Source organism: Amblyomma mixtum, chromosome 10 (genome assembly GCF_055824585.1).
Source record: "Amblyomma mixtum isolate Tamu chromosome 10, ASM5582458v1, whole genome shotgun sequence".
In the NCBI taxonomy this organism is placed as follows: domain Eukaryota; kingdom Metazoa; phylum Arthropoda; class Arachnida; order Ixodida; family Ixodidae; genus Amblyomma; species Amblyomma mixtum.
The window spans coordinates 82,087,194-82,231,372 of NC_143021.1; the positions used below are offsets into that span (position 1 = coordinate 82,087,194).

The window sequence follows — 144,179 nt, forward strand, 5'->3', positions numbered from 1 at the left end:
CTCCGCTGGGAGGAGAGCGATTCGCCGCAAAGAAATAGGCCTCCAAGTTCACAAAGGAGACGTTTATTCGCGTCGTCCTCCAGCTGATACACACACACTCAATAGTCACCCCGTCCCGGGGGCGCGCGAGGAGCAAGGCTCCGCTGCGCGCACGAAGCGACTCGAGTAATGCGCACCGCTAGAACGCCGCTGCAGGAGAATGTCCCCGCGGCAGTGCTGTGATCTCTCTCTCGTGTCGACCGTTGGGCCGGTTGCGAGAGAGAGTGGGCATTCAACGCAAGGTACGCCTGTCAGAGGTCGCTGGACCCCGCTGGACAGGCTCGAGCCGCTGCAGGTCAGAGGACACGTGCGGGCGAGCTCGAGTAAGCACTGGTCCGAACGGCAAAGGCCGGCACGGACAAACACAGTAACGTACGCACCTTACGCTGTCTCGGAGGGATCTCTCTCTCTGCGCCCCGCTCGGATGGTCGCGGGATGCGCGGCCGCCAAAACGGGTCCCGGATTCCCGCCAAAAGGCGCCAATGGCAAAGGCCCTTGGGGAGCCGGGGCGGAGCTGTGGCTAAATGACAGTGATTAGTCACCCAGCCGCCTCTCCACCGCCTGAGGCGGGAGCAAGGGAAAGAGGAGAAACAACGCGGGCGGCCGGCACAGCCGCGCAAAGGCGACGGCGGAAAGCCAGATTCCCACATCCCCCTCTCCTTAAATGCCCTCCTACCCATCGGCAAAGCACGCGGCCAAAATAAAGAGATCAATACACAAAAAAATAAGCTACACTTCAGTTCCAAAAATAAAGAAATGAATACACAAAAAAAAACTAGCTACACTTCAGTTCCAACATAAAGAAATGAATACACAAAAAAAAACTAGCTACACTTCAGTTCCAGCCAGAGCAATGTAAAAAACAAAGGAAAAACAAGGCAAACAACACTTGCATACGCTTCAGTAAATCAAAACAGCTTGCAGATTATATACACGGTACACAAGAAGATGTGAATACAACAGTACAACTATGTTACAGGTGGATGCCAGCCTCAAAGTTCGGTGGCGCGGCCCAGTGGGCCTGTCGGCGACTCACCGCTCGCAGACTTCAAGTTGAACGGGTTGGGAGGGCCGACGACTGATGGCGGTCTTCTTTCCGTTGATGTAGGGTGCGTTGATGACGACGGGGCCGCGGCAGAGCACTGATCTCGCGCCCTTGGACACGACATCACGTTCGGGCACAAGACAGTTAGTGCACCCCCTTCACGCCGGCTGAAACGGGCGAGGACGTTCGGCGGCGTCCAGATGTGTAACCTTGTCCACAGCGAGGGGTCCTTCTCATCCTCGCGCTCACGCAGAAGGACACAATGGCACAACTCACAGGCGTCGCCTTGGCTCATGGTTACGCGCGCACACAGCCACAGCCACAAACACGCATACACCGGCACGTGAGCGGACGCTGGTCGGCGACAACGACCCCTCATCAGAAGCGTCCCGAGGCGCCGCGGCGAGGGTCAAAGGGTGCACTTCCCGCCCCCCCATCGCCCCAAACGCCCCGCCAACTTCCCCTCCATACGGGCCGCACAAAACTCGCAACGCAACACACGGCTCCTTAACGAGCCAACCACCCACAGTCGGGCCGGAAATGAGAAGAGGCGCGCTGTACAAACGACACCTAATCCAATCTATTCCTTCTAGAAGATAAGAGCAAGCACGAGCGGGCTGAAGTTTGCCTATGTACATCTCGGTACGTAAGAACGAAAACAGACGAACCAGCAGGAAACGAAAGTGGCTAGAAAACTGACTAAAACAAAACAAATAAATAAACTGATAAACACACAAGGCTGGAACTGAGCATGCTGCAAAAATAACAAAAAAATAACACACCGTGCTTCACCTGGGTAGGGCCTGACGAGAAAGCTCGCCAGCTAGCTGAGGCTGCGTGCCTTCGGTTGCGGAAAAGTCCGCCGTCCGGCATCAATCACACCGGTGACCGTCGCCTCAGATTGTATCGGTGCTCCGTACGCTTGCGTTCCGCAGCACCAGTTGTGCCTTTGCGCTTGCCTTTGATACCAATGGGTACCGGCGCAAGCTCGTCAGACCGTGACGCGTAGGCCTTCAGATCTGCGATGTGGGCACGGCTGGTTTTCCCCGTAAGGGAATCCTCCAGCAGGTACGCGAGTGGCGACCAGACTCTGACCACTCGGTACGGACCAAGCCACTTAGGAGCGAGCGAGGCTGAGAACCCCTTGCTCGCATCGCTAAGGACGTGGTTGCGCTTCAGGACAAGATCACCCACCTGAAAAGTCAGGCGGCGGTGCTTGCGGTCATACTGAGCCTTCTGTTGGGCTCTGGCTGCCGCCAAACTCTGCCTTGCTCTGTTGAGAGCCCGACCAAGCCGGTCCCGAAGCGTCGACGCATAAGCAGAGCAGTCTGCCCGCGTCTGCTCATCCCCGAGCTGGCCCTGCACGACGTTTGACATCGGATTCGCCAGCTCCCTCCCGAAATTGAGGAAGGCGGGAGAGAAACCAGTTGAGCGATTCTCAGCTGTTCGGATGGCGAACGCAAACTCGCTCATATGGTCTGCCCAATCCTTTTGACACTCGGCAAAGGACGCAAGCATTGGCTTGAGCGTTCGGTTGATTCGCTCGGTCAAATTGGACTGGGGGTGGTAGGGTGAAGTGGTGTAGTGCTCGATTCCGAGGGAACGGCACGTGTTACCGAACACCCGAGCGGTGAAATAGGACGCATTGTCCGTGATCAGTCTTTCCGGAAAGCCGAACCGACAGAACACTTCCTGGAGTTTATCCAGCACCGCTCGTGCTGACACTTTCCGAAGGGGGTACAACTCAACCCATTTGGAAAAGTGGTCAGCGACTACCATCAGGTAAATGAACCCCTGCTTGCTCCTGGGGAAAGGCCCCATCAAATCGCAGGTGGCCATCTGCCACGGACGCACACTGTCAATTGGTTTCATCATTCCAGGCGGCTTGCCGCCCCGTGACTTCACCGCTTGACAGACATGGCAGGAACGGCAATAGCGGAAAATGTCACGCTTCATGCCGGGCCACGTCACCGATTGACTCAGTTTTGCAAAACCTTTGGAGCCACTCAGATGACCGGCCAGTGGTTCGTCATGAGAGAATCGCAAAAGTGCGCCTCTTAGACTTTTGGGGATAACCACCTTGAACGGGTCGATGGACTCGTCATCGGTGGCTATGTACTTCAGCACGAGCCCGTCATGGTCCAGCAAATATGAATCCCCGGGGTTCGCCGCGACACACGCTGGCTTCTGCCCCCCTGCGCCCGCTACAATACCAGTAGCGTCACGGCGCTCCGTCTCCCTGAGACCGTCGCTCACCTCGCGACAAAAGGGGTCATTTTGCTGGGCTTTCAGTAGCTCTTTACGGCTGAAAACGATTCCAGTCATCCCAGAGGGGAGCATGGTCTCGTCCCCACTCAGGTTTGCAGCCAAAATTTCCGTTCGCGTCGGCAACTCCGAGGCGCTCACGAAGAGCTTTGCCTCTCGTCCGCTTTGCGAAGCGCTGCTTGCCTGGTTAGCGGAATGGGTTAACTCGTTTGCGGGTTCCCCCTCCTTGCCGCCCTGCGGCTCGTCCGCTGTTTCGCCCCCTCCGCCTACAAGCGTCAAGGCGCCGCTGGCGAGTGGGGCACGGGATAGCGCGTCAGCTACCACGTTCGTGCTCCCCTTTCGATACTGCACCGAAAAGTCGTAATGCTGTATCAGGAGAGCCCAGCGCGCCAGCCGACCCGCAGGCTCGCGGAGCCGCATCAGCCAACTGAGCGCACTGTGGTCTGTCTGCACCACGAATTGCGTTCCATCAAGGTAGACGTCAAATTTGCGCAGTGCAAACACGATGGCGAGGCACTCCTTCTCGGTCACGGAATAATTCCTCTCCGAGGGCAGCAAGGAGCGGCTGGCAAAGGCCAGCGGTTGCAGCACGCCATCGAATTCCTGTAGGAGAACTGCTCCTAAACCCAGATCGCTCGCGTCAGTCTGGACTACGAACTGTCTGGTCAGGTCGGGTAGCCTGAGCTGCGCTGTCTCGGCAATGGCACTAGACAGGAGGCGAAAGGATCGCTCTTGCTCGGGCCCCCATCGCCACGCTGCAGTCTTTCCCAAGAGCTTGGTCAAGGGTGCCTGCACGCGGGCACAGGACGGGATGAACGACCGATAAAAATTGGCCATTCCCAGAAAACGGCGCAGGCCGCGTACGTCCTTGGGCGCGGGAAATTCGAGTATGGCTCGAAGTTTCTCCGCATCAGGCTCAATGGAGCCCTCGCCCAGCGTGAACCCTAGTAACTGAACCCGGGTCCGCGCTATTTGGGCTTTCGCAGGATTCAAAGTCATCCCAGCAGCCCGTACCCTCTCGAGCACGTCGGCAATGTGGCCTAAGTGCTCATCGAAGGTTCGTGAATAAATCACGATATCGTCCAGGTAGCACATGGCGTGGGACCATTTCGCTTCCCCCAGGACGCGGTCCATGAGCCTCTGAAAAGTCGCAGGACCATTGCAGAGACCAAAGGGCATACGAGTGAACTCAAACAGCCCTCTGTGACACGTGAACGCGGTCTTAGACCGGTCAGTGTCAGCCATCTGGACCTGTAGGTAACCTTTGGAGGCATCTAGCGTGGAAAAGTACCGCGCGCTGCCCAGGTTTCCTACGATTGAGCTGATCGTCGGGAGCGGATAGGCATCCTTGCGAGTCAGCGCATTTAGACGGCGATAATCCACACACAAACGGTGGCTGCCATCTTTCTTAGGCACCAACACCACCGGAGACGCCCAGGCGCTGGACGAGCGGCGGATAATGTCCGCCGACAGCATCTCATCCAGCAACCCATCAATCACCTGCCTTTTCGCAAGGCTGACGGGTCTAGGGTTGCACTTCAAAGGAAGCGCGTCTCCAGTGTGGATCTTGTGGCTCACTAAAGTGGTACAGCCAGGTTGATCCGTGAAGAGCTCATCGTACTGACGCAATAGCGCTGTCAAACGAGCCTTCTGTGTGTCATCCAATGTTACCGCACTGGCGGCCAGCGGATGTGGTGCCTGGTCGTGCCGCGCCGCTCGGTCCCAATGGGGAGGCTGAACGACGGAACGCTCGACACAAGGGCGTGGCCCTGTCCGCTGAGCGTGGCACTCTCCGAACGCCTTCACTGCGCAGGCAGATACTGACGCCGGTGGGCTGATGAACGGCTTAAGCTGGGAAAATGGTCCGTCGCGATAGCCGCCATTCGCAATGTCCACCACGATCCCGGTTTTCAGGAGAAAGTCCCGTCCGAGAATCATGGGCACACTGAGCCTTGGGAGATGGATGAAACGCGTGCGTCTCGTCCGCTCTCCCCACCTGACAGTCAGCCTCGCGGCGCCAGCCGAATGGGCCACGCCTTTCGCAAGGTTGAATGCCGTTCGGCAGTCCCGCAAGCGCACAGAGTGATTTTGCAAGTGGGACAACACCTCTTCACCGAACAAGGAAGCGCTGGCTCCCGTATCCAGTAACGCCGAAAATTCGCGGCCAGCAATGGTGACCGGAATAAACGGCGCGTGCGCATTAGCAAGGCAGCTTGCTCTGTACGCAGAGGGAATTAGCAGAGATTGGGCCGGTGGTCCCTTTACGACCGACCCCCGCCGCCGTTTCCCTGCCTCGCAGGAGGCCTGGCTACGTTGCATTCTCTTGCTAAGTGGCCCCTCTCTTGGCAGCGGAAACAGCGCACACCGCCGCGAGCTTGGTCGCGGGACAATGGCGCCTCTCCCTGCCTGGGTCCGCCCGCTGCACGACCAAAGGGTCGGCCGAGTCGGGTTTCCCCCTCCGCTGTGCGTTGGAGCGCTTGGCGCCCATCAGCACGCGCTTCAGAAAACGGTGCAGCGCAGGCTGCCCGTCTCCCGTACGAGTAGGGATCGAGAGCTCTGTCGCTCAACTCCCATGCCTCGTTTTTCCCGCTAACAGCTGCAAAGGCAGGTTGTGCGGGTGGTCGCCGGTTGGGTAAGGGCAAGGCCCCTCTCCATGCACAACGTGGCTCAAGGGCCTCGCTTGCCGGCGGTGGCGGACGATAGGCGCGCGCGGCGAGAATGTCGCCTTGAATGCGCTTTGCCTCGGCGGCCAGCTCCTCCAAATCTCGGAATCGGCCGCCGCGCAGGTAAGCCGAAAAGGTCGGATGTGCCTGCCTGATCGTCCTTTCGACACGCTCCTCGTTCGAGGCTCTGGGCTCGGCGATTGAGAAAAGGTCTTCCATCGCACGAACATACTCTTGCAGCGACTCATCCGGAGCCTGAGTACGGAGCTCCAGCTCTCGCCGCATCCTACGCTCGTAGTCAGCGGGCAGGAATTCGCGCAGGAATGCTGCACGGAACTCCTCGAGAGTCGCTGCTCGGTGGCCGGAAAGCCGATGCCACCGAGCTGCCGTGTCAGTCAGCGCTGCGGGGATGATGTGTGCAAGCACCACCTGCTCAGTGAGACCCATAGTTCTCTGATAATGGGTGAGGGACTCAAGGAAATCCCGGGCACTGAGTAGGTCATCATACCCGCGGTATTTTGGCATGGGCAACTTGACCGCGGGGTGAGACAACTTCGGCGTGGCCAAAAGCGTCCCAACAGCCCCTGACAGCGACTGGATCATCTGGGCAGCACTGGCTAGCAGCGCCTGCGCTCCGGCCTCAGTGGAAGCTTGGGCGGGCTGCACGAACGAGGGAGGCAAGGCTCCTAGTTCGATGAGCGGCGCGGTTTCCGCAGGGAACCGGGCCAGCGCCTCGCCGTTCCCAGAGCAGAATTGACTGCTCGCGGGGCACGGCTGCTGCTGTTCGAAACTGCCGGTTGCGGCAGCGTGACACGAACTGCTTTCGCACTGGGCGGAAAGCGTGCACAGCTGAGGCATGTGACCAGCGGATGCACCGCAGGGTGCTTCCGATACAGCTCCGATGGGAGCCGCGTGGTCGACATTTTGGGTTGTGTCGCCGTAAACCCCAATGGGGGCCGCGGCCAACCACGGTGTCTGGCTATTCGAAGGAACAGCAGCCAGCGGATCAAACGACGCTACAACTCCGTAGGGAGCCGACATGTAGCTGCCGAGTGCCCCGCTGGGGGTAGACATGGTGCGCAAGCGTGATCGGCAAGGCGACCTGCTCGGCTAATATGTCATCAAAGGCGTAAGCGCCAATGACTTAGCACGTTGGGCGCCAGTTGTGGGTTTCTACGTGGACAAAGGCCACCACCCACCGCGGGTTCGAGCTTCGCGCGAGCCAAGGGCCCCGATCAGCCGTCACCACACACACACTGGGACACCGCCGCAGCGCACTCAACCTCCGCTGGGAGGAGAGCGATTCGCCGCAAAGAAATAGGCCTCCAAGTTCACAAAGGAGACGTTTATTCGCGTCGTCCTCCAGCTGATACACACACACTCAATAGTCACCCCGTCCCGGGGGCGCGCGAGGAGCAAGGCTCCGCTGCGCGCACGAAGCGACTCGAGTAATGCGCACCGCTAGCACGCCGCTGCAGGAGAATGTCCCCGCGGCAGTGCTGTGATCTCTCTCTCGTGTCGACCGTTGGGCCGGTTGCGAGAGAGAGTGGGCATTCAACGCAAGGTACGCCTGTCAGAGGTCGCTGGACCCCGCTGGACAGGCTCGAGCCGCTGCAGGTCAGAGGACACGTGCGGGCGAGCTCGAGTAAGCACTGGTCCGAACGGCAAAGGCCGGCACGGACAAACACAGTAACGTACGCACCTTACGCTGTCTCGGAGGATCTCTCTCTCTGCGCCCCGCTCGGACGGTCGCGGGATGCGCGGCCGCCAAAACGGGTCCCGGATTCCCGCCAAAAGGCGCCAATGGCAAAGGCCCTTGGGGAGCCGGGGCGGAGCTGTGGCTAAATGACAGTGATTAGTCACCCAGCCGCCTCTCCACCGCCTGAGGCGGGAGCAAGGGAAAGAGGAGAAACAACGCGGGCGGCCGGCACAGCCGCGCAAAGGCGACGGCGGAAAGCCAGATTCCCACAGTGGATATGATTGTCGGTGGTCATGAGTGTGAGTGCGAGTCAGTGGATGTGTGTGTGGGTGATCATGAGTGTGAGCGAGTGGATATGAGTATGGGTGGTCATGAGTGTGAGTTCGATTAAGTGGATGTGAGTGTGGGTGGTTGTGAGTGTGAGCGAAGATGAGTTCGAGTGCGAGTGAGTGGATGTGAGTGTGGGTGGTCATGAGTTCGAGTGAGTGGATGTGAGTGTGAGCGTTGAGTGTGAATGCGAGTGAGTGGCTGTGAGTGTGGGCGGTCATGAGTATGAATGCAAGTGAGTGGCTGTGAGTGTGGGTGGTCCTGAGTTTCAGCGCGAGTGAGTGGATGTGAGTGTGGGTGTTCATGATTGTGAATTCGAGTGAGTGAATGTGAGTGTGGGTGGACATGAGTGCGAAAACGAGTGAGTGGGTGTGAGTGTGGGTGGTCATGAGTGTGAGTGAGTGGATATGAGTGTGGGTGGTCATCAGTGTGAATGCGAGTGAGTGGATGTGATTGTGGGTGGTCATGAGTGTGAGTGCGAGTGAGTGGATGTGTGTGTGGGTGGTCATGAGTGTGAGTTCGAGTGAGTGGATGTGAGTGTGAGCGAAGATGAGTTCGAGTGCGAGTGAGTGGATGTGAGTGTGGGTGGTCGTGAGTGCGAGTGAGTGGATGTGAGTGTGAGCGTTGAGTGTGAATGCGAGTGAGTGGCTGTGAGTGTGGGTGGTCATGAGTATGAATGCAAGTGAGTGGTTGTGAGTGTGGGTGCTCATGAGTTTCAGCGCGAGTGGATGTGTGTGTGGGTGGTCATGAGTGTGAGTTCGAGTGAGTGGATGTGAGTGTGAGCAAAGATGAGTTCGAGTGCGAGTGAGTGGATGTGAGTGTGGGTGGTCATGAGTGCGAGTGAGTGGATGTCAGTGTGAGCGTTGAGTGTGAATGCGAGTGAGTGGCTGTGAGTGTGGGTGGTCATGAGTATGAATGCAAGTGAGTGGTTGTGAGTGTGGGTGATCATGAGTTTCAGCGCGAGTGAGTGGATGTGAGTGTGGGTGGTCATGAGTGTGAATTCCAGTGAGTGGATGTGAGTGTGGGTGGATATGAGTGCAAGTGCGAGGAGTGGATGTGAGTGTAGGTGGTCATGAGTGCGAGTGAGTGGATGTTAGTGTGGGTGGTCACGAGTGCGAGTGCGAGTGGATGTGAGTGTGAGTGAAGATGTGTGAGCTCGAGTGAGTGGGTGTGAGTGTGAGGGGAGATGAGTGTGAGTAGAGATGAACAGTGAGTGGACATGAGTGATGAGCGGATGTGAGTCGATGTCAGTGGCTGTCAGTGGACGAGAGTCGGAAGTCAGTGGACATGGACGAGAGTCGTGAGTGGATGTGAGTGGTGGGTGTACGCGACAGTGAAGTTGGCCACTTGTATCCCTCGTCGATGGTATCCGCTTAGCTATTTTTATCTTGTTTACAGCTAATCCAAGCAAATATTCACTGTAGAACGCGCTCGAGACACCGTATGACATCATGCCGGTGTCTTCGGACGCCCAAAGCAGAGGATTCCGCTGGCGTGGGAATAGTAATCTTTATTTGCTCTTTGCCTTACTAGTTTACCGTTGCCATGGGCCAAAGATCTTCGCAGGCACAATGAGCCTCTACGGGTTGTGTCATATCTTTTGATCGAATTTCACATTGCCACTGCTAGAATGGTCTCTTGTCACGCCTCTAGGCAAGGGTCGAGCTCACCTACGCAGAGTTCAAAGTGCTTGCGGCTGAAAACATAACTGCCCGCTTCTCAGCATTAACTAGCGTAAGGAGGGATCTTGAGCACTGCAGTGGACGCGTAGGTTTTTTATGTACCCGGGTGTGTGCATTGTAGAACGTTTCACTGGTCGTAATTTTTTTCTTGGACCGGACGCGGAAACAGCAGAGGCTTCCATTGCCGACACGAAAAACCTAACCTACTTGGCCCGGCTCTTGAACTGCACAAGTGCGGCTGAAGCCCGCAAATGAGGCGAAAACCAAGCCCGCTTTTTGGTAGCGCCAGATGTTCTTGTTCCAATAGTGCACTTGAAGGCGCCCTTCGTCGCTGTCTCAAAATTCGGCGCATTTTTTTTAAACAAAGAAACAAAACAGCGCCGCGCGCACGGCATCTCGCCAGCGCGGTCGTTAAACGCGGGAGAGGGAACCCCCTGGGCAGCGTCTAGCCTGTGTGCGTGGTTGCCCCCTCCACCAACGCTCACTGATACGGCGGGCGCAGAGGGAATGAGTCATCCATGTGGCCGACTTCTCTGGAACGTACGAGTCACTTCTACTGCTAAGCGCGGAAAAAATGGGGTAGCCTTGCGTGCACTACGACATGTCCCCCTCATCTGCACTCGGACGTCGGCGACGGCGCCATGCCAGAACTAGCCCGAATCTTCGAGATATGACCCCCGACCTCTGACCAATAAGGACGCGCCGCCGGCGCGAGGAAGAAACGGGGACTGCACTGCCGACACTGAGTGTATGTGCGCGCCTACTTTGGCGCGTAGAACAAACAGACGCGGACCAAGCCTGTAAAGAAGGGCGTAGACCGCTATCAGCTAGCCCAAGCCGCCGTTATGCTTCGCAGAAGCGCGCCCGCTTGACTCCCGGGACTACAGACCAACCAAGCAACGATCGCCTGTCTGCGGGATGGCATCGTCGTCGACCTCGGGACGTCGGACTATCGCAGTGCCCGGTGAACAAATTGTGTTTTGTTTGTTTGTCTCTCTCTTATAGTTGTGCACTTAAGGTGCAATATTGCCTTCGTATTGTGTTCTCTCTCGAGTTTAACTTTGCACGAGTTGCCTTGTTTTGTTAATCACTTTGTATGTGTTTGTACTAGTGATTGTGAAATCCTCTGTATCGTCTCATTGCAGTATAAACTTTTGTTTGTGAACCTTTGGCTCCGACCCATTCTCTGGCTTGCGACCGGCGAAAGCTGGACACCAAACGACCAAAAACCTCTTGTCACTTGGTAGCTGGTCTCAGCTGAGCTTGCCGCGCTGAGCCGAGGGCATCTCCTTTCAGTCCGAGACCGCTACCCCCACACGCTCTGAGGGTGTCTGGGAGCTTCACGCTTAAAGTGCGCGAAGTGTGGGTGACAGTCGCAAATCAAGCACGTGGTTTTAATTTATTGTATGCAAATATCTGTTGCAATAATCTGCTGCAGAAATGCTTGTTTCGTGCTGATGGTGACGAAACTTTGCGGCGATTTTCAGCAGTGGGCATGAGGTGGCCACCGAATTGGCCGCACCCTTCTCTATTGGTATAGACATACAGTTCGAACTTGATTCTTCTATACTCGGGAAAGGGCTGCAAAATATAATGCCTGTCAGTATTGTCACATTTTTGGTCGAGAAAAGTCTACAAAAGAAAAGCAGCACAAGAGAATGAGAGCTAATGAGAATCAAGCTAGAGGCGACAGTTTTTGTTTCGCCTAAAATCATCCTGTAAGTGAGTGCTGCTGTTCAAACTGCCGATACCGAGAAGGTCGTCCGACGGACAGCACAGCCAAAAATGTGACGAGAAGAGAACAGGAGGGTGGGGGCGGGGAGAAGAAATGGGTTGTGGGAGTGGGGCACGGGGGAACTTTTCATAAATAGGTCGAAGGGTGCCGGCATTTGCACCAAGGACTGCTCATAGAACGGGGACGAGTTGAGGATTAAGCTCCCCCACGCTCTACCCCAGAGTACAAAAAAAAACGTTTTTTAGGGTCATGAAAAGGCTCCCGTCGGCATTATGTACGCGGAATGCAGGCTGACCTGCCAAGTGCTGCATGCGTGCAAGGAGTGTTTCTGATTTGTGGGGCCCAATATTCGGCACTGGGCGAGTGAAATAGGCGTGTGAAACGAGACTGTGTTTTATCTTTGTATTTGCAATACTGTAAATGGAATAACTTCTGTTCGGGCGATCCGGTTTCAGCAATTCTACTCCCACTCATATCTCGACAGCATAAGGAATTGGTTTGGTTTATTTATTTATTTATTAGAAATACCTGCAGCGCCCGCAGCCATTACTGCAGGGGGGGGTGAGGTTACATAACAGAAGAATAGGCCAGAAACAAAAGAGAAAGAAAAAAAAACAATACAACAAGACATGACACGGCAAGTACAAAATGAATGAAATATGAAACAACAACAAGGCATGACAAAAAAACACACAAAAAAGAAAGCAAACTGCGCACTCATACATCCGACAGCAACGCGCGGAACATAGGTTCAGAACGGCACTCAACAATTTCATGGGGCAGGTGATTCCAGTCATGAATGGTAGATGGGAAAAATGCATTTTGATAAGTGTTAGTTTTGCACTTAATTTCTCTAATCTTCCATCCATGGTCAAGTCTGTTTGACCTGAAATGCGGTGGAAGCAAATATTTTCTTTATCTATTTTTATTTTTAGGTGAAAGATTTTATACAGCATTTCTAACCGGGAGTTCGTACGGCGTTTCCGTAACAGCTCCCATCCCAGCGTTAGTTTAATGTTAGTAACACTGCTGTTAAAATTGTAATTACTTGACACAAACCGAGCGGCAAAGTTCTGAATACGCTCAAGCATGTCGGTTAAATTTAAAGTGTGGGGGGGGGGGGTGCCAAACAACACAAGCATACTCCAATATTGGCCTTATATAGGTGAAATATAGAAGATCTTTAACTTTTAGTGGTGCGATTTTAAAATTTCTTCTTAGAAAATTTAGCATGCCATAAGCTTTAGCAGAAACGTGCTCCACGTGCTCGTTCCAAATGAGATTGGACGAAAAGTAATCGCCGAGGTATTTATAGTGAGAAACTCTAGAAAGTCGGGTAGAATCTAGTTTGTATTCAGCCAAGAAAGGGTGATGCTTGCGTGTGAAAGAAATAAACTGACATTTTATTGGGTTCAGAAACATCTGCCACTTCAAACACCATTGTTGTATGCAGTCCAAGTTGCACCGCAAATGGCAAGAACCTGGAGAACTGTTAATAGCATAGTAGATAACACAATCGTCAGCATATAAACGTATTTTACAAGTCATATATTTAGCCGCCGCCGCCTTCCCTCAACACGCGCGCCACTCCCTCACGCTGTATTTGGAGCTCGCTGCACGATGTGAAATTCCTATTAAGTAAGCATATCTGCATGTTTAGTTTCATAACTAAAAAGAACAAGGGCGCCATTTTTTTTTATAAAGGAGCGCCGTGGTGGAAATCGGAGCTAGTCTAAGGGAACAATTGACAGTTCACCCGCCGCGGTGGCTCGGTGGTTATGGTGCTCGGCTCCTGACCCGAAAGACGAGGCTTCGATCCCGGCCTCGGCGGTCGAATTTCGATGGAGGCGAAATTCTAGAGGCCCGTGTACTGTGCAATGTGAGTGCACGTTAAAGAACCCCAGGTGGTGTAAATTACCGAAGCCCTCCACTATTTCATCCCTCATAGCCTGGGCCGCTTTGAGACTGTCACCCAAACTTCGCGCACTTTTACGTGGGAAGCTCCCAGACACCCTTAGAGCGTGTGGGGGTAGCGGTCTTGGACTCAAAGGAGATGCCCTCGACTCAGCGTGGCAAACTCAGCGGAGACCAGCCACCAAGTGACAAGAGGTTTTTGGGCGTTCGGTGCCCAGCTTTCGCTGGTCGCAAGCCAGAGAATGGGTCGGAGCCAGAGGTTCACAAAACAAAACAAAGTTTATACAGCAATTGAGACGATACAGAGGATTACACAATCACTAGTACAAACACATACAAAGTGATTAACAGAACAATGCAATTCGTGCAAAGTTAAACTCGAGAGAGAATACAATACAAAGGCAATATTGCACCTAAAGTGCACTTACACAAGAGAGAGAGTTAACAAACAAAACACAATTCGTTCACCGGGCACTGCGGCAGTCCGATGACCCGAGTTCCACGACGATGCCGTCCCGCAGACTGGCGACCGTTGCCTCGTTGGTCCGATGCTGGCCGAGTGGTGTTTTCCCGGGAGTCGAACGGGCGCGCTTCGATGAAGCTTAAACGGCGGTCCGGACTGACTGATAGCTGTCAGCGTCCTCTCCCGTCTGTTCGTTGTACGCGCCAAAGTAGGCGCGCACATACACGCAGCATTTGCAGTGCTGTCTCCCTTCTTTCTTCTCACTGGCCGCGCGTCCCCATTGGTCAGAGTCAGGAGTCGTTTCGCGAAGGTTCCAGCGTGTTCTAGCGTGGCGCCGTCGTGGCGGCGTCGCCGACGCCCGAGTGCAGAGGAGGGGGACATGTCTTAGCGCACGCAAGGCTTCCCCCTCTTCCCCCCGTCAGCTGTAGAACCGACTCCCATGTTCGAGAATAATCGGCGGGGATGACTCATTTCCTCGGCGCACGCCGCGGCGGTGGAGAGAGAGGCACGCGCTCGGCGGGGGCTTTCCCTCTCCCCCGTCGGGCTCGCGCCGGCGAGACGCCGTGCGCGCGGCGGTTTTTGTTTGTTCCTAAAATGCGCCGAATTTTGTGACAGAGACGTTAGACCCTCCAAAATCATAAACCATAATTTCAAGTTCCATCACGACGAACAATGTGAGTTGAGGTCACATGAGGCGTACAAAAGCTCTAACAATCACTGCTTGATTGTTTTAATTGCCTCAAACTGTTACGTCAGCCACCCTCTAGAGTAATCGCAGCAAATGAACAAGCAGCTTTTATATCGCAGTTCCCGTACACTCCTCAAGCGACATCCAGCAATTTTGTACATGGTATCCTTTGGCTGAAGTCTAAACCGACACAACATGAGGGGAAAAAATTCAGTTAATTCCACATGCCGATGCATGTTTACTAATATCTTGCGTACAGTAAAAAAAAAGACATATGATATAGAGCCTTTAATTTGTGATTTCCAAAGAGCGCTACGGTTTATCTAGTAGCTTATTTAGAAGTTCTTCATTTTACATCCTTCATTTCAAATTTACAGTTAATTTGCTTACCAGCGTCTGGTAATAGGGTAGCTGCATGATAAAACTTGCTACTTAACTACGCATAAATATACAATTTTACAGTATACAACTGCACACTATTTTTCATATCTAGGGAATTTTTGGTTGCAAATTTGGGGAGAAGCGGCTCTGGAGGTTGGCAGCACTGGATTGAGCCACCCATCATGGCGCCGAGGTATGGCGTGAGAGGGGGGCCGGACATTTTTTTTCAAAATGAGGGCGAGGGTGAAGGAGAGCCATAGATTCAAAGTGAGGGTGAGAGAGGAAAAGTAAAAAATGGGGGCATTTGCCCACCTCTGTCGCCAAATGTCGTGTTCGTCAAAAAAAGGGAAGAAAAGGAGAACCTGCGTTTGTTTTTTCTCTGCACAATGCCACAGATAAGGTTTACATCAGAGTTTTTTGACCTCATACCAGGGGGCGAATTACGGAAGGTGCAAATCCCAAACTTGTCAATAAGGATCACTTGGCCTCGCTCGTATTGGTCGGCCGTGGCCGGCAGCCATGTTACTTTTTTTTTGAGTCATGGGCGGAAACAGATTACGCCACGGATGTGACAGAAGTGATGACGTTGCACACCTAATTCTGCAGGCACAAATTTACTGTTTTTTGTGACCGTCTCGAGGCGGTCAATTTGACCGTTGCGTTTGTGACAGAAAATGGCTGCGGTGTACGTGGCGATACGACTGAGGCGGCTGCGTCGGCGCGACCAGTGGCGATAGAGGGCGCACGAAGACGCGTTGGACTTGCTGGAAGAGCTGTTTCGACGCCTTTTTCGTCTTGAGAAGCAGTCGTCGATTCGTGCGAGCGCCATGTAGGTGGGGTGGCAGGCTCTGTGTGCACTCCGGTTCACCGGCGGCTTTCAAGCTGTCGCTGGTAACGAGGCGCACGTCGGCTTCGCACAACAGAAGGTGAGCAAATGCGTCCGGCGGGTGTCGGAGGCAGTCTGCAAAGTTGGCGCCCCGAAGGGGTGGGTTCCCGCGGTAACATCTGTGCCACAGCTATACATAAACAAAACACGCTAATGCTGACGAAGAACTTTATTTTTCCCCGCAAATCGCACTTGGTGGTCGTCTTATTTTGAAGCAAAAGCTTCACTACGCTATCTGCGGAGCACTTCGCCGGGTCGGGCGCAAACCACATCTGCGCATGCGCCGTTTCCATGGCAACCGGTTTCCATGGAAACTAGGAGCCAATCCGGCAAAACACATGCTTTCGCACGCGTAGTCTCTAATGTATATTTACTTCTACTTGTTGTTGCAAAAAGGGCGGAAGGTATGTGATTTACTTCGAAGCGGTCAACACAACGCCAGTTCAAAATGCCAGAAAACACGGGGAAAATAAAAAGGGAGAACCTACTTTCCCCCGTGTTCTCCAGGACAATTTCTTCTCGGTGCAACCTGGACTGCGCACTGCCTTGTAAACTGATACCTTACTGCAGCAGGCGTACGTACCGACCTTCCATTTCCCGCTGGCAGTCTTTCGCGACGCTGTCTAGTGCCCCGGAAGAGTGAAAAAATAAAAATAAATTAAAATCTGGCGTCCCATGATGCTCTCCAGTGTGTAAAAAGCTAAATTTCAAGGAGCGTCCTGCATGAGTCTCATTCTGAGAGATATATGGTCTCCGAAACTTCCTGGAGACCTAGCTAGACCAACTCGGTGCTTGCGATTATCGCAGTAAAGTATGTTTCCAGCTCGAGTTCTGCCATAATGAGAACCAAATTTTGTCGACAGTGAGAAGAGAGCGCATTTCTTTGCGCGGTTTAAGCGATCCGGCGGAATGAGCGACACAGGTAAGCCCAGCGCCTCGGCTCGGTGATGACAACTCCATCTGCTTCACTCCTGAACTTTGAGAGAGAGTTACGGAGATAGCCGCCATCCCAGTGTATAAAAAACGGCCCGTTGCGAGAAGCGTGTCGAAATATGCGTTTACACCCGCTAAGCACTAACGCAAAATGCTCCTCCAGCCTGGGAAGTTTGATCGGTCAAACGTTGATACACAGCCGGCTCAGAGACTGACTCCCTTATCCTGGGGCTATTGTCTCATCCTCCCGGCATGGCGGGCTTGCACGCTGGCGTCCTCACGAAGTAGAAGCGAAGTTTCGTCACGCACCACAAGCTATACGCAGCGCCCGAATCACGAGACAGCTGTTGTGGCACGCACTGACGTCACTACGGACGGCTCCACTTTTTCGCTGACGACAACGAGGTGGTGCCTGACGTGCAACTAGCGCTGTAAAAAAAAAAAAAAAAACAAGAGAAAATCCTAGGGGTGTGCAAATAGTGGTTGTTTTATTCCAATCGAATTCGAAGCGAATAGCGATTTTCTTCGAATAATTTCGAGGCGAATAGTTCGAACAGTACTTCTGGCACTAAAAAAAGGCTGAATGACAGTAGGCATTTCCAAAACCATTTATTTTCCTAACACTCGATGCCATTACATACTGCACTGAGGCTTTATTTAAAACCATGCTTCAAAATTTTACGAGAGCACCTAAAGTGAGTTAAGAACAATTTTTACCGGTTGGGTAATAAAAAGTTATAACACATAAAAATACCGCCTGCTTTCTAATAAGAAATTAGAGATAAAATACAAAAAATGACAGCATAACAGAACGGTGCCAGTAGTGCAACCAATAACTGAAACCATAGGAGTAACTGCACTACACTGCAGCAAGAGCACTGAGAATAGTTAAAAAAAAAAGGACATTCTGCACTACCGGCCACCAGTGGTCGAACGCGTCGAATGTCCAACACTGAGCTAGGCAATCACGTTCGGTGCACCGACTTGCCACTTGCGTTGCTTGCGTTTCTATAGTTTAGGATCCTCACTTCCTGGCTTGGATTGCGCCTTCTTTTCGGCTACGCCGATGGGACTGCTGCGCCCAAATATGTTAAAATGGAACATAGGCTACCGGACCTCCTAGCAGCACTGGCAATATCGCACCATCGCGTATCCACAGCACCGATAGGTTGGCCGTACTGTCGGGGTCAGAGCGTTCAGGACGCGCCGCCCATGGCTCAAATGCATCGCCATTGCCTTGCGGCCGGAGATTGGCGCGTCAATTTCGCTATCCGAGGGGTGCTCGTATGGAAAAGTCGGCTCTGCTCTGTCTGGCTTGGGTTTAGTGCGGCAAACTGGCGGTCTTCCCGGCCTATGCCGTCACTCTGACAAGGCGTGTCGCACTATGCATTTTTTTTTTGCATTTTACTAGCAGCTCGCGGCTGCTGCTTGCCGGAGCGTTGCTTCGCTTATCAAGCTGAAGGATCGGAACATCGTTCCGGTAACATCCCAGACTGGCAAGAATGAAAGCGGCTGTACAAAACTGTAGCGCCGCAAGCGAAACGTCATTCGCACCGCTCGCGCCTCCTGGTAGAATTGTCCCCGGTAGTACCTCTGAGCAGCACTTAGCATCGCGCTTCCAAGAATGCTCTGAGCCTCCAACGTACCGGAGTGCCCGAGTTGCGGCGACGGAGTGCGGCACACCACCGTAGACGGCTCAATACCCTGATTACGACGGCGTTGTGTTCCCACCAATGCGCAAGCAGTCAGAATAGCAAGAAATGACGCCAGCCATATATGGATGCGATCATTTCGTTCTACTAAAGTTTGGCAGTCACGTATACGTCCGCAGCCTCCCCGCGGATGCCGAGCGTTAACGGCAGTAATCCTCCACGGGTGCACAATAAGCTTGGCGTTATCACACGCTAAACGCGCCATTCCCACTGAAGTAAGTATGTACTACATCCAGTCACCGCGCTGCCGCTGAATTTTTCTCGCCTCCGACGGTGATATGATGGCTTGCTTCAATGCTGCCGAGAACGGTCGCCCATGTTCGGTACGCATGATTCGTCACCTGATTGGGTGAAGCGATAGCGCGGTAGGGCTGCGTGTTCATCTTCGCATCTGTCCTATCAGAAAATCTTTTCCGCAGCTGTATTGGAAAAAAAAAACAGAGGGGGGGGGGGATGAACGCGGCCAAGCGGTGCCCGCGTTCGAATACTTGCGGCGTACGAGCTCATCGATAACGTCACCGCCAGCCAGAGCATATAAAGGGTTCGCTGACAATAAACTGAGGTTTCTTGACGACTGTCGGCTGTGTTCTTCCTTCATTGCGTCTGCCTCGACACGGTGGCAGCGACGCGTGCGGAGGTTCGAAGACGGCCAGAACGCAGGATCTTTCGCAAGAGCGCGTCGCCCTCACCTTTCTTTCGTTTGTCGCTGGCTTCGCACCAAGGCCTGATCGTCTATTGCGTACTGACTGACCCCCGAGCGTTGAGAGCGCGACAAAAAAAAAAAAAAGAAGCCACCTATGCGGCAATACTCGGAACCGAAACCACATAAAGCAAGCGGGCAAGCGTCCCAGTAACACTATTCGCGCGAGATGAATACTTCGAAATTTCGAATACCAAGAATTCGGTTCGAAGCGAATATCGAATACCGTGCTCTTCGACCGACTATTCGAAATTATCGATTATTCGCACTACCCTAGAAAATCCTCGAAACACAAGAACGCTGAGCGCCTCTTTTCTTTATAAGGTGTGCTTATATTATTTAGTGGACACAGACCTATCAAAGAAATGGCGGCAAAGACAGCCGTCTTGCTCGATTTATTCAAGACTCAATCATCAGCACATTCAAGTAGAACTTCGACGTAACCACCATCTATCTCCTCGAAACTCCCCCACATCCACGAGCGGTCCTGGCGCAAGCATCGCAGTGCCAGGGCGAGCCGGCGTTGGCGATAGGTGCGTCGACGCCGGAATGCTGGGACCCCGGTTCCTGACCTCGTCGGCTGGGCCCGGCGCTGCTGCGGCTGCTGGCGTCCGCCGCTGCTTCCTTCGCTGTTCGTGGCGAGGCCAGAGCTCCCCGAGGCTGGGCTGCACACGAAAGACATCCCTGTGTTGCGATGCTCGAACTCTACGGTATGCGACGAGATTACATATTTCCGAGAAACTAGGCGGTACTCCCGAAATACAACTCACCTACAGCGACGACGCATAGAGCCCAGCAGAGTCGCTGGGGAAAAGGTCAAACCAAAAAAGCGGCCGGTTTTCGAAATATTGCTGCGCCTTTCCCTGGCGACTAAGTTGGATAGCAAAATCATCGAACGCAGCTCTTATAGACGCCCCTTCCTGGCTTGCGCGCTATCGGCGCAACATGCGGAGCAAGCAGACCGAAGGCGAATGATGAAGGTAGGGCGGCAACGATGGGAGAGCGAGAATGAATGGCCGGAGGAGGGGACAGCGGTGGAAGAGAGAAAGGCAGATGTACAGGTGGCAAAGTAGAGGAGGGGAATGAGGGGGGAGGGGCATGCGTTTCGTCATGACTTCCCGAACGCGTTTGGAGGAGACCGTCGTGCTTAGGACGTGCAGCAGAACCACCTGTGCAAAAGCGACTGCGGTGGTAGATGCGGTAGCAAGTAGATGCAGGCGCAATCCTCCGTTTCAGGACTTGCGTCGACCGTGAATCGGCAGTCGAACCGTCAACTAGCACATACGTGTCCACGCCGCTTTGCATAGCAACGGCACGCGCATCTCAGAACGTCCAGTATAACTGGCCTGCAATAAACGAAGACGCGTCCTTTGTGGCTTCAGTGTTCCTCCTTGAAGCAAGCACGTTGCGACTGGTTCTCGCAGGAAGCAGCAAACGCGTGAGAGGACGCCGCAATCGGGGAAGGGTTTCACCGCGCCGCTGTACCCCACTGCGGAGCGTTCGTTGAACGCGATACTTCAAATGCCTTGCGCGACAAAGATTAAGGGTAGCCTAAGCGCCATCCAAGTTTCATGTCTCAATACAACGAAAAATCAAACTGCGGCTCATGTTTTGGACTAGGCGGTGTCATCATCATCGGTCAGTTTTTTTCGCTCAGAGAATAATCCTGAAGTACGACGAATATAAGATCACGAAGAGGCCAAGTTCTGTTTAAGAAAGGCAAGGGCCTATCGTCAGTTACGCTAATAATGTGACAGCAGCTGCCTCAAACAAACAACAAAAAACAATAACAAAAAAATTATGAGGGCACCGAAGCAATTCTTTTGATGTGTAAATGCGAGAGCAAATGTAACTGGCTCCCTGGATCAGTGGACAGCTCAATCGCGCATTGAGGTACGTGACGATGGGGACGGCGGCAGCGTATTGCTTCAGGAGGGGTGATGATGTCATTTGCGTGCCAGGTGTCGGCCACGTGTTTTTGCTGAGGGCAGGGTTTTCGCACAGTGAGCCAAGTAATGCTCCCACCATACCTTCCACAGTAACCACCCTGCGGCTAAGCATTCCTTCGCTCTCGCCACATCCTCCAGCTCCCATGCTGACCACATTCGAGGTGGTTGCCATGGTAACCACCCTCCTGCTGCGCCTTCCTACGCTCTCATCATGCACTCCAGGGTAACCATCTCCCGGTCTGGGATCTCTCTGCTCCCGTGACACTCTCCGCCCTTCCGGGTGATTTCGGTGGTATCCAACCCCCCGGTTACGCAATCCTCCTCTCTCATCACACCCTCCTCCTTCCGCAATATCCACACTCCGAGTGGCTCCCACGGCCACGCACTCGCCGGTTACGCAGACGAATACGACGACGCGGAACAGAGGAACGGACGCACAAAGGCTGAGCTCCATGCACGCGAAGGCGACAGCGACGAGCGGCGACGTCGCGCGAACCTCGTCGCTTCCCTCGTCGCCCCGACTTGCACCCACGGAAAATTTTGCTCGTCGACCAGAAGCACCCTTCCCCCCCCTCCTCTTCTCTGATAGCCAATCCGACCCCACTGGCCTTTACCGATTTGTCAAAGCGGCAACAGCACCATCGCGCGAAGCACATTGCCCGTGTCGCTTGCCTAGTCGCCCGGACCTGTCCCTACAGAAAATTTCGCTCGTCGACCACAAGCACCCCCCCCCCCTCCTCTTTTCTAATAGCCTATCCGACCCCACTGGCCTTTACCGATATGTCAGAGCGGCAACAGCACCATGACGCGAAGCACTTTGCCCGTGTCGCTTGCCTAGTCGCCCGGACCTGTCCCTACAGAAAATTTCGCTCGTCGACCAGAAGCACCCCCCCCCCCTTCCTCTTTTCTAATACACTATCCGACCCCACTGGCCTTTACCGATATGTCAGAGCGGCAACAGCACCATGACGCGAAGCACTTTGCCCGTGTCGCTTGCCTAGTCGCCCGGACCTGTCCCTACAGAAAATTTCGCTCGTCGACCAGAAGCACTCCCCCCCCCTCCTTTTTTCTAATAGCCTATCCGACCCCACTGGCCTTTACCGATTTGTCAAAGCGGCAACAGCACTATGGCGCGAAGCACTTTGCCCGTGTCGCTTGCCTAGTCGCCCGGACCTGTCCCTACAGAAAATTTCGCTCGTCGACCAAAAGCAGCCCTCCTCTTTTCTAATAGCCTATCCGACCCCACTGGCCTTTACCGATATGTCAGAGCGGCAACAGCACCATGACGCGAAGCACTTTGCCCGTGTCGCTTGCCTAGTCGCCCGGACCTGTCCCTACAAAAAATTTCGCTCATCGACCAGAAGCACCCCCCCCCCTCCTCTTTTCTGGTAGCCTATCCGACCCCACTGTCCTTTATCGATTTGTCAAAGCGGCAACAGCACCATCGCGCGAAGCACTTTGCCCGTGTCGCTTGCCTAGTCGCCCGGACCTGTCCCTACAGAAAATTTCGCTCGTCGACCAGAAGCACCCCCCCCCCCTCCTCTTTTCTAATAGCCTATTCGACCCCACTGGCCTTTACCGATTTGTCAAAGCGGCAACAGCACCATCGCGCGAAGCACTTTGCCCGTGTCGCTTGCCTAGTCGCCCGGACCTGTCCCTACAAAAAATTTCGCTCGTCGACCAGAAGCACTCCCCCCTCCTCTTTTCTAATAGCCTATCCGACCCCACTGGCCTTTACCGATTTGTCAAAGCAGCAACAGCACCATCGCGCGAAGAACTTTGCCCGTGTCGCTTGCCTAGTCGCCCGGACCTGTCCCTACAGAAAATTTCGCTCGTCGACCAGAAGCACCCCCCCCCCCCCCCTCCTCTTTTCTAATAGCCTATCCGACCCCACTGGCCTTTACCGATTTGTCAAAGCGGCAACAGCACTATGGCGCGAAGCACTTTGCCCGTGTCGCTTGCCTAGTCGCCCGGACCTGTCCCTACAGAAAATTTCGCTCGTCGACCAGAAGCACCCCCCCTCCTCTTTTCTAATAGCCTATCCGACCCCACTGGCCTTTATCGATTTGTCAAAGCGGCAACAGCACCATCGCGCGAAGCACTTTGCCCGTGTCGCTTGCCTAGTCGCCCGGACCTGTCCCTACAGAAAATTTCGCTCGTCGACCAGAAGCACCCCCCCCTCCTCTTTTCTAATAGCCTATCTGACCCCACTGGCCTTTAACGATTTGTCAAAGCGGCAACAGCACCATCGCGCGAAGCACATTGCCCGTGTCGCTTGCTGTCCCTACAGAAAATTTCGCTCCGCGACTACAAGCACCCCCCCCCCCCCCTCCTCTTTTCTAATAGCCTATCCGACCCCACTGGCCTTTACCGATATGTCAGAGCGGCAACAGCACCATGACGCGAAGCACTTTGCCCGTGTCGCTTGTCTAGTCGCCCGGACCTGTCCCTACAGAAAATTTCGCTCGTCGACCAGAAGCACCCCCCCTCCTCTTTTCTAATAGCCTATCCAACCCCACTGGCCTTTACCGATTTGTCAAAGCGGCAACAGCACCATCGCGCGAAGCACTTTGCCCGTGTCGCTTGCCTAGTCGCCCGGACCTGTCCCTACAGAAAATTTCGCTCGGCGACCAGAAGCACCCCCCCCCCCCTCCTCTTTTCTAATAGCCTAACCGACCCCACTGGCCTTTACCGATTTGTCAAAGCGGCAACAGCACCATCGCGCGAAGCACTTTGCCCGTGTCGCTTGCCTAGTCGCCCGGACCTGTCCCTACAGAAAATTTCGCTCGTCGACCAGAAGCACCCCCCCCCCCCCCCCTCCTGTTTTCTAATAGCCTATCCGACCCCACTGCCCTTTACCGATTTGTCAAAGCGGCAACAGCACCATCGCGCGAAGCACTTTGCCCGTGTCGCTTGCCTAGTCGCCCGGACCTGTCCCTACAGAAAATTTCGCTCGTCGACCAGAAGCACCCCCCCCCCTCCTCTTTTCTAATAGCCTATCCGACCCCACTGGCCTTTACCGATTTGTCAAAGCGGCAACAGCACCATCGCGCGAAGCACTTTGCCCGTGTCGCTTGCCTGGTCGCCCGGACCTGTCCCTACAGAAAATTTCGCTCGTCGCCTCAGTTTCCACCGCTTTTATTTTGTCTATTCTAATGGTACATAACGGTATTAGTAAGATAACAGTGAAATATTGCATGCTGAACGATCAGTGCACCGATGTACGAAATCATTAATGCAAGAATGCACTTAACGCGGCCGCGATGCAAATTATGACCACACAATATTAAACGTATTTGAGGAGGATGATGCCGCGTTTAGATCGTTTGTAACTCGTGTGCTCGAGCCAAGCTACGCACTTTTATAGCATGAAATCAAGAATGGAGACATCCGGACAGCAAGCAAGGATTTGTTTTTATGCTTTACGAGCAGTTCTACGCGACTGGACTGAAGCATGCTGCAGACGGCACTTTCTGCATGTTTTTTGGCAGTCGGTAATGTGGACCCCGAGTAAAACGCACGCCAGCGCAGCCTTCAGCCTAATCGCATAAATGTACCCTGGAGACCCATGGAGGCGTGTGCGCTGCTACGGTCCTGTTCTGTACATTTTCGGCGCTTTTTAATGCCGCGAAGCATTACAACGATGCACGCTGACGCAGACGCCTGAGCGTCGCGAGATAAGTCCACGTATGAAGCTGCTGTCGGTTGGGGGCTCCGTAGCCACTGGTAAAACTTGACAGCACGTGCTTGCTGCTAGGGTTTGTCGAATCCTACATCCAAAGTACGAAACTGCATAGGATATGAGTTGTCTAGACGGCGATATTCGAGCTATGGATAATATGAACGCGGCAACCACAGGTGAACGTACGAGCCACCAGCCACAGCAGTTCGTAACCCCGTGCACGCTGTGAACGTTAAGTGACAGGAGAAGCTGATTTTACGTCAGCGAGTCGTCGAAGCGAACATTACCTATTATTACAGCACGGTTACAAACAAAGGGCACGGTCGCAGACGATGGCGGTATCAACGGGGGCGCCTTCGTCTGGTACAGTCTTCTATTCGCCTCAAAAACAACTGCGGAGCAGTGCCGCCTCATAGTTTTGCAAATTCGCATCATTACGAATTGTCTCGGTGCTTCTTTGCAGAGGTATTTATTGAGGAGACAGGAATGAAGCAGGTTGCGAGAGTTTCCACTTTGCACAGCGAACACCAAACACGGTGCTTAAGAGAAGTGGAGGAGAAACGAAGCTTTGAGTTTTTGAATGCTAGCGCCACGAACGCACAGGCCTCATTTCTTAACGGTCGTTTCCTGACCGCCCCAATCGGAGTCTCATTCCATACTTAAATCGAAAGTAAAGGCAAAAATAAAGCGGAATGAGAAATAGCCTGCACCTCCTGTGAAGCATCAATCAGGTTTAAACGAAAATAAACGAACAGGGCCCACTTGGCCAAAAAAGTAATTTCGTGGAAAAAGCCAATCGAAAAAATAAAAAGTGGGCACGGTAACTGAATGGGTGTACTAAGGGCGCAACGAGCACAGAGGGATGAAATACCCCCGCGTGAGCTGGTTTAACTGATGAATGAAAACATTTTATTAACGTATGAGGGTGCGCAAAAAATAAAAGAAAAAAGTAAAACGCGGGAAGAAAAATGAAAAAATGTGCATGATGTGTCTAATCCATTGGTCGAGAGAATGAACGAGAATGAACTGGGAAGGGCAAGATGATGCTGAAATGAAAAAGAGAGCAGAGACAGAAGCAGAACCGTAGAAAGAACAATAAAATGCGAAAGACCACCCTTCCCATAGATGTCTAACAAGAAAAAAGTATATTTACAAAATAGAAGATGTAAAAGAAGGAAAAATAAGAGCAAAGAATACAAAGAAAATGAAGCGAAAACAAAGCATGATAGGATAAAATGACGGTTGGGAGAACAGGAGAGGGGAAAGAAAAAAAATAGTACTGACACGAAAGTAAAGCAAAAACAGAAGCAGAGCAATGAGAGAAACGGAGAAACCGAATGAAATCCCTTCCCTGTACTAACTAGAAGGGGAAAAAAATATTTACAACAAAAGATGTTAAAAAAGGAAGTCCTCTATAAATACAAAACAAGGAACAGATACTAGAGATGAAATAAAGAAATAAAAAATTGAGTTAAAAAAGAGAGAAAAAGAAAACACACGAAAGAAAAAAGAAGCAAACACACTCCCATTCACACACACCAAGCCATAGCACGCACCTGCCGGAGGGGCGGACATGATGTCCACCTCTTGTGGCCAGAAAGCCCCCCCCCCCCCCCCCTTCCCCCGAGCAAGCACGAAACTGTGGCACCAAGAGGCGCCTCACAAACGCACCTCTATTCCCAAAACCGACTAAAGGGAAAACGCATTACACCCTTCAGGGCGCGCTCCAAAAAAAACCTGTCACTGGCGAAGCGGGTAGGAAAGGAATGTTGCCTTAGAAAAAGTAACAACACGATGTGTCTAAAAAATTAATAACTGTTCAAATTAAACGTACTATGAACGAAAGGAATGAGCCGAGAGCCGAGCAAAAATAATAATATAAAAAGTAATTTTCCAGGAGAAGAAAGAGCAAGAAAAAAGGTAAAAAGCCAGATGCACTATTTAAAAATTTCCTCGTAAATCGATCAATAAAAGAAACCGAATGAAAATTAAACGCGAAATTAGACAAACTCCTGCCTTATCTATCTGCTGTAAAGCGCATCACGCTACTTTAAATGAGACAGAAATATTGAGGTCACACACAGGCGATGTCGAGCCGACCGGTTTTTGATACTAAGAATAACAAAAAACGCGTCCCAAAGCTCGAGAACGCAACATTTCCGAAAAATAACAACGGTTACTGTTAGAGGAAAGTGTAATGGTGCCAACGAGCTAAAAATCTAAAAAATAAAAATAACAAAAAAAAACAAATTTTGAAGGTAAACGATTCGAGTCACATCTAATTTAAAAAAGAAAAACCAACATGCAGCATCAAGAGAAAAAATAAAGGAATGAAACCACTTGTCCATGACATAAATGATGAATAGGACCATATGCGGTTCCCTCACGCACAACAATACAAAACATGAAAGAGACTCAGGGGGGTGTACCAACAAGTCTGTAAGTGTTAGCGTTTTTGAGGAAGAAAACTATGAAAAAAGAGGAAAATGTTAAAGCTGGCACAACAACTACAGTGTGGTCGTTGCTACTTTGGCTACGTACGCGGATAGCTAGGCTTAACGTCTCGAAAATCGCTGAATTAACTCAACAACATCGGCTAGTTGTCACTTAAACCTCGACGTATGGGTGAGAGTATGCGAAATAAAAGCGAACCGCTAACATTTGAGTGAGCTATCGCATCAAAGAATCCAGAGCTGACATGCATTTATTCCGAAGCGGGCGAGCAGGGCGCCGCCATGTGTGTTTACAAGCGAACATCAACTCTCTCCGCAACGCTAAAGAGATTCCGTAAAGTGGTACCGGTCCGGTAATGGGCGCGCATGCGCAGATGTCGCGAGCCGAGCCCGGTAAACGGTAACGTAAACACGGTAACGATATGCTTCTCAAAGAATCGGTGAGTGTTTGGATGAAAACCAAGAGCTGTATAAAACGAAGCGCTGGCATTGGGGATCGCGGTTAAAGCTGAGGCGGTCACTGTTCGGCCCCTCTGGCCATAATTTTCACTGAGTGTGAGCCACTGTTTAGGCGCGGATGGAGTCGGAGCGATTCGCCCCACAAGCCACGTATACAAGCCACATGTCAATATTACTTCTCAAGGTCTCGGTCAATCGCAGGACGAAAATATGGGCAGAAGTAAAACAAAGCGCAGGATGACGCTAGTCACTGTTTGTCGCGACGAAATATGTATGCCTGTGTTCACTTTAGTAGCTCGCGCGAACATGCACGCTGCTTCGGCGGCGTCGACTGCTATATACGAAACAGTCTAGAACACGAAGTTGTGATTATCGCAGCGTAGCAATTCTCAAGGGCTGAACGCGTTCTCTGCCCAACTGCGAAACTGTATGGAAAGAAAGTTTTACCCTGGTACATGAAAACTCGTACAACAACCTCGCAGGCCCGCGGCGGTGGGACACCCCTGTATAAGCGCACACGGGCGAGCCCACTTTCCCTGCAGGCGAGCGGCGGAGGCGAGTCCGGGTACCGGGATCGTGCATTCTTCGAGAAGTCGGTTTTCGCCGTTTTTACAGTGGAATACTTCTCTATGTTCGAAACGTCGAAATTCTGAGAAAACTCTCCGGTATCTCCACTCGACGCGGCGCACAAGGTCTTAATACAAAAACGCGCCTGAGGAAACTGCGGGAGGGGTGGCATCGTTCCACGATATCCGATTTCTAGCTGAAGAAGCAAGTTCGCACACACACCTATGCACTCGTCATACATGCAGTGTAAAGTCGTCCAGATTAACGCTTTCTCCGTGTTAATAACAAGACCCACGGCTGCTGCGCGCCGAGACCGCTAAGCGAGCAGCGCTCATCGCCGCCAAAGGTCTCGCCATGGTAGGCTACGCACCACGTGTTCTCACTCCACGCCACCGTGGCCGGAGATATCGGCGAGGCTCGAGCGACTGCGAGTATTAGGCAAGGCTGGACACCTCACCGTTACATTCACGACGCGCAGTTCAAACGGATGACCCCTTTGGAGAACGGTTCCCATAGCGCATTAATGTCATACAGTATGAGAGGGCCCATGCATTCAACGCTGACACACAGCTTCAATAAAAGCATGCACGTACTTGTCTGTAAGGGGAGGACAGTCTTCCTTGCTTAGGTCCACGTCCGTTGGTTCGGTCACCTCCATTCCGTCAACATCCATTTCGTGTGCAGCCTCTCAATTCGCTCAACTAAATCAAAGGTGTGCCGTACCACAGAACAGCACTACAACAACAGAGCAACCGAACCGCTACGACGGAGTGCCTGCTTCTGAAAAGCGTTCGCGCGCGATGCTCTGCTGGCGGCTGTCGGCTCGCCGCTCGAGGGCGCTCTCGTCGGCTCGTCGGCACGACTCGAGACGTGGCGGCTGCAGACATGGAGGAAAAATCTGAGGAGGGAGCGCGACGCCAAGCGGCCAGCCTTTTCAAGCCAAGTGCTCGGGTAGCCTGTCCCTCTCCCTTTCTTCGCTCTCCTAGCTAGTCCCTTATGTTTTGGTGTTTGTTTGTTTTAGTGCGCGCGTCTGCGCGGCCCATGGCGCGGGCGCCTAAAGCAAGGCGGCGTAATACAGTCAGTCTGCCGAGCTGGTCCGCGCTTGTGCGCGCGCTACGGGCCTAGGTATTACCGCACGCTATCACGTGGCGTGATCACGGGGGGACCGACTTTCTCCTTTTTACTATATTTTTACTTCTAATGACGCTCCCTGAGCATTTGTTTTCTCCATGGCCGCTGACGATGCTCGCGTTTAGAAGCCACAGAAAGCCATATTACTTCGCGTACCGCAAAAATCTCCACCCCAGGACGACGAAGACAACGCACTTCATTTGGGCGCGTCTAGAGAGCTATTGTCAGGCCCTGAAATGGAACTTGCTTTTGAGGGAAGGAAAGAAGAGGAGTAATAAAAAGTATGGTTTTTGAGGAAACGAAATGGCGCAGTAACTCTATCACTTCTAGGCGGGCACCTCAATTGCGCCCTGAGTTCAGGGAGGAAGGTGGCAGTGAAAGAGGAAAGGGGGAAGGATGCGCCGTAGTGGAAGGCTCGGGAATAATTTCGACCACCTGGGGATATTTATCGTACACACACATCGCATAGCACACGGACGCTTTTGTGATTCGCTGCCATCGAAACGCTGCCGCCGCGGTCAGGTTCGAACCCGGGCGCTTTGGCTCAGTAGCCGAGCGCTCGAACCACTGAGCCACCGCGGTGGATGGAGCAGATGTCTCCCTTCTCGCTGGACATCATACCACTCCGTGAAGGTACGGATGATGGCGGGAGAGCGCGAGAACATATATGCGCTGTGATTGCACGTGTATGTGTGTGCCTGCTTGGCGCGAAGGAACGGACGCGACGCGTCCATAAATAAAGGCCGAAGAACCATCAAGCAGCTTTTCTTCAGCGTCGTGTCAGCATCTAGGTTATGTATGTGCTGGCGTCGCCGAAATACCGGCGCTTGGAGCGAGGCGACGTTGTGGGCGCCGATATTTGGCGGTTCCAGGTCCCAGCGTCGGCGCCGGAAATTCCCCACAGGTGGGGTTGGAGGGGACCAATGACACGCGGCACATCGGCAGCGTCTGCCGGATTAGTCCGTGCTGCTGTACCCGCCACAGGCGCCACGGCCCGTTCCTGGGAAGGCAGGAGCCTGCTTCTCTCCCGCAGTAGGTTCTCGTTGCCGCTGGATAGGACGATTAGCTACAGACGGGAGACAATTTTCCGGACATTCACAATCTCTCCCCACCTCAATTTTGCGACGACAGTCGATCCCTCACGCGTTCGGTCACCCCGTCGCCGAGCGACAACGCCAGTAGACTTGACTCTTACGCATCGCCGGGCAAGCGCTGATTTGTGGTTTGTGCTTAAGGCCCTGAAACACCTTCTTGAGGGAGTACATAACCTTTCTCTATCACTACATTGTGTTGTCATGAGAAATACCACAGTTGCACCCACAGCAGACTATCTCGCGCAAAAGCTGGCGAGCCCTTTCCAGCGACTGGTTCATGCTCTCGGCCTCCTCTGTTTCAAGCTCCTGCTCAAGTCATTTAAGAGATGGCGATCAGATAGGCTCTTGCAAACGTCACGCTGCTAACATGGCCGTGACCAGTCGGCCGCGTTGCTCAGGTGGGTTTAGATGGGCGGCGGGGCCGAGTAGGTGCGGCTGGCGGAGGAGTGCCGACCTTTCAGCGTGCAGAAATGACGAGAGAAGTAAAGGCGCACGAACGGTGGAATCAGAATTTGGCTAGAGATAACTTAGCTTCTAACGAACGCATTAAAATATTCTTCTGGAGGATATTCCTGAAGCCCTTTAACGTCCCGGGCATATCACAACTTTGCTGAGAGCCCCTTCCAGGGCCCATTTAAAGGGCGTTTAGTGTCGGTGGCCAGGCCGTGCTGTGGTTGGGTTCCTTCGAAGACTGCGCTACTGCACGTCTCCCGGAGTCAACGCCACTGTCGCCGTGCCACAAACCAGCGAGCGAGAGCGCTGCAGTCTTCGGGACTGCCGCAGTGCTCGGTCGGGACGGTGAGCATATATATGTTTCTTTTGTTTGCCTCTCTCTTGAATTAGTGAATTACACAAAAATATCTCCCCTGTGTATTGTAGTTTCTCTCAGGTGAAGTGAAATTGCTCTATATAGTCTCTCTGCTATGTAAAGCTTGAGCATCTGTGAAGCTGTGACTCCGACCCATTCTCTGTCTTAAGACCAGTGAAAGCTAGACACCGAGCGACCACCCCCCTCTGTAACTAGGTAGCTGTCTTGCGGCCGAGCTTGTCGCATTTAATTCGGGACACCTCCTGTGACAACGGAACCGCTGCCCCCAGAGGCTGTAAAGGTTTGGGGTACGCAAACCATACGTGTGCATGTGACACTCGTTCGTCCGCACTCTCATCTTTGGCCATCTTTGATGCGGGTTCCTCGACTGGGTGAAGAAAACGTTAGTCAGGATGGGGGGTTTTCCAGTTCACGATATTTTTTAGAGCTACAAAGGCGATATTTTTTAGAGCTAAAAATGTCAAATGGGCTGTACATACAAATTTAGTATTGGGTGGTAATATGATAGAAATAACTAATGTTGTAAAAACACTTGGCGTTCACTTCAATGAATTTATGCTATGGGACTACCACATCGAGCAAATGGAGAGTAAGCTAGCTCGCGTTGTCGGCATACTCAGAAGGTTAAAGTGCATGATACCTACTAGGACAAAACTTGTTATTTACCATGCCCTCTTTGACTCTCATGTTAAATATTGCCACTTGGTCTGGGGTACAACGACGCAAACTAATATTCAGAAGGTTTTGACATTACAAAAAAATGCAGTCAGAGCAATTGCGGGTGCCACATACTTAGCACATACGAGTGCTCTATTTGCAAAATACCGCATTATGGATGCAAGGGTTGTTCATCAGTACCGTGTAATTCAGCAGTACAAATCTCAGGTACATAGTGACACCACATTTTTTGCTGACCTTGCGAATCTACGGGAAAATACCGCTGTTCACAACACAAGACACTACGAATATTGGTATGTACCTTGTCCACGCACAAATTACGGTTTTCAAACTCTCAGGTATGTGTTGCCATCTTTCCTTAATAGTAACGCTTTCACTAATCAATCCATTCTTTCCGTTTCATATAACGCTGTCAGAAATATGTTCTTACAAAAAAATGAATCATATCCAACTGTAAAATAAACAAAGTGTCCATGTGCTGTGATTAAACTATCATTTGCGTGTGTGTAACAGTACCGAGACTATTCTGGTGATCTGTTATGAAGATATTGTACATATTTGTTATTTCATGCATTCTCTTGTTATTGTTTTACTGCTGTCTGTCATCGCCGTGCCAAGCCGCTACGGGAAATGGGAGCTTTGTCAAGCCGCGTGTGCGGCTTTTTTTCCTTTCTCCTCAGCCATTGTACATGACGGAAATAAATGCACTGAACTGAACTGAATGAAGCCGCTGAGGTATGCGCTGATCGCTCGTCGATTACTCTGCGTTGGCTGGAGGCAGCTGCAAAGGTCCGTCCTCACAGCTTGCCGAATCAGGGCCGGCGTGAAATGTGATGCCGACTTTCGCAGCGCGCGGCGTCAATCCGAACCAAGATACAGGTCCAAAACACTCGGCAAGGGCGAGGTCACGAAGCACTGTAGCGGCACGCTCGACGTTCTGACGGTCACCTCCAACGGTCGAGTGCTTGAGCACTGTTTAAGGAGGCGTCCAATGCCAAGGGACTCTTGTTGAACACGGACACATTTGAGCCGCTCTCAATGTAAACTATCACTGGTCAGTTATTGCCAAGTTTCTACACGATATGGCAGGTGCCTCCTGTCGATTGCTGGTAACCGTTTGCTTGCCTATTCGGTGCCTCGGTGTTACACGATACATTAGTACTCAGGACAGTTCTACGCGGACAGAGGTTCCCGTGTGTCCGTTGCCTGTCAGCGCTCTGGACCCGTCGCTGCTCATATGGCTTCGCTGTCCCACTGCAGACTGTCGGTCTTGAGCAGTCATTGCCCGACGCCGGCTTGTGTCGAGCAGCGCTGCATGGTCGATGAGTTCGATGACGGTTCTTCAGGTCTGTACACCGAGGAGAATATAGCCTAGGTGCTACGCCAGGTGTGATCGTTGATTCCGCTGAGACTTAAAGGGCCCCTGAAATGATTTTGATAGACACAATCTAATGCAACAGATATGTAGAGGTAGACTTTGCGGGTATTCGAGTCAAATTCGATAGCTTTACGCGAATGTTATGGCTTGAAAATAATTTTTCGAAATCTCTTCTTGCGTTAGCTCGGGCCTGCGAGCTACTGCACTGCTCTATGGGCGCCACATGCCAGAGTCATGCTCGTGATTTTTCTCTCCTAACGCCGACAACGCCGACGGCAGATTTTCTGGAGAACGATGCCTTATAACGCTATCCCATTAAAAGTCGGTGACTGGTCGCGAAGGAGATGGCGTCACAAGGCCACGCGATCATGGCGCTGGTCTGGCCCTTTCTTGCCCGACCGGAAACGGCCAGTCGGGTGGAAGGTGTCGACTGCGTCTTAGCCACCGGTGTGGACGAGGACTCGGGAAAGACGTACGAAGAGGAAGTGGATGAAGTTACACTCAAGGCATGATTATGTGTGCGCTAGTGAAGATATGATGACAGTGACCGCATTGTGTGCGAGGTGAAAGAACTGACACACACACAGAAACATGTAACAGCAATGTTGCTTGTGATACTGTCGCATTCCACTCTTAAAGTTACTTCAGCGTCCCCATAATTTATTTGCAGGAGTCTCGTAGTTCGCCGAGGTTCCAAGATATTCGCCTTCTAATTCTTAAGCTTAGTACGCGTAAATGCGCTTGCAGGAAGATGCAGATCGGCCTGAAATTCCGCACTGGTGAAGAGGGGTGATTTATGGGGGGAGGTCGCCCCCAGTCAATGGCGAGAAATTTTCTATTTTTTTCATCCAAAAAAAGTCAAGAAAATACAGGGTGCAAATGGGAAGTTCCGTTTTCAGCGGAAGCTATTAATTGTCCTGTCGCTTTTAAGAACCTCGAATCGTCGACATTAACCTTGAGCCGTTTTTGCAGCCGTTCGAGTCTATGCAGAAGTCTTTTGGCGCACCCACCGTAAAAAAATAAAAATAATAAGTTTTTCGGGGCCCCTTTGCTGGTACGCGTTCCCAGCAAAGAAAAAAGGAAACTAAGCTGGTTCTCGAGAGGAGATGAATTCAAATAATTCGGTAAATGGGCATGCGTGTACGTGGGAGGAGGTCGAATCATTGAATACTGCGTTGGCCCCCCGCCGTCAAACTGCCTGGAGAAGAGCACTGCGGTTTCGCGATGCAACTGGACTGTTCCGTGTGCCGTCGCGCGCGCGTAATGACGAGCCGCATGCTAAAAGGGAATGCATCTGCAAACGCGACCAAACATACACGTGCGCTTCTTGATCGGTTTTTGTCTGGTTTCGATTGTGCTGTTATTATGTCGTAATCCTGAAAGACGTGGGGTATGCTTTAGAAGCAGCTTGCTAAACATCGTTTTTCCTGTGTGCGCTTGGGTTTTCAGCCCTGTAAGAAGTTATACGAAGCCTGTGAAGTTTGCTGTTCTCCAGAAGACTGTGTCGTCCATCACTTGAGAGCCGAGAAGAAGACGTCTGCTAGAACGTGCTAGGACAGCCGTAGCTAGGCTTCGAGGACAAAGGAAAAACGCAGGAAACGGCGAATAAGCGGGAATGAAAATCATAAAACAGTCGGCACACTTGGTGAACGGAGGCTCATGGATTGAGGAACAACCCAACGTGCGGAATGCGCGACACTGACTAAAGAAGCACGCGGTGACGAAGAAAGGTGTGCCGACGCGCGGCAATCATTACAACGTTGTGACAATGAATTTGGCCATGTCTGCCCGAACCGACGCGCTTCAGATGAAAGTGGATGATTGGTTGGATCATGGCTATCTAGAGTTCTCTGCATCGCGGCGTGGATGGAGCGTCTCGCGTTGTGATCACAATTGCGCAAACGGCTGCGCCGCCGTAGGTTACGCAATACCTCTCACCATTCGCGCTCTCGAATGTCTGTGCAGCGACTATATAGCTTGTATCGGTGTTATTGGAGCAGCTCTTGTTCGAAGAAATTCGCCGTAGCAAGTAGTGAGGTTATATGACGCAAAGATGTTAGTGTTTTTATTGATGCGGTTCCCGCTTGTTTCGTGACTGGGCGACACGTTGCGGCAGGTGGAGAGGATAAAACTTTCTTCAACTGTACCCGTTTAGTCACAGTTATATTACAAAGAGGTCGGCAGGTGCGCAAGTAAAAGCTACAAACTCAAACTCTCAAGAAGGCCGGAGTCACACCAAGCGGTATCCCCGCCAGCCGCCGACCATTCAAGTGTCTAGCATACAAACTGCAATTTTAATAATCCGGAACGAGGCCAGAACCCACCACCAGGCGAGCTATGTGGCTCCCGCTCTCAAAGAGGCCGGAATCCGAACCAAGCCGGATCTCCGTCAGCCTATGAGTCACGACCAAATCGGACCGCCTCGTTCGGTCATCGCAAGGCAACTGTCTATCGCGCGCATGAAGTCCGTCAATTTCGTGTCAGTTTCTCACTTCTAACTAATCACTGCTCTTCTCGCTCTCTCCTGAAGAAATTAAACATAAAAAAACAAGGAAAAATCATAGCTACTCACGCGCCACTTCCACCAACCGAAGTCAAGATACAGAAATCCCCAAACATCAATGGCGCCTCGGGTTCGCCAGCGCCCAAGCACCGCGGCTCAAGCCATGCAGAGTGTGACGTTCCGTGCGTGAGCTACCAGGGCCCATACCTTCGGCGGAATTTTCTCTGTGCTCAACCGTGAACAATCAACAAGGCCGACAACCTCGCGACGACCATGGGAAGTGGGATGCTTGGAATGCCCCTCCGAGCCTCAGCGGATTAGTGTAGCAGGAATGTCTAGGGCCATTGTCAGCAGTAACCCCAGCGAAATTCCTTGAGCGGAGGTGACCACTATAGCGGCGAAGGCCGGGGACACGCCGGAGGTATTGTCCGAGCGACCACAGCAAAGGCGCCGGCGGGAGGGAAAGCCAGCCCAATTAGGCATGCCTGGCCGTATAAGGACAAGAGAAGAAAGCTGCCGGCGGGAGACAAACGACATTCCAACGACGGATGTCGGGGATGCCGCAGGGCGCCGCCGTGGAAAGGAGGAAGAAAGAAACATTCCAGTCGGGAAGACAGAAGATCGGGCGTGGCCGGCGGAGCAGATATAGCTGGCGAGTGCGGACGAAAGGCACGCAGAGGACGAGATCGTTCACGAAAAAGGGTCCTTCAGCGCCGAAGCCGGACGGCGCGCAGCTTCTGCCAGCCACCGACGGATCGCAACTCCGGAGACCATCCGTCGCCCCCATGACGGCGTCGCCACGTAAGCTCGGACACCCCAGCCTCTGATGTACCATGTATAATTATTGATTACATCATTTTGTTTAAACTGAGCCATACGGTGTCTTCTTGCCTCTCCGTCCTGTGTGGACCTGCGCATTATGTGGGGTCGTCACACTGGTGTCAGAAGTGGGGTCTCAAAAGCAAATGTCCTCTGAATGCTGCGACATTCATGACTTCAAAATTGTAATCAAAGGGGAATCACGGGACTGATTGTGGGACTTCGACCCCCATTTGAGAGGCTTGAGGCACCGGAGGGCTGGAGCGGAAAAAATGTCTGTAACTGACGGAGCTCCCACTCCACAGCCGTCGCTCGGAGCAAGCATGCTGGCATTAGGAAGCGTCATTCCGACGTTTACGGGAGATAAGACAGGGGTTCCAATCTGCGATTTCTTTTCCATGCTAGAAGAGATTGGGAAAATGGGGGGATGGTCCGATGCTCAAATGCTGGGAATGGCGAGGTGTAAGATGGCAGGAGCTGCTCATGATTTTGCTTGGCGAGACGAAAAAGTAAAATCCACAAAATCATTTGCGGAATTTAAGAAGCTCGCGTTCGAGCATTTCGACACTGAACCACGTCATGTGCGGGTACAGAGGTTCCGTGACGCCGGACAGATGGTAGGAGAGGACGTGCGAACATTTGCGTCGCGGCTTCAGCGCCTAGCGCGCGATACGCTGAGTAGGGAGGAGGAAGGAGACCAGCTAAAGAGGAAATACGCGGAGGAACTACTTAAAGAGGAAATGACCGCTTTGTTTGTGGCTGGTCTGCAAGACCCCGTGCGCCGGTTCGTGCTCTCGAGCAAGCCGAGCAATTTCGACCAAGCCGTGGCGGCCGCATTGGATGAGGAACGAAATGAGGCGCTAACGGCGGCCGCAGCGAGAGTTCGCGTCATAGAGAGAGCGGTGCCCAACCCTGAGGTTGCTCTCTTGACAGAGCGGTTAGATCGCTTAGAGCAGCTGCTATCTCAGCAGGTGGAACGCCAGGTTGAAGCGGGCGCTCAACGGCGCTCATTCGCTGGAAACCGGAGACCGCCACAAAGCTACAGGCGCGGTATGCGAGATTTCGAAGAAATCGCGTGCTTCGCGTGCCAGGGTCGCGGACACATCGCAAGGTCCTGCCCAAACGTGCGCCGTGGGGAGCCACAAAGAGAAGCAGGCGAGACACGCCCTAAGCAAGCCTACAGCGAGGCTGCAGATACAGGGACAAAAAACTAGGCTGTCCTCCCCATCCTGATGAGTGTGGGGAGGGAGCAGTGGGTAATGAGGTGGTGGTGGTTTGTGTGGCCGACGAGGCATGCCCTGTTGTGCGTTGCAAGTTAAACGGTTGTTGCATGGAATTGTTGATAGACACGGGGTCAAAGGTGACCTTGCTTAAGGAAAGCAGCTTTAACACGCTTCGAAGGAAAGGGGATCGCGAGGTGTTGGAAGCGTCTGGTGGTATGGCAACCAAATTTGTAGGCATAACGGGGGATCCTCTTGGCATAAGTGGGCTCTACCGGTTACACCTCACTCTCGGCGGAATTGCATTGGAGCACCCCTGCTACGTATGCCCGGACACGGTGTCTCTGCCAAACGGAGTGTCAGGTATATTAGGGCAGGATTTTTTGAGAAAAGGGAAGGTAGTAGTCTCATTCTCTGAGGAAGAAGTTAATTCGGGGGGCTCAAAAGTTTGGTTTTTGAACAGGAGCAGGGCTGAGATTCGCAGTACCGATATTGACACCCCTCAAACATTGGGATCATTAGAGAAGGTATATTCGCGGGTTGCCGTAAAGCTGGTCGATGAGGCGGTCGTCCTTCCGTGGCCGGAGCACATTTTGTACACTTATGTGCCTGCAGATGTAGAGAGCGGCGCCGTGGGAGTGCTTGAACCGGTCGACTCTCTTAGTAATGGCCTGAAGGCAGCCGCGTGCCTCGTGACTGTTAATGACGCCCACAGAGTGCCTCTACGGGTGGTTAACTGTAGCCAGCAGCCACTGAGCCTTCCCAAGAACAAAACATTGGCTTTCTTCACCTCTGCGATAGAGAAACATGAGCCCACCGATACGGTACTCGCAACTGTAGAGCATGCTAGTCCTTCGGCTCCTCCAAATGCGTTGTTCGATCTTTCCCACGTAAAATCCAGGGAGAGGGAGGCTCTGGCTGGTTTGCTGAACGACTACTCAGAGGTATTCGCCGCGTCCAACCTGGATTTGGGCTGCTGTGGCATTATAAAGCACAGGATAGAAACCGGCACTTCATCGCCCGTTTACCAACGTGCGTACAGGATTCCTTACTCCCAACGTGAGGAGATGGAGCGGCAGGTGCAGGACCTTATTGATCGCGGCATTGTCGAACACTCAAAGTCACCATGGGGAGCACCGGCACTATTGGTGGAAAAGCCAGATGGCTCGTATCGATTGGTGGTGGACTACCGCAAACTAAATGCCGTAACTCGCATCGATCCATACCCCATTCCCAATATACAGGAGACGCTTTCTCAGCTGGGCTCTGCCAGGTACTTCACGGTAGTGGACATGGCGGCGGGATTCTGGCAGATAGCAATGGATCCGGCAGATGCTGAGAAAACGGCATTCAACACGCCATCAGGGCACTATGAATGGAAAAGAATGCCGATGGGTCTGGTCAACAGCCCTGCTGTCTGGCAGAGAACCGCTGATGTTATCCTGGCGGGTCTTCTGGGGAAGCTGTGCTTCGTGTATATGGATGACATAATCATATACAGTGACAGTTTTGAGAAACACTTGCGCGATATTGAGCAGGTTTTGGTGCGACTAAGAGGAGCTGGTCTCAAGCTGAAGCCTTCTAAGTGCCAATTCCTCAAAAACGAGGTGAAATACCTCGGGCACGTTGTTTCAGCTGACGGCGTGCGACCGGACCCTGAGAAACTAAGGTGTGTCTCGGATTTTCCATCCCCGACTAGTGTCCGCCAGGTCCGGCAGTTTCTCGGCCTGATCGGTTACTACCGAAGGCACATAGAGGAGTTCGCCAAGCTCGCTAAGCCGCTCACTGCCTTAACAGCCAAAAATGTCGCCTTTCGCTGGTGCAAAAACGAGGAGGATGCTTTTGGGGCCCTGAAGAGGAAGCTAATGAGTGCACCGCTGTTGCGCCACCCGGATTTTAATTTGCCCTTCGTTTTGGCCACAGATGCGTCAAAGTTCGCAGTTGGTGCTGTGTTATCTCAGGTTATCGAGGGCAAAGAACATCCCGTGGCTTTTGCTAGCCGACAGCTGAGCCCCACAGAGCAGAAGTACGGAGCTACAGAAAGGGAGTGCCTCGCCGTTGTCTGGGCAGTAAAGCACTTCAGATGCTACCTTTACGGCCGCCAATTCAAGCTAGTCACAGACTGCCATCCTCTGAAATGGGTGATGAGTGTCAGGGACCCTACTCGCGACTCGCTAGATGGAATCTACAGCTGCAGGAATACTGCTTTGAGGTGGAGCACAAGTCAGGAAAGACACATTTGAATGCTGATGCGCTCAGCCGTACAGCTGCCGTGTCAGCTATAGATGAGTTTGTCCCCGTAGTCGACCGCGCCGAATTACGCACAGAGCAGTGCAAAGATCCTGACCTAAAGCGAATAATCGAAAGCTTAGAGGGCGCACCATCTCACCCCGAACAGCTAGGTTATTTCATTGGCAAAGACGGCACCCTGTGTCGGCGCACGAGGCCAACCAGGAAAGGGAGACCAGAGAAAACCGCTTGGGAGAGAGTCGTCATACCTCGGTCGTGGACAGAAAGGGTTCTTCGCGCGTTCCACGATGCGCCGTGCGCCGGTCATTTTGGCGTAGCGAAGACACGCAGGCGCGTCGAGCGTTTGTACTTTTGGAGTGGCATGCGACAGGATGTTAGAGACTACTGTGCGAAGTGTCATTCCTGTCTGGAAAGAAAAACACCCAAGGGACGCAGGCCAGCACCAATTCAGCCGTTCCCTGAGGTTTCGGCTCCTTTCGAGCGGACAGGTATGGATATAATGGGCCCATTGCCCACGACCACTTCTGGAAACAGGTACATTTTAGTATTTGTCGATCACCTTTCAAAATACGCGGAAGCGGTAGCACTCCCAGATCAGAAAGCAGACACGGTTGCAAGAGCATTTGTCGAACAGATCGTGCTCCGACATGGATCTCCGAGGCAACTCTTGACAGATCGGGGAACAAACTTCGTGTCGCAGCAAAATGAGGAGAGTTTGCGAGCTGCTTAAGATCACTAAGAAGCAGACAACACCGTACCATCCGGCTTGCAACGGCGCGGTGGAGCGACTGAACCAAACCGTGGCCGGGTTCCTGTCGCATTTTGTTTCGCGCGACCAGCGGGACTGGGACTTGTGGCTCCCGTATGCAATGTTTGCCTACAATTCCGCAGCACACGAGAGCACGGGCGAATCGCCATTCTTTCTTCTCTACGGCCGAGACCCGGACCAGCCTAGTGAAGTGCCAGAGGGCCCCCGTCGTGTCCCATACGCTTCACTGGACGACTATAAGGTTGAGCTAGAATCGCGCTTGCAAGTGGCGAGGGACATCGCAAAGGAGGCCTTAAAGAAAGCGGCGAAGCGCAGGAAGGAGGTGCACGATCGCGGTGCTAGAGACGCGCCGTTTGATGTGGGGGACAGCGTGTACATCGAAAACTGCCAAAGACAGATTGGGTTGGCTCGTAAGTTCCAGACGAAGTGGAGAGGACCGTGCGAGGTTGTCGAGAAGCTTTCTCCGGTAAACTTCAGGGTCCGAGACGTGAACCGCCGCTTGAAAAGGATACACGCAAATCGCCTCAAGTCGGCACCGGTTCAGTATTCACGAAATGAGGAGGGGGAAAGCGCAGATTTTGATGGGGACCGAAGTGAAGCGGAGCGCGCAGATTGTTCGCAAGAAACGCCCTCTCCTGCATTTGTTCGGCAAGCGCCAGAGGTTACGGCAGGAATGCCACCGGATTTACTTCATGCATTGCTGGAGGAAGGAGCGCGCGAGGTTGCCGCGCAGATAACGCCAAGAGAGGCTCCTGCCACGAGCCCTCGCGAGTCTCAAAGCAGACAAGGGTTCACAGAATTACTTGGTACGACTCATGAACGCCGATATCCACTTCGAAATCGGAAAGCTAAGTCGGACTAATGGCGTAAACAGAGCGGAGTTGGGGACTGGTTAAGACTGTGTAATGCTGCAGCTCATAACATTGCTATGTGCTTATGTGTTAAAATATCGGAGTTGCTAGTTAAGCCTTTCTGTCATTAAGTAACACTTTTACACAGGATGCAGAACATGCCCGACTTCCTTTCGTTATCTATATATTTTTTTTGTCTGTGCCGTGATTGTGCTGGAAGTGGGAGCTCCTTTGTAACTGTGGTAAATTTATTTCGTCCAGTTTGGACTAGCAAGGAGAGGCTTGGGTGCTGAGTTTCATGTTTGTCTGTGAAAGAAGATCAGTGCCGCCCCTGGAGACGCCAGTTATGACAGCTGCGGCATATGGTGCAGTGCAGTGGTGTTGTGTGCAGCGAAAAGTGTTTTGTCGGACGGAATGTGCGAGGCGATTCAGAAAAACAAGGGGAGCTGCCTGGACTCAAATGTTCGGAGAACATTCTTCTGGAGGGTGAGCGAGTGTGACGTTCCGTGAGTGAGCTACCAGGGCCCATACCTTCGGCGGAATTTTCTCTGTGCTCAACCGTGAACAATCAACAAGGCCGACAACCTCGCGACGACCATGGGAAGTGGGATGCTTGGAATGCCCCTCCGAGCCTCAGCGGATTAGTGTAGCAGGAATGTCTAGGGCCATTGTCAGCAGTAACCCCAGCGAAATTCCTTGAGCGGAGGTGACCACTATAGCGGCGAAGGCCGGGGACGCGCCGGAGGTATTGTCCGAGCGACCACAGCAAAGGCGCCGGCGGGAGGGAAAGCCAGCCCAATTAGGCATGCCTGGCCGTATAAGGACAAGAGAAGAAAGCTGCCGGCGGGAGACAAACGACATTCCAACGACGGATGTCGGGGATGCCGCAGGGCGCCGCCGTGGAAAGGAGGAAGAAAGAAACATTCCAGTCGGGAAGACAGAAGATCGGGCGTGGCCGGCGGAGCAGATATAGCTGGCGAGTGCGGACGAAAGGCACGCAGAGGACGAGATCGTTCACGAAAAAGGGTCCTTCAGCGCCGAAGCCGGACGGCGCGCAGCTTCTGCCAGCCACCGACGGATCGCAACTCCGGAGACCATCCATCGCCCCCATGACGGCGTCGCCACGTAAGCTCGGACACCCCAGCCTCTGATGTACCATGTATAATTATTCATTACATCATTTTGTTTAAACTGAGCCATACGGTGTCTTCTTGCCTCTCCGTCCTGTGTGGACCTGCGCATTATGTGGGGTCGTCACAAGAGCAAAGAGCAAAGCTTCTATTTAGACCGAACGCGAAGACTTGTCCGTGTTCCTGCAGCACCTGGTTTCTAGCAGCCGTCTTCAGGGGCTCCCATCCCAAACGCAATGAGGGCTTCGTCCGGATCAAGTGTGATCGCGCGATCCGAAAGGCGATAAAATGCGGCCCATTGAAACCGCAATATTTACCATTGAAATTGGCATGCCCTTCCCATTTTCAAAACTGTATTCTGAGTCATCATCATCATCATCATCATCAGCCTGACTACACCCACTGCAGGACAAAGGCCTCTCCCATGTCTCTCCAATTAACCCTGTCCTTTGCTAGTTGCCGCCACTGTATCCCCGCAAACTTCTTAATCTCATCCGCCCACCTGACTTTCTGCCGTCCCCTGCTACGTTTGCTTTCTGTTGGAATCCACTCCGTTACCCGTAAGGACCAGCGGTTATCTTGCCTTCGCATTACATGCCCTGCCCAAGCCCACTTCTTCCTCTTGATTTCAACTAGGATGTCATTAACCCGCGTTTGTTCCCTCACCCACTCCGCCCTCTTCCGATCTCTTAACGTTGCACCTATCATTTTGCTTTCCATAGCTCGCTGCATTGTTCTTAACTTAAGCTGAACCCTCTTTGTTAGCCTCCACGTTTCTGCCGCATAGGTGAGTACCGGTAGGATATAGCTGTTATATACTTTTCTCTTCATGGATATTGGTAAGCTACCATTCATGACCTGAGAGAACCTGCCATACGCGCTCCACCCCATTCTTATTCTTCTAGTTATTTCCCTCTCATGATCCGGATCTGCGGTCACTACCTGCCCTAAGTAGACATATTCTCTTACTACTTCTAGCACCTCGCTACCAATGCGAACTGCTGTTCCCTTGCAAGGCTATTGAACATTACTTTGGTTTTCTGCATGTTAATTCTTAGCCCCACCGTTCTACTCTGCCTGTCTAGCTGATTGATCATGCTTTGCAGTTCTTGTCCTGAGTGGCTTAGCAAGGCAATGTCATCAGCGAATCGCAAATTACTCAGGTATTCTCCATTAACTCCTATCCCCATCTCTTCCCATTCCAGTCCCCGGAATACCTCCTGTAAGCAGGCAGTGAAGAGCATTGGCGAGATCGTGTCTCCCTGCCTGACACCTTTCCGTATTGGAATTTTATTGCTGACTTTATGGAGAACTATAGTAGCTGTGCAATCGTTATAAATACCTTCCAATATTTTCACATGGCGCTCTTCCACACCCTGATTCCGCAATGCCTGCATGACAGCTGAGGTTTCCACTGAGTCGAATGCTTTCTCGTAATCAATGAAGGCTATATACAGGGGTTGGTTATATTCTGCGCATTTCTCTATCACCTGATTGATAGTGTGAATGTGGTCTATTGTCGAGTATCCTTTACGAAAGCCTGCCTGATCATTTGGTTGACTAAAGTCCAAGGTTGTCCTGATTCTATTAGCGATTACCTTAGTAAATACCTTGTAGGCAACGGACAATAAGCTGATCGGTCTGTAATTCTTTAAGTCCTTGACGTCTCCTTTCTTATGAATTAAGATAATGTTAGCGTTCTTCCAAGCTTCTGGTACTCTCGAGGGCACAAGGCATTGCGTATACAGGGTGGCTAGTTTTTGTAGCCCAATCTCTCCTCCGTCCTTCAGCAAATCTGCTGTTACCTGATCCCCACCAGCTGCTTTCCATCTTTGCATTGCTCCTAAGGCTTTGTTTACTTCCTCCTTCGTTTCTGGCGGGATGTCCCATTGCTGTGCTCGACTGCCTCCCTCAGTAACTTGATGATTACATTCGCTACTGTATAGATTTCTGTAGAACTCTTCGGCTAATTCAACTATCTTATCCATATTGCTGATGACATTGCCCTGTTTTTCTTTTAGCGCATACATCTGGTTTTTACCTATGCCCAGTTTTCTCTTCACTGATTTTTGGCTACCTCCATTCCTTAGAGCATGCTCGATTTTCTCCATGTTAAACTTTCTTATGTCGGCTACCTTGCGCTTATTTATTAACTTAGACAGCTCTGCTAGTTCTATCCTGTCTGTGGAGTTAGACGTCCTCATAATTTGACGTTTCTTAATCACATCTTTAGTCTCCTGAGATAGCTTGTTGGTATCCTGTCGAACCATCCTACCACCTACTTCTGCGGCGCACTCTGTAACGATAGCTGTAAGATTATCATTCATTGTTTCAACACCACGGTCGTCTTCTTCAGTTAAAGCGGAAAATCTGTTTTGCAGCGACATTCTGAATTCCTCTACCTTCCCTCTTAGTGCTAACTCGTTAATAGCCTTTCGATTCACCAGTTTCCTCCGTTCCCTCTTCAAATCTAAGCTAATACGAGACCTTACCATTCTGTGGCCGCTGCAACGGACCTTACCGAGGACATCCACATCCTCTACGATGCCAGGGTGTGCACACAGTATGAAGTCTATTTCATTTTAGTCTCACCATTGGGGCTCTTCCACGTCCACTTCCTGTTTGCTCGTTTGCGGAAGAAGGTATTCATAATCCGTAAATTATTTCTATCTGCGAACTCTACTAATAACTCTCCCCTACTGTTCCTAGAACCTCTGCCATAGTCACCTACCGCCCTGTCTCCAGCCTGCTTTTTACCTACCTTTGCATTAAAGTAGCCCATCAGTACAGTGTACTGTGATTTTACTTTGGTCATTGCCGATTCCACATCCTCATAGAAGCTTTCAACTATCTGGTCATCATGGCTTGATGTAGGCGCGTAGGCCTGCACCACCTTCAGCTTGTACCTCTTATTAAGTCTAATTACGATAGCTGCCACTCCCTCGTTAATACTGTAAAACTCCTCGATGTTGCCAGCTATATCCTGATTTATGAGAAATCCCACACCTAGTTCTCGCCTATCTGCTAATCCACGATAGCACAGTACATGCCCGCCCTTTAGTACTGTATACGCCTCATCTGTCCTCCTAACCTCACTAAGCCCTATGACATCCCATTTAATACTGGCTAATTCCTCCAGCAGCACTGCTAAGCTAGCCTCACTTGATAAGGTTCTTGCGTTAAACGTTGCCAGGTTCAGTTTCCAATGGCGGCCTGTCCGGAGCCAGAGATTCTTAGCACCCTCCGCTGCGTCACAGATCTGACCGCCGCCTTGGTCAGTTGCTCCGCAGCCGCTGGGGACTGAGGGCCGAGGGTTAATTGGTTTGCTCATAGAAGGTTGTGGCCAAGTACTACACCAGGGTGGCCAAATCCTGTTCTGATGAGGAAGTGCGTTGTCGGCTCTGGTCGCCGAAATCAGGCCGCCCTCCAAGCCTGGTTATGCAATTCCATCGACACGCGGAGTTTTTTTTTTATATATATCCGGTGGAGAATTGCGTGGCGCCGGGATTCGAACCCCGGCCCTCTTGCACGCGAGGCGGATGCTCTACCTCTACGCCATCGCTGCTTCGTACGCCATCGCTGCTTCGTGAGTACCAAAACTATACAGTAGATGTTAGACTATATGAATCCATAATAACATGCCATTGGGAATTTAGCAAAAATTTCCGGCTTCAAATTTAGTCAAGGCGATGGCAATGCTTTATCAGTATTTCACTGGTATTTAGATGAGGCTGATCAGCTGATGGGGCAGGCGGCGCCAGTAGGTTCGAAAATTCCTTCACCGTACCACGCGACGTTTGGTGCAGCGTACGGCGCTCTTTCCACCAATGGAGGAAGGCCTTCAAAAGGTCCTATGCTTACAAAAGTGCGTCTCCTGGTCAGTGTTGCCACAGCAGTTAGAAAAATAGTAGCCAATTTGGGCCTCAAAAATCAGCACAAATCAGTAGATTTCCGTATATGTTGGGGTGACTAGCTTAAAGAAGTTTTCTCTTTGAGGTGTGGGTTGTTCACTTATTACATGACAAGAGAGAAGTCCCACTGTACGACATCATGCGACCCGCCGGCCGTCGGCAACCGCCGGCACCACCGAATGTTGGAGATGACAAAACGGGAGGGGGAGCGAGTAAAAACACTCGACGCACACACAAATAATTGAGAATAAACAACGGCTGTATTGCAGTTACAATTCAATTCCTGTTCACGCACTTAAACAGGGCTCCCACTGTCCCACGCAAGTCCGCTCGCCACGATCGCGCATCACGCACGGGGCTTCCCGCCGTCCACGCGCGTAGTACTCGCAAAAACAAACATCACAAATAAAAAACGGCGTCCAGCCGGCGTCGGGAAGAGAGGAAGGAGGACAGGCAAGCGATGCAGTAGGCGCTCTAGGGCCAGCGCACCGAGCTAGACGTCACGTGTGCGCCCCCCCCCCCCCTCCCCCTCCCCTCGAGGAGGCGACTGCCGCCTTCACTGCCGCCGCTTGGGCGGCAGGGCGGCAGTGGGCGCCGATGTGATATTTTGTCATCCGATCGCTTACATTCGTGCATCCTGACATGAGGTTAACGTCGTCGTTAAAATCAACGAACAAAAGCTTAGAACGAAACGAAACAGCGCGTACTCGCAAAAAGAAACATTTAATTGACGTCAACATCAGTGGACAGGTGGAGGAAACAAGTTGGCGGCATGCTCGAACGTTTCGTGAAATGCCGTTTATCTCTTCACCGCTCACTTACATGCTGAAAGCCTCGGCAGCCGTACAATGTCCGCGTCACTCTCACTCTCTTCTTTCTCAGCCGACAACTCGCAGACTTCGTGACAAACTTGAGGTGTTGTAAACGTCCAGCCTTTTAGGTGCGAAACGCGAGCTGTGGTCGCCAAAGAGGTGTTTTTGCACTCTGGTGTTCAGGCTCTCCGGTCGTGAATACGATGTCGCCGGCACTGAAGAGACGCGCTGGCAAGTGTCTGCGGTCGTAAGCTGTCTTGCCTTTCTACTGTTCGGCGAGGATGCGCTGCCGTGCGCGCGTTCGCACTTCTTTGAGATTCCCGCACTGGGCGTGGCCACTGTTCACAATTGTTTTAAGCGCGGCTGTCACCCAACTTCGCGCACTATTGCGTGCCTTCCCAGACACCCGTACAGCGTGTGGGGGTGGCGGTCTCGGACTCAAAGGAGATGCCCTCGACTCAGCGGAGCAAGCTCAGCGGAGACCAGCTACCAAGTGACAAGAGGTTTTTGGTCGTTTGGTGCCCAGCTTACGCCAGTCGCAAGCCAGAGAATGGGTCGGAGCCAAAGGTCCACAAACAAAAGAAAATTTATACAGCAATGAGACGATAAAGAGGATTTCACAATAATGAAACAATGCAACTCGTGCAACGTTACACTCCAGAGAGATTAAAACCAGGGTGTCGAACCGGAACCGAACCTCAACCCCAATTTTCGCCCGGAACCGGAACTGAACCCAACCCATATTTTTTTTCGCCAGCTGAACCTGAACCGGAACGATTCAAAGGAACCGTTCCGAACCGTTTCGGGACTCGGTTCAGCCCCAATTTTTTTTGCACACCCGGTACACTTTCTTTTTCAGACAAAATGAGATAGTCTAGCGCGTTGGTTTGCCCATCCGAAGCTGTCTGCGCTTGAAAGTGCGAAAAGGGACCCCAGTATACGCGACAATAAAATTGAATGAAGTCTGGTGTCTGAGAAGAAGCCTAATTGACGCTTCTGTAATGTGCTAGCACCAATTCTAAAGCACTGTACGTCACGTTTATGTGAAATCTTGAGTTATTGCTCCTCCCCCTTTACCTGCTTGCGTATGGTTTTAATCAAATTGTTAGCACTGATTTAACGCCATAGAGGACTGTCGACACCAAATTTTTGCACGCGTGTTTTCTTCTTTCAAGCGATGCTTTCGACATTGGTGTATATGGAGCGCCCTGTGGTATTCGCCTACGACCAATAAATCATTTCTTGACGCTCGTTTGGCTTCATCAACAGAGCGATGGCTGTGACGTGTAGTTGAAATCAGGTTACATGAGGCACGAAAAAAAAAACGGCAATATGACTGCTGATATGTAATTAGTTGTAATTCTAGCCTATGAAGCAGGCTAGTTTATGTGCAGTAGTTAGTGAAAACAACGTATCAGGGTTTATATCACAGTTTTATATCCCAGGGTTTATATCACAGGGTCATTTACCACAATTATATGAAACATTAGCGCAACGACCCAGCAACGTTGTTGCGGTGGCTTTTGAGGAAAGTAGATGGCGCAGGAACAGTCTCACTTCTCGATGGACGCCTGAACCGCGCCGTAAGGGAAGGGAGGAAGGTGGGAGTGAAAGTAGAAAGAGAGAATGGGGTGCCGTACGGGACGGCTCTGGAATAATTTGGACCAACTAGAGATCTTTAACGTGCACTGACATCGCACAGCACACGGGTGCCTTTTGCGTTTCGCCTCCATCTAAACGCCACCGGGTTCGAACCGGGTTACACCGAATAAGCAGCAGAGCGCCCTAAACACTGAGCCACCGCAGTGGGCAGTGCAACATTTACTTTTGAAGCGTTCGTTGTCTCCGACAGCAGGTACTAAATAAAACCCACACGATTGGTCAGTGGCGCAATAAAGAGAAAAAAAATGCCTCAGTGGCTGTGTAGCTGGGCTGCTGATCCAAGGTTGCGGCTTCGATCCTGGCCTCGAGGGCCGCATTTCGGTGGAGGCGAAATGCAAAAACGCGTGTGCGCTGTCTCACGTTGAAAAAAAATTGCTCATGGTTTAGCTTGGTTAAACTTCGTGTGCACGCGAAAGCTTCTCACACGCTGCCGAGCGGGCTGTCCGTGAATTTCTGGTGAAACTGCCTCGTTGCAGTCCCAAATTCACTGAGACGAATCACGTGGTCAGTCAGTCTCTCCGACTTGGTTTCTATCGGCTGTTGAGCAGACGTCGAGGCGGCGGCTTCGTTCGCGACTCGTTGTCGTCGCTTCTCCGCTTCTTGTCGTCGTCTTTCAGCGAGCCGTTCTTCGGGTGTCTCAGCCGCACGCTAGGCCCCCCTCGCTTCCTTCTCCGTTTTCGGTTGGCCTTGTACCATGCCACGACTTCGGGATCCGTCGACGTAGCTACTAGTAACCTTTGCTGATGCCGTACTGAGTTCGTACGTTGCAATCCACCTCTTCATTCATTGCGCATCTGAAAAGCGAGCGCAAGCTCACGACCACCCTGACAAGCGAATGCAGCTGCGCGCGCCGCGCCGTGGTAAGAGCACGGCGCATGCGCAGTGAGGCGCAAAGCTGAGTAATGACGTCACGTGCGGCGACGCGCAGGAGACCAGCGCATCGGCGGCGACGGCGCGCGGCGAACACCTGTGGCTGGGCCCGACCGGTTGCCATGGAAACGGCTCATGCAGAGATGTGGCCTTGCGCAACGGGGAAATGCTCCGCAGCTAGCGTAGTGAAGGTTTCGCTTGGTTTGACTCTTCTAAACCTAGTTAGAGCGGAAGCTTCATTACAGTTTGCTACGCTTGGTTAGACGCCTGGAACGCCTCGCAGGCCTTTCAGGCACTGTCAGCCGCGCTCTCATCCATGGCGGAACTGCATGAGAAAGCGGCGTCGCCTCCTTAAAGGTGCACTGAAGAGAAATCTGAACTTGTATTTTTGCCGCGGGAACTCGATCTACACGTTCCGAGCTTTCTTAGAAACTGCGATTTACTTCCCTGTGTGGCCGATTTCCCCAATTAAATCGAATTAACGTCCGGCTCCCGCCTTTTTTTTTTAATTCTGCCTCGTACGGTGGGCGGAGTCGACCAACGCGTGGAGCGCCTTTCACCCAGTCCCGTGGCGGCTTGCCGCTCTGCCATCGGCGGAGTAATACGTAGTAGTCCGTAGTAGCAAATAGTCCGCGCGTATTTTTATTTCTTCGGGCTTTTTTTTTGCGGCTGTATGATCTGCGAATGAAACTATTTATTCATGGAAACCTAAAAAACAAAATAAAGCGAAAGCAAAGCCTCCACGGGACTGGGTGAAAGGCGCTCCACGCGTTGGTCGACTCCGCCCACCGTACGAGGCAGAATTCAAAAAGAAAGGCGGGAGCCGGACGTTAATTTGTTTTAATTGGGTAAATCGGCCACACAGGGCAATAAGTCACTGTTTCTAAGAATGCTAGGAACGTGTGGATCTAGTTCCCGCGGCAAAAAAGACATGTTCAGAATCCTCTTCAGTGCACCTTTAAGCGAACTCCGAGTCACATACATAATCACATGACCACATCTGGTGTAGCGGCGGCCGGCGCACCGCGGTCGGAGCAGCGGCGTGGCCACCCTAGCGTGGCGGCTGCAGCTGTGGCGAGTCACGTGGCCTTAGTCACGTGATCTTAACCTTAGGAAAGCCTTAGGAGCAATGAAAAGAGGGAAATCAGGTGGTGAGGATCAGGTAACAGTGGATTTGTTGAAGGACGGAAAGGAGATTATGCTAGAAAAAGTAGCCACTCTGTATAGGCAATGCCTTGTGACCTACCAGAAGCTTGGAAAAACGCTAACATTACCTTAATTCATACGAAAGGAGACGTCAAGGACTTCAAAAGTTACAGGCCGACCAGGTTACTGTCTGTTGGCTACAAAGTATTTACTGAGGTAATTGCTAACCTTAGACTTCAATCAACCAAATGATCAGAGAGGCTTTCATAAACGATAGTCGACAATAGACCGTATTCATACTATCAATCATTTGGTAGAGAAATGCGCACAACATAACGGACCCCTATATTTAGCCTTCATTGATTTCAGAAAGCATTTGACTCAGCGGAAACTTCAGCTGGCATGCAGGCATTGTGCAATCAGGGTGTAGAAGAGAGTTATGAGCGAATATTCAAAGATATCTATAAAGAATGAGCCGCTACCATAGTCCTCCAAAGAGTCAGCAATAAAATTCCGTTAAGGAAGGATGTCAGGCAGGGAGACCCGATCTCGCCAATGCTATTCACCGCCTGTTTACAGGAGGTATTCCGAGGACTGAATTGGGAACAGTAGGGGGATAAGAGGTAATGGAGAATACCTAAGTAATCTGCGATTCGCTGATGACATTGTCTTGCTATGTCAGTCACTACATGAACTACTGCAAAGCATGTAGACAGGCAGACCAGAACGATGGATCTAAAAATTAACATGCAGAAAACCTAGGTAATGCTCAACAGTATAGCAAGGGAACAGCAGTTCGCACTTGGTACCGAGGGGCTGGAAGTAGTAAAGGAATGTGTATACTTAGGGTAAGTACTGACCGCTTATCCGGATAATGAGACGGAAATAACTAGAAGAATACGAATGGGGTGGAACTTATATCGCAGTATCTGTCAGATAATGAATGGCAGTTTACCGATATCCCTCAAGAGAAAAGTATACAACAGCTGTATCTTACCGGCACTCACCTATGGGGCAGAAACGTGGAGGCTAGCAAAGAGGGTTCAGCTTAAGTTAAGGACAACGCAGCGAGCTATGGAAAGAATAATGATAGGTTTAACGTTACATGATCGGAAGCGGGCGGAGTGGCTGACGAAACAAACGCGGGTTAATGACATCCTGGTCGAAATCAAGACGCAGAAATGGGTTTTAGCAGGGCATGTAATGCGACGGCAAGATAACCGATGGTCCTTAAGAATAACTGAGTGCATTCCAAAAGCCGGCAAGGGTAAATTTAATCACAACAATCCGCCTCACATGTGGGCGATGGAGGGGGGGGGGGGGCGGTGAAGGTTTGTGAACGTGCATTTTTACCAGTGAGGTCCCGGATGTGCGCCCACCGGGGGTGTGGTGAGCATCAGTGTGGAGGCTGCACGCACGTACGCACGCGCACACACGCAAACGCACCCCCCCCCCCCCCGCACATAGTGCGGTTATTTTTTTTTGTTGGGGGGGGGGGGGGGGAAGGAGGCTATACTGCTGACGCAGTAAAAAGAACTACTAAAAGCGTATCCATACTGCGAGCTGGATTCGTACCAGTGGCGACGCAACAGAAAAGCTCCGTTTAGAGATGCCTTAGGCTACTCGGCCATCTCCGAGGCTTCTTGTTATCGTTGTTGCATGGAATATTAGAAACCTTTTTGACCCTCCTCGAGCCTCGCTTGATCTCGTCGAATTCAGAGATCTCGGTATAAGTCCTACGCCACCATGACTCCCTTACTCGGCACGCACATCAAAATTCCGGAACCAGACAGGAAGTTGAACTTGCGGAGCATGTTTCTCCTACTGTAAAGAGCACTGTTCTCTGAACCTTCACCTCGCTGAACGCAGCAGTTCTCCGTGTTCATCCATCATGCGGGTTTTCCACACGCTAAGTGGTCCTTTAAACACGAAGAGTTCGCATGGAATTCCGGAGTCTTTCATCGCAGACACATATGTTATAATGAATAGCATGATCTCAATGTCTTTTTTAAGAGACTTCTGAAATATGTCCCCCCCAAAAAGCACAGCATCACCACAAAAATAAAACACATTTTGTTGCTCAATATTTCTCGTTGCTCGCACAAGCAGCAGTTCGCTGACCACGGCACAAACGCCTCTTTGGCGCGAAGGTACGGTCTAACGCGTAAGGTCTATGTTTGAAGCGTGAAAAAGGTTTTCCCGGCCGTTTGAAACTACTGTCAAGCCCATTTATAACGAACCTGACGGTCACGCGAATTCCGTTCGTTATATCCGATGTTCGTTGTAAGCTGACTCTCCGTATAACAGCCAAAAACACTAAAACCACTCTGGCGTTTATTTCTTATAAAACTGTGTTGTGCGCACCTGCTTCTGCAAAGCCGAACCTGCAGCAGCTCTTTCTAGGCTATCTAGGGCGGTCATTTAATTCTCCTCAAAACCTTTGCTGCCAACTATCAAATTTAGGGACGGAGTACAACTAATCGTGGTTGAAGTGATCACGGCAGCTGGTGGCACGTTGGCCACGTAAATAAGATACCTGGCTGTACGGGGGGGGGGGGGGGGGGGGGGGGGGCTCGTAGTTGGTGTTCAACGTCTTCGTCAGAGCACGCGCTTCTGCGATCTTGTGGTCTGCAGGAGCGCAGTTATCGGAGGAAACATCTCTCCAGCTATGGGTCAACGAAGCGTTTTCACAGATCTACATGCGTTAGGTCACGTGCGTTTCGAGCTTCTTGTTTCGTTCGTGGGCTCATGCAACGACGAAAGTAGCGCAGCGCTCCTGGCACAGAGTGCATCAGTCGCACTGCCCGCTCTATGACGCTGGCTGCTCTTGGTAGCAGTACAAAACATGAAGCCGACTGAGCAGGCTATGCATACCCGTGACCAGCATGGCTAGCAAGGCTTTCAAAATTCTCAAATCGCTGCTATTAGTTGGTCCACAACCATGGTCAGTAGTTTCGCTTTCGACGACGCCACTTTCTCACGCGCACCGCGCTTCTTCCACCTGGGATGCTTTGGCCAGCCAGCGAACACGCAGGCAATTATTGCCCTCGTAGGCCACCGACGCGGGATTAGTCAACAGTTACTTACTGTTTCAATAGAATATAGTTACCTTGTTTACGTTACCGTTTACACCGTTACCGGGCACCGCACTTTCCGGTTAGCGCTAGTGCCGCCTATTATTGCATTTTTGGGTCGACGTATTCTTTCCCGGGCGGTGTCGTGAAGGTTGAGAGGCGCTCTCTTATCTCCGCGCTTACTTGAAGCACAACCTCTTCAACTCCGGGGTTAGTTTACAGCGCCTTCTCGTTCGCTTTAACCGAAGGGTGCGGCCAAATTTTTTGGTTGTATCTTCGACGAATTACCATTGCTCTTATGCATATTTTAACGGTAGCACCGTCCCCGTTCGTAATTTATTTATTTATTTATTTATTTATTTATTTATTTATTTATTTATTTATTTATTTGAACATACTATCAGTCCGGCTGGACTAACATAGGAGTGGGTACAACATCAAAATTTATAAAACGCCGGCCAGTACGATAAAACAGCCAGTACAGTCAAACAGTTCACAAAATACAATCAATGTAATGTACAAATTATGTGCACTCCTGCGTTAAATATTTGCACATGAGGGTAACAAATTGCTCTAGGGATTGGGCATTCACAACGTGGTTAGGAAGGCTGTTCCAATCGGATGATGTGGCAGGAAAAAAAGAGTATTTAAAACAGTCTTTAAAAAATTTTTCTACCTGGACGTGTTTATTATGTTTATTACGAGTGACGCGTGTCATTACACAATAAAAAAGAGTTAGTCGTTTTTCTTTTCGTCTGTGGGAAAGAAGAGGCACATCTGCTTGGGCATAAAGAGGGGTCACGGAATCCAGTCGTCGATACCGGGAGAAAATGAAGCGTAGCGCCCGTCTCTGTATCTGCTCGAGCTTAGAGACAGACTTTTTGTGATATGGGTCCCATATTTCGCATGCGTAATCAAGTAAAGGCCGTACAAGCATCTTGTACGCTGTCAGTTTTGTGTCCGTAGAAGCCTGTTTTAGGACGCGCCTAATGTAGCCTAATCGCTTGTTTCCCTTCGCGACAATGTTGTCAATATGTTTTGCCCAGCTACGATTTGAGGTGATGGTCACGCCGAGGTACTTGTATTCAGTTACTCTGGAAAGCGGGTTACCTTGCAAGTTATACACATAGTTCAGGGGCTCAAGCTTGTGGGTAATTGTCATGCAAACTGTCTTGTGCGGGTTCAGTGACATCTGCCATTCCGTACACCAATTATCTATTTGGAGCAGGTAATCATTAAGCTGAATTTGGTCATTAACGGATCTAATTTCATGGTAGATAATACAATCGTCTGCGAATAGCCTCGCTTTTACTGGTGAATCCCGGATCATGTCATTAATGTGTATCAGGAATAAGAGGGGGCCAAGAACTGACCCCTGGGGTACACCCGATCTAACTTCGCAACAATCGGACCTCTTATCCCCAATGACAACATACTGTCTGCGACCCCTTAGGAAGTCCTCTACCCATCGAACTACACAGTTATGTCCCAAAACAGTTTTTACCTTAATTAGAAGCTTTCTGTGGTTAACCTTGTCGAAGGCTTTTTTGAAGTCTAAGAATATAACATCGATCTGTCCCCTGCAGTCGATCGCTTTACAAAAATCATGACAACATTCCAATAGTTGCGTCACTGTTGACAAGCCCTCCCGAAAGCCATGTTGGTATTCACTAAAAAAATCATTCCGCGTTAAGTGCTGGCGAATGTGTTTTGATACAATATGCTCTAAAAGCTTACAACACACTGATGTTAGTGCTATTGGCCTGAAATTGGAAACATTAGCATTGTCACCATCCTTAAAAACTGGGGTAACCTTACTAATCTTCCAGTCATCAGGAAGCGTACCTGTGGTTAAAGATTTCCTAAATATTATGAAGAGATACCTAGCCGACCATTCAGCGTACCTCTTTAAAAGCAAGTTCGGTATTTCATCCGGGCCTGCAGCCTTAGAGGTGCCTAGCTTCAGCAGTGAAGCCAGAATTCCCTCGTATGACACTTGCAATTCGTCTAATTCGGGTAAATTGTTATGCGACGTAAACTGTGTCGGTTCTCCGTCATCTGAAGTAAAAAGACTTGCAAAGAACCCATTGAAAGCCTCCGCAATTTTAGCCTTATCATCAGTGAGACCCTGTTGCGTATTCATTTTTGTTATTGGTGTCTTGGATGCCGACAAGTGTCTCCAAAACTTTTGGGGAGATTCGAGAAGATATTTACTCATTGTGATGTTGTAAAACTTATGTTTCGATTCTTTAATCGTTGACTTCAACCTTTCACTTAATGTCATTAAGTCATCAGGTAACGCGGGGTTCCCTGATCGCCGCAACCTTGCTTTACGTCTGGACACTTTTCTTTTTAGTTGAATTTCTCTCGTAATCCACGGATTGTGGATACGTTTTTTTCTTAAATTTCAAGGGTACATATTGTGTTATACATTTGTGAACAGTTTCTTTGAAAGTTAGCCATAGTTCATTTATGTGTGCGGACTCATCGTGGCTTAGTGTGTCGAAGTAATCATAACGGTAGCTTAATTCGTCAAGTATGGTAGTGTCATCAGCTCTATTGAAATCCCTGTAATATGTCAGGCGCTTTTGCGTACAAGAGAATGGACCCAACTGCAAAGTTATACTGACTAAGCAATGATCCGAAATTCCAGGTAGAATGGCAACTTTGTGCAGCCATGATGCTACACTGTCTGTTATGAAGACTAGTTCCAGAACGGATCCACCATCACCGTGAACACGTGTAAGCTCCCTGACTACCTGTGTGAGCCCGTGGGAAAAACACATGTCAACAGCAGCTATCCCAGCTTCATTCTCCCGTGAACCCGGTTCCATTTCATCCCATTTTACATCCGGAAGGTTAAAATCTCCAGCAAAAACAACATGTTTGAGCTGTGCGCGCAGGTCATAAAGAAAATCGTTTAGCTTATTAATACCGTTTGAACCGGAACCAGGTGCACGATACACAGCCCCTACAAACAGCTCTTTTGTTCCTAAAAAAATTTTACACCATAATGTTTCGATGTCGGTCATTTTGCAAATGAATGTGTAATTAATCGGCTTTTTAATGAAAATAGTTACCCCGCCCCCTCTGCTGCCACGGTCGTTCCTAAGCACGTTGTAACCAGGCGGGCATATTTCGGAGTCACGTACATCGTCGTGCAACCAGGTCTCGGTCATGACAACAACATCAGGGTCATGCTCAATCAGCACGCGTTCGTTATGTCTGCGGCCGTTATAAGCGGGCTCGACTACATCCGCTGAATTCGCTTTAGTACACTTGCATCAAAAAGGCTAGGTAAGGCTGCAGATATATGGGTAAAGGAAGTAATGACCGATCACAACCTTTGTCATTTGTCTTGTGGAGAGGTAGTACAGGTATTCTAAGGAAAAGTGAATAGTGAGAAAACCGAACGTATCAGCATATAGTTCTCTCACGACCATGTCCTGAAAGGAGAGACCAGACTTTTAGTCTCCTATTTAGCACAGCGGCCAGAAAGGGGTTGTTTTGTAGTTTTGAAGATAAATGCCCCGAAAGAAGTTGGTGGTCAAATGGTGAACGGCTGATTCACCAGAATCTAGCGAGGGCCCAAAAAATCTGTAGACGCACAGGCTCCCTTTGATAGCGCCCCAGAAAAAGTTACAAAAATTCTATGTAGCGCAAGCATACCTTCGTCCAAGCAGAATGCTGCATTTGCAAGAATGATGCAACGCAACTTCTGAATGAAGATGTTACCAATTTGCGTCCGTGCAGAAAAGAATCGTTCTCAACCCATTCAAGCGTGTTCTTTTATCATACTGTTTTTATCAGGAGGGACAAAAGAGGTTGACGTCCCCATAATAGGCTAAAGTTGTAATTTTTCACTGCACTAGCGAGAAACCACGATTAGCTGCTTTATTGAATGTGCTGAGCAATAGATTCTCGAGATATATAACGTGAGTCACAAAGTTGATATCGAAGAGGTGATTTAAATAAAATAAGCTTGGTAAGCTCTGGATACGGAGAGCCAGTGCTCCCATGAGGCTCTCGTTGGGTGGGGGATGGGCGGTTGAAGGGTTCTCGAATATTCTCCTACCATGTAGGAAAGAAGGGAGGGCGGGGGGGTGGGGTGACTGGCAAGTCTGTTTCGGGGTGACGGAAAGGTGTCTGTCTGCATAGAGGTGCCGCTACATGACAGCTTCCTTTCTCAGTAGTGCGCGGGAACGTATAGGCCGCGTGCGGCGCTCATGTCGGCGCCCGCGTAGGTGCACTGCTTACAAGAAATTCCTGACTGACTAGAGCTTCAGGAAGACCAATTACTCGCGCGACAGTGTCTCCGAAACTGCTCAAGCTGGAAGGTTTTGTAGATGCAAAATCTAGGGGCTTTTCACCTTATACCTGATCAGACGGATTATAGCGTGCAGAGCCGATAGAAATTTTTTTCGAGTTCATTTTGTTTTGCGGCTCTTGCCGTAAATTCGTCTTTTGTCGCGGACAATAAATAAAGATGGTAAAGTGAGAACATCTCAAATTAAACAAATTTTCGCATGTTTCATTCTATAGATCGATGGGCCAGAAAAAAGTAACCAGCATAGCAAGGTTCATTAAAAACCATCTACGTTCTATTTTTTTTTTGTCCTGAAGCCGTTTGAACCGGTTCAGTACGGTCCGAACCGGTTCGAACCAGAACGGAATGCCGCTCTGGAGCTGAACCCAGAACTGAGCCCGAAAGTTGTGAACCCGAACCTGAACCGAACCCGAAAAAATTGCGGTTTCACACCCTGGCTAAAGAACGACTGAGGTGTAACCTCTTGGCGCGGAAACACTGGGCCGCTTCGGAGACTGCAACGAGACGTCTGGCGAAGGAGCGGCCGTGTAGCTAGAGCACTGCACGGGCCTCAGATCCAAGCCCGGCCCGGGCCCGAGACCTGAAGCCCGAGCCCGGCCCAGGCCCGCTTAATTGTCGCTCAAACGAGCCCGGCCCAGCCCGTTAATCTCGGAGTGAAGCCCAACCTGGGCCCGGCCCGGCCTGTTTCACAGAAACGCTGGAGATTTACTGCTCACTCTAAGCAAGTAGACTGCTACTAGACCGATAATAAACTGGCCGACAAAGGTTCTGAAACGACAGTTTGGCTTGCAAGAAGTTGGTTCTTTTTAACCGAGAAGGAAGTGATTAAGAGTAGTGCTCGCCAGGTCCGTCTTTTGGACAGTGATCTCGTGTAGGTGCGCAAAGATAAACTCGGAAGTTCTGAATTCCTTCTGTTGAGCGATGGGAGCCCGTGCTGGTGAGCTCGGACCCGGGCATTCAGGTCTTGGCCACCGAGTGGGCCGCTCAGGTCGCCGCCAGCCATGGTTTGGTGGCCATCTAGCGCGGACCGTCTGCATCTGCATTTTTAACGGAATAAATGTTTTCCAATCCAATCTGAGAGCCCAGCAAAAAGGGCTGCATACGCGCGTAACAGACTAGTCTGCATCCTCCCATGATTTTAATCAGTTATATTTTGCCGCCTGGAAGTAAAAATATTAAAGCTGCCTAGTGTTGGGACTGGGAGTCCGAGCCAGGAAACAGTCGAGGCGACGGTGAGTCAAATGACTTTTATGTACAGTATGTACAAGGGCTTTTACATGATACAAGGGCCAAGAGCACCACGGGCTAGCACAAAGAAGAAAGGCGGCCCCGGCGGCGAGCGTAGCTCCGGCGTGATGTCTCTTCTGCTGCCTGTCTGCTGCTAGGGCTCAGCGCGGCTCCGTTTTTAAAGCCGCCGGTGCCCGTTGCGGCAGCCAGCAGTTCAAATCCTCCGATCAGGTCACGGCACTGGCTACCGTTCAAATTAAACGAATGGGCGAGAGGCGGGCGGCCGGCGAAGCGTCGTAGGAGTTCGCACCGACGGTGAGGAGCGGAGGAGGAAGGGTCCGTGTCAGGCGCCGGCGAGGCGGATGATTCACGCTGCAAGCCGCGACATGTCCGAGAGAGTCTGGGCCTACTTTGAGCGACAGCGGGCGCGCAGCGCTGGTTTCCAGAGAGGCCAGCCAGCGAAATGTGGGCGCCAGCACAACAGCACCACCGCCGCCAGACAATGCGCCACGAAGACGAGCTACTTCCGCGTGGCTCGGATGCGAGGCGCGCTCGTACGCCAGGCTCCTCCAAGTTCTCGTCCGGTGTTCAGCCGCACGTAGCTCCAGGCTCCTTTCCGTGAACAGGTCCCGCTCGTCAGGACAGGATCACTGCTCCGCAGGTTTGTCGCCCAGGTGACTGGATCAGCTTCGCTCGGTCCTTCGAAAGAGCTTGCTGCTCAGTATCGGTCATTGATCGTTCTGCATGTTGCCAAGAACCGAGCGACAACAGGCAACACCCAACACGAGCAAGTGCCCTACGTCACCCGTCAAAACACCAGACTCAAAGTCACAAAACTCTGCAGGCTATATTTCTGTCCGCTTTTTGTTCGCTGTTGACAGAGACACATGTGGGATACCAGAACTCTTAAAATAATAAACTCAAACAAAGTGTCAAACATGTAACACGGAATGAAATGAATGCAAAATAAATTTGCTCTCTTGAGATCACTTAGCCAGAAAAACACTCAGCTGAGGCCACAAATGAGGATATAATTTTTTCCCCGATTTACGAGCGAACTTGATAACCGCACGCGAAGTGACAAAATGTAGGTCACGAGGAGGCGAAGGAACTTGGAAGCCTTGCTTAGAACACACGGCTTAGTGCGTCTACGTTCGCGTTTTCCTCGCTTCTAACGGACGTTAAACGACACCCGCTACAGCGGAAACTAATGACTCTGCCTCTTTCACTGTGGCTGGGCTTTTCTCTCTCTCGGTACTTGTCCTTCCAGTTTCCGCGGGCGGTACAGTACGAGAACGATTTGTTTTCTCTAATTGACGACTTATCCCGCACTTTGCGCTTCGCGCGCCAGTTGCGGCGTTCAGTTGGGAGTGAGCACCGCTTCCGATGGGACCGTTCTTTCTTTCTCTTTGTTCGTGGCGGCAAGTGAGACCTCCCACGAGTCGTCCATTTCTCGCGCACCTTTTTGCCTCTCCGCTGAATGTGAGGTTCGCATCGACACGGCCTTTTGATTTCAAGCCTACGGAATAGAGTTAGCCTGACACGCGGCTTTCCATCGCGATAACTGTGCTTGGCCGAGCGCTTAGACGGTTTCTTCTTGCCAATTTTCTTGCTCCGGTCACTGCGGCCTCGTACAATCTTTCGCTCTTTTAAGCCGTACTCGCGTTTTCCCTGTGCGCGCGTGCCGCTTCCTGTGGGATCGCGGTTTCGCCCGTGACTGCAGCGGAAAAAGAGAGACAGCATGAGAGCACGTGTCTTTGCGCGTCTTGCTCTCTCTGTGCTGGCGGCAAGATTCACACCTGACTCGCTGCTTTATTTTGAGCTTCTTGAGCAGCGCTCTCTTGTATCTCGGTTTCCTCCGAAGATACTCATTCCCGCTCGAGTGCTTGTATGCTTTCTTTTTGCAGTTTACCTTACTGCCCAGATCCATGTGTGTCACGGGTTCGGCGACTAGTCGACATCATCACCGAATCCGGACAATGAGGGGGTGGTCGTTTGATGCCCGGCGTAGCCGGTAAGCAAACGCAGTGACTGAGACCGAGGCGTGTTAAGGGGTAACAACAACAAAAACAACGTTTATAGCTTCGATTGAACAATGCGGCAGCTTTCACAGACTCGTAATTTACATTCTACAAAACAATTGCGGAAAGCACATAAGAGTAAACACACTGAATTAAGTTATACATTGAATATTTCTACACAGGTCAGAACACAAGTGAGAGGCCAATTAGATACAGTCGATCAAAAGTCAGGAGGTGAACAAACATACAGTAAACCGGGAAGCGCGGCTGCAGTCCATCCCAAACAAGCAGTCAGTGCGGCCCCCGAAGGCGAAGTCCGTCCAGGGCAGCTTGCGGTTTCGAGGATGCGGTGCGGCGGCTCGGCGACCCGGGAGTTCGCGGCGGCAGCGTTTCCACCGACGAGCGGACTGAAGTTCGTTTCCATACGGCCCCCTTTTAAAGCCCTCGAGCGCTAGCGAGCGAGCACTCGCGGCGCCACAGCGTCGGCGTCGAAAAAACAAAACACCAAAAAGCGCAACGAGAGCACGTAGGCACCTACACTTTGACTCTGCATGGCCGCCATCTTGGAGGAGGAAAAAATTAACGCACAACTAAAAAGAAGCCCCAGGCTTCGACTCTCGATTCGGTGACCTTGGAAACGAAAAAAAGTAAAACACAACCAAAAAGGCAGTCACGTAGGCCGCAACTTCTTTCCCGCTAATGGTCAGCTCTAGACTTCGGCAGTATCGGGGACGAGTTTGAGCCGCCTCCGCTTTCGCAACGCGAGGGGTGGTCTACATAACTGAAAAAAGCGTGCATGCATTCTTGCTCTTCCCGAGACACATACAAAGAAACGCGGACGCATTAGTTTTATACAAACAAAAGTAATTTACAGGTTGCCGCCACTTCTGTGACACGGCCCCCCACTTTCGGAATATTATCCGATAATATTCTAAACCCACAGAAGTCGGCGAGCAGGCTTGTGCACAGATATACAGCGCGTGACATAACCACATATAAAACTAGCACACAATTCAAGTCAGCGTGTACACATGCACCACAATACTTGAATAAATAAATTAATAGCGAAAATTAACCGCGCGACAAATCTACAGCCTGCTAAGAAAATCAGCACCAACATTGTCCTTGCCCTTTATATGCTCGACGGTAAACTGATATTCTTGGAGCAGCAAGCTCCAGCGCAGGACTCTGCTGTTTAGCTGTTTGGCTCTTTGGATGTAGCTCAGTGGTTGGTGGTCCGTCTGAACTAAGAACTGTACACCATACAGGTAGGTGGAAAACTTCTGTATTCCCCAAACTAATGCTAAGCACTCCCTCTCGATTGTGCTGTAAGCTGCTTCCCTGGGGAGCAATTTTCTGCTCGCGTATGCCACCGGGTGAAGCGTTCCGTCATGCCGCTGCATTAGTACCGCGCCAAGGCTGATATCAGAGGCGTCCGTGCGCAGCACAAACTGTTTGGAGAAGTCTGGCAGCCGTAGTATCGGAGGGCTTGAGACCCGTCGCTTGAGCTCTTCGAAGGCTTCCTGATGGGCCGGCGTCCACCTTACGACGTTCCTCTCTCCTTTTCTCGTCAGCTGGGTGAGGGGCTCGCTTATTCTTGCGTAGTCGGGGATGAAGTCGCGGTAATACCCCGACAAGCCAAGGAAAGCGCGTACCTGACGCTTTGTTCGAGGAGTTGGCGCCGCCTGTATCTTGTCGAGCGTTTTCCCGAGTGGTGCCAGCTCACCTCTGCCAATGCGATGCCCGAGGAACTCGATGCTTTCCATCCCGAATTCGCATTTGCTTGGTCGTACTGTCAGGCCGGCCATCTCGATTCTCGCAAACAGCTGCCTCAGCGAAGAAAGATGCTCCTCCCACGTAGCACTGGCAACGAGGACATCATCATAGTAGTGCTGCACTCCGGGAATTCCCTCCACCACTCGTTGCATCAATCTTGAAAATACTGCCGGGGCAGTTTTTATGCCGAACGGCATAAAACGGAATTGAAAGAGACCCGATGTCGTTGAAAACGCCGTTTTGGGCTTGGACTCCTCAGTCAATGGGATTTGCCAATATCCTTTGGCAAAGTCTACCTTTGAGAAGTATTTCTTCTCTCCAGCTGCAGCGAAGACCGCGTCTGCTCTGGGCATTGGCTCCTAATCGATAACCAGGACGTCGTTCAGGCGTCGGAAATCAATGCAAAGCCGGTTCGTGCCGTCAGGTTTCTTCACCAAGAGGACCGGTGAATTGTAGGGTGACTGGGACTTTTCGATTATTCCCAGTCGCTCCATCAGCTGCATCTCTCTTTCTACGGCTTCTCTCGTCGCAAACGGAAGTGGGTATTGTTTTAGGTGAACCGGAGTGCGGGTAGTGAGCTCTAACCGGCACTCGGCCCAGTCCGTCTTGCCTGGGACGTCGGAGAAGATGCGAGAGTGCTCTGATATCACTTCTCGGAGCTGTCTCCGTTGATCCGCCGTCAAATCATCAGAAAGCTTCACATCTCGCTCGCCTTCTGACTGTTCAAGCGCCGGAACAGGAATGGCTCCTTCGCTGTCCGATTCGGTGACGCCGCAGATCGCGTGGCACACGCGTTCTATTGGCTGGCTTTCCCGCTCTTCGTACTTTTTAAGCAGGTTGGCATGAAAAATCTTCCTCCCTCCGGCTGTCTCGATAACGTAGTCGGCCTCTCCTTTGTTCTCCTTGATCTCGAAGGGCCCCTTCCACTGAAGCAGTAGCTTGTTGTTGTCCGTAGGCAGCAATATCAGGACCTTGTCTCCCGGATCAAACATCCTCTCTCTGGTTTTCCGGTTGTACAGTTTTGCGTAGCGCGCCCCGGCCTTTTCGAGCTCCTCGTGCGCTAGCTTGCACGTGTCTTCCAGTCGATTACGGAGGTCAAAGACGTGCTGGTATGTGGTCTTCACCTCCTCGTCGAGGTGATGGTTTGTCCAGAGCTCCTTCAAAATGGCCAGGGGTCCCCTCACATGCCGCCCATACAAAAGCTCGAAGGGCGAAAAGCCCAAACTTGCCTGTGGGACCTCCCTGTATGAGAAGAGCAACGGCGCCAGATAGCGGTCCCAGTCTCGCGGCTTTTCGGCGCACATTCTCTTCAACATTAATTTCAGGGTGCCGTTGAATTTTTCGACCATCCCGTTCGCCATGGGGTGGTACGGCGTGGTATGCAGCTGGCGTATGGAGAGAAGTCGGGCCGCCTTCTTCATTAAGTCGGAAGTGAAATTGGTGCCTCGGTCGCTTAGGACTTCATTAGGGACTCGAAATCGAGAAAACATTTCGACCGGTGCCTCAGCGACCCTCTCAGTTTCCACGCTCGGCAGCGCTACGGCCTCTGGGTAACGGGTAGCATAATCCATTAAGGTCAGGATGTACCGGTTGCCATGTTTGGAAGGGGGCTGGATTGGGCCCACAATGTCTATGGCCACTCTTTTGAATGGCGTTTCGATGAGCGGCGTCCTCCCCAGCGGCACCCGGGCGACCCGGCCCTTCGGGATTGTCCTCTGGCAGATGTCACAGGAGGCGACAAATCGCTTCACGTCCGCGGTGATACCCGGCCAGAAAAAATCTTCCAAAATCCGGTCCTTCGTCTTTTGGGCGCCTAAATGTCCGGCCATTATTCCGTCGTGCGCAGTTTTCAGCACCGCCTCTCGATGACACTTTGGAACGACGAGCTGGCGCACGATCCGCCCAGTTTTCTCGGTGTAGATTCGGTACAGTACTTCATCCTCTTTCTGGAATTCTATTTTGCCTTGCGAACCCCTACACGTCACTTTCTTGCCAATTTGGGAGAAGCAGTGCTTGAGCGTCTGGTCCTGTGCTTGCTCCTCTGCATAACTCTTCCTGCTTGGCTCCACTGCGACGCCGGGGGTTTTAAGCGCTTGGAACTTCTCCTTGTTTTGCTCCCTTGCTTTCGCTCTTGTTACAACCGCTGCAACTTCCTCTTCAGCGAGCTCGTTGCTGACCGGTTGTTCAACCAATTCCTCCGGGTCATCTGGAGCTCTGGCGCCTTCTATGTTTCCGAGAATTAAGTCATACAGCGGCTCCTCCATGCAGAGCACCGATATAATCCCAGAAAAATACGGGGTGTCAATGTGAACCCGCGCCTCAGGCAGCATCTTAGCTGTTCCATCCACTAGATAAACTGGCCTCTTCTCTCCTGTGAGCTGGTCGTCATTGATGAGCTCTCGTCTCACGATCGCCGTATTGCATCCGGTATCCCGCAGTACCGATATGCTCTTGCCTGCCAACGTTCCAGCCACCACCGGCAGTCCTTCAACGAGGAATTTCGGTCGCGTCATCATGACCGCGTTCACAACGGGAATTTTATCCCCATTTTTGAGCTCCAGGTAGCCATCGCGAATGCTCTCCTCATTAACGTTCTTGGCGGGTGAGTAGACGCACGATGCCTGTGGCCTATCCTTTACCGCTGAGCGGCACGCATCCGCCTTGTGTCCCTTTCGCCCGCACTTGAAACAGGTGACGCTAGTACTGTTACTGGTGCGGGTACGGCACTGTGAAGCCTGGTGCCCAATGCGGTTGCAAAGGTAACAGCGAGGCGGTGCTAGTTGATTGATTCTCTTTCCTTCGCTTTCGGGCCTCCCGGCATCGTCTCGGCTGTCTTTCTTCAATTTGGAGAGATTCAGGCTTCCTTGCGCTTCTAAAAACTGATCAGCTAGGTCCAACATCTCTCCTAGCGATTTTGCCTTCCTCTCCTTCAGGTAAAGTGCCATGTTGGAATGACAGCCTTGTAGGAATCTTTCCTTAATGAGGAGCTCTCTGAGTTCCTGAAACTCTGTCTTGATGCCTGAAAGTTCGATCCAGCGGTCAAAATAGTGGCTGAGACGCGCTGAGAACTGAGCTGCAGTTTCGCCATCCGCCGGTTTTCCTGTATTGAATTTCTCTCGAAATCCTTCTGCGGTGAAACGAAATCTCTTCAAAAGGGCGGTTTTCACCTTCGTATAATCCGCTGCATCACCCGGCGGCAAACGCCCATAAACACTAAGGGCTTCCCCACTCAGACAAGTAGCTAGCGCTGTCGACCACTGGTTCTCCGGCCACTTCTGGCTCTTCGCAATGCTTTCAAATCGTCTGATATACGCATCTAAATCATCCTTCCGGTCGTCAAATGGGATCAGGAGTTTACTTGTGTTTAACTTCAAATCACCTTTGTCCTGGCTCCCTTCTTTCTCTCTTGTCTCTTTCTCTAGTCGCTGACTCTCTATCTTTAAACGCATAATCTCTATCTGACGTTCGTCAGCTGCCTTCGCGGCCGCGCGCTCCGCCTCTGCGGCCGCGCGCTCCTGCTCCGCTCTCTCTCGGGCAAACGCCCGCTCTTCGCGCTGCTTATCTTCGGCCCATTTACGCTCGTCGCGCAGCTTATCTTCGACCCATTTTCTGAGCTCAGCGTTTGTCAGCCCCAACTGGCTACCCATAGCTATCAACCTTTCCAAATCCATGCTTCTTTCTCCAAGCACACTTTCAATAACACAGCTACAAGCTCAGCACAAAGCAAATCCTATTGATACACGACACCTCTATAAAGTCGGCACAGTTCAACACCTCAAAAAGTCTCTCTCAGTTCACCACGTTCCCTTCGCATCACACGTCCTGTCGCGGACGCCAGTTAATTGTCACGGGTTCGGCGACTAGTCGACATCATCACCGAATCCGGACAATGAGGGGGTGGTCGTTTGATGCCCGGCGTAGCCGGTAAGCAAACGCAGTGACTGAGACCGAGGCGTGTTAAGGGGTAACAACAACAAAAACAACGTTTATAGCTTCGATTGAACAATGCGGCAGCTTTCACAGACTCGTAATTTACATTCTACAAAACAATTGCGGAAAGCACATAAGAGTAAACACACTGAATTAAGTTATACATTGAATATTTCTACACAGGTCAGAACACAAGTGAGAGGCCAATTAGATACAGTCGATCAAAAGTCAGGAGGTGAACAAACTTACAGTAAACCGGGAAGCGCGGCTGCAGTCCATCCCAAACACGCAGTCAGTGCGGCCCCCGAAGGCGACGTCCGTCCAGGGCAGCTTGCGGTTTCGAGGATGCGGTGCGGCGGCTCGGCGACCCGGGAGTTCGCGGCGGCAGCGTTTCCACCGACGAGCGGACTGAAGTTTGATTGATTGATTATTACTTTGGGGTATTCTTGGGAGGGGGTACTGGTCCCGACGTATGTTGGCCAGTTGGTGGCATCACTCTTGGGGACCAGGGGAAGGGGTAGGGGGATGTAGGGAGGGGAAGTTCGTTTCCATACGGCCCCCTTTTGAAGCCCTCGAGCGCTAGCGAGCGAGCACTCGCGGCGCCACAGCGTCGGCGTCGAAAAAACAAAACACCAAAAAGCGCAACGAGAGCACGTAGGCACCTACACTTTGACTCTGCATGGCCGCCATCTTGGAGGAGGAAAAAATTAACGCACAACTAAAAAGAAGCCCCAGGCTTCGACTCTGGATTCGGTGACCTTGGAAACGAAAAAAAGTAAAACACAACCAAAAAGGCAGTCACGTAGGCCGCAACTTCTTTCCCGCTAATGGTCAGCTCTAGACTTCGGCAGTATCGGGGACGAGTTTGAGCCGCCTCCGCTTTCGCAACGCGAGGGGTGGTCTACATAACTGAAAAAAGCGTGCATGCATTCTTGCTCTTCCCGAGACACATACAAAGAAACGCGGACGCATTAGTTTTATACAAACAAAAGTAATTTACAGGTTGCCGCCACTTCTGTGACAATGTGCCTCGACACACTTATGCGCTTCGCTTTGCGCGATAGTGATGCCACGCACATTTCTCTAGCTCCGATTGTGACACTAGCTTCAAGGCTAACAACGCTACTGACGTTGCTGCTGTCAATGTGCCGGTGAAGCTGATGCTTCCTACGGCGGCAACTACTTCTCGCGCGCTTGCCCTTTCTCTCTTTTCGGCAGCGCCCGTCTTTCTTATGCCTGCCTTTCATCTTTCGGCGGCACCACTCTCTCTTGAGCTTGCCTTTACTGTCCTTTCGGCGGAAGCACTGTTTGTCTATCACCTTGCGGTGATAGCTAGCTCACTTTTCGGAACTGGCTGTTACTTTCCTTCCGGTTGCAGCTTTCTTTCTTGTGCTTTCCTTTCATTTTCTCCCGTGGACGCACATGCTGCTTCCGTAGCCTAGGTTCCTGCTCTCTGATAATGCCGCTCTGATTGTTAGCCGATTCACCTGCGCTACCTAGATCAGGCCTGTCTTTAGCGCCTTTACTAGCGTCCTCCAAACTGCGTTCTTCCTCGTCAGCCTCTACGAGTGCACATTCGTCCTCATCTTTCTTGGATGGAACGACGTCTACAGCTACCATGTCGTCTGGGAGGTTCTGTACTCCACTGTACTCCACTGTCGTCCAGCACCTTAGCTTCTACAGGCGTGGACGAACCAGTGTTTTCTCCTGACATTAGTGTTGACACGCAGCTCGCGTCGTGCTCCTGACGGGTTTCAGCCGATTGCGGATGAGGGTCGGCTCTGCACTCAGTCGCTATGTTCCCGCTACTGCAGCTGCTTTCTGGAATGCCGTAAAGCTCAGAGCAGTGCGAAAGCACGGGACTCGTTTCGCATCGCTCGTCAGAGACACCAACGCACAACTCAGCGTCCGCAAACTCTACATGCACCCTCTTCCGTTGATCGTAAATGTCGGGTTTCTGCATTTCTGCCGAACGCGCTGCACAACACGGTGTGCCGTTCTCGTTTACTTCCGCAGGCGTTTATATTAATGTCCAGACGGACGTCCTCTCTGCCCTGTTCGGCAACTTCTCCTGCTTTCGACACGCTAGGAGATCCGCTTTCCGGTAACTCCGCCACAACTTCAATGGGCGACACCTCTGTAAGTGCATCGTCCGATGCTGTGACTACGTTATCGGATGATTTAGAGGTTTCCTCGGTTGGCGAATGCGGGGCAATTCGCACTGTTACAGCAGCAGTTACATCTGCCACGTACGGACTACCTTCCTCTGTGCCGCATTGGCAGGGCTGCTCTACTGCGACACACTCTACCTCTGTGTGACGATCTTCCGACCCTTCAGCATTTTCGAGCCACTCTAAAATGTCGGCTTTAAACTGGTAGGGAAAATCGTAGAACGATGGGGTACTATTCTCTCGCAGGTACCTTTGGCGAAGGTCTAGCGGTGACACGTTATATCTCGTCAGTAAGAAGCTTTTCAGCTCATCGTAGTCCGCCAAGCCGCCGTCCAACAGGCGCTTGACAACGTCATACCCTTCGCTAGAAAGCAGGGCTACCAACTTCTGTGCCCAACCATTCCGCTCAACGCGCTTTCTCTCGCAGACGCGCACGAACTCCGCCAAATATTTCGCCATATCTTCGGCGATCACGAAGGGCCGCGGCCTATCTCTCAGCTGCTGACCGTGGGTCTCATGCAGAGCGGACAATGTTCTATATCTCTCGAATCCGATCTCGTGCGCTTCAAGCTCCAGGTCCATCAGTTTCTTAGCGCGAGCACGCCGTTTTATCTGAAGCTGCCTCTGTTTTTCTGCCTCTTCGGCCTCGCGCTCACGGCATTGTTTGATCGCCTCCCAGGCCTCATTGGCTTCCTCAGCCGTTACATTCTCCTTCCGCATGATCTCAAGAATCGCATGCTTTCGTTTTGCGGGGCCCAAATCAATGCCCAACTCTTCAAAAAATTCAATGAGTTGCTTCACTTTAAAGTTCTCCATCGCACACAATAGCCTCTTGTAGTTTGCCCTTTTCTTAGAATTGCCTAGCCGTTCACTACTATAGCGCTACTAGCACGACACGCGCAAGTAATTCTTTCCAACAACGCCTCGTTTACTCCCTCTGCACCAGCTTTCGTTTCAAAGCGCTCCGACTTGGCTCGAAACAGCAAAGCTCTCACCAGTGCAACACACAGCCCTACTCTAGACTACAATCACGTGTGCTAGAGCAGTCTGGCGAATTAAGGGGAAAACATCAGGCACTCACCGCGCCGAGGTAGCTAACGCCGGTCGATCCCGCAGCTGCCATCCACTGTTGGGACTGGCATCCCACCGCTGCCACCACTGTTGGGACTGGGAGTCCGAGACAGGAAACGGTCGGGGCGACGGTGAGTCAAATGAATTTTATGTACAGTATGTATAAGGGCTTTTACATGATACAAGGGCCAAGAGCACCACGGGCTAGCACAAAGAAGGAGGGCGGCCCCGGCGGCGAGCGTAGCTCCGGCGTGATGGCTCTTCTGCTGCCCGTCTGCTCGGGTTCAGCGCGGCTCCGTTTTTATAGCCGCCGGTGTCCGTTGCGGCAGCCAGCAGTTCAAATCCTCCAATCAGGTCACGGCACTGGCTACCGTTCAAATCAGACGAATGGGCGAGAGGCGGGCGGCCGGCAAGCGTCGTAGGAGTTCGCACCGACGGTGAGGAGGGGAGGAGGAAGGGTCCGTGCCAGGCGCCGGCGAGGCGGATGATTCACGCTGCAAGCCGCGACATGTCCGAGAGAGTCTGGGCCTACTTTGAGCGACAGCGGGCGCGCAGCGCTGGTTTCCAGAGAGGCCAGCCAGCGAAATGTAGGCGCCAGCACAACACTAGCAAGTAGTGGGATGACATCCTTTTAGTGAACGCGATCTCGCAGGTTGAACTCATAGCCGAACTGGTCGCCTTTCAGCAGAAACGAAAAGCTAAAAGGCTTGAGTATTTCACGGCGTGTGTTTTGAAGACTATAAGCGTCCTAAACTAATATGTTCTTACCGAATGCATTTCTAATAGTGTATAGGTATGTTTTGGGATGACGAACAATCAATGGCCAATTAAGACCGGTTGAATTTCGCTCTTACTGCTGGAGCAGAAGATAACGCGCGAACCACGTGGTAACTTACAGGGCAAAACACTTGTCATGACAACCAGGCTGAAGAAGCGATGAGGGATAGATGAGGTTATGAGATGAGATTTACAAACTTTCGCGAGCTTTTGTGGCTATTTCATTTTATTTATTTATTTACAAATACTGCTATCCCATGAGCTGGTACAATGCAGGAGTGGTACAGAGGATGGAAAACATAGATAAAACAGTAGGAAAGTGCATAATTACAAGAGTGAATCAGAGATTTTACATAAACAATAATGTGGAATAATAAGAAAATACATTTTTAGAAATCTACTCCACCCTGGGGGATTCCCCTAGACATTTGACCAAGAAAATACATCATTAGGCAATTCTTGCGCAAAGCGGTCAACAGACATCTGGCGTAATGTAACATCCAGATCATTCCATAGTTCGACTGTCGAAGGAAAAAATGAATATTTGAAACAGTCTAAAAATGGCATAAACGGCACAATGTTAAGCGGGTTGGTACGGCGAGTGACCCGCTTACGAGACGTTCACGAGACGTTCCGGTCAGCTGATCAAAAAGAAAACCAATCGCGCTTTAGTTTGTGAATTTTCTCACATGAGAAAAATATAGGTATAATATAAAAGCTACGTTTTTGGGGCTTAAGGGCCCAAGGGGAGTCAGGCTGTGAGAGGCACCGAAACAGAGGGCTCCGGATCATTTCGACCACCTGGGTTTCTTCAACGAGCAATGATACTGCAAAGTACATGACTGTCATGCTTGCCGCCTAAATAGAAATACGGCCGCCGAGGCTAGGAGCAAACCCTGGTTCCCCGGCTCAGTAATCAAGCGCCTTGACCAGTAAGCCACCGCGGCGTGGAAATAAGGAAATAAATAAGTCAATGAATAAAGGTTAGTTTTTTCTCAGCGAGTACTATAACCCATAGCTCATCCGTGTCGCTGCTCCAATACCGCAGTTGTGTACTTCACTCTGCATTAGTGAATGAAAAGTCGGACACCAGCCGTTTCTGTACGGACCCAAGCCCGACTCGTTTCCGCACCTTTAAGCCCGAGCCCGGCCCGGGCCCGCAACTTCAGGCTAGAGCCCGGCCCAGGCCCGGCATAACAAATCATGTCGCGGCCTGGACCGACCCGCGGGCTGGGCCGGGCCCGGGCTTTCGGGCCGGGCCGAGCCCGTACAGTGTACTAAGTGTAGCTGCCACCGCCGACGCGAGCGCGCGCTCGTTCTGCCGCTACTGTGTGACGTCATGGTCGCTATGCACAGCTGCGCTCCCCCCCCCCCCCCAATGGCGCGCCGGTTGCTAAGGAGGGGAGGAGGTTGTTCTTTTACTTTCTCCTTTCAAAGCTCCCGCTCCACTGCTACCATTACTTTCGCCGTTTAAGGGGTGTCCACTGCTGGTTACGACGGGCGACGTCGACGCCGCGAAATGCAGAAACGGAAGCGGCGGCTGAAGCGAGCCAATAGCAGCGCAGAAAGCCCGCTCTTTCGGTTTGACCGCCTCTGCCTGCCTGCCCTACTCTATCTCTTTCATTCCCCTTTCCCTTCCCAGTGCACTGCAGCGATCGTGACCCTACATAGGAGACAACAGCAAGCACTGCACGAACAATTCTTCACCAAACAAGAACCACTAATCGCCTCTGCCTGCCGCCACCAACATGGCCGCCATGGCCGACGACCTACGGAGTGATTTTGGCACGGAAATGTTATTTTCGTGAAAATAAACGCTTGATCAGACATGTAATGTCGTTTTTTTTTTTTAAGAACACGGCCAAATCTTCGATCGGAATGCCTCGCGTTTCCGTCCTGAAGCGAATGTGTCGAAGAAAACCACAACCGATGTTATCCGCAGCCGAGCGGGCGTCGAAAGGTACGGGACGGCAAGCTTTCGGGCACGCAAATTCTAATAGATACGTATGCACGCGTGATAAAATTCGTACAATGGTGTCGAAGTGAACACTTTCGCGTTTTTAACAGAAGGGTCAGCGTCGCTGCTCTCGCAGACCTCGTCGCTTAGTGGTGTTTGCCATTTGTTGATCACATTTGCTTTCGCGTCGAGGGATACGCGGCGGCGCGCCGCCGCTTCTACGCTCCGTGTATCTGCAGCCGGGCGTGGCGTCGCAGTGACGTTTTCTGCCGCGCTAATATCGTCAAAAAAAAAAACGTCGCATGTATCTCGGGCTCAAGAGCTGCGCTCTAAAATGATGTTTTTGTCATCAGGTTTATTTCTTGATTTGAATAGTCTCCAACCAATACAACTGGCATACATACTGGATGTTTTTTTTAGAAGGTCCAAAATTTTCAAAGAAAGGTAAATTCCTTTAGATTTATTTTAACCCTGTGGCTATACTGAGGGCTACGGCGGACACCAGGTAAGAGGCAAACTACTTTAATTAGTTCGCTAATTAACTGATTACGTTAATTAACTTTTATAATTGTTATTTTAGGGGATATGTTGTATTAGCAGAATTGGAGAGCGTCTTCCAAACAGTCCAGCCAAGAAAAAAGATTTTCATGAAAAAATTTTTTGCGCGCGTAACGAAGCGAGAAAAAGTCTCCCTGGTAGGCAGCTTCACACTGTAACACAATCTGTGAGCGCTCGCTCCGCCCTGCACTTTGTTTCAATGCGTTTTTGTTCCAGCGCGGTATTCCGTGAGGCTGCGGAGCGAAGCGAGATGAGCAGCGATAGCGCAGGCCGCCAGTCCGGGACGCTTGACGCAAAGCGCAGGGCGGAGTGAACTACGTCAGAGGCGCTCCCGCCGCTGCCTTACGGTGTGAAGATGCCTTCCAGGGTGACTTTTTCGCGCCTCGTAAAGTGCGTGAAAATTTTTTAATTAAAATTGTTTTTTCTTGGTCGGACTGTTTAGAGGACGATCTCCAATTCTGCGAATACAACATATCCCCTAAAACAAAAATTAGAAAAGTTAATTAACATATTTAGTTAATCAGCGAACTAATTAAAACAGTTTTCCTCTTGCCTGGTGCCCGCCGTAGCCTCCAGTATAGCCCCAGTGCTAAAATAAATCTAAAGCAATTTACCTTTTTTTTTAAATTTTGGACCTTCTAAAAAAAACACCCGGTATAATACTGACGCGTATGCGGGCAGACTGCTAACGAATTGAACAAAATCATCGAGACTGCCCGGAGGTAGGCGATAAGCTGTGACAATTATTGACCCAGAACATTTGAGAGTCAACGACTCATGATGGTGGGTTATTTGTGAGAATTCTGGAATATCATACTGCAGCTGGTTATTTAAATAGAGTAAAATTCCGCCACCACCCTGGTCCTTTCGGTAAACACATTAAGACTGGTAGCCATTGATGTTAACCGTACCATGTGTACTTGAGAACCACGTCTCCGTAAAAGCAAGCATGTAAAACCTATGATCCAGTGAATCTAGAGCTGTAACGATGTCAAATTGTGTTTTCTTCGAACTTCTAATGTTGACATGAAAAACGGACACACTGTCATTAGGGTTAAAAGAAGTTTTGCACAAGACAGAGCTGAAGTACACGCTATCGTGATACACGTCGTCGCGAAGGCTAGCCATCAGCGTGCAAAGGGAACAGATGGCACATTTTCAAAAGGCGCAGCAGCTCATGCTATCAGATCAAGGTCCTCGTAGCACTGTATGCGGATGACCCGTGCGCCTGACGCCTTGCGCACGAACAGCTTGCCGCCCCTTTGCCAAGCGCACTGATAACCTTTTTATTTTGCTGTATCCTTCATAGCCCACAATAGTCTACTTTTCTGCTGTAAGATTGTCCAGAAAGAACACTTCGGAATTACTGTCCAGCAGAACACCCCTATTTGACATCCAAGAGTCTCGCATGACATGTGAGACGAAGTGAACAAGCACTACGGGGTTTTAACAGCGATGCTGTTTAAGCCGGAGATTGTTCCATTAGTCGTACGCAGCGGCATGTTCGCCATGCGCAGCGGTGGCTGTGTTCGCAGTACTGAGGTCACCCAAGGACACCTAACGCCCCCTACTACTATTGTATTAGTTGTCCGCTGCGACAGGGGATGTTAGGCGCCCGTGGGTGACCTCCTTACTGCGAACCACGGTGACTGCGCCGTATCATGGGGGCTGCCATCTTTGATCACGTGTTCACGCCGCCATTAGACGCCTCCTGACTGCTCGACGCGCGCCTCGTCGCGAAGGCTGCTGCATCTGATGCTTCGGTTCCGACAGGCAGTGTTCCGGCTGATACGGTTGTAAAGGAGTGGCAAGACACTATGGTTTGGCCAAAGCTTCGAAAGACATGTGATAAGCCTAATTTGTTCACTTCAGATATGAAAACGTGATCGTACTTCATGTCGCAGCGAGCCGCTCAGCTCTCCCTCTTCGAGCTCCTAAGAGTGTGGCGAGGCAAGAAGAACCGCACTGTCCCCGAGGAAGAAAACCTGAGGCTAAACGTCCGACCCGAGGGACAACTAATCCCGGAAAAACACCCATCAGGATATTAGGAATGTAGATACAATCGAACCAAAGGTGCACCCACACCCTAACAATACTTAAAACAGCAACCAACCAAGTGGCCCGCATGATAACAAGGACTTCGAGGATAAGACTCGGCATGAAAGAGGCAGACGCGCTAAATCTGGTCAGAAGCCTGGTGGTCAGCAGAGTAACATACAGCCTCCCATACTACCACTGCACAAGAAACGAAACGCAACAAGCGGACGCAATCCTGAGGAAATTCCTCAAGGCGCTTCACCTGCCACAATCAACATCAACCGACAAACTACTGGCTCTGGGGCTACACAACAGTCTCGAAGAACTCCAAGAAGCGCAACTAATAGCGCAAATCCAAAGACTAAAACTATAGGCAACGGGCAGAAGACTCCTGAGCAGATACGGCGGGGAAGCTACGATAACGGAGACACAAAGCACGGAGACGATACCGGACGAATACAGAAACGCCATCAAAGTAGCATCGATACCCAGGAATATGGACCCGAACATACACATAGTTCGAAGAGAAGCAAGAGGAGAGTATGTACAAAGAACACTGGCAACTAGAAACGACAAAGTGTACGTAGACGCCGCTATATACACTGAGGACAGAAACCACAAGAAAAGCAAAGCGGCAACGGTGAACAACTCGGACCTAAAAGAATTCACTAGCGCATCAATCCTGAACGGTGTGGTAGTCGAAGCCGAAGAGGCAGCCGTGGCTTTAGTGGCAGCGGAGGGCTACCGATCCAACAGGTCCTTAACCATACTCACAGACTCACAAGCTGCATGCCGCAACTACCTAAACGGCGGAATCAGCCACAGCGCGCTCCGCATTCTCCGCTCAAGTGGCAAAACCGAAAACAGCCAGGGCAAACCCACGATAGTTTGGGTGCCTGGACATACCCACATTACGGGAAATCAGGAGGCGGATAGGATAGCTCGAAGGTACACAACAAACCGAGCATCCAACAATCCCGACCCCGCTGGGGAACCCGAGCCGGTAGCCCAAAGCCATGCAGAGATTCTAAACTACTACAGAGGGATCAGACGAAGATACCCGCCCCCACACAAACAACTCTACCTCTCCGTGGTTTACCAAAACCCTACGCTGCTTATGCAACTAAAAGAAGCGTATTTTTCGTCGCGCTAAAGCATCTAACCTTCCTGAACGCTGGGCAGCATATCGCATTCCTGCGGAATATCTAATGGCTGTTAAAGATACAAAAAAGAACTTTTTGACAACACACTCCCATCACTTCTGCAATCTAATCCGCGTAAATTCTGGAATATTGTTGGGGGCAAAGAAGATAAGGCAATTCAACTAACACTTTCTGACAATATTTCGATTCCTCCGAACCAGAGTTTTTCTGTTTTAAATGATGCGTTTGCTTCCGTTTTCCTTTCCAGCAAAATGGTAATATTGTACCGTCTGTAACTACTTTTTCTCATTTGCCAATGGACCCTACCAGTATTGACTACGTCAGCGTACAAAAGCTGGCTGGAAACTTGAAAATGTCTTCACCCGGTGACGATGCAATCAACTCTAAAATGCTGAAACTCACTGAACCCTACTCTTCTATTGTGCTTTCGATGCTTTTTTCTCAGTCTCTATGTTCCTCGGTACTTCCAGGCGATTGGAGAGTTGGCAAGGTTGTTCCAGTACCTAAATCAGGTAGCAGTCATTCCCCCGATAACTATCGTCCTATATCACTCACAAGAATACCATGTAAAATTTTGGAGCACATTATATACTCTCATCTGACTGATTTCCTCGAGTCTAATTCCTTCTTTTCAGCCGAACAACACAGTTTCAGGAAGACATTTTCATGTGAAACACAGCTTATATGTTATAGTAATGACCTTTTTGCGTACTCTGACTTGAACATTGATGTAGACTGTGTTTTTGGACTTCGCGAAAGCTTCCGATACTGTTTCCCACGATCTCCAGATTCTTAAACTTCACATGCTTAACATTGACCCTAACATACTGAACTGGATTAAAAGCTTCTTATTGAATCGTACCCAAAATGCCTCTGCTAACGATTGTTCCTCCTCTCACACCTCCGTGACATCCGGTGTACCCCAAGGGTCGGTACTGCGACCTCTTCTCTTCCTAATTTACATTAACGATATTCCTGAATGCATTTCTTAAAGACCAGCGGTTATCTTGCCTTCGCATTACATGCCCTGCCCAAGCCCATTTCTTCATCTTGATTTCACCTAAGATATAATTAACCCACGTTTGTTCCCTCACCCACTACGCCCTCTTCCGATCTCTTAACGTTACACCTATCATTTTTCTTTCCATAACTCGCTGCGTTGTCCTTAAATTAAGCTGTACTCTCTTGGTTAGCCCCAATGTTTCTGCCCCATAGGTGAGTAACGGTAAGATACAGCTGTTGTATACTTTTCTCTTGAGGGATACTGGCAAACTGCCATTCATGATCCGAGAGAACCTGCCATATGCGCTCCACCCTATTCTTATTCTTCTAGTTATTTCCCTCTCATGATCCGTATCTCCGGTCACAACCTGCGCTAAGTAGACATATTCTCTTACTACTTCCAACACCTCGCTACCAACTGCGAACTGCTGTTCCCTTGCTAGGTCTTTGAAGGTGGTTATAAAGGGTGCATGCGACTAAACGTTAATAAATGTAAAACGGTGCATGTATCACATCGCACTAACATCACTGCTAACAAGCGTACTTAAGTTCTTCACGACATTCCCCTTTAATACGTTAACTCCTACAAATACCTAGGTGTTCATATCTCACGTAACTTATCATGGGATAGACACGCCGAACATGTAACAAATAACGCCAACAGGACTCTTGGATACTTGCGCCGAAATTTCTCTACCGCACCTCCGCCGATAAAACTAACCCTTTATAAAACATTAGTGCGACCAAAGTTAGAATATGAATCTGCAGTTTGGGATCTTAATATAATCACTCTGATAAACACAGTAGAATCCATTGAAAATCATGCAGCACGTTTCATCTTATCTAACTATTCCCGTTACGCCAGCTTTACTTCTATGAAAAACACACCTTCCTTACCAGACCTTTATTCGCGCCGAAAGCGTTTTCGAGTGTGTCTTTTGCACCGACTGTATCATCATAACCCTCTATTAAAGGATCACCTTTTTGGAGCCCTTCATGCATTTCATCCCGTTCCGATCATATATTTCAAGTTGGTGTTCCATTTTCGAGAACAAAATTGTGTCATGATTCTTTTATTCCTAAAACCAGCGTTGACTGGAACGACCTTCCTCCCTCCATCGCTGCCATTACCGATGCTGAGAACTTCAGGAAAACTGTGTTTTCTGCCATCATATAACTTCAGTTTTGTATAACTATGCCCTGTATTTTTTTGTACGACTCCTTTCTGTAATGCCTTCGGGCCCGGAAAGTATTTGAAATAAAGAGAGAGAGAGAGAGAGAGAACAACTTTTATTTAGAAAGCCTGCAGAGTCGGTTAGGCTCCCTCCAAGCAGGGAGGACAAGCTTTTACCGCGACGCGGCCACTACGTCAATCTCGTGCGTTGTGCTCCTTGAGGTCTTGTTACGTCCCTCGCTACTTCCGCGGGTTCGAGAGGGCCGCCGCCCCCTTCCTGGGGGTGCCGCCCCCCTCTCCTCGGTTTCGCTCGGTCGCTGCCTCTCGAGAGCTGCCGAGACCTGCTGGACGGCCTTGAGTTGTGTCTTTTGATCACAGCTCCTCGTTGCAGCCTCTAGCTGCGGCGGGATCGTCGTCTTCTCGCTGGCTTCGCGCGGATTTACGCTACAGTCCCAAAGGATGTGAGCCGCGGTGGCTCTCTCCTTCGCGCACAGTCTGCATATGTCACTCGCGTACACACTCGGACACACGTGCTTAGCTAGCACCGGGGTGAGCAGGGACCCCGTCTGTAACTGTCTATATAACACTGCCTCCTTCCGGGTAAGCCCCGGGTGAGGTGGCGGCATAGTCTGTCTGTTCAGTCTGTACCATTTCACTATTTCGTTGAAGGTGGTCATCTTGTCCTTGGCACTGCGTCGCGACCAGGACTCCGAGTCGGCCGTACTTTCAGCCGCGCGGTTGGTTAGTCCTCGCGCGGCCGAGTTGGCCGTCTCGTTGTGGTTCACGTTTCCGCGTACCGACACGTCACTGCCCATGTGGGCCGGAAACCACTTGATCACCACAGGACTGTTGCGTCCGATGTCTTCGGCCTTGCGCAGTATGCGCGCGGCCTCACTACATACCCTACCCTTGGCGTAGTTCTTCACTGCCGTTCTAGAGTCACACAACACTGTAGTACATCCGGGGTCGGAAACGGCCAAGGCGATGGCCACCTCCTCCGCCCGGTGCGCTTCTCGAGTCCGGACGCTCACCGCGGTCTTCGTTGCACCCGTCGATGCCCCGACAACCACCGCCGCGTATGCGTCGGTGCTCCCTTGATACTCTGCCGCGTCCACGTAGGCGGCGCCTTCTTCTCTGGCGTGGAGGTCCACGAGAGCCCTGGCCCTCACCAACCTCCGCTCCCTGTTGTGCTCGGGGTTCACGTTCTTCGGGATCGGGAAGACCCTGAGCTTTCTGTTGATGCTATCTGGTATAGGTACGTCTTTCTGCTGCTTGCCTTCCCTCGGTTCGAGGCCAAGGTCCCGCAGTATCTGTCTTCCGGTTCTCGTTTCGGAGAGACGCTCGAGTTGCGCCGTTCTCTGTGCTTCGGCTATTTTGTCCAGCGTGTTGTGGACTCCCAGCGCCATGAATTTTTCGGTGCTCGTGCTCCCGAGGAGACCGAGTGCCGCCTTATACGCCTTGCGTATGGTGGCGTCTATCTTGTTACGTTCACTCGGCCTCCAGTTGTGGAAGGCGGCCTCTCCCGTAAACGAGAGTAGAGTAAGCATGAAATGTTTACGGGCCTAATGTCATCTCGGTGGACACCCGAACCGCACCGTACAGGAAGGGAGGAACGCCACCACCCGTTCAGCGCAATGCCTTGCCATTTGAACGCAAGGTTTTTTGAGGAAAGGAAATGGCGCAGTAATTCTCTGCCATCTCGGTGGACACCCGAACCGCACCGTAAAGGAAGGGAGGAACGCCACCACCCGTTCGGCGCGATGCCTTGCCCTTTGAACGCAGCGCTTCTCCCCCGGATCACGTATGACAACGAAGTGTAACGTGGCATTTATGTGCTTTTTGCACGCGTTATTAGAAATCGGAAATTATAATTCCGTGCATTATCAAACCCACAGCTCCACTGATATCTTGATAAACATTGAGAAGGCACTGGCAGCAGTTATTTTTTGTCTCATTTGGAGGCCAACCGGCGCTTGCATGCCGGTCGCGTAGGAGGGCTTGGAGAGTCTCGTTAAATCTCGTTAAGTCTCGTACGGTGCCCGGATGTTCTCGTTTCAGAGCCCGGATGACTGGAATTCAGTGCCCGGATGAGTGGATTTCAGTGCCCGGATGACTGGAATTCAGTGCCCGGATGAGTGGATTTCAGTGCCCGGATGAGTTTATTTCAGTGCCCGGATGACTGGAATTCAGTGCCCGGATGAGTGGATTTCAGTGCCCGGATGACTGGAATTCAGTGCCCGGATGAGTGGATTTCAGTGCCCGGATGATGGCTCTCGGTCTCGGTGTGACGTCACCACACTGCCGACAACGGGAGCTAAAAGCATTTCATGCTTAATAAATACATAAACTAAATTGAGAAGACGCCGTAGCATGGCGATTCTTACAAACGGGAACATTCCCATGCCTAAACATGCTAGGCAATATCTACCCCAGGAAGTACGAGAGCGAGTGCCCGTGGTGTGGAGACAAACCAACCCTATACCATACCACATGGGCTTGCCAGAAAACAGACGAGCTAGCCATAATAGAAAACCCGAGTGCGGAACAGTGGGAGAGGATGCTATCCAGCGACGTCCTGAAAGTCCAACAAGGACTAGTAAGGCGTGCACGCAGGGCAGCTACGCTCAGCGAAGCCCTGGACTAGGAGAACCGACCCTGAAGGGAAGATGGAAGATTCCATCTGAAGCTGCAAAAACCACTGTAAACTAGAGGAAATAAACGTTTTCACCACCACCACCCTCTTCGAGCGAAAGGATGTATCGCCTGAATGCTTGCCTTTCCACCCGGTGAAGGCTTTGCTGCATATTATTTTTTATTGTTATTGCCTAAAACGAATGGCTTCAAGTTGTTTCTGGGAAACATCCTTCCGCCGGCTAAAAATATTCTTGAAGGAACCAAAATCCAGGATTGGGGCTTCTTCTTTTGCCTCGCAGTTGCCATGCTTTGGAGGTTTCAGGAGCGCGTAGGTGCTTAATGTTGTGTAGAGTTGTAGGAACGTGGGCATGTCAGGATGGTCATTCTCCCGCCCCGTCTGCCGCACTTTGTCGAAAAAACTTTACAATGGATCTTGATTAAACTTCTTGGGTAGCACGTATCGGAAGGGGCATTCGCGTAGCAAGCAGTAACAAAGATCAAGAGCAGACAACAGCGTAACCCCTTCAGCTGTCTGCCGCGTTGGAAACATGTCGGCAGTTAGAAGGCCGTCCACAAACTATTGCTCCCATTCGTTCAGACACTTCAAGCCTTCTTGCAGTATCTTAATACCACCGCTACCCATTTCTACTGCTTCTGCTGGGTTCCGGGGATTTGAGGCACCGAACAGGTCGTTAAGGTTTGTTGTAACCTCAATGGTGCCTTCACAGTTGTGTACGCTTTCGACACCTCGCTCCTTCTAGTACTTCAGCCCATGTGCCACAGAAGCACAAAAATTTGCGTAGCAAACTTCATCCGCATCTTGCCCATGTTGGATGGGTGTAAATGGTGGAGAGTTATTCGGGGGGAAGGCCTTGAGTTCTCCTGGATTTAAATGATCCTCATTGAACAATGAAGTGTAGTCTGCCCATTTAACCTCCATTCGCGTTTAGACATTTCTGACTGAGTAGCCGGTTTCTGATACATTTAAACAGATGGGACACATCTGAAAACATGTACACCTTCCTCTCCGCGTCAGTTGGGTGTTGAAAGAAGTTCGTGCAGTCATTCATGTCACCACTAACACCTAGCGGCCTCCACATGGTGCGATTCGTGCTCGCTCCGTCACACACTACGCCGTCGACAATAGCTCCGGCGACCTCCATGAGCAGAATGGCCTGCAAAAGGAGTTGGCATAAAACTGGGCCTCGAGTGGAGTTCTTGGTAGCAAAAACGGCGATAAGCTGCACATAGTTCACCGTGAAAGGGCAAAACATGAAGACCAGTGCGTGATCAGCCATATCGGAAATGAGTTTCTTGTGAGTTCCGTCATCAACTAAGCCGTCATAGCTTAATGTCTGGGAGTTCACGCGCTTGCATTCTCGGACTTGCTTTTCGTCAAGAAACAGCATTCGTGCTTGGAAAAGGCGGATTTTTCACTTAATTTCTCCTTCAAGGCTGCAAAAAACTTCGCGTCTAAACTGCAGTTCATGTCAACCGAAGATATGCATCTTCGAATGGTCCTGACGGATGGGAGAGGAAGCACATCACTCTCTCTGAGGAACCTGCATCCACACGGTGTACGAATATGGAGAAGCAAACACAACAGGAGCCGATAGTCAGTGTACTTCCTGCCTTTCTTCGATTTCAGTCGGGCTGCTCAGAAGCATTCTCGAACTAGCGTTTGCTGCGCTTCTGGCAGGCTTGCGTTCTCAGATGCTCTAAGCATTGCGTCCTCGTTAACATCCCTCAACCTGTGTCGACATTAGAATGACTCCGACACAAGCTTGTTTTTACTTTTAAGGAGGCGTGCCTTGATCTTGCAGGACGCAATGCGCTGCTTCCTTAACGCTTCAACAGGTTTTCTGCTCCCAGGACCAAGTGGTAACCTAACTCTACGCTGCTTGTCGCGTTTTTTCTTTCCTTGCCTTATGAATTCTTAGCGTGTTGTCCAACTTACAGCAATATGCGCAAGGAGTGTTCTCTTGCTGAATTGAGGGGTACCGGTTATGCCTGCTTGATCTTTGATCTTTGTCGCCGCATTGAAGGCGCACATCTGCGTTCTTACTACGACATGGGCCGCTAGGACTGAGGTGCAGTTCATGAAGATATTGCAGCGCCTGGCTGACAACGGCCCATTCCTGTTGACATCGCAGCTGGCAGGCAGCGGAAATTTCAGTTGTTTGGAGCTTGCGGCCTAGTACAAAAATGCTTAAAAAAACGTAGTTTTTTTTTTCACCTGTTCAACGAGCAGTTGCTTCGATGGAAAGGGCTGTCCTGATGCGGGCAGAACAACTTCCAAAAAGCAATAGCTGTGAAGCCCCTTTTGATGCACGCAATGGCAGTTCCAAGCAGCGGTGGGCAGCTGAGCAGCCGACGCATTCAAACACACCGTCGAATCGTCGACTCTTGAGCTGGCTCGCATTTCCACTGCTCCAGAGTCCCTGCTGGGTGTTGTGTCGAGATTTATTTGTGTCGAGTCTCTTCATGAAAATGGAAATTAGAAAATGGGAATCCTTTTCTATAGAAGCAACGGTTAAATCTTCGTATACAGGGGCACAGGATGGTTGCCGCTTCTCATCATACTGGGGTGCTCCATAGCTCTCATCGTTCGCGCTCACTTCGCCTGCAATACTAGGGTTTTTCTGGGCCTTGGTGGTGGGGCTGATTTCCTGGCAATGGCTGGCTTCCGCTTCTTTACGTATACCGGTGGGAAAATGCAGGGTATTGCGTCATATGCCAGTACGGTCCTCTTTGGAACGTCAAGCAAAATTTTCCCACCTGTGCTCATCACAGTACCTTTTTAAGGCGAAAGCCATTAATGGCTCATACTCCTGCTCGTCCGTACGGCGTTACATCCAGCCCCTGGGGTGACTCATCGACGATGACGGGTGTCCACCGCGATATGCGAGACAGTTACTGCGTAATTTCCTTTCCTCAAATACACTTTTCATTTCCTTCATTACGGCCCCTATTTCTTTTCCTTCTTTCACCCCCACTTCCTCCCTTCCTGTACGGTGCGGTTCAGGTGTCCACCGAGATGACAGAGAATTACTGCGCCATTTCCTTTCCTCAAAAAGCGTTGCGTTCAAATTGCAAGGTATCGCGCCAAACGGGTGGTGGCGTTCCGTGGACTCCCTGGCAGCGCTACAACGCGCTGTCGCGTTTCACTCCGAAAGGCGAAGCTTAAGCGCCATTGATTAGCAGTTAATTAATATTTAGTCATTGACCAGTATTTAACCATTAATTAGCAATCAGTCAATAATGTGTTACGACATCTAGTGGTGACGTCATCAGTGCCACAGAGGCAATCAAAGTGGTGCGGAAAACGCTTTCTCCTCTCCGCATTTTAGTCAGTCAAAGTGCCCCCTGAATTTTTCAACCATCATTTCCTTCGTGAAATGCTTGCTGCAAACGGCATCTTTCTGGCTCAGCACACGCTTTTGCGAGGAATGGCTCGTGCCCACTCTTAACCGCTTCGGGTCGAAAGGAGCATGAAATGAAATTACCTTTTGTTTCCAGCTTGCGTAGCCACTGTTGCAATTTTCAACAAAGCACTTGAGGCCCATTGCTGCAGTTGACCGACCACCACCGTGCCGCTGGAGAAGCTCTGGCGTAATACCGCACCGCCGTGGGCCGCATTCGGATTACTTACAGTGCCACGACGATGGTTCTGGTGACAGCTCAAGGAACAGTTCATACCATGCCAACGGCTTTTGTGACGCAAACGAGCCGTGTGATATCTGCATGGTTGCTATCGCAACGAGATGGTTCATTCATGTTTTCTTTCTTTCAACGAAGTTTCACCGCTTCATCGACACTGCGATCAGCGGCCCGGTTCGGATGGCGCGGCCGGTAGTTTACCTGGTCGCTTGCGGCCAGCGCGTCGCCCGCGCAGTGTCCTCACCTATAATCTTACACCGTGCTGCGAACACAGCGCAAGTTAAGGCTTTTCTTGGACACCAGTTTTAATTGTGCGACAACTATGGAACGTTTTAAGACACTGCTGTAGAAACATTGAATGCAATGGTCGATTCTTCCGATTTTTAGCAAAATCTTTCTTGTAAAAGTTTGTCCGTCGCACTCATCAAGTAGTTAAGACAGCCATTGAAAACCAATGAAGAACGTTTTCGACGACAGCAAAAACGATAATAGCAAAGTCGAACCTAACTCAAACAGCATCGCTGTGCCATCAGCCTTACACGAGAGTCTAATCTGCCCTACATTTTTTTGCCTTTCTTTTCTGGAAGCCTCTGTAGGCCTTCAACATCAGCGTTGGTCAGTTCAGCAAGACCCATTTCCTTAGCCAGATAATTGACTTTATGGAGCAAATTTTCAATCTCCCTTGAGAGCAAAGCATGAATTTCTAGATTCTGGCTTCTGCTGTACTGTTCCAAGCTATTCACTTGTTGCCGCAAGCTCTGTACTTCCTGCTTAGTACAGCTCCTCTCAATTGTGTCGACTTTTTCTTTAGGTCAGCAATCTCGCTTGTGTTTTTTTTTATTTCCGCGAGCACGTCATCGTAACAGTCTGACAGATGCTGAACTGACTGCCCCATTTTGTCAACTGTGACCTTCATCTGCAGCAATGTCTCTACCTTGCCCTTAATACCTGAGGCATCTGACATCACACAACTCACTACCGCCAGCACTTTTTCAGGACCCTGTGTGTCCTCGCGTTTGTTTCTGTGCAACCCTGGCAGTTCTAGCGGCCAAAAATGCAGTTGCACTGAAACGATTTAAGCAATAGACAGGACCGAGTCTCTAAGCTTAACGCCGGCTCACGATTTCATCTGCCATCTAGGGTAATGCGACGTCATGGGACTTTATTCCACCGGTTACGGCTTGGCGTTACCTACACCAAACACTACCGTCACAAGATCGGAAACGAAACTAACCCAAATTGCGTACAGTGCCACACTCCCGAGACTATTGGACACCTCGTTTACGAGTGCCCGAACTACACTGATGAGAGGAGAACATTGGAAGCGATCGTGAGACAACTGGACTCTCGCCCTCTCTCTGAAGAAACTCTCGTCTAGGCCGTGTACAAAGGCCGTGCTCAAGTTTCTGTGTGAAACAGGCCTGGATACCCATCTGTGACCGCCTGTGCACTACATGCATGGTTTACACAGTCTACATGGTTTACATTTGTGCTTTCATTGAGCCTCTACCCTAGTATGCGTTAATGACATGTGTCGGTGTGTGTGTTCAAGACACGAGTTTCACCTGCGTCTGCTCACCGCCATGCGAGTGCCAGCCAGTGTGTGTGTGTGTGTGGACATCACCCGTGAAACTCATTGTATTATGTCATCATCAACATTCATTCGCACTTTCTATTGCCTCCTCTTCCCTTTCCCCTGTGTAGAGTAGCAGGCCAGGGCCATGTTACAACCGGCCCACCTCTCGAACTTTTCCTCTCATTAAGATTCCTTTCTCTCTCTCTCTCTTTCTCACCAAATTCAAATACTCGTCTACAACCATTCGCTAGCACTCAGAACTAACAAATAAAATCACGGCACACAACAGAAGCAGAGCACGCAAACACAGGGGCAACGGCGGCAGTAATAACGCAGCGTTAGAGACGAAAATAAGGAACTTCACCAACCTGCCGAGGCGAGAAAAAAAATATACAAATCAGGAGAGCGTCCTTCCACCACCGCCGCCCCACAACCCGTGTATTAACTTTGCTCACTGCTTGTAATGAACCTTCGGAGCATTGCGTTTTTAATAGTCCTTGTTCTGACTAAATGACTGCGCGGAGATGCTGGTGCGCTGCTTGTGAAAGAAACAAGTTTGGATAGGAACGCCGGAGTGGTCTGGTCTGACGATGCTTGCGCGTGACCTGAATGCCTACTCCAGCTTGCGGGGTGCGGTGTACTGCGTCGACTCTCTATAGCGGCAACACTTGAGCAGGTTGTCCCAGGTCAGTTCCGAACATCCGCCAATTCAATTTTCTAATTTTCGGGAGTGGGTCAACCCCATTTTTGGAGGCAGGTCAATTCAATTTTGAGACAAGTCTTCCACCCGAACGTGCCCACATTCAACGGCAGTCACATTCGGCCAAGGTAATTCCAAATGGAAATATTGGGTGTCCTAACCATGTATGGGACATGCCTCCCTCACGTAGAATACCATGTGTTGCCATTATTACACTTCTTTTACTTCAAGGTCAAATTTCGGATGTTCCATACCATATTTGGGCATGGGTCACGCAGGGAACGTGCCTAGCTACCTCTCAGGAACCGGCATTCAATTTTCGTAGATTTGAGGCAAGAAACAGGTATAAGCGGTGCTGTAGGGTCTTCCTGATGCCCGATGACTTTTCGTAGAGAAACTGTCGCCGAAGTTCCCGTTTAACAGTGTGAACGTATCTCTCAGCGCCTCCATTTGACGCAAGGTGGTACCTAAAAGTCCTGGTATGACTCACTTCGCTTGTTGAGCAGAAACTCTGTTAAGTTCGCCGCAGTGAACTGCGGCCCGCTGTCCGTGACGACCTCATCCGGAAGGTCATATGACGCGAACACACTCGGCTCCTTTTCGATAGTCTTTTCTGTCGCTGTTGCGTTCATCTTGAACACTTCAACCAATTTGGAGGGCGCAACCACCAGCACAAAAAAGCCGTCGGTTGTCTGTGAATGCAAAATCCAGGCGGCTCCGTTACCATCTGCGGCTCGGCACACCTAAAATTTGTAGTGGACTCTTCGGCAAAGCGTTTTGCGTCACCTGACAGGTACTGCAACTTTAACCACTTATTCGTTATTATGGGTTAACAGAGGGCATGAGACATAACTACTCGCGAGCATTTTCATATGCGTAACCGCGGGGCGACCTTCGTGGAAAAGCGCCAATACTTGTTTGCGCAAGCAGTGAGGAACAATCATACGTTATCCCCAGGTATCTACGGACAGTTCATACCGATACGCAAAGTACGGGGGGAATTCGCTACCACCTATATGCGTAGGCAAGCCACTCCTCATGTATACATTCATTCTTCTCAGTTCAGCGACAACTGAGAAGATATGTACGTAATCTGAGACATCTTCATCATTCGCCAACGGCAGCCACGAAAGCGCGTCAGCTTTTCCAACATAGCTGGTTTTAGGACACACCCATTTGTAATTGTACGCCGCTAGCAGCAAAGCCCAGCGTTGAATGCGTGCTGCTGACATCATTGGAACGGGCTTGCCGTGAGCGAGATGACTAGCTAATGGGTGATGGTTCGAATAATGACGAAACTACGCCCAAAAAGGTACCTACAAAATTTCTTCAGCCCAAAGACAATGGCCAGAGCCCCTTTTCAAAGTGAGCATAACGTTGCTCTGCTTTGCTCAATGCCGTAGACGCATATGCTGTTGGCTTGTCCTCTCTACCAATCTTATGAAACATAATGGCGCCAACGCCATACGTAGATCCGTCAGACACAAGCTCTACCTCTTTGGCTTGGTCTTAGTATGTCAGAACATCTTCTTCAGTTGGCCACTTTCTATTTTGCTTAAACGTCTGCTCTGCCTCACGTGATCACTTAAAGCCTTTCCCCTGTCTGCAACGTCCTACAATGGCCTTAGCCTTGCGACCATGTTGGGATCACACTTTCATAAAAGTTAGTTAACTCCAGGAAGGCTCGTAACTATTCCTCCTTCTTTGGTGGCGGCGCCTTCGCTATACCTTCCATTTTTTCATCCGACGGACGTATACCCTTTTCGCTGAGAACGTGCCCAAAGAACGAGACAGACTTTTGAAAGAAGTTCCACTTTTCTTTCCTCTGTCGTATGCCTCTAACCTGAAACCATGATAGTACACTTTTCATTGTTATGGAAACATTCGCCATATGTGGTTCCTGCAGTCAGCACTTCGTCCAGATAGCACGCTGTCTCGATCAAGTGATTTGAACACGTCATCCGTGACTGCCCGACAGATCGAAGGTGCACTCGTAATGCCATAGGGTAAGCGCGTGCACAACAGCCCCAAGTGTACGTTGACTACGACTAGCGACTGCGCCTGCGGATGCAATTGCAGCTTCTGATATGTAGTAGACAGATCAAGCAGAGTATAATATTTGCACCCGGCCATCCTTACCAACACAGCCTCCGTGACCGGAAGGAGGTAGTGATCTGTTCTTAGGCTTGGATTCAGCGTCCCTTTGAGGTTCGCACACACACACACTGATCTGGTTCTTCGGTTTAGGCACGAGCACTAGTGGCGTCGCCCACTCACTCTGCTTAACAGATACTAACACACCTGTCTGCACGAGATTCCGAAGACACTGCTTCGCTGTCACAAAATTCGGTGCAATTTTGAAAACAAACAAACAAAAACAGCGCCGCGCGGACGCGTCTCGCCAGCGCGAGCCGAACGGGGGAGAAGGAAATCCCCGCTGAGGCATCACCACCTAGACTAAGAACTTGTCTAGGTGGTGTTGGCTGAGCGCCTAGCCTGTGTGCGTGGCTCCCTCTCCCCTCCACCACCGCTCACCGGCACGGCGTGCGCGCAGGGAATGAGTCATCCATGCCAATTTTTCTCTAACATCCGAGCAGTGGCGGTCCCACAGATTGGTTCTAGGGGGGGGGGGGGGGGGGCGGACGGACGCCCGTATACCGAAAAAGAATAGAAAATAGAAAGAACGATTTCTCATACAATTTTATTCGTACAAAAATTTTTGTGTCCTTTGCTGTTGAGAAATAAATGGCGAGCGATACACATGTTATACTACAGCTCATGCTTTGAATTTTAACAGTTACGTGAGCGAGATTAATATATAACTCATATATATTTATCTCACACTATTACAATTTGAATGATAGTGCCAGTCATGAAGCGCAAAAGTAACTGTAAGAGAAAAAAAAGTAAGTGGCATAGCCGTCTTTTCTTCCTATAGCACTTGCTTGGAAGAATTCAACATGTACAAGTTGATTTCACAACAAGCTCATTTAATAACAGAAAATCAGTCCTGCGGTTTCCTTTTTTAGCAAAGCGGTTTATCACACGAGATGTGTCAACACGAATATCCCTGTGGACGTTCAGCAAAGCAAGCCCGGTCAGACGCCCCTCGGTCATATTTGCCCGAAGCCACGTCTTCAGACGACGGAGTGTTGAAAACGTGCGCTCCACTGAACCGACGCTGACTGGTAGCGAAGCCAGAACCTGCAGCAGAGTTCGTACATTCGGGTACACTTCATCGCAAGCATCAACGGCCTCAAGGGCGGTAGATGGCAGTGATGTCCCACTCGTCTGCCGGGCCCATTTTGACTTCCAGAGGAGTAGCTCAGACGCAAGCGTTCTTGCTGTCGCAGCTTCGTTACTGGTTGTAGAATGCGATGATGCCTGTCTGCAAGCCTTTTGACCCTTGCTTCGTTGCTTTCGACGCCTTCTGCCACGAGAAGACGGGGCAAGCAAATGTTCAGGTCGTACACAGAAAGGGTCTCCTCGGGGAAACGCGATGACAGGTCTTTAGAGATTGATTCAAGGATCGGAATGAAGTCTCTTTGGCGGTAGAAGGCTTCAGGATCTTCCACGCCTGGCTTCTGATTGCGCAAGCGAGGAGCGGATAGTTCAACGCCAATTTTGTCTGCAAGAGCTCGCACTTCCCCAAAAATGCGGCTGAAATCGACTTCAGATTCCTGTCTTGTCGCTTTCAGCAGCGCAAGAGTGTCATATAAGAGGTCGACTGCAGTGTTTACATCTAGGGTCTCTTTCTGAAAAATCCTGCTCAGAGGTTGTGTGAGGGAAAAGACGTGGCCCATAGTAAACAAGACAACCAGGAAGTCGCTATTTCGAAGTGCGGATATCAGAGTGCTTGCCTTAGCCGCAGATGACGCGTGGCTTTCCCGGTTGGCCACGATGTCCAGCGCCGCAATAATATCTTCTAAGGAAGACATGTATTCCAGCACTGCGTTGTGACGCTCAACCCAACGTGTTTCGCAAAGCCCTTGAAGTTGGCCTTTGAGCACGCGTCGAAGGACGGTATTTCGTTTTGATGACGAGGTGAAGACGCGGTTGATGCCATGATTTCCATAAAATTTCGCACCCTCTGAACAGACGATGATTTCGAAAGAGAAAGGTTCAATGCATGATTGAAACAAGGACAGCGCACAGCATTCACGGCTTCTTGTTTAATCTCTTGGATTCCTCCGCGAGTTTGTGATATCATAAGACTGCATCCATCCGTTCCGATGCCAACGCACTTAGCTGGAAGCAAACCCATCGAATTTATCTCTCTCTTTACGATTTTTCCTAGGACCCATCCCGTCAACGACGGCTCATAAACAGTGCCTTCATTTTCGCTTTGGGACTCCACCTAGGCTTGACAATCCAAAAATTTTGCGAAGTCTTCTCTTATTACGTGAGTTCCATCTTGCGACCTCTGCACGTAGCGAAAAACCAGACTCATCTGATACAGATGGGAGATGTCAGTCGTCTCGTCGAAAATAATACTGTAGTATTCCGCTTCTGTTAAATTATGTCGCATCTGCGCCAAAATTTCTTCGCCACAGCATAGGATTAATTGATTTTGAACACGACTACTGATGTACGTAGCTCTCGACAACGCTGTTTTTAGGTGGTTCTGCAGCATTTTGTCTCCCGATTGAACTAAAAAGCGCAGCAGCTCACGGAAATTTCCTTGGTTAATAGGGCTTTGGGATGTCTCGTTGTGCTCATACAATTTAAGCGCGCCAAAATCTCTACGTCCCCGCAGTGGAGTGTTCTGTCTGCCAAGGAAGATGCTGCAGTAAATAATACGGCCTACACGATCACGATTCTCGGTGATTTTCTCCAGTCTTTGGGTCTCCAGCTGATTGGCCAGATCTTTTGATGGAGTGTGATAGCACTGGAGGAAGGCCTTTCCCGCTTCCACAGCTTCACGATGGTACCTGTTGCTGTTATGCAGCTCTAAAGCGCCATCTTGGCGAAAGAAGCTTGGCGAAAGGCGAGAGGGGTTTTGTAGCGAGGTTATTCAGAGGCACGTTCTGCTGATAACCTCCGCCACTCCCAACCACAAAAAACGGACAGTATTTGCAAAACAGTCCCCTCTTTACGTCCGAGACTACGAGCCAAGGATATTTTGCCAGGTGTTCTTTCCTGACAAACCAATTTTCGATTTTTCCTCCATTTTTGTGCTGTGATGATGGGTAAACGTAGCCCTTAGGCGGTTGACAATGGTTTTCCAGTAATTGGCAAAGCGTAAAGTCGTCTGGTCTGCATTTTCCAGCGAAGTGCCCAACATCAAACGCAGTCGTGTGAATGGTCGCCTCACTTACTCTCTTGATTCTGCTCGGCGAGCCAGACGGAACGGAGGCGTTGTCTTGAAGGCAGTCCGATTCGAATTCTTGAATGGCGAATGGCGGTCGGGTTGCAGCGCATGTAGGTAAGGGCTTGGCTGCAGGGCCTTTGAAGAGCTTCGAAGAAAACTCAGAGGGAGGTGCCGAGAACAACGACGAAGTTGCACTCGAGGTCGGCTCCCCTGCCTTCAAGGATACGAAAAAGGATTCGATTCTTGACCGCTTACTTTCTCTGGCAGGTAGTTCATTTCCTTGAGAAGGGCGGACTGTTTCGATAGCTTGAGGAACACGCTGTGATATAGGTACGCTTTTTAGGGGAAGAACATTGCTTGCTGTACTTTCGGGCGTCGTTGGAAAGGGAGCAGAGGTGGACGCCTCGAGCCATAGATTTGTGTTCAGTAACTGACTTTCTTTCTTTGATGGCTTGAAGAAGGAGTCTATTCTTGATCGCTTTGATTTTTTTCCGCACGACTCTTCCTCGTGAAAATATGCAATATGAAATTTCTTGTAATCTCATTCCCCGTTTGGATATGTCATATATGGTTGCTTATCGTAAATTAATGATTTTTCCATTCTTCCATTTCATTATTCTTATTCTCTGTTCTCTTACAATGTTATACCATTCTTCTGTGATGCACAACTTTTTTCATTTACCCATAACGTGTACGTGCTTCTGGATTCTGGTTGCGTAACTGACTGCGTCCTTCTCGATTTCGTTTAACAAGGTTAACCACTCTCTTCTACTGTATAAGCTTCGTTCGGAAAACACTGACTCACCTGTATTAGACTTAATTCGCGCCTTTCTTTCTAACCGCGTACAATCTGTCACTGCTAACGGCACTGACTCCCCCCTTGCATCTGTCAAATCTGGGATGCCTGAAGGATCAGTACTCGGCCCTCTCTTGTTTCTAATATACATAAACGACTTACCCAATGTAATTCATTCGCAGTTATGCTTGTTTGCAGATACTTCCGTAATATACCGCAAAATATCCACCTGTCCTAACAACACCAAAACCGGTCTGCTTCAAACTGACTTGAATAATGTTATTAACTCCTGCCGTACATGGCAAATGGAGCTTAACATTAAAAATTTAAATCAATGCGTAGTTGCCGCTCTAACACTTCATGTCCTATGTACCTACTAAATAATTTACCTTTAGAATCCCTAAAATCATATCGTTACCTTGATTTTCGATAACTAACACAATTTTCTAGAAACCACCCAGAATCCATAATATCCAAAGCCAATACAAGTATGGGGTACCTGAAGTGTAACTTTTGTCTTGCACCATCATCCATAAAAATGCAACTGCACATAACTTTTGTTTGACCACACTTAGAAAGTGCTTCGTCAGTATGGGGCCCACATCACACAGCATTAACTCAAGCACTAGAAGCAGTACAAAATTGATTTGTCCATATTATATTAGCCAACTATAACTGCACTGCCAGTGTCGCACAAATCAAAAAGCCGTGAAAAAATGTTATTTTCACCCATTCATTTCTTCCAAAAGTTTATATGAATGGAATAATGTACCTGCATCGCAAGTGCACTTTAAAGACCCTGCACTCTTTAAAAAATACCTTACATAACTCGGTATGCTGTTCTTGAATGACGTTATTGCTATTCACTTTGTTCCATTCTGTACTTAGCCCTATTTCCCGAAAGTCTTATTAATTTATTCTTTGTCACCAATGCTCTTTCGGTTTTGCGTTTTCTTACCATCAACGACTTCATACACCGTTTTACACTTCATGTAGTTTGGTACGTTTCCCAACCTATCTATCAATCTGTAGCTCTATTGTATATTCCTTTACGATTTCTGTTCTTTTTCCGATGTCTTCTTTCCTATCTATAAAGTATGTGTACCCTGAGGGTACTGCAAATAAATAAATAAATTTGAAAACAGGAAAAATATTACTTACCATGAGTGAGGCTCAGGTTGTTTCGATACCCTTGTCGGCCGTCGCCTAAGGTGTCGCTCGATGATCAGGAGCGGCGCGTGTGATGACGAAAAGAGTTTACGGAAACTTTCTACACGCGGTGAGAGAGGAACAAGCAGTCAGATGTGATTAGAGCGGCTTGTGGATAAATTCCGCGCCTTAAGTAGCGTCCGTGATCCTCCGTTCCCTAGCTGGGGAAATGCAGTTCATTTGGCGCAGTCCAATCAGTGGGGCACACGCGGTCACTAGAGGAGCCGCCCACTGCCGGAGGTGTCACTCTAACCTTCTCCCAGATCCCCCAGTGGCGATAGTCATCTCCGCTGGTGGCGATGGCGATTTTGTGTTTCTAGCTGAGGACGGAATTTCGATACCAGGGGAAAACAGGTCGTCGGCTGAGATATGCCGCCACGGCGTGTCCAGGAAGGTCAAAGCACTTGCCCTGGCATTTCGCGAGCGGTGTTAGTGGCCTTCACTATTCATTTCGGGGAAGGGGCTTTGTTACATCCTCGGTCGCCTCCGACAGGGAGCCCGGTCGACGCTCCTTGTCAAGCCAACAGAAGAGATGATCCCCTCCCTGGCGTCGCTGTGTCCCATGGTGGGATAACATGAATGGGTAGCTTTCTGCAGCCCCGACAAGGTTGCTGGCCATCCCAAACGCAGATGGATGGCACCGCCGCCGCCGTCCTCGCCGCTCCGGCGCCAAGTCAAGTCAACGGTGGGGGAACGGCAGGACCACGATACCTCGACAATCACTACGAATGGTACTCGTATAACTACTAACCTGTAGAACGTACAACTGTGTGAAATAAGACAGCCGCCAACACGATGAACGTACAAGGTAGGGGACTACTTGACGCATCACACACAAAAAAAAAAGCTTTCCAGTTCTAAGTCAAAAAGCACATCTCGCCCTATGACAGCCCGAAAACGGACGTTCGGAAAGATGTGCAAAGGCTTTTTGGGGGGGGGCGACCGCCCCCTCCGCCCCCCCCCTCCCTTAGCACCGCCACTCCGTCCGAGTCGCTTCTACTGCTAAAGCCTTGCGTGCGCTAAGACATGTCCCCGTCCTCTGCACTCGGACGTCGGCGACGGCGCCACGCCAGAACTAGCCCGAACCTTCGGGAAGCGGACCCGACCTCTGACCAATGAGGTTGCGCGGCCGGCGCGAGAAAGGGAGGGAGTCTGCACTGTCGACCCTGCGTGTATGTGCTCGCCTACTCAGGCGCGTAGAACAAACAGACGTGGAAGCGAGGCTATAAAAGAAGGACGTTGACCAATATCAGATTAGTCCAAGGCACCGTTATGCTTCGGAGAAGCGCGCCCGCTTGACTACCGGGACCACACCACTCGACCAGCATCGGACCAACGAGGCAACGTTCGCCAGTCTGCGGGACGGCATCGTCGTGGACCTCGGGTCGTCGGACTGTCGCAGTGCCCGGTGAACAAATTGTGTTTTGTTTGTTTGTCTCTCTTGTGTTAGTGCACTTTAGGTGCAATATTGCCTTTGTATTGCATTCTCTCGAGTTTAACTTTGCCCGAGTTGCATTGTTATTCACATTGTATGTGTTTGGTTTCGTTGGTTTATGGCGTTTGACGTCCCAAAGCGACTAAGGCTATGAGAGAAGCCGTAGTGGAGGGCTCCGGAAATTTCGACCACCTGGGGTTCTTTAACGTGCACTGACATCGCACAGTACACGGGCCTCTAGAATTTCTCCTCCAAAGAAATTCAACTGCCGCGGCCGGGATCGAACCCGCGTCTTTCGGGTCAGCAGCCGAGCACCATAACCACTGAGCCACCGCGGCGTTTGTACTAGTGTTTCTACTAGTGTTTGTGAAATCCTCTTCTGTATTGTCTCTTTGCTGTATAAACTTTGTTTTGTTTGCTAGCCGTTGGCTCCGACCCATTCTCTGGTTTGCGACCGGCGAAAGCTGGGCACCAAACAACCAAAAACCTCTTGTCACTTGGTGGCTGGTCTCCGCTGATCTTGCCACGCTTAGTCGAGGGCATCTCCTTTGAGTCCGAGGCCGCTACCCCCCCCCCCCCCCCCCCGCGCCCTAAGGGTGTCTGGGAGCTTCACGCTAAATGTGCGCGAAGTTGGGTGACATTCCCTAATCGCAAATGGCACCGATCGCGCTTTACAAATGACAGGTGCACTGCCCTCTTCTGCACTAAAATAATTGCACTGTTCTGGATAAGGCCAACGCTAGGCTCAAAAATCTTTTCAAACAACGCCGCCACTTTGTCCACGTGGACCACATGCACGCCAGACCTGTCCAACTTAAGGGCCGCCAGCAAGTCACGTTCCAACAGCACAGTGTTGGTATTCTCGTTTGTCTTCAGGGCAATTAACGGAAGCGGCTTGTGCTCACCGTTGTGCTCTACCGAAACGGTTAGCTTCTCCGATACCGGCAACGGAGTACCTCCGTAAGTTTTCCGTTTTACACTTCCTGGCTGTTTGGGTGGACTGGGCCCGTATTTCTTGTACAGTGTCTCTGGTAGAATTGAGACAGACATCCCTGTTTCAACCTGCATGAGAACATCTTTCTGCTATAACTTGAGACAAATTTCGTAGTCTTGTGCGCCTCTCACCGGAGTAGATAATGTGCAGTACAAGTTCACCCGCGTCACTGCCCTCAGCTATCGCGTTCGCAGAGTATTTCTGGCCGTGCGCGTTTTCGCTAAGTTCCCGATACCTGTACGCAAACGACAACGACAGTTGCGAAATTTTCAGGTAGACGCTTCACGCGCTCAGCGGCATCGGAAGCAGTGCAGTGATTTCGTCGCCCTTGCCCCACTGGGCACCGTAGCAGTTTCTTCGCTCCAGCGCGTTGGGCGTCTCTCGCTGTCTGGCTAGCGGTGGAGAACGCTGACGCTCCCTTGCCCCATGCTGGGCTGAAAATCTCGGCTTCCTTTACAGCGGAACTCGATACTCCTTGCGGCATGGCAGGCAATTTTAAACGTTAACTTGCTTTTCTTCAACAACTCGGCTTCAGTTTCTCATCACAGAGCCCGGCCACAAAACAGTCGCGAAGAGCCTCGTCCAGAAACGCCCCGCAGTCGCAGGATGCCGCCGACCGCTTCAGCTCCACCCCGAAAGCTGCCACTGGTTCGCCTTCTTGCTGGAGGCGGCGGTTAAACTGGAACCACTCCGCAATTACAGAGGGTTTTGGTACTTATTGCTCTCGCACAGTTTGTACCAGCTGTGCTTATGTCTTGTTGTTTTCCGGCTTTTCTGGCTCCACCAGAGCTTTTAGAATTTTGTGTGCTTTCTTTTCAATTACCGTAATAAACGCGTACACCTTCAGGTCGTCGCTCACCTTGAAGGCCTTCAGGAAGTGTTCAAAGCTCTCCGCGTAGGACGCGCCGTCTTCGTCGCCGTCCTCGATGAACTGATCGAACCTTCTGATCGTCGCCATGCTATCTTCCACAGGTATCTTCCTGTCACCTGTCACGTTACTGGGCCAAGGCGGACTTCAGAACGCGCACAGTGTGCCCCAGAAACGGCCGATGAATAATTAGGGTAATTAGGGGACGAATAATTAGGGGATGGGAGTGCGACGTGCCAGCCGCACGGAGGTACTGCAAGCTGCTAGGCAGCGCATCTAAGCTGCAATGCATGTGGCGCGCCTGAAATCTACAACAGCAAAGCCTTTGCGTGTTACTGGCCCAAAACACTTCGCATCTGGGCGCTGAAAATTGTAATGTCAACGTCTGTTGCGGACGCAATCCTTGGTTAAAAGACTCTTGGGCAGAACATTTTTGACTGCGCACATAGGAGAGAGAGAGAGGGGGTAAAAGACGATATTTTGGTATTTAGCGCCCCCCCCCCCCCCCCGGCTTTTAAATGCGTTCTCATAAAAACTTTTAAATGAGCTATCATAAAGCTATCATAACTATCGTAAAACTTGACAGTCGTGCGCTGTGACTCGCCGCATGTCCACTACAATATATTTCAAGGTTAACCAGATTCGCTGTTTCTAAACAGGCGAAAGAACTGCGAAGTGAGCCTTGGTGAACGAGAACGCCCTCCGAAAGGCACAAAATTCTGTACGCCAGATTTTTTCAGCCTGTTGAATTCAATCAACTTGGCGTCCTATACTACTGCAAGTGCTCAGACATTAAAATCGGTTATTAGTCTTACCTTATGCAACGTTTAGGAATTTTCGCGCCACGGGTAATTAATGGAGAATTTTTTGAGCTGCAGGCCACATGCGGGGCAAAATGCGACGTTAGGGTATTCGGTTGGGACTAAAGCCGATGTAATAGTTTTATAGTTTGCTCTAAGTTACATCCACGTTTTCCCGCTCTTTAAGATAGTCTTAACGCACCAAAAGAATACATTGAATCCCGACTAGTGCGCAGAAGGTTTGAAGAAGACTTTGTAGAGACTCAAGCAGGACCGGAACCATCCAGTGTTCTGGTGTTCCCAAAGGCGCCCTCAAGAGAATAAGACTAAAGAAAATGCGAGAACATCAAAACCAGCAACGCAATAAAAAGTTCCGCGCACCGCAGCCTCGCACCGTGTGCAGTGGGCATGGGCAGCCATTTGTACCGCATATCCTGACAGTGGGACAAGCTCTGTTGGATATGGCCTACAATCACATTCAAAACTTCGTGTTGCCGCGCTGCGCATCGAACCAAATCGCATGTCCATTGGACGCGGCAGAGCGAGAGAGCGAGAGAGCAACAGATGTGACACTTGGAAAAATGTCGTGCTGAAGGTAGTCAATTAAAAAAAAACATCAGACAGAAAAAGTTGTAATTATGGCAGGAAATTCGAAAAACGTCGCGTAGCCTGACTGCCACCGCAGCCTGGTGGTAGTGCGCACTGTGTAGTGGGCTATAGAAAAAAAAAGTATCGAGTTCAGTATTAGTACAGCGTCTGTCATTCGAATAGGCTCGCAAGGGTTGTCTAGGTTCTGTTGGAGCCAACTTCAAGCGCATTCATTTCAAAGATATGGGTTATGGTGATTTTGAAAGGGCCTCTGATTTTGACCCATGGGTTGGTCCGAATGCGAAATTTAGAAATTGAAACTTTTATTTAATATGACCGCGTTGCTACTCAGCTGGCCTTTCTGTATTGGTTACCATGATGCCAGGGCATTTGGGAGTGATACGACAGTACTTGTTTTGTAATATCTATCAACAAAAAACAACGGCAACGATCTGGAAATTTATATCGCTGCCCTACTCTCCCATAACTTTGACACAAAACCAACCTCGAACAATCACGAAGCACTGAATTTGGTGTCTTGGTAGGACCTTCGTTGCGTCGAGTGTCTAAATTTAGTGGCATACTTCGGCTACCATGATCCTACTACGCATGGCCTGAGGTAATAAATTTAAAGTAGTGGTGGAGGATCGGTTCTTATTTTACTAGCAAATACGTCCGTGTAAAATCTATGCGCAGCAGAGCCTGCTGCCCATCGGCTGTAACCACTGCTCGTTTGCAGCATCGGGGCCGACCTCGACGGGTGACGGCGCGCTCTTTCGTACGACCTCCGCTCTGATCGCGCGGACAATGGGGGCTCTTCTTTGCAAGCCGCGCTCTCCGTCCGCCGCCGCTAGGGGCGCGGTAATCCTGCCGTTCGCGGGCCGCTCGCAACTGTGGCGGCTGAAGGTGCGCGCCCGGTTTCGCACTTCCGGGCGCTGATTAACAACGGTTCATTTAAGGAATTATTTCATTTCATTTCAGAAATCAAAACGAGTATAGATATTGCGGGGGTCAATTCATTTTCGTTCGCGTAGTAACCACTTGTCGCGCATACTCAGTGGTGGCGGACCACAGGCGATGGGTCATGCCATGCTAAAGCTTTCAGTATTTTCTTTTTATGCTTCATTATTTTTCCAATTATTCTCTCTCTTTTCTCTCTCTCTCTCTCTCTCTCCAATTCAAACTCATATACATATATATATATATATATATATATATATATATTGTAATGAGAAGACTCGCACAATTAGTGTGAACGGCCGGTCTTTGTTCAAGCGGGGCTGCTCAGCAGGCCAGCGTTCGCAAGCGCGCTCCCGAGCTTCGTCAGCTTCGTCTTCTATCTTCTTCGTCTCCTTCGTCGGCGCTTGCCGCTGGGGCAGCAAACCCCAACTCTCTTTATTACAATACCCCCGGGGTGAAAAGGCGCCATCCTGGCGGCCTAAGGGCTCGAAACGATAGCTGGGTCATAGTAGGGCTTCAGGCGGTCTAGGTGCACAATTTCACGGCCGCGGCGGCGATTGTCAGACGAAGGCGTGAGGGGCTCGATCAGGTAGTTAACTGGGGATGTCTGCTGAACAACGCGATAGGGGCCTTGGTATTTGCTCAGCAGTTTTGTAGACTGCCCCGAGCTGGAGGAGGGCACCCAAAGCCAAACCAAGGATTGAGGAACATAAGACGGCGGCAGACCGGGGGAAGCGGCGCGGGCGCTTTTCTGACGGTGCTGGTCGTGAGAAGTAAAGGAACGGGCCAGTTGACGGCATTCTTCGGCGTACGCAGCGGCTTGAGAGGCGGTGGTTAATTCAGACGAATCGGGGCAGTAAGGGAATACGGTGTCCATGATGGAGGAAGGCTCGCGGCCATAGAGAAGAAAATACGGGGAAAAACCAGTAGTGGCTTGCGTTGCAGAATTGTAAGCGTAGGTAACGAAAGGTAGAACTCGGTCCCAGTCTGAGTGATCGGCAGAAATGTACTTGGCCATCATATCGCCGAGGGTCCGGTTAAAGCGCTCGGTCATGCCGTTGGTCTGCGGATGGTACGAAGACGTCGTGCGGTGAACGATATGACACTCCCGCAGGAGGGCTTCCACGACGCCGGACAAGAAGACGCGACCCCGATCACTGAGCAATTCCTTAGGCGCACCGTGACGAAGAATGATGTTCTGAAGTATGAAACCGGCTACTTCAGAGGCGGTCGCAGCTGGTAACGGTGCAGTTTCCGCATAGCGCGTGAGATGATCAATGGCGACGATGATCCAGCGGTGGCCGGCGGCAGTGAAGGGAAGAGGGCCATAAAGGTCAATTCCAACACGGTCGAATGGCCGGACGGGACACAGTAAAGGTTGCAGAGGAGCAGGTGAGTGTGGTGGTGGGTTCTTGCGACGCTGACATTCCAGGCAAGAGCGTATGTACTGGCGGACAAAACGGTACATGCCCCGCCAATAATACCGAAGGCGTAGGCGGGTAAAAGTTTTGAGCAGACCGGCATGACCGCATTGCGGGTCATCATGATAACTGGCACAAATGGCGGAGCGGAGATGCCTTGGAATCACGAGCAGCCATTTGCGACCATCGGGGAGGTAGTTCCGACGGTAAAGCAGCTGGTCACGCACGACAAAGTGATGGGCTTGACGACGGAGCGCTCTAGAAGGGAGGCGCGCTGAGCGGTTGGCTAGGAAATCCAGAAGAGAAGTAATCCAAGGATCCTTGCGCTGCTCAGAAGCCATATCAATAGAGTCAAGAGAAGGTGTGAGGCCGGAAATAGATGGCGGGTCAGGCTCAGAGGTCACAGGGGAGCGCGAGAGAGCGTCGGCGTCGGAGTGTTTACGACCGGAACGATAAATGACCCGAATGTCGTAATCTTGTAAACGCAGAGCCCAACGAGCGAGGCGGCCAGATGGATCTTTGAGTGACGACAGCCAACAAAGGGCATGGTGATCGGTAATGACATCGAACGGGCGGCCATATAAGTAAGGACGAAATTTTGTGATCGCCCAAATAATCGCCAAACATTCTTTTTCTGTGACGGAATAATTAGTCTCCGCTTTTGTGAGCGCACGGCTGGCGTAAGCAACAACGTACTCATTGAAACCAGGTTTCCGCTGAGCTAGAACGGCACCGAGACCAATGCCGCTGGCGTCTGTGTGCAGTTCTGTCCGTGCCGCTGAAGAGCGTAGGGTCGCGCTGACGGACGGCACCGGCACAGACGACAGCGGTGGGAACGGGCTGGGCCGAGGAGTCGGTCGTCGTGGTAGAGCCTGGTAGCCTGGGCATCGTGGCGTAGCAAGGGAACAGCAGGCAGCACCTCCCCCAAGTGTAATGAGAAGACTCGCACAATTAGTGTGAACGGCCGGTCTTTGTTCAAGCGGTGCTGCTCAGCAGGCCAGCGTTCGCAAGCGCGCTCCCGAGCTTCGTCAGCTTCGTCTTCTATCTTCTTCGTCCCCTTCGTCGGCGCTTGCCGCTGGGGCAGCAAACCCCAACTCTCTTTATTACAATATATATATATATATATATATATATATATATATATATATATATATATATATATATATATATATATATATATATAGCCTTGACGCCATAGGAAGCATAGAGGGTTCTCACACAGCTTCCGCCCGCGCCGTTCGATGACGTTGTGCGTCACATCAGCGGTAACTCAGGACGTGCTACGTCCGGCGCTTAAGAACGTGGGTGGCGCTGATAAACACTCTCAAGGTTAGGTTATTGTACACATATATACCCCCCAAAGCACAAGATTTGACAGCCGTCTCCGTAGCTCAGCGGTACAGCAGCGGACGCGTAATTCGGAGGTCGTGGTATCGGATCCCACCGGCGGCACGTGGTTGTTTTTTCTTCTGCTTTTCTAATCAATTAGCTTTATGCGATAACATATTCAGTGATATTCTGAATCGAACAGCACAAAATAAATAAAAAAACCCTGTGTCCCTTGGCTTCAGTGGCTGTTGGCTTCTCTCATATATATATATGTGATTATTATTATTATTTATTGTTATTTTTTTTCTTCCTCTCCCTGCCCTTCTTGTAGTAGACTCCCCCGGTGTTCCTCTCTCGTGTGCTTTTCTTTTGCCTTTACTACGTACAGGTGAATACCAACCTTTACCTCCCGATTCTTGGCCGATCCCCCAGTGTGGGTATGTGGCATTCTCTCAAATGCTATAAACCAAACAACAACAAAGTAAACAATCTCTGGAAGTGCGCACACAAGAATATAGGTGGGTGTTGGTTGACTAAAATGAGTAGAAGTCTTGGGTTCTTAGTGAACCGCATGTATATTATCATCGTCATCATCAGCCTGACTACATCCACTGCAGGGCAAGGACCTCTCCCATGTATCCCCAATTAGCCCTGGCCGTTGCCAGTTGCGGCCACCATACCCCAGCAAACTTCTCAATCTCATCCGCCCACCTAACTTTCTGCCGCCCCCTGCTACGCTTCTCTGCTCTTGGAATCCAGCCCGTTACTCTTAAGGACCATCGGTTACCTTGCCTCCACATTACATGCCCTGCCCAAGCCTATTTCTTCCTCTTGATTTCGACTATAGGATGTCATTAACCCGCGTTTGTTCCTTTACCCACTCTACTCGCTTCCGGTCTCATTTCGTTACACCTATCATTTTTCTTTCCATAGCTAACTGCGTTGTCCTTAACTTAAGCTAAGCCCTCTTCGTTAGCCTCCACATTTCTGCCCCATAGGTGACTACCGGTAATATAGAGCTGTTGTACACTTTTCTCACCTTTCCAAAACAGTACCTATGAAGCGTCGATGCCTTCAAATATCTGCGGGAAGCAGAGTTATCCGGAAGAGATCATGCGAGAGGGTGTCGTATGGCAGTTTGTTTCACCTGAAGGTTGTGATCATGCTCGATCCCCCGATCTCTTAACGCTGCCTGCATGAAGCACTACGTAGGACGATGCCCGACACAATCATGCATGAGTAGCACAATGAAGAAAAGATTAATGCAAAATTTTCTTTTGAGCAGCAAGCAGCACATGGCTTCAGTAATAATTGACGAGGCTGAAATGAAGCCAAAGCGCATATACGATAGGAAGGCTGATGCAATATTAGGCCAGAAGGACAAACCCAAAATCAGCGCGCCCGGCTCCTCAAGAGACGCTCTTGATTAAAGAGTCTTGTTTCTTTTTTGTGCCTCATGGTGTAACCAGCTCCTGCAACATACTCTGTTCTTTTTATTTCACAGATCAGTTGAGTGCAAGGGGCCCTTTTTGCGTGGGCGAAGGAAGTGATCGCTGCCGTGGAGTCGCGTGGTTCATGTAGTTCGCCTTGTGGCGGACTATTCTGCGAGCAGTACACTCTTTAAACACTTGGGAGGAAATGGTTCTCGGTCAACAATGGTAAGCCACCCTGGAGACCCCGACGGTGTCATGTTCCTGAGCTTTGATCCTTGCCGTATTCTTACTGTTACAGATCATTACAGATTTTATTACAGATTACAATTACCGTTACAGATCTAATTCAGAGGATTGCCGATTTAGAGAGCCACTACCAGAACCTGGCTACTTTGAAAACAGATGTCGAATGTGTACAATGCAACGCAGAAAAGACGACTCAATTGGTGCTGGGATCTGGAGGCCCGATTCGATGACGCCGAAAACCGCTCACGAAGATGCAATTTGATTTTTTACGGCCTTTCCGATCCTACACCATCCAGGTCATTTGACGATTCCGTGGAAGTCATAATTGGCCACTGCTCCGATCAACTTGATTTGACGTTAGATAGTAAAGATATCGAACGTGCACACCGTCTTGGGCGTCACAGCACAGAAAGCCAGCGTCCCATAATTGTAAAGTTTGCATCTTTTAAGACAAAACAAATGATCCTTTCAAATGGCCCCGAACTAAAAGATACTGATTTCAGCATTGGTGAGGATTTCTCCCGCCGAGTTCAAAATATAAGAAAGCAACTTGTCGCGTTTGCCAAATCAAAGACAACTAAATTTTCTTTGCGGTACAAAACCCTCCATATAGGCCCCAAACGCTATATTTTTTTATGAGACTGAGCTAACAGTAAAATAAACCTTCTAGCCACCACGGCGACACAAGTCGGCACTACACCGTCCTCAAACATGTCCGCGTCCTAATCTTACGTTTTCGGCACTCTTTACTAATATAGGCAGTTTCATCCCGAAGCGAGAGCTCGTGTCAAACCTGGTGTTATCATCTGATAGCAACTTGCTTATATTAACAGAAACGTGGCTAACAAATGAAATTAGTGATGTTGAGGTGCTTGCTGATCTACTTAATTTTTCTATCTTTCGTTCAGATCGTAAAAACGCACGTGGTAGTGGTGTTGTGATTGCGGAAAGCAACCACTTATCATGCACTGCTCTAAACATTTCATCCGACCTTGAATTAATTTGGCTCATCTGTCGATCCGCACCACATTCTGTGCTGCTGGGTGTCTGCTACAGGCCGCCACTACACCCCCCATTTTTTCCGCCAGCTGAACGCAACCTTGTCTAAATTAACCTCGCGGTATCCCAGCGCTCACATTCTCTTTTACGGGGATTTTAATTGCCCGACTATTAACTGGCATAACGTGGTGCAATCCATAGATAATCGAGCGGATACAAAAGAATTTCTTGATATCTGTTCGAATTTCAATCTTGCCCAACTAGTACTAGAACCTACGCGTGTAGTAAAGGAGACTGCAAATATTTTAGATTTAGTATTAACGAGCCATCCTGAAAGTTTCTCCTCCATGACTTACTTGCGTGGAATTAGTGTCCATAAAATAATCCACACGGTCTTTAATTTCAATCCAATTCCTCGCCACAGTCGGGGGAAGACAATCGGGCTGTACGATAAAGGCAACTATGAAGCAATAAATAGGGAGCTGCACGCCTTCTTTCCATCTTTTAACGCAACTTTTCAGTTCACTTCAGTTCAGTTCAGTGCATTTATTTCAGTCATGTACAATGGCTGAGGAGAAAGGAAAAAAAGCCGCGCACGCGGCTTGACAAAGCTGCCATCTCCGCTGCCGCTGCCATCTCCCGTAGCGGCTTGGCACGGATCAAAGCAGATCAACACAAGAAAACTGGTCGATATTTTGAGCAAAAGCTTAACTCCCTGGCAGATAAATACACCCCGAAGACTGTTTTTCATGACACTCGAAACCAGCCTTGGTTGACGAAGTAACTGAAAAAAATCGAAAATAAAAAGAAACGCCTATTCCGCGCAGCTAAAGCCAATCCTAGCACCTGCTCATGGGACAAATATTATGCCGCTGAGAGCTCGTATTTATCAGCAATCAAAAACGCTCAGCAACACTGTTATCACGACGACTTGTCGAGAATCCTAAAAAGTAACACAAAAAGTTCTGGCAAATTACAAACCCTAGTTATGCTCGTTCAGTTACCCTGAATAAAGATTCAGGAGAGCCATTCAGCGACACTGAATGTGCTAAAATCCTTTCAGTTGCTTTTTCCTCTGTCCCCGCCACCGGATACGGGCCGGTGTAGTTTCGGCTACTAGGCTTTGTTCCGGTGCAACGCCAGCAGTGGGGATAGGACGGCGGGACCCATCCTCTGGGGATGCAAAACCCCATGGGAGTAGCAGCGACTCCAAGGTGACTGTGAGGGCCAGTCGCGCGCGTGAGGTCCGATGCCCGAGCGGAGGCAGGCGGGTTTTATACTTAGGTTGGACCCACGAAATCCGGCACGGAAGGCATGTCTGTACATCAAAAGGTTTCATATACTTGCTGTCTCTCTCCGAACGCGGGGGCGTGCAAGTCTGGCTACCGGCGCGTCGGTTTCTGGTTACGGAGAAACCAGGTCTGCGCGGGGGTTCATAGTGGCCAGGCTCTGAAACGGCGCCTCGGGGAAGCCACCTTATGGCCGGTCGCAGGGCTGTAATGGCCTTTGCGGGACGCCGGGGGATGGGGGCGTAGTACGACCTCGAAAGCGTGTGGTAAAAACCGTCGATGTTGTGGAGTACCGGTGGAGTAGGCCCGGGCCATCTCACCCTAAGCCACGTTCTTGGTTTGTGGCCCGGTCGCCCGGCCTTGAACACTCCCTCCTCAGTAGGAAAAGAGCAAGCTATAGGGGAGGAAATAAGTGCATGGTTGGTTGGTCGGTAGCTCAGGTGGGCCCCGCGGAGGTGTTAAGTCATAACGCTGATGGCGCGGGGGCCGTTAGGCCGACGACCTAAGTCTCTATAGGCTGGATCTCATCACAGATACCTCCGGTGTCTGAAAAACCGCGAAAAGCACTCGACGGCAAGTAGCCGGCTGGTTGGAAAAGCCGCCTAGGGTCGTGGAGGGGCCCCAGGTAGCTGCTGACTCCGTGTCGGGTTCTCCTATCTCCGGCGATCGGAGCTCGCTGCGTATGGTGGGTGGTCGGGCATCCCGTGAATGGCGGCGCACCATTGGGCCATCTCGACGCTCTCCCGGGGTGGTATTCTGCCGGTGTCGCCTTTTGCGACATGTCGCATTAGGGCGGGGCCTAAAAAGTGCGTACAGTTGCTCGAAGAAACGCAAAACGCCGCCGGCACTTTCGTCGGCGGTGCTTTCATTCACTCTGAGAAGCGACAATTTACCACTGCTGATTCACTAGCAGCAGTAGTTTCGTATCTTTGATAGCAATAATGTTTGCCATCACAAGACGTCTATTGTTTAAAAAATACTTGCAAATGTAATATAAACTCGCTTTACTTCATTTAAGTCTATAAAACACCGCGAAAAATCTCCAAATATATTTTTGTTTTGTTCCGGACGATTGTGCTAGGTTTCGGCTGCGTTTCGGGCAGTTGCAGACGGTAGCAGTGTAGCTGGAGGTCCCATTAGGCTTGCGAGCTCCAGAATCGAGAGCGTATCTCAAAAACTAGGCTGAATCGCAGCTTAAACTTTATCGTCGAAGCAAGGTAAGTCATAGCGAAAAGCAACAACACCAGTAGTTGCCGGTAAACATGCCGACCGGAATCGCACGGACTGCTGAATTGGCTGAAGCGGGCGGCTCTCGCTTGGAAGGACGCCGCAATGTTTTCACGCTAAGGGCGCAAAAGCCGCAACTGCCGATTGCGTTCGCACGCTAACGCTATTTCTATAGTGCCTAGACTATACTGGCTAGTGTGTCGACCGCGGCCTCCCGGGTGGCACCGGGAGCGATGAATGCCGGCGGCCGCCGCGAGGAGCGCTGCAGAGCCGGTGGGTGCGGGCTGCCGCGCTCCTACCTCGCTCGCTCTGCAACTGGTGCAAGGGGCATGCTCAATTTTTTGCTTTCATTAAGGTATAACAGACCACAGCTTTCAGGTGTCACGGATGAATGTGACTACAAGTTTCAGGGTTTGTTTTGAGTATTTGACAAGAGGCGAAGTATTTAACGGTTGTATCTTGCGAAAGCTTGTACGAAGTTCGGCGCGCAACCGAGCTTCAAATATCCGTGCTCACAAAGGAAACACGGGATTTGTATTCTAGCGACGATTGCATAATGGTCTCTTTTTTGATACAAAAACAACTTGAAATGCTGCAGTTATATTTACTTGCATTTATGCGTTCTCTCTGTGTATTCTACGTTTGCTGACAAGTAGACACATTAAGTTTTATTCATATCTTGTGTATGTGAACAACGCAGGCAGCAAAGTTGCGCAACACTCGTTTTTATTTACAAGGAACAACAAACGCAGGGAAATGGCACAATTGCATGGTGACTCGGATCATTTACAGGCAGCGGCGCTGTTGAAGCAACTTTTGCAGTTTAAGCAACTTTTGGTAATTGACGGTCTCTGTGCACCATCATTTTGCGATCCACCGGCGCTTGCTAGCTGCTTCACGACCAAAACGTGTGGAGCACTTTTCAATCACAGGAGCTCCGTTTTCGGCACCAGATCCTTCCGCGTCCATCGATTCGGCACTCTCAACAGCTAAACACAACTCGGAGGCTTCCGACGGGGCCCGCCTCTGGCGCTTAAATTTGCTGGAGGCTCTTGCTCGCACAAATTTCTATTTTTTCTCCTCGCTGGCGCTTTAGGCACAAGGTGTTTCGGATAATCCGTAAATATTGTAGGCACGGCGTCGGGTTTCAAACGCGGTTTATCGCGGTGGAGCTCACTGGTAACGCCGTCTACGGTGACACTGAACGTGCGCTCGATAAGTGCTCTCAGAATGTTTCTCGCAAACCATAGCAGTTGGCGTCAATCTTCTGTCTTTTCTTTTGATGTTTCTGTCCCCTTCTGGAAGCCGTAGATGGTGCAGTAAACATAGAAACGCGCTCTTCGTTCGAGCGGTAACCGCTTTTGCACAGCGGCACAAAGCAAGTCTTTTCCTTGCCTTGCCACTTTGGCTTCGACATCTTTCTGTGGCGTTTATAGACAGGCAAGAGAAAACAACAATCTAGGGCTCACTCCATGAATTGACAACAGTGTAAACGACACGGTGAACACACACGCACGGGTACACGATCGCACACAACGCTCGCACAGAACCCCGATGCAATCCGAACGAAATTGCTAGGAGTACGGAATGGCTCGCATGTACGAGGACCTACGCAGAACAACAAACGCTGTACCTCGCTGAACAGAAAAGACGTGCACAAGCGGGTTAAATCACGCACGTGTAGACCAACCGCTTGCTGCCTTCCGAAGCAAGAAAGGCGCGCTGGCCGCGTCGTCTGCTGCGGCAGCACCCTCCCGACAAGCAGCGCCCTCTGTCGCCGTCGGTGGGCATTCATTGCAAACGGCGCCACCCTGCCACCCTTTCCCATAGCGCAGCGCGGGTGGTCGTCACACTAGCCAGTATATTCTAGGCACTATATTATTTCCCCAATAGCGTTCTGCGCATGCGCACTATGGACCCGCTATTCCGCTATGCACGCAATTACGCGAAGCCCGCGATACTAAAACTCTCTAATGTTCAGTTGTAGGTTTGTAAAAGTCGTCACATTGCTTTAAATGCCCTTTGGCTCGTGCAGACACTGTTTCGTTGCACTAACCTGCATTAAAACGCCTTGAAGGGTCATGTAGATGCTAGTGCAAGCGCTGCCAAGACCATCTCGTCGCAGCGGGCAACGTCTGCTTCGTCGTCTGTTTACGACGGTGCAAAGTAAGTTGCATGGCGAGTGGCAGTCCGGCTCAGCAGACGGTAGCCACAGTGCTGTGTTCTTCGGCAGCCGCTAATGCCGCCGAAAAGCTTCGTCGGTCAAGGCAAACGGGTCGCGGTGTCCGCGGACTCGGCACTCTTCTTCGCGGCTCAAAAACCAGGCAAGGAGAGTGGGATCCATGGCGTCTAGATCAATTTGCGAGCCCGTTGCCCGCGCGAATCGCTTCAGCGCATTCCGTTGTTCGACAAAGCGTAGTAAACTGGGGCGGCGTCACGATGACGTAGAAGGAAGGCGGATCCGTGTCGTCACGCCGCCGTCACCGCGGCTCGAGCCAATCAGCGAAGAGCGAATGCGACATGTCGCAAAAGGCGACACCGGCAGAATACCACCCCCGGCTCTGGCCAGGCAGGCCAGCAATGGAGCCAAGACAATTGAAGCATCAGAGAAAAAACCTCGCTGTCCCCATTCCCATCCACATTTCCTAACCCTTTCCTGATAACCTTTCAACCCATCCTTTTTACCCATCCTTCCCGCTACTTCCCAGGGGAGATCGGGGGAGTCTCCACAGGCCCGCTCCCCCGGCTGTGGGTCGCTACAGTAGCTTTTCCCTTTTATCTTTCCACCTTCGGGTAGTAAAATTTCCATATGCCCACGGGCATATTCTTTTATTATTTAATTGGGTTAATCCTGTTGTACGTATATGGTGCAGGCAAGGGACTTATTATTTTTATTTCCTTTTAGGTCGCCCGAACCTAATCAATGTCTTCGCAAGGAGCCTCACACGTGATTCTGCCTACGACCATTCCGCACACCATGCCTGCAACCAATGTTTCTGCTAATGGAATACTGTCTTTAATAGACAAAATTAAACTTTAATCTGCAGCAGGCACTGACGACATAAATTCTAAACTCTTAAAGAACACAAAGTGCATTTCTGCCGAATATTTATCGTTACTATTTGCTCAGTCGCTCTCCACAGGCACCATACCTGATGATTGGAAGAAGGGAAAGTCGTTCCAGTCTACAAATCCGGTAACAAAAATTCACCGTTAAATTATCGCCCTATCTCGCTCACAAGTGTACCTTGTAAAATCATAGAGCATATATATCATCTACTCTGAAATCATGCAGTTCCTGGATGGTAACAAATTCTTTCACCCTGCGCAACATGAATTTCGCAAAAACTGTTCCTGTAACACACAATTAGCACTCTTTCTTCACGATCTGCATGCGAACCTCGACTTGAATATCCAGATTGACGCCATTTTTTTAGACTTTGCTAAAGCATTCGACAAAGTTTCCCATCGACGTTTGATGTTAAACCTTTCGCAGCTGAACTTGCATCCTAACATCTTAAAATGGATTGAAGCATTTCTAACGTGTCGCTTTCAGTCAGTTGCTGTTAACAACCAGTCCTCTCATTCTGCCCCCGTAACCTCAGGCGTACCTCAGGGCTCGGTCCTAGGTCCTCTTTTCTTCTTAATATACATAAATGACTTGCCAGAATATCTATCATGCAATATCCGTTTATTTTCCGACGGCTGCGTCATCTACCACTCAATAAATAACAGTTCAGACCAAAAAGCCCTTCAGGTTTACCTTAACCGCATTGAAAAATGGCGCGAATATTGGCTAATGACACTTTACCCTAACAAATGCAAGCTTATTTCGTTTCACCGCGGACTTAATTCGTTTTCCTTTTCCTATAGAATTTCTAGCAATCCAATAGAGGACATTCATTCATATAAATACTTAGGTATCAGAGTAAGTCATGATTTAACTTGGCGTGAACATGTTACTAACGTTATTTCATCTGCAAACAGAACCCTCGGATATCTGAAGCGCCATTTACGTCACGAAACAAAAGAGATCAAATTACTCCCTTACACATCTTTGGTAAGGCTAAAACTAGAATACGCATCCCCCATTTGGAGCCCCCATCAAGCATATCTAATCGATGCACTTGAAGCCGTGCAAAATCGCGCCGCCCGTTTCATTCATTCCCTATATTGATACGAAGTCAGTGTGTCATCCTTGAAATCACTGTCCAACTTACGAAGTCTTTCTTGGCGTCGTCGCGTCGCAACCCTATCTCTTTTTCATAAATTTTATTACAGCTCACTTGGGGCCAAGAGGCATACATATGCGCACCTCCGCCACGCATATCACATCGCACTGGGCACCCCCTTCAAGTTAATCGTCCACGCGCCCGTACCGTAATCCTTCTTTCCACGAGCCGCGTCAGACTGGAACGGCCTCTCCCACTCCGCTGCTGCTATCACCTGCCCATCTCTCTTCAACGCCAACATTGAACTTCATATGTGATCGTGAAAAAATTAAAAACAATTTTTTGATTACCCCACCCCTTATGCAATACCCCGAAAGGGGCCTTTAAGTTAAATAAATGAAATTAAATGAAATTCTCAAATCATTCGAAGTCAGTTCCTCGAACGAGAATTTTCTGACGACAGGGACGTACGATAAATAGCAGCAAATTTCTGGAGAAATTCTGCGTACGCCAATAAGCGATGACGTTGAAATTGGCAAGAAATCTGACAGAAAAGCTCGTACATACTTGAAATTTAGAAAAAAAATTCGGCTGTGCTTCAACTCAGCTGAACCTGGTTAGCTAAAGGTCGGTTATGCTTGGCTAGACACGGTTATGCATGGTCAGACATGGTTTATGTTGCTTAAACTTTATTGCACATTACAATTTTTGCCGGAAACGCACTTCGCTATTCGCGCGCCTTCGGCTGGAACATCGCCGAACACTGCGAGTTGGGGTTTCAGTGGGAGCCGCATGGTGTCGCCACGACTGCACGCCATTGTTTGTGGCTGACAGCCGTGCGGTGCGGACGCATGTTTAGACGCTCTTGGCATCACGCGTTGTGACCGGGATCGGACGGACTGACGGCTGCGAGAGCGATGTGACAGCGTCAAATGGATGAGTACTTTCTTTTAAAATTTTGAAAGTAGGGTGTGTTTAGTTTAAGGCAAGTTTGGGGAAGTGCAGGATAGAGAGAGAATTTCGGTCATTGACCTATAACGGCCGGGTCTATTCTGGCCGGCGGCTATGTTTTTCAGCGCTCATTTGTTAGTTAACTTAAAAAAATAGTTATTCCTTTTCTAGGTGATCGGCATTTACAGTAGGCAAAATTATATTTGTGCACGCGTTTCTAAGTGGTTTTTTGTTTTGAGCCTGTAGGTAACCTGGCATTTTGTTGTAACAATAATCGAGTGCTGCTGATATGGTCGAGACTCTGCAGGCTAAATTCAAGGAGTGTGAGGCGTCAGTGTATTTGAAAGAAACGTGCTTCGAAACGGCGGAGGAAGCCGAAGGTGCAGATTTTATGTTCAAATGTTGCGTATTAGGTGCACGCCTGGACAGGGCTGAACAGGCGAACAGCAAACTGGTGTTACGTATGGATGCCCTATAAAGAGAGTTGCAGGTAGAGAGGGCAAAGAAGCGCAAACTTCAAGAACACCCTATTGAAAAAACTCTGCGTGAGTTTGCACGAGAACAGTGATTTTTGTACGATCACGTTCATTTTGCACACGAATGCGCAGAAATTGTGCGTTACCGGTACGCATTCTGTGCGTCCTGTGTGTACATATGCGCATACTGTGAGCTGATAGACGTCCACGCACACTCTTTGCGTGTAAAAAATCGTGGACTCTCGTGGACAACTCTGTGTGCGTGGACATCTGCGTGCTGAGAGGGGGCTTGCCGAAGCTGTGCGTGCTTATGTGCATACTGAGCAAGCTCAGTGAGGCTGCGTGTGGACATGTGTGCGTTTGCTTGCTTAGTAGCAACTTGTCGAGACTGTAAAGGCCCATTTAGAGTGAAAGCAAACAAAGTTCGAGCATTAAGTTAATGATTACTTCTCAATAATGAGCAATAAGCTCACGTTTTGCTGTTTTATAATTTTCGTCTTGGCGTAAGTACCCATTAATCATTTTCAACTTCAGCAAACAAATAACCAAAAAATTATCTTTTAGTGCAAAATGGTTCCCTTCGATACTGCAGGGACCTGTACATGACAACATGCACACTGAGCAAGAACTTGTCAACATTGCAAGTTCATTGTAAAATAATGTAAAATACAAGCTGCTAATGACTCTTACAGCATCTTTCAGTTCTTCCTTTAACCAATCCTGAAAGTTACAGATATCTTATAGATGCGTGATGAAAGCCATCCAGAGCACTTATGTTGTTGCCCGTCATGCAGACAGCCATATTTCGAAATCAGAAGCAACACAACCATTTGTTGCTTGCACTCGAAAGGAGTCAATCAATGGAATAACTCTGAAAGGGCAACAGTGTTTGTTAGGTGCAACAAACAAGCTTGGGGATATAATCAGGTTCAATCAAACATGACGTGCAGAAAGCGAATTGTGAGCTGTAACAGGAATGTTACGAGGCAATTTCCAAAACCATTTCCAAAGCAATTTCCAAAGTCATTAGCATAAATTTACATACACGTAGAAAGGCCATGTAAGCCTACATGAAAAGACAGTTTTGAATTCACAGTTGGTGTCAAAAGTTCAGAAATTAGTGCCCTTTCTCAATTTCAGTGAAAAATCACAGATCGATTAATTAATTTCCAGTATGGCTCCAGAACAAATCCAATGAATCTCAAATGTGCGAAGTATATATACCACACATGTTGCCTTATTAGCACCACCATTGCATGATGCATGACGAAGTATCACACTCCTCATTCTTCTTCAATCTGTTTTGAAATTTGCACTACCACAAAGACCATCTGGATGGACTATGATTCCATCATATTGCTGACAGTCACATTCGGAGACCAAGAGCAACACAACAGTGTGCTGCACATGAGTGGATATAATGCACTGGGATAACTGTGCACAGTAAGGAACGCTTGTAAGGCGTCAGGTATTTGCTTGGGGAATGTAATCAAGTTCAGTCATGTTTCATGTGTAGAAAGGAAGATAAAAGTTGTAGCAGAACTATGAAATCCAACATCCAATACTGAACTTCCCCAGGTGATCTACACACACATAAAAAGCACGAAAGGATAAGCTCAGCGGTACTGTTAAGTTTGATGCCCTTTGAGGTTTGACTTGCGCGTCTGTATGCAACCATCAGATACCATCTTGAAGTTACCAGAATGCCCAAAACAACTTTGTTGAACTGTTCTACTCTAAACTGAAATACTTTTCCTTAAAACATTTTTTTTGCAACATGCTGTGTAGCTAATTATAAAATAAAGAAAAGAAGCTGATAAAATTTTCTCATCTGAAACGTACTGATAAGTACACAAATCTGAGTGCTTTCAAGAGAGGTGACGCACCCGGTATTCAATGTCCAGAAGCATACATAATGCTGCAGAATCCTATAGCAAGAAAATTTCTTTTAGTTGAGAGATGGCTATGTCTGGTCACAAAGTCAATACCAAGTAAGGCGCATATCCTAACCTGCAATTACATGAAGCTGCACGTGCTTCATAGGCTGTAACTCCGCCAATAACTGCTACATATTTCCCACCTCTAGCACGAGTGCGGAATCAATATACAGCATGGAAACAGCAGTTTTGTTGCTTTAGCTTCTTTACTATGCTGTTTAGGCAAGAGACGAGTTGAAATATTTGCATGGGCACTTCTCGATTGAAGTAACGTAAAAAACATCCGCACTCCTTTCTGCTGAAGCGACTGGTGGACCACTTTTGCATGTCGCATCTCGTATGACTTGCTAAAGGTCCAGACTGACACACGCACTTCGTCAAACCTTCACAGAAAACACTCTTCGCTTTTGCTATAAGCTCCGGCCACAGGCAGTAAGTGTCCCGTCACCGTTCACATCGCAAAAGAAGGCAGCGCTCGCAGGCGGTCAGTTTGAGCTGACAGCGACAGGCGTTGCAGGCACACCGCCGACTAAGTTTCCAAGGAAGCCACACTGCAGAAGGGCGCCGTCTTGTAATCGAAACACACCACAGAAACAATGGCCACTGTCGCTGCTTATGAGCCAGGCATTTTTGCAACGAAGTTAGCAGTGCAATAGGCCGAAAGGTTCGACTCATCAAACGACGGCACCGCACTGCTGACCTCATTATCGTTGTCGACCAGACATCCATAACACATATGCCCCGACGGATCGCTTAATTGGGAGCTGCTACCACTCTTGGATGAGAGCGCGCCCACCGGCAGCACACACCGGTAATCCTTCTTTTGCGATTCCAGCACAGTAACAGCGGCGCGCAAGACCGCCCAGCAGCAGCACGAGAAAACAAGCGAAGCTCACGGCGGTGATCTCAGAAACCATGCAGCATGTCGGATAGGCTTTGGATTTGACGCGCTAGACCATGCCCACTCACGCACGCACGCACGCACGCACGCATGTACCGACACGCATATTCATGCGTCCACGCGTCACAAATTTCTCAAGTTTTTAATGCTAATATGTGCACAAGAACTTAATTATTTTTGTAACGAAAGTTTCATTTGGTTTTAGTCCTTTGCTATCGCACTGCCCAAAAGTATAGAGCCCGAAAGAGACGACCTGGAGGAATGCCTGGAGGCGATGCCTTTCTAAACGGGCCGAAGGAAGCCGGAACTGGCCGAAGCGCTAGCCAACGAACGCAGCGTCTGGGGAAGGACAGCATGGCGGTCAGCGTTAATACGTTTGTAGTGGTCCTCCTTTGTGGTGCCGACAGCAGTGAAATTCGCTGGTGCGATGTACGAAAACGTGGTAAGGTGCTGAGTAAACCTGTGTTTATAGCGTGCGTCAGCGGGCTCGACGGATAGCGCGTCGTCCTTTGCGCGCCTTCACTGGAAACGCTATGCTGACGGCGGGGCTCATTTCCTCCATGGCGGAGCAGCTGGTGGGAAACCACTACCCGGGTGACATCTCGCATCTTGGGGGTAAGTAAATTTTCTTCGAACCTGTTCAGTATTTCAAAGCCTTTGCGCACAACTGGCCACGTCAACACAGCTAGTACAGAGACGCGAAGACGCAGTGCCTATCGCGGCAGCACGCAGCGCTGAAAGGTTGTTTGCTGGCGGCACACGGGCATGAATGCGCGTGTAGTGTCAGTGGTCACACGGTCATGGTCAGTATGCCATGCAAATATGCACAGCTGATCCGATCGCGGGGTGCACGATATCGGCGCCGTACTGCCGCCGTACTGCCATTCATCTCTCGCCGAGAATGGAATATGTGCCCGCCAATAGATCTTCGGCCCGGGCTTTACATTCTCGCCGCATGTTACGCTGTAATTGAAGTAACAGCGCTCGAGCAGTTTAACTACGTAGACTGCGATTCAGCTGTATGCGTTAGGATTGAGCTTCCTCCTCTTTCACTTGTATTTCACTTGTACTTTTATAAATTGTGTATTTAAGGTATGAAGCTCCGTATGATCCAGCTGCGTTCGTACTTATAGCCGAGCCAGTGTAGTCGAGCCTTGAATAGCGGAACGGTGAGATAAAAACAAATTGCTCTGAAGTTTTTCGCCTCTATTTTGGCATTCGCTTTTTCATATTTTGGCTCGGAGCTGAAATGGTAAAAACAACTGCAAAATGCACACAGGTGCCCTAGCTCCATTTTCCCTAAATCCCGAAGTTGCAGTGAAATTTAAGGGTAATTGAGCCTTTAATATGTACGAAGAATAAACTTGATTGTTTCATGATTATAACCAATGGCGCAAATAAATCTGACTTTGACTTAAATATGCTGAGGTACCTCTCCAATACCTTATTTGATGTTAAAGGAAAAAGTGTGGTTTTTCTGCAATTGGCACTATTAATTCATCATACCTGTGAGAATGTGAAATCAGTGCTAATCATGCCAGATTTCAAATTGAGGGACGCATGCAGAATTTGAAGCAAACCAGCCTTCTACTGAAAATATCGTTCTGCTGTGGTCTGTTGTTTTGAATGGTGGCATGTATTGTAGAAACGATGCTGGATATCGATATGCAAGTGATGTCTCGTCTGAGGCTGGCTTGTGAATGACTGCCGTGGTTATGAATTTCTTGTTGCCTGGCCCACTTCGAAATTTGGTTAAACAGTCGTGTTCCATTCTGCGACCGGCTCCTTTTTGTGCCTTGCATTTTGCCTTACATGCTTGATTCTAGTCCATTTTTTGCACTGCGCTGCTGTTAAATGTGTCTTTTTACTTTGCAGCAAGCTCCACATAGCTTTACCAGCAATGCCTCTTCCAAGCTCTCCAGTATAGCTGTGCGAGCCTTTCACTTGGTGCTAGGATGCCCAGCAAGCAATCAGGCTTTTGAGGTAAGCACTGAAGACATCTTCCGACACAAGTAGCTTTTATTTTCCTAGTCCACTGCTACTTGTGTGACCCCTCGTTATGTTGATTTTGGCAAGTTAGGTTGCCTATTAAGGACTCTCCTTTGTTTTTCACCTGCTGCTGTGGCCTACTGCATTGGTGTTCGGCTACTGAGCCCAAAGACGCGGGATTGAATTGTGGTGGCTTCGTTTCGACAAGGCGAAATGCATATTTGCTCGTGTGTTATGCAATGTCAGTGTATGTTAAAGAATCTTTGGTGGTCGAAATTTATGCACAGCCCTCCTCTATGAATGGAGCTATTGTTCAACTTTGAGGCATTAAAGGGACACTGATGGCAATCTGAAGTCGACCTGTGATGATGAAGTTCCGCATCCTAACCACAAAGACGACACTTTTTCTGAAAGTGGAGCTTTATAAGCCAGAGAAAGCAAAAAATACAATTGTCATCAGCACCGGCTGATTTCGGAAGTAAATTACGATGCGCTGACTCCGTTTTTTTTTGGATTTATTTGGCACAGATTCCAGAGGCTAGGCTGAACTGCCATTCACCTCAGAACGGTTATCATGGAGTCCTTTGTGTAGACTTCATGAGTTCAAATCGAGTGTCGGGAAAATTTTTAAATGTAATTTTTGCGCCAATCATTGTGTTGATGACCTTTGCGTTGCTGTTAAAACCCGGGATAGCAGTATGGTATCCCATAAAACTAGGTTCAGGACTTGCAGGAAGTGGTTTATCACATTCCGCTAGCTTGTGCAAGAAACTACTTCAGGAATATGTGCAGGTGTCTTTAATGTGTTCCTGAGTGAGCACTAACTCGTTAGGAGGAAGGCAGCTTCTAATCTGGCACTACAGTGCCAATGTCGTGAGTGTAAATCATAAGATGACCCATCAGTGTGTACGCCTGATTTCTGTGACACTTCAGTGGTGTATAGAAGTGGTAAACAAATCTGTAAGGTATTTGATGCATATCTCCAAGGCAACGGCTGTATGAGTAGCGAAGCCATTAGTCAATCTTCAACGGAAAGAATTTTCTCTGTTAGATGACGTGCTTGTATATCAGTGACAGTTATTTGTTGTCCTGCCTTTCGCTGGTGTGGGTCATGTGTGGCGCATCTTCATGCGAGCCTTCTTTTCCTTCACAAAAAATTCAATTGATTGTCCAACTTGTTTTCTTCTCTTTTCCTGTGTTGCATCTTTTGGCTGGTTTTAAATCTGTAACTGAACTCAGAATGTGATAATTACAGCCGGAAAACAGGGCTACTGAATGTGAGCTTGGCATACATGCGTACTGTATGTGTGAAAGTACAGTTTACAATATTCAGAAATGCTTGATAGCCTTACAAGAATCTAAAATTTTGTTGGAATTCCTATTTGTTCTCTGTTCAAGTGTCGAGAGTTTTCCCGCTTCATCGTGTGATTAGAGACACTTTGGTATTTAAGCTGAAATCTTTTCTTTAGCCTGCATGTTTCTCACTTTTGGGACAGAAACGTGGAGGCTAATTAAAAGATGGTTTGGTTTGGTTTATGGGGTTTAACGTCCCAAAGCGACTAAGGCTATGAGAGACGCCGTAGTGGAGGGCTCCGGAAATTTCGACCACCTGGGGTTCTTTAACGTGCACTGACATCGCACAGTACACGGGCCTCTAGAATTTCTCCTCCAAAGAAATTCAACCGCCGCGGCCGGGATCGAACCCGCGTCTTCCGGGTCAGCAGCCGAGCACCATAGCCACTGAGCCACCGCGGCGGCCTAATTAAAAGAGTTCAGCTTAAAAGAGCATAGACACCTAATCTTGGTGGCGTGTTTTCTTCTCTATAATGATGCGGAAGACACTACTATGCATGAATCACCATCTGGTATTCGCGTGAGACCGCTAAATAATTTATAATCAACTTTTTCTGCCATCCTGTTTCGGTGAACAATTTTACTATGGCTATGACATCAAAGAGAGGTTATAGGTCACGTGAAGCGTGGAAAAACTGCACTTATAATCGCTGCTTCATCATTTTAATTCGCTACAGCGCTGACGCCAGCATTCCTTAAGAGCCAGAAGTACCAATTGTATTGCAGTTTTTCATGCCTCACGTGACCAATAACCTCGCTTTGACGTCACAGCCATCATTCAGCTGTCGAAACCGAAACAAATACAGCAGGAGAAAGAAATTTGATTATAAATTATTTAGCGGTCATAGGAGGATGCCATGTGGTAATCCATGTATAATACTTTATGCCTTATTACAAAGAAAAAAACACGTGCCAAACGATAAGGACAGCAAAGTGAGCTATGGAAAGAAAAATGATAAGTCTAACATTAAGAGACCAAAAGGGGGCGGAGTGGGTGAGGGAACAAACGCGGGTTAATGACATGCTACTTGAAATTGAGAGGAAGAAATGGGCCTGGGCGGGGCTTGTAATGGGAAGACAACATAACCGCTGGTCCTTAAGGGTAATGGAGTGGATTCCAAAAGAATGCAAGCATAGCAGGGGGCGGCAGAAAGTTAGATGGGCGGATGAGATGAAGAAGTTTGCGGGGATATGGTGGCCACACCTAGCAAAGGACAGGGTTAATGTGGAGACATGGGTGAGTCCTTTGCCCTGCAGTGGGCGTAGTCAGGCTGATGATGATAGTATGTGTCGCACCTGCTGCTTCGTGCTATCAGCTGGCCCATGCTTGGCCGACCAGACTAGCCAAATTTGTGATGTGGGTTTTCTATTGCACCTGCATTTGTGTACACAGAGGACTTGAATGGTAGCAGGCGATCCTGTGCATGTGTTCACGCCACAGCACACATGACCCACACTGAAAGCTTCTCTGCCTTTAGTAAGACAGCTGCATCAGTCTGGGGCATAACGTATCCCAGTGCTAGAGTATGAGTAAATTCCTCTCGAATTTTAATCCGGTATCAGGTAGCATAGCGCAAAAGAAGGCTAGCGCGGCTGCCTAATATTCTCTTGGGCAGCTGTGTTGGATTTTCAGTGCCTGTTAGTGTAATCCGTGAAAGTTCACTGTAACCCATTCGTTTCGATGTAAATTAGGAAGTCCTTAGAGCCCTGTACTTTTTAATGATAATAACAAGGTAATGCAGTAATTCAATTGTACCTGTTCTCTTTCAACACAGTAAAGTGCTGCTGGGTAGAGTTCACAGTTTTACTTTGTACGTGTGCTCAGGCTGTCATCATCATCATCATCAGCAGCAGCAGCAGCCTGACTACACCCACTGCAGGGCAAAGCCTCTCCCATGTCTCTCCAATTAACCCTGTCCTCTGCCAATTGTGGCCACCGTATCCCCGCAAACTTCTTAATTTCATCCGCCCACCTAATTTTCTGCCGCCCCCTGCTACATTTACCTTCTCATGGAATCCACTCTGTTACCCTCAAGGACCAGCGGTTGTCTTGCCTTCGCCTTACATTCCCTGCCCGAGCCCATTTCTTCCTCTTGATTTCAAATAGGATTTCATTAACCCGCGTTTTTTCCCTCACCCACTCCGCCCGCTTCCGGTCTCTTAACGTTACACCTATCATTTTTCTTTCCATAGCTCGCTGCGTTGTGCTTGAATTAAGCTGAACCCTCAATGTTAGCCTCCACATTTCTGCCCCATAGGTGAGTACCAGTAAGATACAGCTGTGTTAGACTTTTCTCTTGGGGGATATTGGCAACTGGCTTTCACGATCTGAGAGAACCTGCCATATGCGCTCCACCCCGTTCTTATTTTTCTAGTTATTTCCCTCTCATGATCCGGATCAGCGGTAACTACCTGCACTAAGTATACATATCCTCTTACTACTTCTAGGACCTCGCTACCAATTGTGAACTGCTGTTCCCTTGCTAGACTGTTGAGCATTACTTTGGTTTTCTGCATGTTCATTTCTAGCGCCACAATTCTGCTCTGCCTGTCTAACTCATTCATCATGCTTTGCAGTTCATATCCTGAGTGGCTTAGCCAGGCAATGCCATCAGGGAATCTCAAATTACTTAGGTATTCTACAGTAACTCTTCTCCCCAACTGTTCCCATTTCAGGCCCCGGAACACCTCGTGTAAACAGGCGGTGAATAGCATTGGTGAAATCGTGTCTCCCTGCCTGACACCTTGCCTTATTGGAATTTTATTGCTGACCTTATGGAGAACTATGGTAGCTGTGCAGTCGTTATAAATATCTTCCAATATTTTCACATAACACTCTTCTACACCCTGATTCCACAATGCCCGCATGACAGCTGTGGTTCCACCGAGTCAATTGCTGTCTGGTAGTCAATGAAGGCTATATATTGGGGTTGGTTGTATTCTGCCCATTTCTCTATCACCTGATTGATTGCATGAATGTGGTCTCTTGTTGAGTATCCTTTATGAAAGCCTGCCTGATCATTTGATTGATTGAATTCGAAGGTTGTCCTGAGTCTATTAGTGATTACCTTAGTAAATACCTTGTAGACAATGGATAGTAAGCTGATCGGTCTGTAAATCTTCAAGTCCTTGACATCTTCTTTCTTATGAATTAAAATAATGTTCGCATTCTTTCAAGCTCCTGATACGCTCGTGGTCTCGAGGCAAGCGTATGCAGGGTGGCTAGTTTCTCTAGCATAATCTCTCCTCCATCCTTCAACAAATCTGCTGTTACCTGACCCTCACCAGCTGCTTTACCCCTTTGCATAGCTCCTGAGGCTTTCTTTACTTCCTCCCTCGTTACTGGCGGGATGTCCCATTGCTGTGCTCTACTGCCTCTCTCTGTAACGTTCTGATTACATTCACTACTGTAGAGATTTGTGTAGAACTCTTCGGCTACTTTAACTATCTTATCCATATTGCTTATGACATTGCCCTCTTTGTCTTTTAGCGCATACATCTGGTTTTTACCAGTGATTAGTTTTCTCTTCACTGATTTTAGGCTACCTCCATGCTTTAGAGCATGCTAGGTTTTCTCCATGTTAAACTTTCTTATGTTGGCTACCTTGCACTTATAAATAACTTCGATAGCTATCCTAGTCCTATTCTATCTCTGAAGTTAGACGTCCTCATGCTTTGGCGTTTCTTCATCAGATCTTTCGTCTCCTGAGATAGCTTGCAGGTATCCTCTCGAATGATCTGACCACCTACTTCTGCAGCACGCTGCAATGAATTTAAATATGTATTTAAAGATAACAGTTAAGGTGGGAGATTGAGCTTGGAGATTTGCACTTCAACTCGGGAGTTATGCCGCTGCCACACAGAATACTTGATCGCCGTAGAGATATTTCATCATCTCGCACCAAACTGCTGTGGCGCCACTGTCACAGTTGATAATTTGGCTGGGAAGCTGTTGTAGCACTCACGCAGTTTTGAAAAGGTGGTATTCATTGTTTTTGTGCTATTGGCAACAGTGATAATACGCTTGCTGCAGTGTTTTGTGGCCAGCCTTCTTTTTGTTTCAGTGAAATAAGTTGTACATTTCATGTTGAGTATTCTTTCAGCGATTAAATTGCTTTGATTTTATTCCTTAGTGTAAGTTGCGAGTGCTCCATGTCTGAGTGCAAATTTCTACCACTGAAAAGCCTTCAAAATCTTGATAGATGTCCACACTGTTCTAGGGACTCTGTGGCTATTGGAAATGCCCATTTAGCTGAATTCAAGTGCCACTGAGTTGATGGCCATTTGAAAGCCTTCAAAATGCCTGTGTGACACGGTTATTAGATTTTGTGCAGGTTTGATGCTGAGCAGCCTGCGTGCTTGAGTCGGGTTTTCCAATGTCTGTATTTCAAACCTGATACTTTTCGAAATCATCATTAGTTCATTAATGAAAGAAATACTTGTGCCCTTTTCTGGAATTTCCAGAAAACAAGTTAACTGAATTTTTTTGCATATACTACTACCTTTTTGCAGGTGCTGCATAGTGAGAACCTGGATCAAGACGCCAACCTGCTGGACTTGGAGAAGCTGAAGAAATTGTTTAGCCACTGTGTGGCACCCATCATGAGGGATGTGGCATTAATAAAGCCAGTTAAGGTGACCTTATCTACGTCCTTTTGCAAGCATGCTACACACATGAGAGCCATCCCACGAAGCACCATTTCTGCAAAGCTTGTTATCTCACAACATGCATGCTGAATGAGGCAGTGACAGACAGATGAGGAGGCCTTAAGGTAGGGCATTGGCGTAACGTGTTGAGCAGTGATGTAGGAGCCTTGCAGCCATGCAAGGTATTATCGCTATCATGATGGTAACTCCATTTGACACTGTCTAGTGCTCTGTGAGCCAGACAAGGCTCTTGAACATTCTGGGACTCACCCTTGGCTCTCGGACATTCTGGAAGCCCCACCCGGCTTGCGCATATTACGCGAGGATGTCTCCTGCTGTACGAGCCTTACGCGGCTTGCGCACTTTATGTGACAGATGTCTCGCGTTTGCGAGCTTGCTCGGCTTGCGCAAATTATGTGAAATATTTCTCGCGTTCTGCGACCTCGCTCAATCGTCACAATGTGCGCGGCAATAAACACGCAAAGATAGGCACGCAGAATCCACGCTCAATATTTTCAATAGGGCAGCTTTGTCAGTTGGAAGGAAAAATGGCTGACACCGCCATCGGAAGCCATAGTGGCGGACATTCCAGCGCCAGCCACGTGGGATGGGGCTTGCACTGGCAGGGACAGCGATAAGAAAATAAGTCAGACAGGTTAGACAGGAACTGCTATTCACACGTGGCAGGGAGGAAGCCGGGAGGCGATGGAGAGAAGCGGACGAAGCTAAACCCAAAGAATGAGGTCTCAGTCACTGATAAGAGGCAGCGAAATCCGGAAGTTAGGAGCGAGCGAGAGAGTAACCTAGTGCTTATCCCCGGTGAATCAAACAAGAGGAGGTTGGAAAATAACTAAAATTGAGCCTGTAAGGGTTGATAGGCGAGTAGCAGTCGGGGAATTCCTATGGAGGACAATTGACGAGGTACTGAGACAAAACGTGAACTTTCTGAGAATGTAGCAGGGCGTAACTTGGTAGTTGTAGAGGCGGGGCTAAATGATGTCCTGCATGGTGATGCCGCACAAGTAGTGGAGATATTAGCTGAGGGAGTTCACGGTGTAAGGGTGATAGCACAGCAAGTGCAGATCGTGGTGTGCACAGTGCCGGCGGTGCTAGGAAGAAACGAAGAGGTTGCCAACGACGTTGTGAATCTCAAACGAGAGATAAGGAAGTTAATCCTGGAGAAAGGCTTTGCAGTAGCAGACATAAACAGCGAAGTGCACAGAGAAGGCTTTGGCAGAGGCTCTACACGCGAAGGCATCCATTTTTGTGAAAGGATAGGAGCAGAGATCAGCTGGCGCCTGGCAGACCGGGCTGTAGCTTTTTTAGGGAGTCCACAGCGGCTCAGGGAGTAGGGGTAGGTAGAAGCGAAGTGGAAAGTTTAACAATGGCAGCCCAGCCTCCCAAAAAATGGCCACTGGGAGGCCCAGAAAGAAAACTACTAAAAAGAAATTTAGTTCCAGGATCAGTTACATGAACATTCAAGGGGGTAGAACGAGATACGAAATGGCTAGAAATAGAACAGCAGTTAAAGGACGAACAAGTAGGTGTGTACGCTCTAGGCGAGACACATGTGAGGGATCTAGAAGATCCACCTTTAACCCGTGGTTATGTCTGGGAAGGATGCAACAGAACAACAACGGAGAAGAAGGGAGGAGGACTAGGTATGCTGATACTTCTAGGAACAAATTGGCAAAGAATAAAATCAACTTGCAATGAACATGTCTGGGCATCAGGCAAAATTTCCGGTAAAAGGAATTGGCTAGGGGTAGTTTATTTAGGGACAGGGGACAAATGCCGGCAAGAAAATCAGGAGCTAGTTGAGTGTCTCAGTGACGATATAAAGCAGTTTGTAGACAGTGCCGATATTATTCTGCGCGGTGACATAATGGCCACATCGATGATCTGGATGGATATACAGATTCTAACGGCAAGTTAATGCGAGACTTTCGTGAGCGGCACAACCTAGTTATTATCAATAGAGAAACCAAATGTGAAGGACAGATTACGTGGAAATGCCGTAACAGGCAGACGACCATTGACTACTGCCTACTGTCGCAGGGCATCTCTAGCAATCTCGCAACACTGGAAATACACGAAGAGGGGGAGTACAGTCTAGGAAGTGTTCATAAGCCTATTAGTCTGCAGTTGGGAGCCCTGATCAAAAGAGGAATGCAGAAAAGTCAAAAAGGGAATGGAAAATTAAACGACGAACAAATAGCGCTAATAGCAGCCGACATAGAGGAAGCAATCAAGAAACGCCCCATGGAAAATGGTATTATAATCAGTTAAAACTACTCATCAGTACAAAAATGATGCTGGTGGAATATGGAAATTAAGGAGGCCATCGAACAACGACGGGTGGCTTCAAGGAACACAGAGAAGCAAAGCAAAGAGGGCGCAGTTATCTGACGAGGAAATAGGCCGAAAATGGGAATCTTATCGACAAAAGACACAGCAAGTTCACGTCCTCGTCCAGGCTAAAATAAGGCAGTCCTCGGATCCTTGGCTGGCTGAAGTTCGCGAGGCAAATAAAGGGGGCGAAGAAAATTCTGGAACCATATCAGCTGGCTGGGCAAAACGAATCAAAGAAATCGAGAACAGATTCAGGATACGGAGGGAAAATGTTTAGAAAGAGACGACGCTGTCAACTACATCAAGTCAGTTGTAGCCGCGTCATTTAGGAACGACGGAAAGGTAATCTCCCCAAGTGAGGGAGCAACACAGGACAGCACAATAGAGAACAGCTTGGAACTGACTAATCTTAACTGAAAAAGGCGGAAGCAAATGTTCCTAAATTCACATCCCCAGGAATAGAGGAAATCCAAATTAAGCTGATTAATGAACTTCGCCTAAGAAGCAAGGAAACGCCGATAAAAGCTTTGGAGACAGACATAACAAATAAGGAAATTCCGCGCAGCTGGAGACATAGTAAAATGAATTTGGTTTATAAGGGGAAAGGAGATAAGATGAATATAAAATCCTTCCCACTGATTACGATAACGTCTGTTATATACAGGCTGCAATGTAGGCGGTGAAATTAAAAATGCAGTCATGGGTAGAACTAGCCACTTCAATCTGCTAGACCTAATTATTAACGAGGAGGGTTTCGGCTCTATTGCAGTTGAACACAAAAATGTCCTTTGGACCAGACGATATCCCTAACGCTTTTCTGTACAGATATGCTGAGTGGTGCGCTAAATACCTTTTCATCATTTTTACTGAAAGTCTCAGGACAGGAGAAATTCCAAACGATTGGAAAACAGCCAAGGTGATACCCATTCACAAATCAGGAGACAAGCTTTGCGTGAAGAATTACAGGCCGATTTCTGTTATGCACGTCCAGTAAGGTATTAGAACATTTTAGTTTAAAGCACATAAGCTCATTCCTAAAGGGAAGTGTTTTTTTTTTATTGAAAGCCAGCATGGGTTTCGGCAAGGCTTGTCGACAGTGACGCAGCTTATTCATATCACAGATGAAATTATGTCACCAGACAATAATGGACAGGTAGATTTAATTTTCATTGACTTTGAAAAGCGTTTGACCGGGTGTCGCATGGCAATCTTTTGTTAAAAATAAAGCGGTTGTTGAATAATCAGCAAGTAGTACAATGGTTAGATTACTACCTTACACAGCGGCATCAGTTTGTTCAGATATCTGAATCTCACTCCACAAAAGCGCCGGTACTTTCAGGAGTCCCCCAGAGCTCAGTCCTTGGGCCGCTTCTCTTCCTTAATTATTTGAACGACCTGTTCTTCAACTCACGCATACGCTGTCGGTTCTTCGCCGACGACTGTTTTATATACCACAGTATCTCATCCATAGAAGACCACACACTGCTAAGCGACTACTTAACAGCAGTTCCCAGCTGGTCTTGTACTTGGCAAATGGGTATAAACAGTTACAAATGCGGAAAACTGACAGTAACATGAAAGAAACAACCACTCTAATGCACCTACAAAATCAATGGCCTTCTGAGCAACTCAGTGACTCAGGTTAAATATCTTGGGGTAACCATGACATCCAACCTGAACTGGAGCGTACACATCCAGTCCATTGTCTCAGCAGCGTCCAAAAAACTTCGGTTATTAAAGCACCACCTAAAGCATTGCACGAGCAAAACTAAACTGACAGCATAAACATCACTTGTGCGTCCAGTGCTCGTATACGCCGACGCTATATGGGATCCGCACAGAAAAACGAATATAAGAATTCTTGAAGGCGTCCAGAGGAAAGCACTCTTGTTTATTTATCACGCTTATGGTCGGCAGGTCTCGGTATTTGATTTGCTCAACAGATCTGCACTTCCCACGCTTGAATCCCGTCGCAAACAGCACCGACTAAAAATGTTGTTCAATATCATACATAATAAAACAAAACTGAATTTTCAGTTACATGCAATACAACACAACACGGACCAACCGTAACAAACGCGAAAGGACTATCTTGATGCCACGATGCCGAACAAAAGAATATTCTTGTTCCTTCTTTCCACGCACCATTTCCGAATGGAAGCGACTGCCAAGCGATATCACCAACCTGGTATCTTCAGAATCTTTTTTTTAAACGTCTTTATTTCTGCATTTAGTAGGCGGACACCTTGCGGCAGAGCTAAGGTGCTTCATGTAGGTTGGGGTGGGGGAGTGGTTGAGGGTGGGGTTGAGGATGGGGGTGGAGGTGAAGGTCAGAGTGCGGGTGGGGGACCGGTGTCCGTTTCTTCCTCGAGGTAGTGTCGTCCCGAGGTGGGCTCCGCGAAGTGATGGCCTGGCCCTTCATCTTCCTTGAAGTAGGAAAGAAAAGTTCGCCAGAGCCGGAGTGCGCCTGATGGCCCGATGTGCGATGGCGGATCGACCCATTCCTGCAGGGTTCCAGGTCGAAGCCCGCCCAGGGACTTGAGTGCTCTCTCCCGTACTGCGTCAAAGGTAGGGCAGCTCCACAGGAGATGTTCGGCCGTGCCTGTGGCAGGGCACGTCGGGCACTGAGGAGTCGGGTATGAGCGCGGGTTTATGAGGTGCAACTTCGCTGGTGATAGAAGCTGACCGGTCTGGGCTCGGCGAAGGAGCACTGCCTCCACTCTCCGGAATGCGCTACGTGGACGGCAATATAGTTGCTCAGGGTTGGCCAAGTGCTGGAGTATGCTGCGACGATAGCGTTGTGCGCGATGCCATGTCTCCGCCCTATCCATATGGGGCGACGACGGGTGCGCAACGTCATCAGGGGGCCAAGAAGCGGAAACGAATGTGGATGCAGGCAAAGGTGCGAAAAGAGCTGCTGCGCGCGCTGCCTGGTGTGCCTTTTCATTTCCAGTGATTCCTTCCTGTGCAGGAATCCATTTGATAATTAAAGTGTAGCCCTCCTCTCGCAGGCGACGGGCTTCTGTTCGAATAGTGTTGCGAACGGCATATTCAGCTCCCCCTTCGCGGCAGGCGGTGTACGCTGCTTGTGATTCTGTGTAAACATGGTAGGTGCAAGGAGCCGGATCTTGTCTTTCTACTATTCGAGTGATGGCAAGTCGTATGGCAATGAGTTCGAGATTGGTGACCGTGTGTTCCTCGGAAAGCCGTTGAACTACAGAGGTATCTGACAGAATCGTGAAAAGCTATATCGGCGCAGTGTTGAAACTGAGCGGCGTCTGTGTATATTTGGATGGCTCCTTCCTGGGATAACTTGTATGATGTCTTCTCGTGCCGTTTGGCGGCAGCTTTGCGCCTTTGAGGATTAGCCGAACTCATATTCTTTGGTAATGGCATACTATCTACTAAGTCGATCAGTTCCCATGGCGGGGCAGCGGACGAAAGTGGCTCTAAGTTGTCAACGTTGTAGCCTAATTCCCGCAGGATCTGTCGGCCAACCGCCGTTGTGGAGAGACGGACTCGCTGGGCTAGCGATTGCGGCTCTGCCAGATCCTGCAGGGCATTGATTTTTCTGCATGCGTGCAGGTTTCACTACTGTGCAGTACTGCGGCAGACCAGTTACCAGGCGCATCGCCTTGCGATTGATTCGCTCACGCTGAAGGCGTTGGTTTGCGTTAAGCCGCATGTACGAATATGCGTACAGGATTTTTGATGTTATGAGTGCCAGGGTAATCTGACGGAGCCCCACGTCCTTGATTCCCCATCCACGCGCAGAGACGCGGCGCATAAGGTGTAAAGCTTGATGACAACTATGCATCGTGTTATGAAGCAAGCTTTTGCTCCTCCATCCTCGTCAATAAGCATGCCGAGTATACGGATTGTTTGTTTCCTGCAGATAACTGAGTGCCCTAAATGAAGAGAGATAAATTTGCCTTCGGCCTCGGCTCGTACACGCGAACCATTTAGGACAACCACATACTCGGTTTTTTCGGGAGAGGTTTCCATTCCACACTTCGTGATGTATTCATGGACGGCATTAAGGCCTGTTTGTAGGGCTAGTTCTTGCTCTGCAGGGGACCCTGAATTAGTCCACAACTTTATATCGTCCGCATACACGGCAAAATTAAGACCGGGTATCGACGACAGCATTGGCGGGAGACCTGACACATAAATGTTAAAAAGAGCCGGTGATATGACAGTGCCTTGGGGGACACCTGTTTGGTTATGTTGCCATTCACCCTGAGTGTCTCCAACCATTACTGAGAAAGTTCTTTCTGCAAGAAAGGCTTTCACGAAGCGGTAGAGGTTGCCGCCTATCCCCACTTCCTGTAGCCTGCAAAGTATGGTCGAGTGGGGCACGGAATCAAACACCTTTTTGACGTCTACCCCAACAACCTCTCGGAGCTGTGCGCTGCTAGGGTGTGCGAGAACGTCGTTATAAAGCCTTCTGAGAATGTCTTGGGCACAGAGCCCTCGACGAAAACCTACTTGCATAGGAGACAGGACGTTGTACTTGTCTAAGTACCATTCAAGTCTTCTTAGAGCCATACGTTCCATGACCTTACAAAGGTTGTACGTCAGCGATATTGGCCTGAGGTCTTGTAATGTTCGACTTGGCTTGCCCGGTTTTGGAATTGGTATTACCACTGACTTCTTCTAGGCAAGAGGAAGATCCCCGTTGGCCCAGTACTTGTTCATCTCTTTCAAGAGGGCAACTCTATGTGACATGGGAAGGTTCAGAAGTGTTGAGTAGCGTATATCATCCGGCCCTTGGGCGCTTTTGTGATTGGAGTCATACTGAGCTGCCTCCAGTTCGTCTAATGTGAAGGGAACGTCGTAATCGTTTGATGTACTTGATACGGGGTCCGCAGGCAAGGCATCTGCATTTTCAGGTTGGGGAAAAAATTCCTTCCCTGCTTGTATAGCTAACTTCGCCGGGGAGACATTCAATTTCAAGGCCATGCATTGGGCAGGGGAAATTGGCTTCTTGCGTCCAAGGATAGCTCGAAATATGTGCCAGGCCTTCGATAAGTTAGCTGCTCCATTGAGTGAGTGGCACAGCAGCTGCCAGTCTTGGAGAGCGTGCTGCAGAGTATACTTCTCAACTTCTTGACTGATGCGAGTGAGAGCACGCCTCCGATGGGGTGTCCGGCCTGATCGGGGATACGCCTTGAGAGCCCGAAGCCTACGATTCCACAGATTCAAAAGGTGGGAGTCCGGCTTTGGGGCATCAAACTTGACTGAAAGCTTCGTTCTAGCTTTCTTCTTGGCATCGCTGATCTGAGTAATGAGCTCGTCTAAGCCTGTGGGAACGTTCACCGTACCGAGCATTCTACGAAAATCGTCCCATGAGACGTGCTCCTCTATTCGACTGCGTTGTTGCCGCTGTAATGACTTTCGCCCTTGAGGAGCCCATGAGACCACCACGGGATAATGATCACTGCCCATGATATCATCAGCCCTCGACCATAGGATCTCACTGGGATGAGACACTAGTGTCAAGTCTGGGGAAGTGTCTTGTTGACCTTTGTGCTGGCCAAGGCGAGTAAGTAGCGTGAGGTCGTTGGCTATGGTCAGTTTCGCTATGACAATTTGCTGCCAAAGGTGCCTTCCCCTAGCACCTGAGTGATGATATCCCCAGCTGCTGTGCATGGCGTTAAAATCACCCCCAACTACAACGCGATCCTGGGGATATATCCTTAAGAAGTGTTCTACAAAAGACATATCTACGCGATATGTCGTAGTACCGAATGATCGCGCATAAATTGAAAAAACTAAGGCTTGTTGGTCGCCATCTAAGCTAAGGCGTACTCCCGCTACCTCTTGCGTCTGCGTGCACCACGCGGAAGTATCTAGTTCAGTGTGGGCCGTGCGCGACAGAACAAGAACGCATGCCTGCCTATTGGCCATTGGAGGCGCAGACCGCGATCCTGGCCCGGGACGCCGGTGCTCTATGGAAGGGCTGCAGTAAGGCTCGTACCCTGTTAGATTGGGCTTATTAATGCCAGTCTCTTGAAGCAGGACAGCTAGAGGAGGCGTTGGCGTGCTGGACAGTCTCCTCGAAATTTCCGCTTGTTTGCGACGGATTCCCCGGCAGTTCCATTGCAAGAACCATATAGGAGAGTCCGAAGCAAAAATGTCATGTGGTTTCGCGCTAATCCCTGCCATTATTAAAATGAAAGGTACGCGGAAGTGAAGATGATGTGTGCCCAATTTCGGGCTCTTGATTCGGAGAAACCTGTGACATTCCCAAGAGTGGGAGCATACGCTTGATCACCTCGGCAGCGACCAGTTCCATAATGCGCGTGAGCTGGTTTTCATCTAAGTGTAGCGTACGCGAACTATATTTTGCAAGATTCGTTTGCGCGCCGCGTTGCGTATCACGGAGTGTTTCACCGTAAACACGATGAATGCGCGCTTGCTTTGGTGCCGTCGCGGTATGCTCAATAACTGCGGTTAGAGATGAGGTGGCATTCCTTTGACTATTGCTTTCAGATTGTGTGGAGGGCTTGTGCGCGCCTTGCCGTTTAGTTTTATGTTCGCTGTCTCGTGTCTTCTGCAACGGCTGACTTTGTAGTGGAGGGAAGTCCTGATTAACAAGCACAATTGACTCCGAGGCTGATTGCTGTGTACTGACAGGGCTCTTGTGCGCCGTCGTCGACACCGTTTGGTTACCACGTAGAATCTCGGCTTGTTGTTTGCGTTCTTTTCGTCGCGATACTCGGATACGACGGAAAATGCCATTCCTCAAGGTTTTTGTGGCCTGCCGCCGAGCAGGGCACTTTGGGTCCGTGGCTACGTGGGGACCTCTGCAATTGCGGCATAGTGGTTCCGTCGGACAAACCTCGAGGTTTCCATGTGCAAGGCGACCGCAGTACGAGCATCGACGTTGGTCGACTAGTGGACACGAAATTGCCCTGTGTCCGATTTTGTGACAGGTCTCACATATTATAGACTTCGGGTGATAAGGTGTCACCGGAAGGAGTATGCTGTACAGATGAATTTTTCGGGGAAGTCTAGAGCCCTCAAACGTGATTAGAGCTGCTCCGTTCTTGCCCATAGGGCTGGCGTTTATTATCCTGCACGAGTAGCACGTGAAGTTTGCCATGAGCTGTTCGCTTGTTAACCCGTTGGCACGATAAATGACCCCGCGGATGTGGCCGGGGCGTATGGTTTCATAAGCTTGGATAGGTGTCTCCTTTCCAGAAATTAGGAGAGACTGCAGTCCAATCAGATGGTCTCTGGCATGTATATGCGATATGTCGACAGCAAACTGATTGCTTCGTTCAAGAGGCCGTACTTGAAAGCCAGAGCGAAAATGAATATTTCGAAGCTCATTAGCAACAGCTTCGTGCAGCCAGTGTGCGGGGAGTGTCCCTAGTTGTCCAGGTGAGATTAGCTTAATTATCACAGTGTATTTAACACTGATTGGATCGGCGGCTGCGGCCTTGTTCTTTCGCCTAACAGGCTGCCAATCATCTTCTTCAGTATGTTCATTATCAGCCAAGTGATCGATTCTGCCAATTGGGGTGACTATGGACGCTGAGGCACAGCCTAGCGATCGATAATGCGCATCCGTGAAGCGAGCATTTATAGCTATCTGCGAGTGGGCATGTTTTACGCCCTGTCGTTTGTTCTCAAAGCGAGTGCTTTCTTGAGCCATCCGCGAGGTGCCTGACCCCATTCTAGGTTGCTTGGCAAATTTCGAAAACGGAAAAGTGCAAGATCCTACCTCGGATGGGGCGCTTCCCGGCTTGTTTTCCGTGGAAAGAACAGAGAATGGGTTGGAGAGAGGTGTCGTCGCAACCACTTGAATGGCTTCGTCATCCGCCATGCTTTCGTCGGCGCCGAGCACAGCGTCAGGTTGGGCCGCGTTATCTGTGCCGCTGCAAAGCAATGTTACCGCGGCGTCTTGCCGAGGCTGCTGCGAAGCCATGTTGGCGGCTTCGGCGGTAGGCGTATCCGATGCATCCGGATGGTTTCCCGGGGTAGTCGTTGACGCGGAAGCGTTGAAACCGTCGTCCACAGGTGGCGAGGAACACGATGGGGGTGGCCCATTCATTTTTGGGAGCCTAGCCCAAAAACGTCCGGGCCAAAAAGCTTCAAAAACTCGGAGCGATGCGAACGTGCGTCTGTTCGAGACGGCTGCTTGCAGCGATGTGAGAATCTTTCTTGTCTGCTGTTTCCTCTCATATATCAGTAGCGCGTCTAGTACACAGTGTATTTCGGTTTCTTTGTTTCTATTCTGTTCACTCAGTCTGGCTGACGTCGGATGATTTGCTTGTATTTTTTTTTTGCTTCCCTGTTGGTCTTACTGAATTTATGTCCTCGTACTGTAATCGCCCTTATTGTTGTTATTTGGTTGTTACTACGTTGTAATTTTCTTTTTAACTTTGTGCACTCCTGCCTTGACCGCCAAAGGGCAGTCGGCAGTATTTATGAAATAAATAAATAAAATAATAATACACTCGGAGAACTTCAGAACGGGTTCAGAAGGGGTAGGCACTTAGGTAGCCTGTTCGTGCTTACCCAATGCACAGAAAAAGCTAAGGCGGAAAACAGACCTCAGTATTTAGTCTTTCTGCACATAAGCGACGCATACGACAACGTGAACAGGGAACTCATGTGGAACATATTAAAAGACTTAGGTATCGGTCGTGAGGTAACTGATTCTCTACAGGAAATCTACCGAGATAATAAAGTTGAAATTACATGGGAAGGGAAAAAAAAGTACCACAACTGTGGGCGTGCACAAAGGATTAAGGCAAGGTTGTCCTCTGTCACCGCTACTGTTCATGCTTTATGTGAAAAATGTGGAAAGAAGGCTACAAGAAAGTAATCTAGGTTATAATCTGTCGTACAGATCAGGCGGAAACGTCGTTGAGCAGCGGCTCCTGGGTATGCGGACGATATTGTACTGTGAGCAGATAGCCAGGAAGATTTGCAAACTCTGGTTGATTGTTGTGGAGACGAAGGAGACGCTCTAGGTTTCAGTTTTAGCGCAACTAAGTCAGATGTGATGATTTTCAACGATACAACTGATCAGGTGCTTACATTACAAGGCCACGAAACACCCAGAGTGGCCGAATGCAAATGTCTCAGGATATGGCTAAACGAAGGTCACATATACACGGAAAAGCACGAACACTCCCTTAGGGCAAGAGGTCGAAGAGATGCCGGGATGACGAAACATAGGGCACTATGGAGATACAACAACTGTGAGGTACTGAGAGGTATTTGCAAAGGAATAATGGTACAAGGGCTTACTTTGCGTAATGCGGTTCTGTGCTTAAGGGCAGAAGTTCAGTCGAGATTAGATGTAAATCAGAGAGCTGTTGGAAGATTAGCACTAGGTGCCCACGGCAAAACCACAAACGAGGCAGTACAGGGGGATATGTGCTGGGTATCGTTCGAAGCACGGGAAGCTAAGAGTAAAATACTATATGAAGAACGCCGGAGGAAATTAGACGATAACAGGTGGGCAGCTAAGGTATTTAAATACTTATACAGAAAGAGCGTAGACTCACAGTGGAGGAAAAGAACTAGGAAACTAATAAGTAAGTATGCCGCACACTAGGACGCAGAAAGAAAGCGCATTAAACGACAGGTTAAAAACGCAGAAGATAAAAATTGGATTAATACAGTGGAAAAGAAGCGTAGTGTAGAACTATATCGATACTGTAAAACGCCGATCAGGAAGGCATTGTTCTATGATAACACAAGAGGCAGTGCCCTACTCTTTGAAGCTAGGTCAGGGTGTCTTAGAACGCGCAGCTGCAAAAAAAAAATGAACGATGATGGTGACACATGCGGTGCGTGTGGTAGATCTGTGGAAACAATTGGACACCTCATACTCAAATGTGATGGTATCCATCCGGATGTCGATGCAGGCACAGTCACTCTTCCTGAGGCCCTACGGTTTAGGGTTAACAATGGTCATAAATCTGCGGTGTAAGTTAGGAAAAAGCGATTGGAAGATTGGTGGCCGAAAAGCATAGAGGTGACATATGGCTAAAATTGTCGTTGGCACCTCTTCGCGCACTTTAGCGTGCGTTCCCAGACGCCCTTAGAGCGTGTGGGAGTAGCTGTCTCGGACACAAAGGAGACACCCTCGACTCAGCGCGACGAGCTCACCAGAGATCAGCTACCAAGTGACAAGTGGTTTGGTCATATGGCGCCCAGCTTTCGCCAGTCACAAGCCAGTGAATAGGTCGGAGCTACAGATTGAGAAACAAAACAAACTTTATACAACAGTGGGACGATACAGAGGATTTCACAATCGCTCGTACGAGCACAAAGTGATTAACACCTGCGCAAAGTTACACTCGAGAGAGATTACAATACAAAAAAAAAATCTTGCGGCTAAAGTGCACTAAGACAATAGGGAGACAAACAAGCAAAACCCAGTTTGTTCACCGTGCACTGCGACAGTCCGACAACCAGAGGTGCAGGACGGTGCCGCCCCGCGGACAGGCGGCACTGCCTTGTTGGACGGTGGCTGGGCGAGTGGTGTTGTCTCGGGAAGGGTCCGGGTTCGGGCTAGTGGGTAGTCAACATGAGGATCCATAGCGGACAATACTCAAGGGACACAACACGAGCGCTCGTGTTGTGTCCCTTGAATACTGTGCGCTATCGATCCTCATGCTGTCTCGGGAGTCGAGCTGGCGCGCTTCCCTGAAGCTTAAACGGCGGCTTGGGCTTACAGACAGCGGTCAACGCCCTTCATATGTAGGAGAGCTCCGCGTCAGTTCGTTGTTCGCGCGAAGGTAGCGCGCACATGCACACTATATCGGCTTTCCAATCTCCTCCTGCTCGCGCCGTGCGCGCGTCCCCATTGGTCAGGCACCGAGATTGGCTTCGAGATCTTTCTGGTGCGGCGCCACCGCCGACGCTCGAGTGAAGAGGGAGAGGGCATCACTTAGCACACTCAAGGCTACGCCGTCCCCATCAACATCGAGTAGTAACGTTCCAGAAAGTTCGACGTGATGGGCTGACGCAATTCATTGGTGCCGTGTCGCCGAACTACGGTGGAAAGAGCCGCAACACATACAAGGCTAGTCGTTCTCCGGGGTTTCCTTCTCCCCTGTTTTAGGACGCGCGCTTGCGAGATGTGTCTGCGCGGCGCTGTTTTTGTTTCTTTTTCCAAAAATGGCTGAAATTTGTGACAGTAGGAAACCGTAGTGAAAGTATATGGCTAATTTTAATGACAATTTACAACACAGTTAAACAAAAAGAAAGGGCAAAGCCGAAAATGGTGACAATTCCCACACTCCATTTCAAAGGGGACGCTCCTATCTTCAATCCATCCATTCATGCACGACGGAAATTAATCGGAAACGTTGTTCGCTACTAGCTTAATTGGAACACCTGTAATTTATTCTTAGAGTATTCATGAACGCCTCAGTACACAACTCGAAGATCGTTTCTAATAAGACGTCTGCGCATTCACTAGACGCGCGCCATCTGCTGGACCATCACCATACAATGCGTGTTGGGGTTTTTAGTTTATGCCGTATGATGGCGCTACGACTGCACGCCATACACGAAGGAAATTTACCGGAAACGTACTTCGCTACTCGCTTAATTGGTATACCTGTAATTTACATGCTCATAATTAAATTATTTCTGCACGCCTCAGTACGTATCTATCAGGTACGTTTCTTAGGCATCTATGCATTCAATAGACACGCCTTCATTCAGACCCAAGAGTAGAACTGTCGTGGCGGAGTGATGGCTGAACAGTACGAGTGTACATAAAGCAAATAGTAGCTTAGCATGTTTAAATTCCGTGCAGTAAAGAAAAAAAGCGGTCGTGACGCACTGGAAGAGGCCCTTTCTGGCATTCCAGAGGCCCGGGTTCGATTCCTACCTGCGCCACAATTTTCTTTAGCTTTTTTATTAATTGAGGCCGCATCAAGGCCATACCTGCGCCGTAACATGACCTTCAAGATTTGTGCTCGAGAAGTGGAGCTTTCGCTCCAAAAAATTAACACACTGCATGCTGTGCACATATTCTCTCCGCAAGTGATTTCTGCTATTGGACATCTGCATGTGAACTCCAGACAACACAGCAGCTTCCTCTTGATATTTAGAGTAACAAGCACCCCAATTAACTTCATGAAGATGATGAAGCAGTGGTTCGACGTCCAAGGCACAACCTACGAACGGGATCGCATCGCCCGTAAGCGGACTCCTCGACGGATGCAAACTTTCCCGCCATACACACGAGACCTGATGTGAAAGTAGTATCGTATCACCACGAGGCGACAGACTTTGTGGCCCCGTGGCGGGTTTACACTCCTCTCTATTTCCCCGATTACAGATGCCCGAATCACACCTTACTCCTCCCAGTTCTCCTGTAGGAGGAAATACTCCTGCCAGTTCTGGAATTGGCTAATCTCGCTGTTTGAGCCATTAAATGGGCTTCTTTCACTTCGTTGTAGGTGTTGTGTATTCCTAACCTCATAAGCCTTTCGGCTGAGGCATTTAGTGGGAGTCCTAACGCAGCTTTCTAGGCCTGCCATATTACACTATCCAATTTGTCTTTTTCTGCTCTCGCAAGTTTGAGATAAGGGGTGCATAGAGTATCCTGCTGAGCGCAAAGGCCTGCACTAGTCGGCATAAATCTCTTTCCCTCACCCCTTGTGTTCGATTAGCTATGCAGCGGATTGATAGCACCGTCGCTTCTACCGTGCGTTTTAGCTTAGTGAGTCTGTCATTATTCGTTCCATTTGTTTGTAAATGCAACCCCAGTATTCTGATGGTTTGTATCTCTTTGACGGATCGTCCATTGACATAGACGTTTATCTGAAGGGGGGAAGTCGTAGTTCTCCGACCTCTTTGTTTATGTCGTATCACGAAGAGTTCCGATTTTTGCTCTCAACAAGTGAGGCCGGATTCCCATGTAAGTATATGCCTCAATGACGTCCAGTGCTTCTTGGAGTGTGTCTTCTATGTAGCCTACGCATGCTTTGGTTACCCAAAGCGTGATGTCATCTGCATAGAACGTGTGATGTAGGACTGGGATTTGTGGAAATTAGGGATGAATTTTGATGAGGGAGAGGTTAAAAAGGAAAGGGGACAGGACGAAGCCCTGTGGTGGTCCTTTCCTTCCCAGTGTGATTGGGGCAGACTCTGTTGTTCCGACCGTTATCACTGCTTTTCTGTTAGGGAGGAAGAATCTGATGTAGTTGTACGTGCTTTCTCCGGGGTTGATTTCCGACAAGGTTGTCAAAATGGCTTTGTGGGTGACGTTGTCAAAAGCATTATAAGGTCTAAACCCAATAAAGCTTTATTTATTTATTAACAATACCCCTAAGAGCCCTCGTCCAATGGTATTAAATAGGGGGGGGGGATACAAACATGAAAATACGGCACGGGCACTTGAAGCAAAATACATGTAACAACCAAATGTGAAACAAAGCTAGTAATGTACACAAATAATAGAACAAACAGCGCAGAATAAAATACTCAGTAGATGAACGTAATAGAATAAAAATAAAAATATGTTAGTCCGTGGTTTGCTTTAACGTATGCTGAAACGATTGTAAGTTAACCTCAGTACCTATGTGTGATGGCAGGTTATTCCAGTCTATTATAGTGCGAGGAATGAAATACTTCGCGTAAAGCGATCAACGGCATGCTATACGTTTTATTTTCTTAGCCGAGGAAAGACAGCAGGGTGTGGCAAAAAGAAATCGACATGGAGGGTAGGATGGCGATACAGTTTGTGAAGCAAGGTTAGGCGAGCGAAATGGCGTCGACATGATAGTGGTTCCAACTCGGCACGTTGTTTTAATGCTGTGACACTGGCGAAGCGTGAATAGTCTGAAAAAATGAAGCGAACAGCATGGTTTTGCAGGGATTCAGTGTTGTTTATGATGTATGCTTGTTGAGGGTCCCATATGGCAGAAGCGTACTGAACGTTCGGGCGGATTAGCGTGATATAAGCAAGTCTTTTTAACTTTGAAGGCGCGTGTTTGAGATTATGTCTGAGGCCGAGTGCGCGATTTGCTGATGCTAAGATTGTATTAATATGGTAAGGCCAAGTTAGATCAAACTGAAAGTGAGCTCCTAGGTACTTGTAAGCTGTTGTAAGTTCCACGCAGTCGTTATTCAGGAAGTAGGCTGTAGGAATTCGAGTGTAATGGTTTGTAAACGAAATTAACTTTGTTTTAGATGCATTTAAAGACATTATCCCGGAGGAACACCAAGCCATTACAGCGTCAAGATCAGTTTGAAGGGAATGGCGGTCGATTTCATTAATAATATTCCCTCATCAGCTTCAATTAGGTCTTTGTTAAGCTGCAAGTGTATGTCCTGGGTAGATATTTGGGCCCTAAATCCGAACATTGTTTCTGGTAGGAGGTTCATGTCCTCCACATAGTTTTGGAGCCTGTTCAGGATGACATGCTCTATTAGTTTGCTTAGGCATGATGTTATGAAAATGTGCGTAGATTCTCAGCGCTGAATTTCTTACCCGCTTTAGGAATAAATTGATTTTAACGTGTTTACACTCTTGTGGTACGTTGCCTGCATGCCAGTATTTGCTCATAAGGTCTGCAACCGGAGCGATCGACGCTGTGTCTAAGTTCCTGAGAGTCTTATTTGTTACTTTGTCTGGTCTGCCGCATATGTCGTGTGCAGTTTTCTAATTACCTACCAGACCTCTTTTTCTATGATGTCTGCGTCTAATTTTGGATTAGGAGTGCCCCGGTAGTCTGCTTGTATGTCACCGTGATCCGGGTTTAGATAGCGTTCTGCTAGCGTTTTGATTTGGTCGTCAGTTGTACCCTCATGTTTATGTATGAGCTTGAACAGTTGAACAGTTGACTTTGTTGCACGGGACGTGTTTGTTCTGGGTCAAGAAGGTGTCTTAGAAGAGGCCATGTCTTCTTATTTCCGAGCTTTCCGTTGATGCCTTCACATATTTCGTTCCATCGTTGTGTTTGGAGAGTAAGTGTATGTTGCTCAATTCGCCTCTCGATTTCGGCAATCTTTTTGCGGACTCGCTTGTTGTGTTTTTGCTTCTTCCAACGTTTGAGGAGGCCTTTTTGTGCCTGCCACAGGCGCAAGAGTTTTGAGTCCGCGATATGCCCCGCTTTCTCAACTGGCACCACAACGCAAGTGGAGCTGACATCCTCATTCAGGGAGATAACCCAGTCGCTACGGTTAGAGATATCCTTTGGAGCTGTTTTGTTGCGAAGTTCCCTGAACTTGTCCCAATCCGTGGTTTGTATATCTTTAGCTTTTTGTTTTTTAGTTATGTCGTCGGGAAGGTGATGCTAAGGGTGAAGTGATCACTACCAAGATATTACCCGGTGTTGACCTACTTTGCGTCCTTGACGTTTTTAGAGATTACTGTTAAAGGCGTCCTCTTAGCAATGAGGATAACCACGTACGCTCCTGAAGATGGTGGCAAGATCAAAGAGGCGCGTCATCGCTCTTTATTTTGGAATTCGCTAAAGATGCACCAATGCCCAAACCAGTTACGCTTCCGTTTTGTAGTTACCCCACCACTTACCCTGTAATTGAATACGTGCCCTGCACAGGACATTTTTGGTGTGCGGCACTTGTTGTGGACGTGCCCAGCAACGTCTCCTCTTAGAAAACTGCTCCTTAGGGGGTGGGCCTGTGATGCAACCACATATGTGATTATGAGAACTGGACAATGAACAATCACTACACCGGCTACCTGTGTAACCACCTCAGTGAAATTAGACTACACGCCTTCCTTTAACTTTCTATCTCCTGCATTCCATTCCCCCTTTCGGAACTTATGCCTCATGGCAAAATTCTCGAATTCAAAAAAACTGAATATACTGGAGCAGCAACACAATATTACAAATTCGAGAGGCATAGCCACATATACAGGCATTGTACCGGCCCTGTGCGTTGCTAAGTGTGTGCGGGCCTACAATCGCACAAAGAATGCACCCCGAGAGAGCAACCTAGATGAGCAAACTGCGGTGGCTTACACCCTGCTTCACACGGAGGCTGTTTTAAAAAGAAAGCTGCTACACTCGCTCGCACAGTGGAGCAAGAACAATGGGAACCACCCAAGCGCGAAACCCCCAAAACCCCGACTTGTTGTTTTCACGAACACGTCAGAACTCGCCAAAAATCAGTCAACAATGAATCAATCAACACATACACAGCTGCGGCCAAAAACAAGCATGGGAAGCCCGTTGAATCTTCTCCTCCGTCAAAGCTGCCGCAACAATCCGTACGAGGCCGGACAAACAGCCTCTCTCGCTCTCAACCTAAGGCGCCGCAACTAGACAGGACAATCAGTCAAAAGCAGCTGAACGGAAGCAGTGAACAAGACATCGCATACCTACTGATTCCGATGCTGTTTGCAGCCATC

At 49.7% G+C, this 144,179-nt stretch overlaps 1 protein-coding gene and 1 pseudogene across 1 annotated transcript; both read right to left on the minus strand.

The window, feature by feature from the left end:
• Nucleotides 1–19,538: 19,538 nt before the first annotated feature.
• LOC149326287 (uncharacterized) lies at nucleotides 19,539–88,762 on the minus strand. Its single transcript, XM_089564530.1, has 3 exons — nucleotides 88,621–88,762; nucleotides 64,546–67,219; nucleotides 19,539–19,797 (listed from the first exon to the last, which is right to left on the minus strand). Exons 1-3 carry the CDS (start codon nucleotides 88,760–88,762, stop codon nucleotides 19,539–19,541), a joined length of 3,075 nt encoding a protein of 1,024 aa, XP_089420656.1.
• Nucleotides 88,763–98,165: 9,403 nt separating this feature from the next.
• Nucleotides 98,166–98,833, minus strand: LOC149326288 (uncharacterized; annotated as a pseudogene).
• Between the last annotated feature and the right edge of the window lie 45,346 nt (nucleotides 98,834–144,179).

Excerpts from the sequence above, each read along its gene's own strand:
- LOC149326287 (XM_089564530.1), bottom strand. The coding sequence starts at position 88,762 with ATGAACGCAACAGCGACAGAAAAGACTATCGAAAAGGAGCCGAGTGTG. Across the intron at positions 67,220-88,620 it reads GTTTCTGCTCAACAAGCGAA|AGGCGGAGCGCGCGGCCGCG; the intron begins GTGAGTCATACC and ends GCGCGGCCGCAG. Across the intron at positions 19,798-64,545 it reads CATGCCAACCTGCTTAAAAA|CCCAGCCTCGGGGAGCTCTG; the intron begins GTACGAAGAGCG and ends TTTCGTGTGCAG.